The sequence below is a fragment of the Nicotiana sylvestris genome, chromosome 2 (genome assembly GCF_000393655.2).
Source record: "Nicotiana sylvestris chromosome 2, ASM39365v2, whole genome shotgun sequence".
In the NCBI taxonomy this organism is placed as follows: Eukaryota; Viridiplantae; Streptophyta; class Magnoliopsida; order Solanales; family Solanaceae; genus Nicotiana; species Nicotiana sylvestris.
Window position 1 is genome coordinate 83698990 of NC_091058.1, and position 126700 is coordinate 83825689.

The 126700-nt window shown below is 39.3% G+C and overlaps 2 protein-coding genes and 2 long non-coding RNA genes across 4 annotated transcripts; 2 read left to right on the plus strand and 2 right to left on the minus strand.

Moving 5' to 3' along the window:
* Positions 1 to 14298: 14298 nt before the first annotated feature.
* LOC138885162 (uncharacterized) lies at positions 14299 to 15243 on the minus strand. The gene has a single exon (XM_070166069.1). It carries the CDS (start codon positions 15241 to 15243, stop codon positions 14299 to 14301), a length of 945 nt encoding a protein of 314 aa, XP_070022170.1.
* Positions 15244 to 35009: 19766 nt separating this feature from the next.
* Positions 35010 to 53896, minus strand: LOC138885163 (uncharacterized). The gene is made up of 3 exons (XM_070166070.1): positions 53765 to 53896; positions 36535 to 36631; positions 35010 to 35740 (listed from the first exon to the last, which is right to left on the minus strand). Exons 1-3 carry the CDS (start codon positions 53894 to 53896, stop codon positions 35010 to 35012), a joined length of 960 nt encoding a protein of 319 aa, XP_070022171.1.
* A 5572-nt stretch (positions 53897 to 59468) lies between these two features.
* On the plus strand, positions 59469 to 64261 carry LOC138886515 (uncharacterized). The gene is made up of 2 exons (XR_011405378.1): positions 59469 to 60133; positions 63492 to 64261. It is a non-coding gene; the product is annotated as an uncharacterized lncRNA (long non-coding RNA).
* A 525-nt stretch (positions 64262 to 64786) lies between these two features.
* LOC104223710 (uncharacterized) lies at positions 64787 to 103572 on the plus strand. The gene is made up of 2 exons (XR_011405379.1): positions 64787 to 65532; positions 102872 to 103572. It is a non-coding gene; the product is annotated as an uncharacterized lncRNA (long non-coding RNA).
* The last annotated feature ends 23128 nt before the right edge of the window (positions 103573 to 126700 follow it).

A 126700-nucleotide genomic window follows, 5' to 3' on the forward strand; every position in this document is an offset into this window, starting at 1 on the left:
GTTTGTGGATAGTTAAGAAATGAAAAGTAGAATTGATAATGAGAATGACACTAATTGAATGCCTATTTAAAGGCTGAAGATCAGAGAACAAAAAAAAAGAGAAGCAGAACATTCTGAGAGAGGGAGATACAGAGTAAAAGATAGAGAATAAAGGACAAGAGAGATTCTGAAATACTGGAAATGAAGAAGTAACACTTTCTGAAAAAATACTAAAAGAAATATTGAAGAGATTTTGAGAGAGTTAAAAATTCCCGGAAAATACAGTATACTACAAAGGAACTACTGTTCCATTGATCTTCCTTTGAATCTGGAGGTTTTTGGCATTTCGAAACAGTTTCTTATTTCTCTTTGGTATCGAAGAAATGGTTTAAAACTGGTTTTTGAAAGTTCTGGGTTAAGTTATGTTGCCTGGTTACTATTCCATTGGATTTCACAAATCGATTTCATTTTTCAACTGGTTGAATCTGGGCTTTACTGCTCCTGCTGCCTGTTTTTTCCTTGCTGAATCAATTCTGCTGCTGCCTACTGATCTCTCACTTCTTCTTGTTTTCCCTTATTTCCCAAGTATCTCTTTCGAAACATGAATGGAAATGAAGTTTGTTTAGGCTATTGTATGAAGATATGTAATTTCAGTTGAAGAAATGGACCATTGTTACTTCTCTGTTGCGTTACCAGTTTCTTTTCAAGTTTGTTGCATTTTGTTTTATGTTTTCTCCTAGCCAAGCTTTCCCATGCGTAGTTAATCATGTAATAAATACTGCATGTTTATCTTAAGATTACATATGGGTCTTGTTTTGAATGTAGTCAATTCAGAAATCTCTTAGATCTTGTGTAATATGTATTAACTGAGGACTTTGATTCTTTAGCTTGATTGTGAGGTTGGTTGGTTTTTGAGTGTCTTTTCCACAGGTATGGGTTATGTACTTGCCAGTTTAAATCATTCATGTTTTGATTGATGAATCTGAGCTAAGTCTGTTTATCCCATCAATCATGTGTTCAGATTCGCCTATATATATAGCTTGAAGTATAGTTTATTGATTTCAGAAGTTTGTAACTTAGTATTGCCTCTGTTCATGCATAGCCCCTTTGGATTTTAAAAGGATTTTAAATGGAATTTGAGTTTGAAATCAGACTTGAGAATCTTTGAATTTGGCTTAACTCTTTGCACTTGGTTTTCTTTAGAAAGTCTCGAGCCATGTAGTTTTGTTAAGAGTGCTGGTCTAAAGTTGGAATTTTGCATGAATTTAGGTCTCTGAACCTTGTTGTTAAATGATGCATAATTTGCATAAGGCCCGTGACTTCACTAGGAGTATATTTCAACATAGAATGTATGTGGTGTCCAAGTGTGCTATGCATATGATTAAGGGAGTCAATATTTGGTTCAGGTTCAAAGATTTTATGAAAGATGTAGTGTTCCCTCATTTGTTAAGGTTGACGCATCAAATTGGGTTGTCAGCATCAGTCCCTTTGCGCCAAACTCTCCCTCCCCCTTTATGCATTTTCGTTTCTCGATTTGTGCGGCATTGTGAGCCCAATGATGCTTATGTTTGTCAAGTAATAGGCCATTAATAATTGGGCTTCAGGCCAGGCCAACCCTTGGAATAAAATAGAACGGATTCCGTGTAATGTTTTCTTTGATTAGCAAATTAAGTTTAATTTTTAGACGAAAGTACTTATAATTTCTTTAAGCCTTTCCTTAATTAATTAATTGGGCTCTTGAAAGTGCGCCATATTAGGCAAGATGTAGTTATGGCCCTCAAAAGCGTAGTTTGAATTTCCTTTAGAAAATTAGAATCGAGGTGCGCCGTGCCAAATAAAATCTCAAAATGTATGACCCTCAGATAATTAATACTAACTCTTTTAAAACCGGGGTGTGCCATCAATTGAACTTTTCATGGCTTCCGCAAATTTCTTTTGTTATTTTGAACGATCGTAGTTTGCTTTAGAACCGATCTAGATTAGTATTGTGATTATGTATACGCTCGCGTAACATAATTGCAAATTTAACTTTAAAAAAAAGGGACTCGAGGGATGCGTTCGCGCAGCTTCAACTAAAATTTTCTTAAATAAATAAAAGCGTTATTAATTGTGGACACGTTCGTCTGACATGATTTTTGACGCGCCAAAGGGAAAGAGTATACGTACGCATAACTCAATTCGTTATTTACGAATAAATCAAGTGATTTAAAAAGTGGTTTAATAGTTGAAAAATGCACACAGGTTTGAAAATGTTTTAAAATTAGATAATTAGGCCAATAATAATAGTTGAGCAACCGTGCTAGAACCACGGAACTCGGGAATGCCTAATACCTTCTCCCGGGTTAACAGAATTCCTTACCCGAATTTCTGATTCACGGACTGTTAAACAGAGTCAATTTTTCCTCGATTCGGGATTTGAACCAGTGACTTGGGATATCATAAATTATCCCAAGTGGCGAGTCTGAATTTTAATTAGATATTCCCATTTCGAATAATGTCACTTTAATTAGAAAAACTCCCTTACACCGTTATGGAGAGTGTAGGTAAAAAATGAGGTGTGACAGTACTCTTTTGTGCTGTCAGATTCATTCTTCTTGATTTTAAATAGGTACAAACGTTGAGTCTTTTGAATAACCGCTCGTGTCTCTTCTTGTGCCTCTGCTCGTATCTGTTACAACTCGTGCCTCTTCGCTAATCAACATCCTTTGACCAGCCTCCATGTCATGACACGTCATTTTTCAATCACTTCAATATGTAAACTCAATTTTTTCCAATACAGATAGTCCCTCCACTTGCCATTTATTCATCAATTGAATATTTGAAAAGTGAAATTTATTAAAGCGGGAATTTTTGTCACTGTTAATGCTTATGACAGAATCGACGCTTCAATTGTCACTTATATTTAATGCTCATTACATGTGGCAACCCTTTACTAGTCCTGCAACTTTGCAGCGCTTTTAAAGCTTTTTTGCAGCTTCACTAATCCCGAAGCAACATTTCTCAAAATGACCTTTCTATCACTGCACCTCTTCCTTTGACGGTTGCTTCTTAGTATAAATATAGTTTTTCGTTTTTGTCTTTACCACATAAAGTTCACTGAATATTCAATTCTCGAATCTTTTTTTGCTTCTTCCTCGTATTATCATGTCTTCATCAAACCCTAACCCTAGAAGGGTCCTTATAGTTGATAACTTCTCTAATACCCCCAGTAGGAGCAGAAGAGGAGGTAGACTTCGTAATTTAGGGTCTTCATCCCTACGTGGTTCTTCTCTTCCTTCGTCTGGTTCCAGTCTTGCTTTTAGAACTAGAGGTTCTTTTTCTCAAAGGTCTTCTTCTAAAGGAAAAGAATCCTCTGAGCCTGTTTTTGAACCCACAGTGGAAGAAATAGTTTATGCTGAACTATCTTTCTATAATGATAGGGAGTCCCTGAGAAATCAAGTGTCCTCTTTAGATCGTGCTGACATCTATCCAACTCAGATCACAGAGGGTCTAATTTCTCTAGTTCGTAATGACTGTCGTTGGAGTCATGACTTTCCTATCATTATTCTCAATCCAAATCAAAGAATCACCTTCTACTTAACTGGATTTTCCTTTGTTTATATGTACCCTTTCACATTAGGATTCAAACCTGCTATTGATCCTGTTATTCTCGAGTTTTGTCGTTTCTTCGATGTTTGCTTAAGTCAAATTGGCTCAATAGTGTGGAGGGTTATTGCCTGTTTGAGGCATTTGACCACCATGGCCGGCGTGCCTTTTACTTTCTCCCATCTAATTCATCTTTACTACCCCAGGCTCTTTCGTAATGATGTTTTTACACTAGTAGCAAGGAGAAAAAGAGTTCTAGTTAGCCCCGAAGATGACAGAGACCGTGGTTGGTATGCCATGTTTATTGTTGCCCCCACTATTAGTTTAGTGGGTGATGAAAACGTTCCCTTCCCTAAGAAGTGGAATTTTACACGTGAGTCTTCTTTTTAATAACTTTCTCGTACTTTTTTCTTCACTTTTGATGATCATTATTCTAATTTTGCTTTTCTTTTCCAGCAACCATGAGAATTGTTAAAGATATTCCCAATTTCCATGATTGGGTAGGAAAATTACTAAATACAACCCCAATAGAGGGTAGATCTTGGAAAAATCTTTCTCACCGATTTGGTTGGAAAGTAGAAACTCATGGTAAGAATTTTTTTTAACTCTTTATTGTTTTTTTCTGAACTGATTTTAATCCTTCTTTCTATCAGGATTTGCAATTCGAGGGATTAGTACCGAGGCGGTCGTGGCCTCTCGTATTTCTTTGAAAAGGGCCCAAGAAACAATTTTGGGCTCTTCATCGAAAAGAAAAGCCGTTGATGACCAAGACTCCAAAGAAGAGGAAGATGGCGGTTCCTTGGTAACAAGGCCACGGGCTCATAGACGTATTATTTCTGATGATGAAGCAGAAGCGTCCCCCGTACCATCCTATTCCTCTTACCGAGTCTGTTGAATCCCCGGTAGTGATCCTTGATGATGTTGATGATGTTCCCGCTGCTGCTCATGATTCTGTTGAGCAGCTTTTTAACTGCGGGTTTGGTAGTAAAAGCTTAGGTCCAGTTACTGATGAAGTACCTCTGGCTTCTTTTTCTACTTCCGTTCCTGTGACTCATTCTTTACCGATCATGGCTGTTTCCGTTTCTCCCCAAGCTATTTTTACTGCTTCTACTGTTCCTCCTTCAACAATTCCCCCTTCACCCGTTCATCGTACTGAGGTTGGTTCCTCAAGTAGGAGTGGTGCTATGAGGCAAGTTACTATTGAAGTCCCTGATGAGGGTAACCTTTTAAGGAAATCAGGTCAAGCTGACGTGTGGCTAAAGCCTTTAATTGGTCCTATTGAGAGAGCTAAGCTAGACAGCCATAGTTCTTTGACCTTGATGAACGACATAATGCATGCTTCTTTAAAGGTATTCCTTTCTTCTAACTTTTAATTTGTCATTTTTCTATCTTTTGGGGATTCTCATTTCCTTCCCTTTACCCTTTTTAGGCTAATCTCATCGGCACAGAGATGATAAAAAGGGTTACCCTCTCAGAGCAGTTAGTGCGGGATTATCAATTGGAGGTGTATAATTGGAAGGAACAGTATGAAAGTCTTTAGATTGATGTGGAATTCTTAGAAGAAAGTAAATATACCTTGGAGTAGTAGGTACGGGCTTTGACTTTCGAGTTGGCAGTGGAAAAGGCCTCTTCAAGTCAAGTAGATAAGGAAAAGGCTCGTCTTGAAACCACTTTTTCCAAGCAGCTTTCTAAGGCAAGTGAAGAGATTAGAGAGTTGAAGGCTCTCTTGGATAAAAAAGAAGCTTATGCTGGTGACTTTGTGCATAATTTGACCCAAACCCAAGAAGACCTCCGGGTATCTTCTGATAAGGTTCGTTCTTTAGAAAATTCCCACGCTTCTCTTCAAGCTTCCTATGAATCTGCCTTAGCTGAAAATGAAAAGTTAAGAAATGAAATTGCTGATTGGGAAAGAGATTACGAGCTCCTTGAAGATAAAACTGCCATTGAGGTGAGTTGGGCGTTTTTAAATTCTCGCCATGATACCCTCGTTGAAGTTAGCCAGGAGAATTTTAACTTGGAATCTGAGTTAGCCAAGATCAAAGAAACCATTGATTAAACTCAGCAGAACCAAGATTTTTCTTCTCCCGTTGCTGAAGTTTCTGAAAATGTTGAAGAGGATACGGGTATCCCTACTCCTTTAAACCAAGTTGAGCCCGCTGCTGTTGATGTCCCTACTTCAGTTCCATAAACCAATGAAAATGGTGTTTCTTCCATGCTTGTTTTTGCTGTTGTGCGGTATGCCCATTAAACACCAGGTAGCAATTCTGGCCAATTACCTTTGGATTCCTCTAAACGCTTCTTTAAATTGTTGATAATAACTTTGTTAGTTGACTCAGCTTATCCATTACCTACCGGATGATAAAGTGTAGATGTAATCCTTTTGATCTGCCAACTTTGAAAGAACTCTGTGATTTGTGCGCTTATAAATTGAGGGTCATTATCACACACGATCTCCTTTGGCACACCAAATCAACATATGATATTCCGCCAAATGAAATCTCTAACTTCTTTTTCTCGCACCTGTTTGAATGCTCCTTCCTCCACCAATTTAGTAAAATAGTCAGTGAGTACGAGCAAGAATTTTACCTGTCCTTTTGCTTGTGGTAGCGGTACCCACGATATCCATCCCCCATTTCATAAATGGCCACGGTGCAATGACCGGATGTAACAACTCCGCAGGTCTATGCATGTTATTACAGTACCTTTGGCATTTATCACATTTAGCTGCGAAATTTTCCGTTTCTTCTTCCATTTTAGGTCAATAATAACCTGCCCTAATTATGGTTCTTACCAGTGATCTTCCTCCTGCGTGATTCCCACAATGCCCCTCGTGTATTTCTCTCATTACGTATTCTGTCTGAGAAGGTCTGAGGCATCTTGCTAAGGGACCACCAAACATTTTACGATAAAGATTGCCTTGCTTTAAACAATATCGAGCAACCTTTTTTTGAAGCGCGTGAGATTTTCTCTTGTCTTCAGGGACGGTACCATACTGCAAAAAAGCAACAATCTCATTCCTCCAATCCCAGCTTAAGTTATTAAAATTTACCTCATTTTGTCTGGATTGAGCACTAAATGAAACAAATGAATTATAGAAGCATTTTCATTGCTTGCCACATCTGCCGCAGATGCAAGATTAGCTAGGGCATCCACCTCGACATTTCATCTCTTGGTATTTGTGTAACTTTCTAGGTTTGGAATTGTCTAATCAGATCCCGTACCTTCTCTAAGTACTGCTGCATCTGTGCTTCCCTGGCCGTATAAGTCCCCAACATTTGATTAACTACGAGCTGCGAATCGCTTTTGATTACAATCTGATTGATGCCAAGTTCTCGTGCCAGTTCTAGACTTGCAATCACAGCTTCATACTCTGCCTCATTGTTAGTTATAGAATGATATTTAATGACTTGTCGAATGGTTTCACCCGTAGGTGGTACCAAAACAATTCCTAAACCTACACCCTTCACATTAGATGAACCATCAGTGAATAAAGTCCAAATTCCTGGATTAGATCGGTTGAACACCTGTAATTCTTTTTCTGCTTCTAATTGCATTCCTTGGCTAAAATCAGCCACAAAATCTGCTAATACTTGAGATTTTATCGCAGTTCTACGCAATATTCACTTAATTCTATAGCCCACTTGGCTAACCTACCTGATAACTCATGCTTGTGTAATATATTGCGTAATGGATAAGTAGTTACTACAACAATAGGATGACATTAAAAATAATGCCTTAATTTTCTAGATACCATGATTAATGCAAGTGCAAGCTTTTCTAATTGAGGATACCGCATCTCCGCATCTAATAAAGATTTGCTGAAATAATAGATCGAAGATTGTTTACCTTGGTCCTCACAGAATAAAACAACACTTATCGCTACTTCTGAGACAACAATGTAGATGAGCAGTCTTTCCTCGGCCTTTGGTTTTGCGAGCAATGGCGGATTTGATAAGTATGTCTTCAAATTTTTGAGTGCATGTTGACATTCCTCATTCTATTCGAAATGATCTTGCTTTTTAAGAGCTGAAAAGAATTTAAAGCATTTTTCTGATGATTTAGAAATGAATCTTCTCAAGGCTGCAATTCTTCCTGTCAACCTCTATACTTCTTTTTTACTTGTAAGTATGTTAGGGATTTCTTCAATGGACTTAATCTATACTAGATTCACTTCAATACCATGGTTAGAAACAAGAAAATCCAAAAACTTACCTGAAGCAACACCGAATGCACATTTCTCCGGGTGTAATTTCATATTGAATTTTTGCAAGATCTGAAACGTATCAGACAATTGTGATATATGATCTCTTAAATGCTAAGTTTTAATGAGCATATCATCTATATAGACCTCCATAGGTTTTCCCAAATGTTCTTGAAACATTTTGGTCACCAGTATTTGATAAGTTACACCAGCATTTTTAAGACCAAAGGGCATTACTTTATAACAGTAAGTCACCCTGTTTGTTATAAATGAAGTTTTTTCTTCATCTATAGGATCCATTTTGATCTGGTTATATCATAAATACGCATCTAAAAAGCTTAACAACTCATACCCTGCAGTAGCATCAATTAGTAGATCTATATGTGGTAATGGAAAAGAATTTTTAGGACAAGCTTTGTTAAGGTCTGTGTAATTGATAATAGGCTAAATTGTTTAATATAGCCTATGTTTTAGCTCAACTTAAGAAGGGTTACTATTATAAATGTTCAAATAATGCAAAAATTGGCTCTAATCATGACTTTAAAGTCTCACAGGAGTTCAATAAACAAATGAGGATTTATGATGGTAATCAAGTGAAAAATGGAGTCAAGTGACGAAAAGTTGAGCAACAACATCTTAACAAGAGAAAAACCCCACTAGCGCGGGTCATGCGCTGGTCATGCGCTCCTGCGCTAGTTCAGTGATTTGGACAGAAAGAAACCCCATTAGCGCGGGTCATGCGCTGGTCATGCGCTCCCGCGCTAGTCCTGTCCGGGAAATCAATTATTTGGGGGTAAAATTGGAATTCCTTCTTAATCCCACTCAATTTACATAAAGCAAAGACTCCATTATTGGAAGATCAGTTTTTTAGAGGAAGATTTTAGAGAGAGAAAGTGAAGAGAAGACTCAATCTTGAAGTGAAGAAAAGAAGGGGATTACAATCTTGAAGCAAGGATTCAAAGAGTTCTTCTAAACTTTCTTCTATTTGTTTGTTTATATTATGTTTAAGACTTTTATTGTTGATTTTTGTATGATTATGAGTAGCTAAAAACTCTAGTATTCTTGGGTCATGGATGTTAGATAATTATGTTATTTGAAGCTTAGATTGATGATCTTGAATTTATCATTATGGGTTGTTTATTTGATTCTGCTTCTAATTATTTTACTGCGTAGCTAACAGTGAAATATTATTTACGAATCTTGAATTAAACTTGACAAAGAAAATTCTTGGTTGCATATAGAATCAAATAGAACAAGTTTTGAATCTCGGGCATCGGGTGAAGAATTCGCAATTAAGATAGACATATACTTAATTGCCTTGTTTGGTTGAAAAATAGGAGTTGTAAATGCATTCTTGCTAATATTAATACCATAGACATATAGGTATTAGTTTAACTTGAATAGATGCATAAGAACTCGAAAGATTCTTATGAATATTATTAACCCTATAATCAATAACCCGGATAATTCAATAAATCCATTTTAAGCTAAAATAGTAGCATAATTTCTAGCAAGTCCATGACCCGGGAATATATTTATCCAAATTGTTATAAACATATTGTGAAATTGGTGTAGTAATTTTGTGTTGAATTATTGTGCAATTATTAAGTAAGTTGTAAATTGGTTCTTTATATATTTTGTGATAATTTAGCTTGAATTGATAATTGTTTGAGTCTACATCAGTCGATAAGTTGATCACAATTCCTCGTGGGAACGATACTTTACTTACTACTATATTACTTGTCGATCGCGTACACTTACGTGAGTGTTTTGGTCGAAACAAGTTTTTGGCGCCGTTACCGGGGAATTAGACATTAACTATTCTTCTGGGTTAGACTTTTATTATTATCTTTACAAGTTTATTTTCTTTTCTTTTTGTAAATATGTTATTTTTATAACTATTTGATTTTTCTCTTAGTATGTTTCTAGTTCTCTCAGGATGACATCTGAGGATGAAATATACAGAGGTAAGGTTAATGATGAAGACGCTTGGTTAATCAAAGATTTTTATGGCCCGTATTTTTTTGCTAGTCATGACCTCACCTCTTGGACATCTGAATTTGAATATGGGAGTAAGGGTTGATATTGGGACGGATATTCTCGATTAGTGGATTCTGCGAAACGACGTTGTTTACTAACAATGGTAATGAAAGATTGGTCTAAGGAGAGAGATGAGCTTGCACAAAAAAGTGATAATTTTGGCTTGGTTGTGCATAACTTGGATTCAGAATTGAGTGCAAATGTTGATGCGTGTAACGCCCAACAATTTAATGATGAGTTGTATGAAGCTGAAAAAAATCTTCTAGACCAAATAAAGGAGCTAAAACAAGAATACCAATCATTAGATCATATTTTTCTTGAGGATGTCCATGTTAAGAAGAGTGCTCTAGAGTCATGTGAGGGAGTAGATAACATTACTTTAGAAGAATTGAGTGTTTGTATAAATGAGGATGTAAATAGTAGTAAAATTCATGAGTTATGGCGCATTAGACCTCATTCCAATCATTTTTCCACATTATGTTTAGATAGTAAGATAGTAATCGAGCCACCTGACCCTATGGGAAAGTCAAAGAGTGAGGATGAAAGTGTCTATATTCTTGAATTGATTGTGCCAACAAGCAAAAATTACATTCCTCATCCAAAGGCCGAGAAGTGTCGAGTGAAAAATTTATTACTTGGCCTGGTTATCTTTGTAGCCCCACCAAAGAAGCATAGCTACAGACTTGATGCCTTGTTAGGGGTACAATTCATAAGTTCAAGGTGGAAGCAAAAAGTGGTTCACATTGTACCACGATGTTAAATTAGGCGCTTGTTGGGAGACAACCCAGCTTTACTGCTTTCTTTTATTTTTATTTATTTTTGTTTATTTTAGTTTTCTACCTTTGTAGCATTTGTTGTAGGATTATGAGCATAGAAGAAAAGCCACTGAAAGTGTGCAAATGCGAGCCAGCTGGTTGGAACTAGTGTGAGGTACCCGCACAAAGGACCATCCTTGGGAGAAGTCTGAGTACCCCGTGAGCTGTCAGTGCTTCGGTCTTTGGCCTTTCAGGGAGTTTCTTGTCCACCCTTGTTATTTTTTGCTTTATTTGTGCATTGGGGACATTGCACTCTTTTAAGTGTGGGGTGGGAGAATTCCTTTGGATAATTAGGTTTTTAGTATTTTAGCTTCTTATTTCTTTTCTTCGTAGTTGTGTAGTATTTTAGAAGATTAATTTTTTTTATGTGAAAAAAAAAATGGTAGAAAAATTAGACTTTTCCCTACGACGGATCTTTTAGACGAATTTTCTTGAGGGAACTGAGTCTAGAGAAAACAACAAAAAGATTTTTTTTTATATATTAGGTAGTGTAAAAATTCCCCCTTGGTTTTTCTTTAAGCTGCGGTTCTTTTCCAAGGGTTTATCTTGAACCGGGCATAGGTAGTTTTTAATTTTTATTTTTTTATTTTGTAGACTAAAATAAGGAGTTATAAGCTATAGAAAAGTGAACCCATAGCGTTGACACACCTGAACACAATAGACCCTAGAGTGTAACACGCTTAGTCCTAATTGTTGAATCTCACTGAAAGTGCCTTAATTTGTATGTTTGTACTGAAATGAATGCTCGTAATGAAGTGTCTTGATGAGCTGATCTGGAATGACTCATATGCCATGTGTGGTGAGTATTTGTGTAGTCCATGTATTGTACTTGTGTCTAGAACTTGCCCGGTATGTGAGTTGAAGCGAAATTTGAGGTGGTGCTCGGTTTGAAAAATAGTGTTAGGCTTTCTTTGACCTTTTGAGCTTAATTGCTTATTAAAAATAAAATTTGTCCCTAGTTAACCCTTTTGAGCCTTCAGACTTTTTGTTTGGCACCCGCATTACAAGCCTATATCCTTTTGTTCTTAATTGACAGTGTTTTGATCCTTTTACCTCTTAAAGCACTTTAATTGTGAGAAGAGCGCTAAAAGAAGTAAGAAGGAAATAAGTGTGGGGTGGCTTTTGAGTGGAACCAATAAAAGGATGAAAGGTGCACTTATGTTGTAAACTAATACACCACTAGCAGAAATTGAGTGACAAGAAAAAAAAAGAGAGATAATTACATTGCGTTTTGCTCTAGCTAGTGGGAATGAATTAATAGAGTGCTTAAAGAAGAAGAGCATATTTGTGGGATGATATTGTGTATAAATGAGAAGTGGGTTGAAGAATTTATGCTGAAAATTGCTCGTGTGATGTGTTAAAGTGCTTAGGGGTTGATTCACTATTCCTAAATACATCCTACCCGTCCCTTAGCCCACATTACAACCATGAAAAAGTCCTAATTGATTTTGGATCGAGCTAGCCTACCTTAGTAGAGATTTACATTAAGGGCAAGCTTATGGTACCAATTGCATGCATGTGACCTCTTTTGTGAGAGTGAGTGATTTCCTTGATATATGTGAATATATGAATTGAATGTGGTGGATTGAACTCAGTTTTTGTTGATGTAATTGTGAGGGCATATGAATCGTGACGGAGAAGCAAATCTTGACTTCTGTGAAGAGTAAATTGAGAAAGTTTGAATATTGCATAGCACTTGAGAGTTGACTTTGAGGCTAGGATTGTTCACTGCTAGGCGTAATATATGTACAATGTTCTAGGTGTAATGCGTGAGGGGAAATGGTTGAGTGAAGAATTCTCTAAAAAGAATATAGTGGATTGCTCGAGGACTAGCAATAAGCTAAGTGTGGGGTGTTGATAATAGGCTAAATTGTTTAATATAGCCTATGTTTTAGCTCAACTTAAGGATGGTTTACTATTGTAAATGTTCAAATAATGCAAAAATTGGCTCTAATCATGACTTTAATGTCTCACAGGAGTTCAATAAACAAATGAGGATTTATGATGGTAATCAAGTGAAAAATGGAGTCAAATGACGAAACGTTGAGCAGCAACATCTTAACAAGAGAAAAACCCCACTAGCGCGGGTCATGCGCTCCTGCGCTAGTTCAGTGATTTGGACAGAAAGAAACCTCATTAGCGCGGGTCATGTGATGGTCATGCGCTCCCGCGCTAGTCCTGTCCGGGAAATCAATTATTTGGGGGTAAAATTGGAATTCCTTCTTAATCCCACTCAATTTACATAAAGCAAAGACTCCATTATTGGAAGATCAGTTTTTTAGAGGAAGAAATAATTTTAGAGAGAGAAAGTGAAGAGAAGACTCAATCTTGAAGTGAAGAAAAGAAGGGGATTACAATCTTGAAGCAAGGAATCAAAGAGTTCTTCTAAACGTTCTTCTATTTGTTTGTTTATCTTATGTTTAAGACATTTATTGTTGATTTTTGTATGATTATGAGTAGCTAAAAACTCTAGTATTCTTAGGTCATGGATGTTAGATAATTATGTTATTTGAAGCTTAGATTGATGATCTTGAATTTATCATTATGGGTTGTTTATTTGATTCTGCTTCTAATTATTTTACTGCGTAGCTAACAGTGAAATATTATTTACGAATCTTGAATTAAACTTGACAAAGAAAATTCTTGGTTGCATATAGAATCAAATAGAACAAGTTTTGAATCTCGGGCATCGGGTGAAGAATTCGCAATTAAGATAGACATATACTTAATTGCCTTGTTTGGTTGAAAAATAGGAGTTGTAAATGCATTCTTGCTAATATTAATACCATAGACATATAGGTATTAGTTTAACTTGAATAGATGCATAAGAACTCGAAAGATTCTTATGAATATTATTAACCCTATAATCAATAACCCGGATAATTCAATAAATCCATTTTAAGCTAAAATAGTAGCATAATTTCTAGCAAGTCCATGACCCGGGAATATATTTATCCAAATTGTTATAAACATATTGTGAAATTGGTGTAGTAATTTTGTGTTGAATTATTGTGCAATTATTAAGTAAGTTGTAAATTGGTTCTTTAAATATTTTGTAATAATATAGCATAAATTGATAATTGTTTGAGTCTACATAAGTCGATAAGTTGATCACAATTCCTCGTGGGAACGATACTTTACTTACTACTATATTACTTGTCGATCGCGTACACTTGCGTGAGTGTTTTGGTCGAAACAGTAATCTACACAAACTCGCCACTTACCATTCTTCTTTAGTACTACAACAGTATTGGCTTACCAATTAGGATACTTTACCTCGCGGATAGACCCAATTTTTAGAAATTTTTGAACCTCATCTTGAATCACCTGATTTTTAAAAGTTCTTTGCTTTCTCTTCTTTTGTTTGACAGGTGGGTATGATGGGTCTTTATTTAATTTGTGAGTCATTACCTCCGTTGGTATTCCTGTCATATTAGAGTGGTACCAAGCAAAACAATCCATGTTAATTTAAAAATTCAATCAACTTACCTTTTATGTCCTGGCTTAGATTGGCCCCTGCGTAAACATTCCTTTTAGGATATTGTGCAAATAATATTACAGCTTCCAGTTCTACAATCGTTGTTTTGATATTTTTGTTTTTCTCTGGTTCTTGAATAGTATCAGGCCTTGAGTCCACATCTGTTCGCCCTTGTTCAGTTGAGGTTTGTGTTGTAACTGCTATTTTTCTTCGTTTCTCGTACTTGAATCTGCAACAGAGTTAATTCTCCTGGATGTTTGTTGATCTCCATGGATTTGACATATTCCCCACGGTGATGGAAATTTAATTACTTGATGTAAGGTCGACGAAATGGCATCCATCTCATGGATCCATGGTCTCTCGAAAATCATATTATACGCCATTTCCATATCTACTACTTGAAATTTCGTATCTTTGACAACTTCTTCTGAGAATGTAGTCAGTATTACCTCTCCTTTTATCACAACACTAGAATTGTCAAATCCAGACAAAGTATGCGCCTTTGGTATTAATTTATCCTCAACTTGCATCTCGCGTAATACTCTTAGCAAGATAATGTTCACGGAACTATTTGGATCAATAAAAACTCGTTTCACATTAGTATCATGTACAAGTAGAGATATTACCAGTGCATCGTTATGTGGAGATAATATGCCATCTGCGTCTGCATCATCGAACGTAATACTTTCTTCCTCTAAAACATGTCGCACCCGCTTCCCGTGGGTAATTGTGATTTTGGAAACTTTATTGGCTGCTGTGTACTTCACACCATTGATGTCTTCACCTCCGCTGATAACATTAACAGTCCTTTTGGGAGAAGGTGGTTTTGGGGTCTCCTGCCTATTCTTCATGTGTGCTTGCTTACCTTTCTCACTGAACAACTCGGTGAGATACCCTTGCTTTAATAGATGATCAACTTCACATTGTAGCAACCTACAGTCTGCCATTTTATGCTCGTGATCGTTGTGAAACTCGCACCAATGATCAGGGTTGCGCCTGTTTGGATTCAATCTCATTTCTTTTGGCCACCGTACCTTGTCACCCCTGCTTCTTAAAACAGCTACGAGCTCGGAAGTGCTTATATTAAAATTATAACTGCCAAACCTCGCCTTCAAGTTTCTATCATCATCCCATGGCTCTCGCATGTTTCGGTCATTTCCCAAATCTTGACGACGAGCCCGACTCTCTATTCCTCGACCTGTGATTGTACCTTGGATTGTCCTATTTTGACCGTGAACCTTTTCCTTCTGGGCTCATATATGGTTCGTACCTATTTTTACCGGACCTTTTGTCGGTTTTCGCTCATCTCGAACTAACCTTTTCTTCTTTTTGAGATCGTGAGATAATATCCTCTTCCATCCTTAGCTTCGTGTATACCTATTGTAAACGTCATTCCATGTTGTTTCTGGGAATTCACTAAGACTTTCTTTGAGTCGTCTCGTGGATTCTGAGATTTTTTCATTCAAATTACTAGTGAAGGCTATAGCTGCCCAATTGTCAGGTACACGCGGCAACGTCATTCTTTCACGCTAGAACCTATCCATGAACTCTCTAAGCAACTCTGAGTCCCCTTGCTTGATTTTGAAAACATCTTCCATTCTTTTTTCGACTTTTTGAGCTCCCGAGTGTGCTTTGATAAATGAATCTGCAAGCTCAGTAAAAGAATTTATGGAATTTTCGGGTAAAAGAGAATACCATGTTAATGCTCCCTTAGTGAGTGTTTCTCCGAATTTTTTGACCAATACTGATTTAATTTCCTGTTTGGTCAAGTCGTTGCCTTTTACGCCTGTTGTAAATGCAGTTACGTGGTCTCGTGGATTACTTGTTCCATCGTATTTTAGAATATCGGGAATTTTGAATTTCTTTAGAATTGGGAGAGGAGCAACACTTGGCTTCCAAGGTTGTTGTGAATATTTATCCATATCTATCCCATTGATTACGGGCGGCACCCCAGGAATTTGCTCTATGCAGTCACTTTGCTCCTTGAGCTGTTTTTGCAATGTTAGTACTAAATTTTGTAAATCAAAGTTAACTAAGTTACCTGGTTCTCCTTCTCGTGATTTAGTGGGGGTTCCACCACTGCCTGAATTAGCAAGCCCAGAACGAGGGTTCTCCAAAGTGTTGTTATTTGTAGTGGGTGTGGGTGGTGCAACAAGTAACTGGCTAACAAAAGCCTCAAGAGCTTTGTTGACCTGTCGCGCAATTAGCTTTTGCAAAGCTTCATCGATAGCTTCAACATTTTCAAATTGAGCGTTTCCATTTGCATGAGATCCATCAGGAGTGCCTTCTCAAGACCGCCGTGGGGAGTTTTGTTGAGAAGAGTTCGGAGTATGCTCATCCTGAGGATTCTCCTGGAGTTGATGATTTCCTTGATTTCCTTAGTTTCCTTGGTTTCCTTGGGTGTTGTCATTAATGTTTGACATGATTGATGTAACAAAAAGGTTAGACTAAGAAGGAATAGATTATCAGATTTCCGGTAACAGAACTAATTTGTTTAACCAAAAAATAGAATTTCGGTCAAAGCTTTAATTTAAAAGAACTCGGATGACTGATAATCAAAAATTAAATAAAAGGAAGTAATTTTGCTAACAATCAGATAAGCAAAAGAAAACAAAGTAAACATGTGTATTCAGATAATAATTTCATGTCCTTACAAATGATCCATTCTCTTCCTTTTATATCTATCTTCAAGATATACGTTTTGCCTTTGTCATAATAAGGCCATTATAGACATTTAAAGTCATTAGGTGTTACGTTACATAATCATTGTAATTCAATATAGATTCTCTAACGTTTTTAGTATTTAATGCTTATTAAATACTGTATCTGTACTCTCTTGTGCTGTCAGATTCATTCTCCTAATTTTAAATAGGTACGAACATTGAGGTTTTTGAATAACCGCACGTGCCTCTTCTTGTGCCTCTGCTCATATCTGTTGCAACTCGTGCCTCTTCGCTAATCATCATCCTTTGACCAACCTCCATGTCATGACACGTCATCTTTTAATCACTTCAATATGTAAACTCAATTTTTTCCAATACAACTTCAAAATCAAATACACTCTTCCAATTCCAATTTAGCCATTGAAGTAAATTTTAAGTTGAATTATTGAGTGCTTATGTTGGACAATTTCTATTATTATAGAGTTAACAATACATGACCAACATTCATCATTTTTAAGAAATTATATTTTATTTTAAAACACAAAGATAAATTTTAAATAAGTTTTTACTCATTGAAATAGGGTACACGCGCAAAGCGCATACACTAATACTAGTAAGCAATAAATGATGAACAATAAATAGAACACAATAAATATAAGCAATAAATGAAGCAATGAGATCAAGAGAATATGTTAGAGAGCAAAGAGAATGTTCTCGTGTGTTTTATATTGAGCAACAGATCCCTACATAATGACAAGGATCCCCTTTATATAAGAGGGAGAATCCCAACATAGTACAAATGTATTAATTACAAAGATATGGGGCTGGTCAAGCCATTTAATGCCTTGATTCGTTTTTCTGACTAGTCCACTAGACTTAGCCAGCTATATGCACGCGCCTTGGGAACTTCAACTTGATCCGTCAAGACCACTAAGTTACATTGCCTTGGGTTCGGTCATTACTTACATTACCTCGAAGTCAATCACCGAGAGCCCTCGGAGTTGACCACTGAAAACCCTCGGGATGCCTTGATGATTGTAAAATCGAACCGCCGATTTCTACTGCATACAGATAGTCCCTACGTTTCCTAGAACAAAATGATAGGAAACAATTTTGAACTTCTACTCCTTAAGCATCATCATCATGATGTCAGCCCATCAGAGTATTATATGCCATAACTCAAAAGCCGCACAAGAGTCCCCGTCAAACACAACTATCAAGAAGCCCACAAACTGCTATTGGTTTGTCCTTTCCGCTGCCCATATGACTTCTATAAATGTATCAGTCATTTGATAATCACACCTTTACAACATCTTCAAGTTTTTAAAGGCAAACCCATCCCCTTTTCACATTTTTCCTTCTTCCGTGCTTGATTCTCTAGCTACTTTCTTAGAAATGCCCTTTCCCCATCATGGCTAGAACTTCCAAGACAGTTCCTCGGAAAGACGAGGCTACTTTTTTGTCTCGAACATCCAAAGGAAATCCCAAAGTGATACCCACCGTTGAACAATGTACCCCTACTGAATTCAACACATCGAAGGATTTTTCCGTCGACAGACCCTCGTCTACACCGGGCCGTTGTGGACACATGTCTCGGTATATTAGTGTCGTGACCGACATAGGGAAAGTGAAGAAAGACTACCGATGGAGGAAGGCGATGCTGGTTGAGATCCTCCGCTCTAACGAGAGCATAACAGACCACAAGGCTGGCTTCCTTTATGTATATGCGTACCCATTCACTTTGGGTACAGTCGATTCTTCTAACCCTTCTTCCCCGGCGATAAATCCGGTCATTCTTGACTTCTGTGACAAGTATCGAATGCTCAGCCAAATCTATAGCTCTTTTTGGAGGATAGTCTACATGCTCTGCCACTTCTCCAACGAGGTCGAGGGTGAGACCTTTACCCTCGACCGTCTGATTAGATTGTATAGCCCTCGATTTTATCGAGGTTTGATTAAGCTTCACCATCGGTCCAAAAAGTCATTTTTCTCGAGCATCGATGAGGACAAAGATCGAGGATAAATGAGCAGGTTTGTCCGAGTGAGGACCTCGGACATCATCCCTGCCGAAAGGATGCCCTTCCCGGAGGAGTGGAACATGCAGCATAAGTACCTCTCCTTCGAACATGCTTTATGGTCTTCTTACTTTTCTCCGAAAAATGATCTCCTCTTGGTTTGTGCAACTACCGTTTGGTATCGTAAAGCGGTTCAGGATATACTGAGATGGATTAGGCAGTTGGATACCTCATTCTCGTACCTTGTGCGGTCTTGGCCCGACCTAGCTAAAATACGGTGGGTGGTTAAGAATCATGGTAAAGTCCTTTTTGCCACCTATATCTTATTTTTATGCTTCTCCCCCGTATCCTTTGCGCTGATAAATTTGGGTCACTATGTTTGCGCAGACCTTGGTGATGGAGTAAAGATGGGACCGCCTCCCGATGGCGAGGTGGAGACTTCAGAGCATGTTAAGGGTAAGAAGAGGAAGAATAAGGAGGCTGCTGATTCTCCTGCGGCCAAGAAACCTAAATCACGCAGGCCTCGAGCTACCGGCAGGACCTCGAGCTGCCGATAGGACCTCGACTTCAGCTTCCGGAGCAAGTCCCAGTACTGGGGATGAAGACGATGATGAGGACGAGTACCGTTTGGTACCAAGAATGAGGTCGGGCACGGATGTCACGCAAGTGTCCCGACCGGAGGCCGCTGAATCGGGAACGGTCGATTCAGATCGATCTCGAGTGATGGAGACCCTCGAGGGGTGTGTGAATGCGGTCTCTAAGCCCCTGACTGGATGTGGTGCAGTTCCTGCTAGGGAGACTATTGCTGCTGGTTCCAAAGGGTTTGGACCCGGGGCCCTTCGGGGGCAGGATTTGCCCCTTGGTGACATCGAAGCCCTGAGAGGCCTTAATTTGGGTCCTTATTTCTCGTCCGGGGAGTTAAGTGATGCTTATTACCCAAATGCTGCCAACGTGGGGGGTCCTCTCAAGGGGTGAGGTGTGGTTGGCAACTTCCTTGATGATGTTGACAATGCCAGCGATGACATTGATCTCGATGCTCCCAGCGCTATTGAGGCAGCGGAGAAGTTCCAACGGTAGGTGATAGTTGTTCATGTATACTTTTTTTAGTCTCAATAATTTTTTCTTGTTTTTCTGACTCTTCTATATCGACGTAGTCTAAGGAGATGTATGATCACACCTTCTCTAGGCTCCAAGTGAAGCTTTTATGCCGTGGAAAGGAGCTCGAGAAGCTCACCTCGGGACTGCAAGAGTCGGAGCCCTCCTCTGCCCGAAAGGAGAAAAAGTTAAGCGAGCTTCGGGTGGCTTTGGGGGAGTGCTCCAAGAAAAGGCTGATCTTGCTGAGTAGGTATTTTGTTATTCATAAATCCGTTCATCGTTTTCATAATTCGATATTTACTGACTTATCTTTCCCTTCGCAGACCAGGCAGAAGAATGTGGAGATCCTCGACCCTTGGCACCGACCCAGGGTCTTCTCCAAAATGCTCGAAAAGAGATTTCTACGCTATCTGTGGCCAAGTCCGAGGTCGAAGAAAAAGTCGCTACTTATCTGAAGGATGCCACCACTGCAAATCAAATAACCTGAAATATATCGGTGGAGGCTGAGCAAAAACTGATTCGGACTCTCGCTCACGCTAGTCCAAAGGCGAAAAGGCAAGCCTTAGAGGAAGCTAGTGCTAAAGGTGCCGATCTCTCAACTGAGATCAAGGAGGCCCGAGAGTCGGAGGAAGAATTGGCGCTCTTAGTCGCTGTGGATAAAGGTCCCAGAGATGGTTCGGAGGGTAGTGGCGATGAAGAGTAGGCCTGCGTCGACTTTGCTTCTCTTTTTTATTTTTATGTATGTATTCCTGGGGAAACAAGTCTTGTAAATACGCCCCTTGTAAATATATTTTTTTTGGCAATGCAAGAGATTTTTTTCTGGTTCAAGTGTTTCCATTCTTTATATTCCTGCGTTGACGCGGAGTTAGACTTCGAATTTTGATGTTGGCTCTTTGGAGCCTATACTTGGAGTAATCGGGTCCCTCGAGATCGAGTACCATCTCGAAATTAGGGCGATAGCTCCTTTGGGGCCGATGCTTATGATAGTAGGGAACTCGGGGTCTAAATACCTCCCGAGCGCCGCGTTATAGCATCATTCATGCGGCCTGATAGTGGGGCCCCCGGGGTGGTCCTGCCAGTACATTTACCAAAAAATGGTGCTATCATGGCCAGGCTTAATTGGTCTGCCGAATAGGCGAATAGTCGTCGCTTGCCTCTATATATGCATTCGCTCATTTCTCAACTGGAGATTTTGCTATTCTAGTTAATTATCCCTCTCATAGAACTTTTTGTTCTTTGCGCTAGTTCTCCCATCATTTCAACTCAAAGCCTTTGCCTAAATTTTCATCCTCCTCTTCCTATTTTACCGCAACCATGGCTGCTACATCGACATCCGCCCATCAAGGAGAGGGGAGTTCTACCTCTGTTTCGTGTTCTGTCGGTGGTACACCACCAGTACCCGGTGAGTGGGCCTCGAGGTGTTTTGTCTCGAGGAGAGACTTTACATTAGAGAGACCTCCCAACATTCAAGGGCATCGGGAGCATGCATCGAGGTTCATCTCTTTAATAAGGGAGGAACACCTCAAGATGATTAGGAAAGACTATGGATGGGAAGAAGGAGTGGTACTATAGGTACTTTCCCCAGAGGAGAGCATCATGACCCATGTCGAGGGGTTTTTGAGCGTGTATACGTATCATTTTATGTTGGGTCCCCCTGACAGGGTCGTGCTTGAATTCTGTAGGGGGTATCAGGTTACCCTGGCGCAGGCTCAACCATCCCTTTGGAAGATAGTGTTGATGATAAGGTACTTTGCGGATAATGCCGGGCTCGAATTCACCCTTAGCCATCTCGTTAGGTTATATCGGCCTTTGCACTACCGGGGCTTGATTACTCTGTGGCATCGATCCACTCGGTCCCATGCCGTTAATAACAAAGAGGAAGAGGATCGAGGGTGGATGAGCCAGTTGTTCAAGCACGGACAATCGATATTATCCCTAGAGAGTTTTTGCCATTTCCTGAGAAATGGAATTTCACACGTAAGTGGTATACTTGTATTTTCATCGCTTTGTCCATAGTGGAGGCGGGCTCCATAAAGGCATCTTTTTATTTCATTTTTTGTAGCGATTCATTGGTTGCCGAACGAGGTCCCTGATCTGGCTAAATGGTCCTGTAAGCTGGCAACTTGTTCGATCTATGATAAGCTCAAGCGGCGAGACCTGTCCAAGGGGAGATGGGAGGCAAAGCATTACGATAGGTGTTTTGTGGCTTGCTTCCTCAGAAAGGTACTTTCTTTTTAACGCACTAACTCTGCTGCCGTAGGTGTTGGAGATTTTTCTAAGATGAGGCCGTGCCCCTTGGGGGAGGAGGAGAGATTGCCGACCACGGGGTCGAGGATCGATAATAAATGGAAAGAGTCTCCGAGGTGTGAGGATGCTCACGACGGGGCGAGTCCTTCTCTAAGGTTCAAAGGAGGTGAGTCGGCCGATCTTCCGGCTTCGGAGGCCTCTGTTTTTGAAAGAACGTTTCTCGTTCCCGTCGAAGGTACTTCGAAGGACAAGGGTCATGCGGCACCTTCCTTTTTTCCTACCAAAGGTACTTCGGGGGAAACTAGGCCATCGAACGTTGGCTCGGCCTTTGGTGAGGCTCAGCGGCTTGGCTTTATGGTAAGCTTTGGTAGCCGGTATAGGCTTATCTTGGTTTTGCGCCCTCCCTTTCTTATTGAATTTTCTGTTGTAGTCCTTTGACAAGCTTAAGTTCGAGCTACTTCGCCATAAGGCCAGGCTGCGGAAAACTTTGGATAGGGAGAAATCCCTTAGGCTCCTTTGTATAAGAAAGGAAGGTGAGATGGTATACCTACGGTGTGAGGCGGATTGAAGTCGGAACTGAGAATTCCATCTCGAAAGACAGGTAACTTGTATTTTGTGTAGATGTATGCTCCCACTTTCATTTTCGGAGATTAATGTTTCGATATTTCAGTTGGAGAGCAAAATGGAGGAGCTGGAACAACTGGGGTGAAGTTGGTCGGGTCAAACGTGAATTTAACGAGTTGAAGGCTTAGGTAGATGCCCAAGTTGCGGCCAAGGAGGGTGCTTTGCCTAAGGCTTCTGCCCTCTAGGTGTAAATCCGAAACGCTCGTGCAAACGATTCTGTCCGAGCGAATATAATCACAAGGCTCGAGTCTGAGTTTTTGAAGGCGAAGGCCGAGGTTGTGAATGCCCAGGCTAAGGCTGTAGTGAGCCGCGCTAAGGCTGACTAAAAAGTGGCGGCCTATTTGAAGGGTGTTGTTGATGCTAGAGCTGAGCTGAGGAAGGCTCTTGATCGTGAGAGCAATAATAAATAGTACGTGAGGTGTAAATCTCGGAGGGAAACCCTCGAGGAAATTCATGCCAGGGGCTTCGACCTTTCGGAAGAGATCAAGTAGGTGAAGGCAAAAGAATACGATACTGAATTCCTTCTGTCGGATATCGAGGATGGCGAGGATGGGGCCATCGGGCCATAGTCCCTAAGGGGGACGTATATTTCCTTTTCTGTTTATGTATATAATACTTTCAAAGTATGTTGTAAATGGAGCTTGTATTTTTTTTGCATGTATGTATAAAGAGGAAACCTCACGGTTTTGTTTCTCCTACATTTCTTTTTGCCTTGATTTTAACCAGATGAACTGGTCTTTGAGTTGAGAGGAATCCTTAGATTTACGGTATGGACCTGGGGCTCATTAGGCTGGCACGTAGGCTCTTACGTCCTTGGTCGATGCGACCTTTTAGTATAAGCCAGCATTCGAGCTCTTATACTTGTGCTCTTAGGCATATTTAGTTAATTGTTTTGGGTTCAGTCTCCGAATCAGGTTTCGACTCGAGCTCATTCGACCCTCAAGTTTTTGAACCTCAAGCTGGCCCTTAGGCTCTTACGCATTGGGTCGATATGACCTTTTATATGGGCTGGCGATAGTGGCTCTTACGCCTTGGGTCGTTGCGACCTCTTATGTGGGCTGGCGATAGTGGCTCTTACGCCTTGGGTTGATGCGACCTTTTATGTGGGTTGGCGATAGTGGCTCTTATGCCTTGGGTCGATGCGACCTTTTATGTAGGCTTTATTTTTCCCTCGATAAGGATTTTTTGAAATAGTGTTTTCCTGACTCTTTGATGGTTTAATAAAAAACCTTGATTATGAGTCGTTATATGGCGATGATCGAGCACCTCGGGAGGTTTGGCTCAGAGGCTGAGTATCTCGAAGACAGTGTTTATGAGTTGACATGGTCGAAGCTCTTTTGCCTATGTCGAGGGTAGCTTGTGTAACCGGTTCTTTTCGAAGTATATTCGAAGTAATTGAAGGCCTATGATTTTATAGCAATGGTGGGTGTCCCCGAGTCGCGTTAGTTTGGCTAGTACAATCTTGTAACTGTAGTCATTTGTGTTTGGCCGGAGCCTTTCAGTCCCGAATGAAGTAGTTTCGGCGTCTATATCGACGGTATGCCTTTTTAGGGGTCTTACAAGTTTGATATATAGCCTTAACTTTGAGATCGAGTTTATGCCTTTAGTAAGGTCTTACAAGTTTTACATGCCTTTGAGGTCTTACAGTTTTGGATACTTGGTACAAGTATGGTTCATGCCTTGCTTGAGGTCTTACAGATATTGTCACTTGGTACAAGTGCGGTTCATGCCTTGCTTGAGGTCTTACGAGATCGAGGCTGCCCGTATGTGGTCTTATGGCCTCGGGCTTTGATAAGTTGATGGAGATGGTGATTGATGGCAGTCCCCGAGTTATCGGGGATTTTTTGGCTCGGGAGCCATTACTAGTAAACTTGGTATTGCCTCATCGAGGGCTTACGATTTCAGAGTTTCCGACCCGAAGGTCAGGTGCCCTTGAGTTTTCGACGCCAGTCCCCGAGTGTTCGGGACATTTTTGGTTTTGGTGTTATTTTGTGATCTCGTTGTTACCTCATTGAGGGCTTACGAGTTTGAAGCTCCGACCCGGGGTCATACTGTTCAGAGTTGTGATGCCAGTCCTTGAGTATTCGGGACTTTTTTGGCTCTAGGGCCATTTTTTTCAAAAAAATATCGAGCTTCCTTGAAACGCAAAATGCTTTTAGGAAGTATTCTTTGATTACTCGGTACAAGTATACATGCCTTTGCTATTAGGGGCTCGGTTGTTCTATGCGAACACGGTTCGTTTGACCGTTTGGCCCAGTACATTATCTTCCCATTGAGACCTCATTTGGCGTATCTTGGCTTCTCCGAGTAGGTGTCCTTCCGGGGGGATGCCCCCTAGTATTCGAGATTGATTGCAAAAGAAGCCTTGAATACTTGTTGAGTCTTCCTTAGGTAGCATATGGATGTTGGCTCATTAAAAACCTTGCCGGTAAAACCCTTCTTGGGATAAAAACCCGGTCGAAGGAAAAGAGTACAACACATGCTTTTTGAAACCTAAGGCCTTCAAGTTGGAAAGTGCTTTGGCCATTTCAATCGGATACTTGCATTCAGTTTAGTGTAGAATGTAATTGAAAGAAAAAGAGGCGGTCATACCTTAATGTCGGATGTGCTGGTGGTGTTTCGAACCCTGATATGTATCAGTTGCTTATGATGAGGACGCAGTACGGTCCTCTACTTTGTTCATTCGGGTACAGCCGAAAACATGCCTCGTGGTCACTATTTCACTGTTTGTTTATCCTTCAGCCCCTTTGATAGTGGAGATATTGGTATTTTGGGTTGCGCCGGCCACATTGACTGGTATGGTGGTTTTCCCTTTAGTTGTTTTGTTTATCGTGTTGAGTCCGTTGAGGACTTTGAAAGGCGGTCATAATTTGGTCAAACAGTCCGAGCTGCTTTGTCACATTTGATCTAATAATATTGGTCGAGATACCTGGACCCATAAGTACATGTTTAATTTGAAATGTGTTCACAAGAAAAGAAGTTACTAGTGTGCCGTTGTGGGGCTGGGATAGAGCCTCGAGTTCGCTTATCCCTGTCGAGGGATGTTTTTGTTCTTCCAGAACTGATTTTTGGCCCGGTCGTTGAGGAATTCCCGGAGGTGAGCTTTGCCGAGTAATCGGGCCACTTCTTCCTGGAGTTGTCGGCAATCTTCGGTCCTGTGTCCGTGCGTGTTGTGAAATTCACATACTAAATTATGGTTCCTTTGTGAAGGGTCTGATTGTACAGGCCTTGGCTACCTGGCGTCTCTGATTTTATTGATGGCGAACACAATGTCTGATATGTCGATGTTGAAGTTGTATTTCGACAATCGTGGTGCCTCCGTCGACCCTGTGTACCTATCGAATCCATCTTTGTTGACAAGTCCCGGAGGGTTCTGGCCTCGATCCATCCTTCGATCATTGCGGGGTATGTTACGCCTCGGTGCATTTCTCCTATCCTCGGTGTATTGCTGGTACCTTTCTTTGTTGGGCTTTGGCTCCTTCGCAAGAAGCCTGCTTGGGTATACCGAGCCCGAGGGGGCTCCTAGTTGGTCATCTTCGACCCTGATTTTCGATTGACACCGATTGTGAACGTTCGACTAGGTCACAACGGGATATTCAACCAGATTCTGTTTTAGCTGCTTCGAAGCCACCGAGCTTTGTTCATTCAGACCTTGAGTGAAGGCCTGCACTGCCCAGTCATCGGAGACTGGTGGAAGTTCCATTCGTTCCATTTGAAAGCGAGATACGAACTCTCACATCATCTTATTCTCCCTCTACTTGATCTTGAAGACGTCGGATTTTCTTGTTGCTACTTTGATGGAACCGGCATGTGCCTTTATGAAAGAATCTGCCAGCATGACAAATGAGTCTATAGAGTTAGGAGCTAGGTTGTGATACCACATCATGTCCCCTTTAGAGAGTGTTTTCCCGAACTTCTTTAGCAAGACGGACTCGATCTCGCTGTCCTTTAGGTCGTTGCCCTTCATTGCACAAGTGTAAGCAGTGACGTGCTCATTGGGGTCTGAGGTTCCATTGTATTTCGGAAGGTCTGGCATTCTGAACTTCTTTGGAATGAATTTTGGAGCTGCTTCCTCTAGGAACAGCCTTTGTATGAACTTCTTTGAATCCACACCTTTTAGGATCGGGGGTGCGCCCGAAATTTGGTCGACCCTGGAGTTGTAGGTCTCGACTTTTTGTCGTTTGCTTCTATCTTCTTCTCGCTCGATTCGATCCTCTTTGTGAGGTCCTCGAGCATCTTTACGATGGCGTGGTTGGCTGCCGACCCGTTGTTGCTTGATCTCTCCGGTACCTGCTCGAATGGGGGAGCCGTCCCCTGCGCTACTGTGCTGGGAGTTTTCTGGTGATTTTGCAGCTGAGCAATCGCTAGCTGTTGTGCCTGCAACATTTCAAAAATATCGTGAAGGCTAACCTCCCATTCTTCCCTAGCCAGGGTTTTCTGAGCTTCTTGTTGGTCTCCTTGGCATACACTCCTGTCAGTGTGGGAGCTTATATCGACGTGTTGGGCATCGCGTGAGACCGCGTCCACGGGAATTGGTTCTGGTGCGTTCTCAGGGTTTCGTGGTGGTACACCAACACCTGGAATATCCACACCATTTTCTCCATGGTTCTCAAGATTGTTGTTCACCGAATCAGACATTTTGGCCTGAAATCAAAGATCTTGGGCAAGAAAAAGTGTGAAAGATAACTTGCATTACATAGTAAAACCAACAAGAAAATAATCACTATTATTTTTAGCCCCACGGTGGGCGCCAAACTGTTTACCGTGAAAATGGTAATGACAATTAAATTTGATTTAGTGGTTCTAAAAATACGTGATCTATTTTTATGCTAGTTGTTAAGTAGTCGATGCTATGTGAAAGACTTAGAAACGAGATAAGAGCTTGAAAGCAAGGTGATAACCAAACCAAATTATTAATAATCGGAGCCTCGAGCTTGCTTATTCGAGGGTCTCGGGGTCGAGTTTGGAGCTCGATTGGGAACTATCGAGGGTAATTGATGGGTGACTAACAATAGTAATAAATCAAGATGGCTCTTTATGGCCAATAATAAGCAATAAATGATGAACAATAAATAGAACACAATAAATATAAGCAATAAATGAAACAATGAGATCAAAAGAATATGTTAGAGAGCAGAGAGAATGTTCTTGTGTGTTTTGTATTTGAGCAACAGATCCCTATATAATGACAAGGATCCCCTTTATATAAGAGGATGAATCCAACATAGTACAAATGTATTAATTACAAAAATACGGGGTTGGTACAACCATTTAATGCCTTGATTCGCTTTTCTGACTAGCCCACTAGACTTGGCCAGCTATATGCACGCGCCTTGGGAACTTCAACTTGATCCGTTGAGACCACTAAGTTACATTGCCTCGGGGCCGGTCGTTACTTACACTACCTCGAAGTCGATCACCGAGAGCCCTCGGAATTGACCACTGAAAACCTTCGGGATGCCTTGATGATGGTAAAATCGAACCGCTGATTTCTACCGCATACAAACCTATTATTATTTTAACCGTGTTTAATCTAGCAAACGCTTTTTCATTTTAAATATTAAAAACTAACTCTCTGTCTGAAAAAAATTATAAATCATTTAAGTAAATACCTTTTATGAGAAAGAATAAATAATTTAACTATTAAATTATTTTTGCAAATTGGTGTTAATACTTTTTCAATGAATTTTAATGAATTTCTGACTAAGACGTAATTATTTACCTTTTCTGATATCATTATCATTGAAGTCTGTATTCCAATGCACGTTCTTCTATAAGAAATGGCTATCGAAAATTCATAAATTTCACAATATAACAAAAAATTAAGATCGAAAATTTATAGTTGCATTGACCTTATTAAGTCAGAAAATGTACGAACTGAGCATAACGTGCTCTAGGGTAGGGGTGTGCATTCGATTTTGACCTTATCAATAATTACTTATCGATTATCGATTTGTACATATGTTTATCGATATCGTTTCAATAAGGTTTCGATTTTTTCGATTTCGATTTATCGATTTTTGGGGCTTATTGATTCGGTTATCGATTACACCAATAAAAAACTCCGTTAACAGAAGTTGAGCACTATGATTGTTTCAGATTTGAAGCATTGATGTCAAAGTTGTATGTTAAGAGTTCTCCAACAGTCCTTGTTTAATGAATAAACAGCAGCAAACTGCTTATGGTCGTCTTCCCAAAAATGCGAAACGCAAACCACCTTGTAATCCAGTTAATGGATCAAACCCAAAGCCAAATATATGAAGTTCATAAGGTTCATGTAATTGGCTGAGTTCAAGGAAATATGGGGGAGAAAGCGGAACTCTCTTGTAGCTGGCTTCCAAAGAGCCATCCGATTATTACCAGCTGAACCAAAATCTTTGTACAAGAAAAATATGCCATTGACGGGACCAATATACTCATCCAATTCTATAGAAATCTGCAAATAAATAGGTTTTTCAAGTACAGGAATCATAGGAGGCGATAGCAGAGAAACGTACTATTGAAGTCGCCGGAGTACGCAAGAGTACGCCGGAGTTTACTTTCTCTACTGGGTTTGCAGTTCGGGGGAGAGAGGGAGAAAGGTCAAAGCGGCTCTGAAGAATGGGTAGAAGAAATAATAGGGTTAGGGACTTGGGGTAAAGGAAAGTGTATTATAGAATAAGGATATATTTGTCTTTTTAGTATATCTTATCGGTTTATCAATAAACCGATAATCGAAGAGGACAAAATCAAAATCGAAATCAATATCTTGATAAGAAAAATTTCGAAATCGAAATCGATAAATCGATAAACCGATAGCAAATAATCGATTCAATTTATCGATAAACCGATTCAAATACACACCCCTACTCTAGGGGAAACCTCCTCACGTATAAATTGCCTATGAGTGGAACTCATTACTAAAAGAACAAATGAGTACTTCAACACCCGTTATTCCTATGAAAGAAATCATCAATGTAATACTTTCTAGGACCTCGAGCAAGTATATCAGATTAGTCTCTCCAGAACAATAAGGGGGAATGCCCCAAGCAGACATCAAGAAGTCAGAAAAGCATAACACAATGCTCTTTTCTCACGTCTCACGCATCAATATATTCTCTTTGAGCTCTCGTATATACTATATAATGAGCCCTTTGTGTTTAGACTAAGTGTGGAAGAAAATTTCAATTAGTCATAACACATCCTAATAATCATTTATAGTTTTCGGGGATCCGAACTACTGAAGAACGAACATACCAATGTTTGGAAGCTCTTGCGGATTCAATTGCCAAGCTCTAGTTAAATATCTCAAAATCAAATAGAAGTCCTAGATTGATCATTCCATTAACGGTTTTGTATACGGGTAAAACCGAGCTCATGGTACGCCTCAGTTTCTGATGAAATAAACGAAGCAAGAAAACGTGAAGGCAAGGAACCAGAATTGAGGCAAGGAGTCCCTCGATCTGGGGTCTAGGTGAAATGCCTGTCCTCCGGGATATCGGGGCCATAGCCTCCAGGTCCAATTTGAACTCCAAAGGCCTCGGAGAGCATTACTAGACGATCGAGCACGACCAACAGAAGTCCATGATACTTGCGACCGGCCGGATATCATGACGTAAATATTGGCACGTATCGACAGAGAACTGGTGATTAGTTAAACGGAAGATTTTTACCTTTTATAAAATTGTACTTAGGGTAAAATTCCCTTACTATATAAAGGGGAGTTTGATTATTCGTTGAGGACATTGTAACACATGCATACCAAGGGAATATATACTATTATTTTCTCTGTTATTCAAAATTCTTATTATTATTCATTAGTGCTTAGTCATTGTGAGTTCGGATCGAGGGCGAATATTTCATTAAGACTGTTGTTAAGTCCGGAATCATCCTCCTCAAGTGGCTTGATAATTTACTACATCTTTATCTGTTTAATCTAACGTAATTTATCGTTTTATCGAATTAATCTGTGTATCCTTAAAACCACTTACAAATTTGATTGTTATCCATTTTTTAGGGTAAACATGCTTCATGTCCATCATGAACATCAATTATTCATATATCGTGTAACCTATAATTAGGGGCAGAGCTAGCATGTGGGATACGGATTCGACCAAATCAGTAGCTTTAGTTCAAATCTTGTATTTGTTTTAATAAATATATTAAATATGTACAAATTATAATTTAGAATTCACTAATTTAAACTGTAACGATCCGGCCGGTCGTTTTGAGAGTAATAGCCTCGATCCCCATTAAGTGCTTCCTCTATATCTTTTTCTGCTTATATGACTTGCCGGGAGGTTTTATTTTTGGTTCGGACTGTTTTGGGACACTTATCCCTAAACAGAAACTTATGCCTTAGGATTTTGACCGTAGTCAGAACTGTGTGAAGACTACTCCGGAATGGAGTTTCGTCTATTCCATTAGCTCCGTTGGGTGATTTTGGACTGAAGGGCGTGTTCAGATTGTGTTTTGGAGGTCTGTAGCTGAGTGAGGCTTGAAATAGCGAAAGTCGAATTTTTAGAGATTTTGACCGGTAGTGGACTTTTTGATATCAGGGTCAGATTGGATTTTCGGAAGTTGGAGTCGGTCCGTAATGTTGAATATGACTTGTGTACAAAATTTAAGGTCAATCGAGCATGGTTTGATAGGTTTCGTCGTCAGTTGTAGCAATTTGAAGCTTCAAGTTCATTAAGTTTGGATTGGAGGGTGATTCGTGTTTTTAGCATTGTTTGATATAATTTGAGGGCTCGACTAAGTCCGTATGGTATTTTAGGACTATTTGGTAAGTTTGGTTGAGGTCCTGGGGGCCTCGGGTGTGTTTTGTATGCTCAACGGATCATTTTTGGACTTGGGAAGATAGCAGATTTTATGGTGTTTCTGTTGCTGGTTTCCTTCATCGCGTTTGCGAGAGAGGTCTCGCGTTCGCATAAGGCATCTGGGAGGCCAACTGGGTTTGTTCTTTGCGTTCGCGATGTGTTTCCCATGTTCGCAAAGATGTGGAACATTAAGACTATGCATTTGCGATATGAACCTCGCATTCGCGTAGAGGAACGGTCAGATGGAGCTCCAGGCATTTAGCCTACGCATTCGCAATGAGGTCCCCGAGTTCGCGTAGGGTCAGGCTGTGTAAGCTTCCGCATTCGCGAGTGGACTCTCGCATCCACGAAGAAGGTTTGGGACTGAAGCAACTTTTATGCTTTGCGAACGCGAGGCACATTCCGCGTTCGGGAAGAAGGAACTACCTGGGCAGATTATAAAATTTCAAAATTGAGGGTTTGACCATTTTTATCAAAACTTGAGTTTGAGAGCTCAGATTTGGGCGATATTTTGAGGGATTTTCAGAGGCATCGATTGGGTAATGATTCTATACTTGATTTTGGTTATATCCCACTAATCTATCATTAATTCTATCTTTTAATTTCGAATTTGGGTTGAAAAATTGGGAAAAATGGGAAGAAGTTCTTCAACTAAGATTTTGGGTTTTGATTGAGATTTTGATATCGAATTTGGATAATTTTGGTATGAGTGAACTCGTGAGTGAATGAGTGTTCATATTTTGTAACTTTTACCTGATTTCGAGATGTGGGCCGAGGTTTTTATGGCGATTTTTGAATTTCTTATTAAAGTCTTGATTTCATTAATTAGAATAGTCTATTATAGTTATATTTATGATATGTAATTACTTTGGGCTAGATTTGGGCCAATCGGAGTCGAATATTATGGAAAGGGCATTATTACCAATTGATTGAGCTTGGTTCGAGGTAGGTGGCTTACCTAACCTTGTGTGGGGGAACTCCCCTTAGGATTTGGTAATGTTTGTGATATGTGAGCGTCGTGTACGTAAAGTGACGAGTGTGTACACGACTATTTATTGTAAAACTCCATTTTTCATTAAATAATAATCTGTTTCACTTTAATTGAGTTATACTAGCATGTGTAATTATCCTATTTAGCCTAGAATAACATGTCAATGTGTCTTAATTGCTTATCTGAACTTTGTGCAACATGCTCAGCGGATTTCCTGCTTCTTCCTTGACTTGTACTTAATTTAAACTATATAATTTCGTGTTGTAGTTGTTATTCCATTGTTTGAGATGTGTATTTACTTTGGGACTATGGAACGGTATTTCGAGAGATCCCCCTGCATATTTACTTTGGGACTACGGGACGGTATCCCGAAAGATCCCCCTGTATATTTACATTAGAACTATGGAACGGTATTCCGGGAGATCCCCTTGCACATTTACATTTGGGACTACGAGACAGTATCCGGGAGATCCAACAACAACAACAACAACCTAGTGTAATCCCACAAGTGGGGTCTAGGGAGGGTAATATGTAAGCAGACCTTACCCTTACCCCGAGGGGCAGAGAGGCTATTTTCAGGAGACCCTCGGCTCAAGAAGGCCACAAGAGATGATATATTAGTACTATCAATAGAATCATAATAAAATGACAGTAATATAAGAAATACGAAATAGATGGAAACTACGATAATAACCAGCAGATAACCCCTATCATCAGTAGATGACGCCTAACATCCTAATACTAACTCCTAACTGGCTAATCTCAACCTGGTGCGCCATAGAAATATTCATAACTTCCCCCTAACCTACAACCTTAATGCTCGACCTCTACAATTCCCTGTCAAGGGCCATGTCCTCAGTAATCCTAAGTCGCGCTATGTCCTACCTAATCACATCTCCCCAATACTTCTTAGGTTTTCCTCTACCTCTCCTCCTGCCCACCACAGTCAGTCACTCACACCTCCTCACCGGTGTATCAGGGCTCCTCCTCTGAATATGCCCGAATCATCTGAGTCTTGCTTCCCGTATCTTGTCCTCCATGGAGGCCACATCCACTTTCTCTCGAACATATTCATTCCTAATCTTATCCATCCTTGTATGCCTGCACATCTACCTCAACATCCTCATCTCTGCTACTTTCATCTTCTGGATGTGTGAGTTCTTAACCAGCCAACACTCAGTCCCATACAACATGGCAGGCCTAACCACTGCTCTATAAAACTTACCTTTTAGTAACGGTGGCACTTTCTTGTCACACAGGACTCCCGATGCTAACCTCCACTTCATCCACCCACCCCTATACGGTGTGTGACATCCTCGTCGATCTCCTCGATCCCCTGAATAACCGACCCAAGGTACTTGAAACTACTCCTCTTGGGAATGACTTGAGAGTCAAGCCTCACGTCCACTCCCGCTTCCGTCGGCTCGACCCCAAATTTGCACTCGAGGTATTCCGTCTTCGTCCTACTCAACTTGAAACCTTTAGACTCAAGAGCATGTATCCAAACCTCCAACCTCTCGTTGACGCCGCCTCATGTCTCGTCAATCAGAACTATGTCATCAGCAAATAGCATGCACCATGGAACCTCCCCTTGAATATGATGAGTGAGTGCATCCATCACCAGGGCAAATAGGAATGGGTTGAACACAGCCCTTAGTGCAACCCCATAACAACCGTAAAATGCTCGGAGTCGCCTCCTACTTTCCTAACCTGAGTCTTAGCTCCATCATACATGCCTTTAATCACCCTAATGTAGGCAACCGGAACCCCTTTAGCCTCCAAGTAGCTCCATAGGACCTCCCTAGGAACTTTGTCGTACGCTTTCTCTAAATCAATAAACACCATGTGTAGATCCTTCTTTCTGTCCCTGTATTGTTCCACCATCCTCCTAATAAGGTAGATAGCTTCTACGGTAGAACGCCCTATCATGAACCCGAACTGGTTGTCTAAAATAGACACCGTCCTTCACACTCTCATTTCTACCACTCTCTCCCAAACTTTCATCGTATGACTCAGTAATTTGATACCCCTATAGTTGTTACAGCTCTGGATATCGCCTTTGTTCTTATACAACGAAACCATTGTACTCCACCTCCACTCTTCAGTCATCCTATTAGTCTTGAATATAACATTAAACAACCTAGTAAGCCATTCCAAGCCCATTCTACCCACACACCTCCAAAGTTTAATCGGAATTTTGTTTGGCCCGATAGCTCAGCCGCTTCTCATCTTACACATTGCCTCTATGAACTCCTCGACCTCGATGTCCCTACAATAACTTAATTCATGGGGAATGTCTACATTCCTCAATTCGTCTAGTAAAATATCCCGATCCCCTTCTTCATTTAGAAGTTTATGAAAGTAGGTCTGCCACCTCCTCTTAATCTGGTCGTCCCCCATCAAAACTTTGTCGTCATAATCTTTTATGCACCTCACTTGGTCTAGATCCCGAGTGCTCCTCTCTCTCACCTTAGCCAGTCAGAATAACTTTGTCTCCCTGCCTTTGTTCCCCAGTTCCTCATACAGACGAGCAAAAGCTGCAGTCTTAACCTCCGTGACTATCATCTTCGCCTCCTTTCTAGCTACCTTATACCTCTCACTGTTCGCTCTCCTCTCCTCCTCCCCAGTGCTCCCTGATAACCGCAGGTAAGCCGCCTTCTTTGCTTCCACTTTACCTTGGACAACTGCATTCCACCACCAATCTCCTTTGTGGCCACCGGTGCGGCCTGAAGATATCCTTAACACCTTTCTCGCTGCCTTCCTTATACAGTCCGCCGTCGTCGACCACATAGTGTTTGTGCCCCTACTACTTCTCCAAGCTCCTATTGCTGATAACCTTCCTTCTAACTCCTGAGCTTTATCCTTAGTCAAGGTGCCCCACCTAATCCTTGGACGACCTCGTACTGACCTCTTCTTCCTCCTTATCATAATACCAATGTCCATCACCAAAAGCCTATGTTGCGTTGCGAGGGTCTCACCTTGGATAACCTTGCAATCCTCGCACAACCTTTTGTCGCATCTCCTGAGAAAGAGATAGTCAATCTGAGTCTTCGCCACCAAACTTTGGTAAGTAACTAAATGCTCCTCCTGCTTCGGGAAACTTGAGTTCTCAATCACTAGATCGAATACCTTGGCAAAGTCCAACAGCGAAGTGCCCCCTCCATTCCGCTCCCCGAAATCAAAGCCGCTATGCACCTCAGTATAACCACCTACAGACAACCCAATATAAGTCCTCCTATGAATAACCTCTCGGAAGGCAGAATACTACGAACGATCTCATCCAACCCCTCCCAAAAGCACCTTTTAATCTCCTTATCCAAGCATGTCTGCGGTGCGTATGCGCTAACGAAATTTAAAGTACACTCACCCACCACCAACTTAATAGTCATTAATCTATCATTCACCCTCCTGACCTCTACCACCGACTCTCTAAGATGGCTATCTACCAGGATACCCACTCCATTCTTACCCCTCAGGACTCCAGAGTACCACAACTTATACCCATCCGCATTTTTCGCCCTCGATCCGACCCACCTAGTCTCCTGGACACACGCTATATTAATCTTCCTATTCTAAAGGATCTTCGCCAACTCTATAAACTTACTCGTTAGTGAACCTATGTTCCATGACCTGATTCTCAACCTATAGGCTCCCTTGCCCCCGCTACCTCCCCTGCCTCCCGTCCCACTCCCTATCCCCCGCCTCGCACTCTGCCCCACACTCTGCCCCACCCGAGGACATGCCCTTATTCTATTATCCCAGACTACAGCCACTACACCTACGATAATCTAAAAAAGACTCGTTAGTGCACAACGGACAACGAACCAAACTAGAAGGAAACAAGTGACTACTAGCACACTAGTTGAATGATTGAACTATTACGAACTAAAGTAACATCAATTTAGCTAACACCAAAAGGGAAACAGTAAAACGGGAGGTACCAACTCCCGATAACAAAACCTATGATTGATTTGTTGTACTCGATGTAGTTGTACGCTCATGCCCAGCTTCCCACCGCCCTTTGCTGACACTCGCCCAGGCTGATCTCCTTTGCTAGTGCTTGTGCGCCCAACTTGTCTCCAACAAATTCGAGAATTTCCCTGAAAAACACAGAAAATACCATGACCCAAAAACCAAAAAGGGGCTGTCACCACTACCACTGGTGTAGCCCCGATAGTAGCAAGGGAAATGGAGGGAAAAAGCAGAGAACTACACAACACAAAAATTAATTTAATTTCCAACACCAAATTAACAAAATATTTCACAACTGATTCACCAGTTTACAAAAAACAATACTACCTTTAATACAATATTCACAAATCACTCTAAAAACTACACAACATACAAATTAATTTCAAAAGCAACTAGCAGACAACAATATCAAAATCGAATAGAGAGACTAAGATACTAACATCAAGATTTTAGGGAGGGAAAGAGAAGAAGAAGAAAAAATGGGGGACCCTCTGCCTCTAATGCCACTGTACAGTGGGCAGCGAAAGTGAAATGGGAAAGCAAGAGAGAGGAGAGTAGAGAGGAAAGGAAAGAGAGGGGAAAGAAAAAACATGGGAGAAAGATAGAGAGGGAAGTCCCCTATTGATATTTCTGTGTACTGTACTATTATCCTTCTGTGATTTCTTTGTGGTTAAATTTCAATCTTTTTTATTACTACAATATTTTTGTTCCGTTTTATTTTATATATATACACCAGTAGGTCCCTGACCTGAACCGTCACTACTCGACCAAGGTTAGGCTTGACACTTACTGGGTACCATTGTGGTGTACTCATGCTACTCTTCTACACAAGTTTTTGTATGCAGATCCAGGTACTTCTTACCAGCCACATCATCAGTGAGCAACGACAGTTGGACACTTCAAGGTATATCTACCACGTCTGCAGACCTCAGAGTTCCCCCTTCTATATTTCTTTATTAGACTCTGATGTATAGAGATACTAGTTTTCCTTCTGTAGTTTGTGACTCGTTATGTTCCGGGTTTTGGGAAGACTGTGTAGTATTGAGGAGTTGGTTATTGTACATGTCAAGCGACATGTTTATCAGTTATGTTATTATTTTTGCTGTTAGTTGTGAGTTTTATTTCTATTCTTTTTATTTCCATAATTGTTTAGGCTTACCTAGTCTCCGTCACGACATCTTAAAGAGGGTAAATTGGGTCGTGACATAAATAGACTATAATTCTGAACCTATAAACTTTAAAGCATGTATTCTCTTTGACCAAAAAGTATAACTTTCGGTTAAACTATTAAATCTTATGTAATAAAGGGTTAAATCTTATGTAATAAAGGGTTAAACGTAGTTAATGATAATATCTCTAGATTTAGTACTAGTTAGCGTAATAACGTGTGATAATGCTAGTGGGAAACTTAAAATAGTGCGCATTTAATATTCTAAAGGATTTGAGCAATAATAGAGGAACATCAATCAATAAATAGCAATAAAGGGCATTTATGTAAATAAGGAGAATATTTTACCTAATATTGAAAGAGGTGGATGATTCTTCTTTCTGACAGTGATGAATGACAGACAAATCCTAGAATATTGGAACTATTCTTGGATCTGATGGAAAAGTATGAAATAATGGATGATGGAATCTTAGTAAAAGGGTAGAGTTTGTATCTTTGTTAGAGAGAGAGTCTTCTTCTCAAAAAATATTTTTATCAAATGAATATTACATGCCTTAATCTATTTATATGTGACATATCCCCAATCAACCCTAATAGTATAAGTGCAGAGAATATTCAATGAAATATTCTCTTTAATAGTCTATTACAAAAGCTAGTCGTTAGTGCTCTGTCCTTGATGCTCGACCTCGACCATTGTTGACTGCCCGGCCACGAATCCCAATGTTTCCTAGTCGACATCGATCACATCTTTTTCCCTTAATACCACTTTATGCTAAATCCCCTTAGGGCAGATTTTGGCCTATACAGTTAGTCCCTCCGCTTATTGAGGCCGACTTTGGACGACCTCGATGACCGGACTCTGTTAGTTGTAGTGAGAAGCTTAGGCGAGCAGGTCGAGCAGTAGCATTTCAGGCGAGGTAGCAACATGGACTTTAATAAGCCACAACCTAAAGTCACGTCGATTCAGAGTGATGTCATGACATCATGCGTTATTTATTACGCGTTTTCCCGATGCTTTACATTATTTCCTGTGCCTCTGTTGTTTCGATACCTACGTTGGGTAGTGACGGTTTATTTTCTCGATATTGATGCCAGAATTCTTATTATTAGGGATATGAAACCCTTTTCCTTATTCTTTGCACTCTAAATATTGAACCCCTGTATCTTCTTCTTCCTTCTTCATTCAGTGTTCTTTCCCTCTTGACCTTACTTCTGTATTTTATCTTTCCCTGATTCTGGTGATTTTTGCTGCTCTTATACCTCATGTACTTGCAACACTGATCCTAAAAAATAATGGTTAATGTTTCTTCTAGCTTCGGTGGGGAAACTGACCTTGTTCCGTTGGCAGTGCGCATACCTCCCCATGATGATATTGTTTCAATTGTTGTTGAAGACGAGAACTTTCCTATGGTGGAGGAGATAATCCCTCTTAGTGAAAAAACCATATTCTTTTTTTCGAAGGTGCCTGAAGACGACCCAAAGATCTTGGAGTCGTTGATGAAAGAGGCTGACCTTGCCTAGTTTAGGGCAAAATTCAAAATTCCTGCTCATATCAACCAAATTCTAGCCGGGCGCGATGTGGTACAAATACACCGTCCTAGGGATTGTGCTTTCCATGGTTACCCCTTCCACGTTGGCTACTCCTTTCCTATTCTTCCATTGGCTGAGGGAATTCTGCCGGTATTACGGCGTCTGCCCGACCCAACTTTCTCCACATATCTACAAACTCATTTGTATGCTTACGAAGTATGCAGAATTAGCCGGGGTCGGGGTATCACTTTACCACTTAATGCATCTCTTTGCCCCTAGCTTTCATAAGGGGACGATATTACATCTTCACCACCGAAGAAGCAAATGCTTAGTGGTGAAGATGGACGATAAGACAAATCGTCAGTTTTGGCTCAACTACTTCTTCGTCAAAACTGAGGATGTGGTGGTCAATGCAAGCGGGTTTCCCGAGGTTTGGAACTATGCTCGTAAGTATCTCTCTCCCTTTTTTTATATTGAGCATTGATTCTGCCAATTTCAGTCGTACTGACATTTTGTTCTCTCTTCGTGCAGCCGAGTCTGTCGCGCCCCCCTTTTCTCGCTAAATCGGGTTTCGACATTAATGGAACAACTCATTTTGAGAGGGTAGGGAATTGATATTGAAAGAGTCGCCACCTAACAGATTAAGGTTCTTTAGGTCACCTAGAGCAGATAACTCATGTTACTAGTTTATATCACCAAAGATTAGGTAAGGGGTCGAAATCACCTTGAGGGGAAGGTGTTAGGTACCCCTTGAGGTCCACAACGGTGGGTCTCCGCTGAACCTAAATTAAGCGAATTAGTCTAAGGGGAAGAAAGCAATTAGGACAAATAATATACGCATTTTATTTAAAACACGAGTAAAGGGGGAGGAGGGTCCTAAGTTTTTTAGCCTATAAGATCATCCCGTACAATACTTTGTAACTCCCTCAAGTCGGGGTGTCACCCATAGTACTTAGCGCACAGACTATCATCTCCTGCTACCCGATTACTATCTTTAAGTTGTTACCTAAAGCGCTCTAATTGATTCTAGTTCGATCCCTATGTGTGCACTACCTGTCCCTTACCTATGACCCTGGAGGTATTAGGATCTCTATTTAGGATAGTTCTAGACTAAGTCTAAGTTGCTCAAAAATGTAAAAGACTAAGCGACAAACAAAAACAATTAGGACTTTTAGATAGCAAGCAAATATAGGCTCATATTGACCTCCACATATAAACAACAAAGCACGTAACTGATACAGCAAACCTTATTAACCTTAAGACTCTATAGGCAGGATGTCTATACGAGAAAACAGAGTGTAGAGGCAATTTTATTAAGGCGAGTGTTAAAACCTGTTGTTTGCCTACTGGTTTTTATTCAGCATGATCTGGGCAGTTCAGGTAGTAATACATCACAATTATAGGTCCAAAATTATTAAATCCCGCAGGTATATTGCCTAAGTGAATGCCAAGAGCGATTGTATTCAGAATCAATTGATAGAATCCTATAGGCATGATTTCTACGAGTTTGATGACTACAGACCTATAGACATGGTTTCTAGGCATGAATCCTATAGGCATGATTTAAATACTATAGGCATGATTTCTAGCTAATTTTTCATCCTATAGGCATGATTTCTACGAGCTATGTATGGGCAAAATTATGTAGATTGCCAGAAAACCGATCAAATCAAACATCGAGGTAGGCATGATTGCTAATGCACATTTGTTGGATTAATAGATCCTATGAGCAGGATTTCTAATATGCATTTTAATGTTAACCCTATAGGCATGACTTCTAATATGCAAACACAGAATTAACACCATCAATGAAAATCCTATAGGCAGGATTTCTAAGCACAATATAGAACTCACACAATTTTTACTAAATGAACAGTATTGACAACATAACTAAATCCTATAGGCAGGATTTCTACCTAGCTTTAACCAAAGAAATAAGAAAACCCCCCAGCTTTACTAAATATCCCAAGAATCTATTATTACAAAGTTATTACAGACCAGAATAGTAAATGAATTACACAATAGTAATGAGACACTATAGGGAACCTTCATTATGCCCAAATAAACCTGGGGACTAGGCCTTCCAACCATAACAACTTTGAGGCACATCATAGTGATCCATCTATAGCACATTAGAACCAGGGTTTCAGTGTGTCAAAGTTCCCAAGGGCCTCAAGGACCCAGAGCAATGCTCACACCAGAACCATACATTTAGAAGATAGCTCATAAGAGATTGGAAAACTAGTCTACAATGTGTCAGAGTTCACAAGAGTCTCATGTGGACCCTGAGCAGTGCTCACATTGGAGTGGTTGAGAACCTAAGGGACTAAAAATGAGGGTTTTAAAATCAATACATAAAAGAGGTAGGGGCAGGATTTTAAAAATAGTTTGATTTCAGAAGAAATAGGATTCAGAACACATAGTTGCATGCTGAACTACACCAAACAAAGTTATGATCAAACACATAGTTCAAGTAAGTTAAGAGTCTGGTCAAGCTAAACATTCATGCTAGTACCTAGGACAATCATTGTTTAATCACAGAAGCAATTAGGCAAACAATTAAGTTGGCCAGACATATGAATTAAGTAACCATATAAGAATCTGAAGAATTAGGATTAATGAACCAATTTCATGCTAATAGTATTATAGAGATACTAAGTTCAGAACAAGTGTAGGATTAGCAAATAGTGCATGAAACAGATTTAGACATTAGGCTAACTTATAAGAGGATTCATATTATTATAACTAATTAATCTTAAACTAACAGTGTCACTCATAGGACCAGATGAATCATAGAATCACATAAAACGACAGAATTATACTTGGAATTAAAACATGCTAGTCAAGCAAAGCATAGAGAATGAAATTGCAAAGGATTAGGGCATACCAGTTAAGTAAGAAAGCAAGTAAATATGCCACAACAATTAAGTTCCAGAATAACTTGGCCTTGGCTTTCAATCGGCAAACACCAGAGACAATTAGCACAGAATAAGAGAGCTTATGTTTTTAGTGAGAGTTCGAGTCTGTCTTCAAGGGAAGGAGAGGAAAGGGTTTAAATAATGTTCAATTAGGTAGACCAATAAGGGAATAAATCAAACATACATAAATAAGGAATGAAAAATAATCCTAGAATCAATCAATTAGTAGGACATAACAGCGTGTAATCAGGCAAGTACTACTTAGACTAAGGTAAGTATTATACAGAATCAATCAACGATCAAATGCAGGATCGACTAAGGTAAGGAAATAATGAGAATAGGGTAAATCGAGCAAAATAAGGAAACATCAATACCATACAATAAAGGAAACATTAGAATCTCAGTAAAAGATTTCAAAACCCTAATTTTTGGGTAAACCATAGAATCAGTAGAGTAAAATAAGGTAGACAAGAGAATATAAAAAAGAAAACCATAAAATTTGCTCAATATCACATAATGAACCTAGATAGGAGTTCTTAAAGAAAACATAAGATTTGAAACAAATTTAGCTCGATTAAAGAAGGTTAAAACCCAGTTTAGGCAAGTAGAAGATTTAATGGAAAATAGGAAGATTTATGAGTAACAAGGTGAATACAGACAGAAAATAACATTAAAAACAAACTAAAGTTGAACCAAATCTGGTTCGAATCAAAGATCTGAAAGCCCTAATTAATTTTTAAAAGAAAAAATTAGTAAGAAATAACTATGAAGATCATAATAGGGGTGTATATAGATAGCTTTACAGAAACATTAAAGAGAATATTGAGAAAAAAAAGAAACTGTAATAGATCTTGAAAGATCTGAACCCTAGCTTTAGGGTAAATGAAGAATCGGGACAATCTCAGAGATTCATACCATAAGAGACGAAGAATGAACATAAAAGGAAAGAAAATAAAAGTTCGAACCAGATTCGGTTCAAAGTGAAGGAGATCGGCTTGCCATATTAGGCAAACTATTAGGTTATGCCATAATCTAGTAGCCAGTAGCGAGATGAGACTGATAAGGTAAGAAAATCACCAAGGGATTCCATATTTGGTTGGAATCAAAGGGGACTTAGAGGGGATTTAGGTGACGGTGCCTAGGGTTTGACAGAGAGAAAAGGAGAGATTGAGAGAGTTCAAGGGCGGCAGGTAAAGGGAAATGGGGTTAGGGTTTCTAGGTTGGTATAATTAAAAGAGGCTGGGGTATTAGGAGCCGTTGATCTTCTGAGATCAACGACTAGGATTTTAAAGAGAAAATGGGTCGGGTTAATGGGTATTGGGATGATGTATTGGGCTGGGGTAATGGGTAGTGTCTAGGTCTGAAATTAATTAAGAAAAAGGGCTAGATTTTAAATACCCAATTAAATCAGTAAATAATTTATAAAAAATAATCAATAAAAAAATATTGTTTGTGCATGAAAATAACTTAACATAATTACTTAATATTATAAAAATATTAAAAGTTATTTTTATGTAAATAATATAATTATGCATATATATGGGCTATTATTGCAAATTATACAATTTTAGCATAAGGATGCAAAAAATAATTATATATAAAATATGTAAAGCTTAATAAGGATGTAAATGATTACTGAATGGGGTGTTTTGAAAAATATAGGCCGCACCCTGGCCTCTGAGCTGCCTATATATCCCTGATCTTATAGGAATCAGGCCGTGTGTAGTTCTGGATCCAACGGTAAGTGAAATCAATGGAATTGTTATAGGAATAGTCGTATGTTTTGGAAAGAGTACCTTCGGGAAGGATAATATCAGATGGATTTATGCGGAAATTATGAATATGAATCTAAAGCGTAACGGATGTATCACAGGCAGATATCTGAACGGTCATAGAGTAAAGGCGAGTAATTGATGGGAGTCGGTTACGTTTGAAATAATGGCAGGGTGTAAATGGTATGAGTGGAAACCGGAGCGAAGGTTGCTCCTGTTTGAAGAACGGTTAAATCCTGAATTACCTACAAAACTTAAAACACGATGCGTGCAATATATAAGTATTACTGCAAGAATTTAAACATGATGCCAATTCCCTTGGACCATGAAGGTTGTGTTTGGATAATGAGGATGGTGTCCTTAGACCATGACGTTCTGGGTCATGAATCGTGAGGTAAAGGATTTTCAGACCATGAAATAATGTTCTCGAGCCATGAGAATGGTGCTTCTGAACCATGACACCTTTGAATAATGATATGCGATATTGATAGATCCTCAGGCCATGACATGGTGTCTTCAGGCTATGGGGATAATGCCTTCGGACTATGACACCTTCAGACAGAGACATGGTGATGCATATGAGCAAAATAAGACAGATCCTAGTCCCAAAAAGGCAAGATGGTGCTAGGTTTCAGATAGTGTAACATTCAGTCAATAAACAAGGAAAGGCAGAGCTTAGCCTTATGCAGTTGGGAGGCAGAGCTTAGTCTCATGTGATGGGAATGTAGAGCTTAGCCTTATGTAATTGAGGAGGCAGGGTTTAGCCTCATGTAAAGAGAAGGCAATTCTTAGCTTTATGCAAATAAAGAGACAGGGCTTAGCCTCATGCAAGATTTGAGACAGGGCTTAGTCTCATGCAAAGAGAAGGCAATGCTTAGCCCTATGCAAATAGAGAGGCATGGCTTAGTCTCATGCAAGATTTGAGACAGGGCTTAGTCTCATGCAATGGGCAAATAGCAAATAGGAGCAAAATATCTCTTAGCTGGAGATATATTTGTACTTGGCGGTCCGGCTGTTATGAAGGTAATGATTTTAAGGCGCAAGTACTTGTAGTTATTCCTCGTTCATGCATCCAAAGAAAAATCGTGAGTTTTGCATGGGAGGTTGGTTCATGCCTTTGTCTGTTTGTTTTGCTTTGCTTAGCTCTGGAGATCCTGTTCGAGTTACCCTGGGTAACACCTGACTGCCATAGAAATAAAGTTTTCGAAAAAATATGCACTTATTTGATGAAATAGAGCCATCTTAGAAAACATAATGGTATATAATATCGGGCAAATTAGATGAACTAATGACTACGACACTTTTAGAGACATTGCGGCTTTCTTTGCATTAGAATTTTGAGGGTACTCCTCAAAATTCTGCCCCAGTTTAGTAAGTGATCCTTCAGCCATTCTGCATGTAATGGAGTTTGTTGGATCTATTCCAAAATTTTGAGAATCTTTCCCAAAATTCTGCCCCAGTTACTTTACCGATTTTCTAACTATCTTGCACATGATGACATCGGCTGGACTTGCTTCGGAATTTTGAGGGTCCTCCTCAAAATTCTGCCCCAGTTTCTGGTTCTGGGAAAATGAAAATTTTATTAAGATGTGATCAAACCCACAGGGTTGCCTACGTATCCCCTCTTAAATGGGAATCAGGTCAAGCTTAGTTCAGTTACATCAGATGAAGAAATGTAAACAATCTAAACATAGTATCTCTTGACTGCGTCTGAATTGATAGGTTTGGGCCAAACTTCTCCGTCCATTTTTGCAAGTATGAGTGTTCCTCCTGTTAGTACCCTATGAACTATGTAGGGACCTTGACAATTGGGTGAAAACTTTCCTTTGGCCTCATCTTGATGTGGGAAGATTCTCTTCAGCACCAACTATCACTACTAGAAAATGGCTATTTTGCGACTGTAAAACAGTCAGAAAATGCTAATTTCCGACTACATTCAGACCGAAAAGTCGTAGTCGCAAAATAGCTGGTCTGAAATATTTTGCGACCGAATCCGTCCGTAATTTGCGACTACAATGGTCGGAAAGTCAAAATAAAAAAAGACTAATAAATATAGTAAATTTTCCGACTGACGCGGTCGCAAACAATTTAAATTAAATTTTAATTTGATATTAACTTTCCTACTACTTCAGTCGCAAATGGTATACATAATTATAATTATTATGTAATTTTATTTGAATTTTCCCACTATTGTGGTCGCAAATCTAATTTAAAAATATTTATTATATTTGCGACTACCATGGTCGCAAATCTAATTTAAAATTATTTATTTATTTATGTTTCCGACTACAGTAGTCGAAGATGTTCCAGAATTTAGAATATTTTGATGCATTTTACAACTACTATGGTCAGAAAATTGGGAATGTTTTGTCAAATTCCAGCTCTTTTAAAGCAGTACCACCTGTCAATTCAAATATACAACAACCAATTAATCCACCATGCCAACCAATTATTCCACAATGCTAACCAATCAATCCGTCATTTCAACCAATCAATCCACCATTGCAACTAATCAAATCCATAAAATACAAAACATAAATATTTGTAACTAAAAGATCCAAAAAGAACTAAACATTCTAGCACCATTCAATCTAGTCTAAAACATTACAATCATAGTCAAGTGTAAATATTACCAAGTCTAAACATCCAACTACAAAAAATAATAATGTCTCAAACATCATAACCATAACAAACTAAAACTCATTATCCCCATCATCCTCGCCATTCAAAGGACCAAATGGACGTCCGCTCATAAATTTCTTCACTAGACTCTGCAATTTGTTAAAATTTGCGCGATCTTCTTTCCGTTCCTCCAACTCTTCAACTTCTTTTCATAATGTTTCCACCTCTTCGTGATCTTGCGAATAACTCGCATCACCAGACAACAATGTCGTAGAACGACCTAGGAATATTGTGATCCAAGACCGTAAGTTCTACCTTTATTTGTGCCACCAACCACCTGCGACCATATTAAAGCTACATCATTGAGTGATACTTGGGTTGAGCTACCATCCTCAGAATCGGGTTGACTTTGATGCCATTCCTCAAAAAGTTGTTGATAGGCTTCCTTAAATTAACATGACACAACCAAATCTTAGGTGTAAAATGAAGTAAATAGAGGAAGGAAAAAGGTATATACAAGTCCACAGAAAAATTCACTAAGCTACTAGTATGCTTGTCATCAAAATCTCTGGCATCCCTGTTTGAAAGCAAATTATTTCTCAAAATCTTAGAATTAGCACATACAACAGTAAAACAAACATACAGCAGCAACGTCAAAATGACAACAACAATGAAATAGAATGATCATCGACCAGAGGCATTACCTCCAAGTAACATTTTAAACATCAATTTCTCAGCAAAACAGATCCATTAGAGCAATTTATGGCTTGATATGAGTTTTATTTGACAGCAGCCATTAAATGATACAGTCTCAATAGTTTCTGATCTGTAAAACAAACATGTACTGGTAAAAAAATATTCAAAATTGGCAATTGATTATGACAAAAACTCAGGAGAAATATCTAAAGTCTTATAGAATATAGGGTACCCATCATCATTTTTGAAAAGGGTTAATAAGAATGTATGAACTTGGAACGAGGGCATAGGTTCAAGCAACCACCTAAATTTATTTTTACATAGCAAAAAACACCACAGAACAAGTCTTCAAATTGCAGTAATGTCTCATGTGTATGGATTTAAGATAACAAGTCTATGGCTTGAGAGACAAAGCGAGTTCAAACTTGGTATTTAAAATGTAGTTCAAACTTATTATCTCACATGTTATATATAGTGCTAAAAAGAAAACTAACTGAGAATCTGAATCAGTAATGTCTATATTCACATTTTGACCAAAGGATATGATTGTGCTTTCTAATATTGTCCCTTTGGCCTTTGCCAAACACTTTAACCATTTACCTCAACAAGGCAATTGCCAAAAGACAAAAGTTAACAAGGGGGAGGAAAAAGGAAATTGCAATTAATCCACTGTTCTAAGCTTTGTTTCCCAAAATTTGACATCACAATGAACTACAATATATAATCAAAGCACTCCCTAACATGATTTACATGGTACACTAATATTCTTTTTTCTTTAACAAAGTGGTACATTGTTTAAATTCACTGATTACTAACAGTTTAACTCACAAGAGTTTCTTGTGCTAATCTTGTACGAATCATTAACCTTAGTCATTAAACCTTGTCTTTCATAGAGGTTTAAACACAAACCTTGTGGTTCGATCGGTTTAATCATTTTTTAGATATTCATTAACACCCTTAGCTTCAAGTCATGTCAATTCATAATGATTTCTAAGCAAATATCAAAGTATAGCAATCAGCACGCCTAAAGGATATCAGATGAGCTTGCCACATAATATAACAGAGTAAAAGAGCAATGATGATATTGAATGTCAAAACATCCATCACATTATAACTTGAAACAACTGCACCTAAAAAAAAAGCAGAATCTGCATGGACCAAACAAAATGAAGCTTAACAAAATTCCAAAGATTTTAACTCATCTTACAGCTACTTGTCAAAGAAAGAGGGAAAAATATATCGGCAAAAGCAGGTCAGAGCTGAACTTTTTGACAGCAAACAGACTAAAATCAGGAGATTTGTTTTCACCAAATTAAGTTCAAAACTAATGAGCAAAGAAGTATAAGTCAACATCCAAAAACGAGAGAACCCAAGAGAACAACTCATGATAGCATTTCGTCCAACCTAATTTTCTCAATAATATTACACACTTATGTATCCAAAATAGCTCAACCAACTTGATTGAAAAATAGCTAGTTCATAAAGCTGAGTGACCACTAATAATGACTCTTTTTTACCCTACAAACAATGTTAGATCACATTTGACACCTTGATAGAGCAGTAAATGCAGGTATACCTGCATATATCAAATAAGATATTTTCTGCAAGCCTACTTATATGATATATAATGACACCTCACAACTGAAATCGGGATCTTATGCTAACAGCACATTTTCAATGTAACCCTGAAATTGTGATCTTATGATAACAACAACTGAGTTGCAATATAGCCCCCTTGGCCTGCTTAGAAAAGCAGGGAAATTCTTTTAAACATTAAATGAAAACTTACTTTGTTTTATCTTCATCTCATCACTATTAAAAAAGAAAAATTTATTCTGACATAAACTACAAGCAAAGTGATTAGCACTATCAAAAAGAAGTTGCTCAAGACCAATTCAATCTACAAAATACTAACCTATCCAAATATTGGACCAGATGCAGACTAAGAACTTACTTGTAGCTGATAAAACAAAGTATCAGGCAATTGTGGGAGCAGATCTAAGATAGAGCTCTATTGTCCCATTTAAAAGAGATATACTATTCGATATTCAGTTCTTTAAGGTTCTTTTTTAACAAACCTTAGTCTAAATCTACTTAAACATATGTTTCTCATGGAAACAACCCTTAGTTACAAAATAATGTATAGGATGGGGAGGTTCCGTCGGGAACAAATTCCGAATGTCACTGGGTTTACCAGTGGCGGATATAGTCAACTGGAAACCTTATTGGTGATATATATATATATATATATATATATATATATATACATATATTTAAGAGCATGTTTGAATCTTCTTACAAAATGTTCAAGGGAAATGGAAATCCAACCACTATGTATCGACAACATAAATCCTTTTAAAAAGTGAAATGAAAGCAGTATCATCTATGCGAAGGAAACTTCTTCTTTATCGCCCCATCCCCTTTGGGAAAAAATTAAAATTAGTGTCAAGTAAACGAAACTAAGTGAATTATTACAATGAGGAGATTAGAGAATCTAGTTCAAAACGAGGCCAAATTTGAGACTATATACATATTCAGGATGCGTTGAGTGGGGAGATTAATATTGCTAAGTGTCGACCGATTATGATCCTCCAATTTTAGATGAACAAATAGTAAGATGGAAAAGTTAAACAGAAAAGGGAAAAAAACTTACTTGTACGAGAAGAAAGAGAGAGAGCTGAGTGATTAGTGATTTACCTTTAAAAATTTGGGAAAATAGGGATCGGTCGAGCAGAGAGAGTGAGAGAGAAAGAAGAAATTGGGGAAATAGGGTTTGGGCGTGAAATATTAGATTAAGGTTAGTGACTACCGTAGTCACAAACTCGCTTAAAATTCTTTTATCATTTTAATTTTAATTGCGACTGACGTAGTTGCAAAGTGGGTCAACATAAATTTTTGACTTTTTAATGTCTGATCGAATCAGTCGCAAAAGCCAAGGCGGGAAATTGGCGCGCTGTTTTCCCACTGCCTTTGTCAGAATAATAGTCGATTTTCTTTTTTAAAAATAAGTAATAAAAATTCGATCATTTTCCGACTACTGCGGTCGCAAAAGTAGTCCCATTAGCGACTGCTTCATTTTCAGTCAGAAAATTCGGTCACAATTTGATGTTTTTCTAGTAGTGTGCCCCGGTGTGAATTGTCTTGGTTTGACCTTTTTGTTGAAAGCTCTGGACATTCTATTCTGATAAAGCTGACCATGACACACTGCATTCATCCTTTTTCCACCTATGAGGGCTAATTGCTCATAGCGACTCCTTATCCATTCTGCATCACTGAGTTCGGTTTCTTGTATGATCCTTAAAAAGAAGGAATTTCTACCTCGGCGGGAATGACAGCTTCGGTACCATAAACCAACAAATAGGGAGTTGCCCCAGTTGATGTGCGGACTATGGTACGGTATCCCAATAAGGCAAATGGTAACTTCTCGTTCCATTGCTTGTGGTTTTCTACCATTTTCCTTAGTACCTTCTTGATGTTCTTGTTGGCAGCTTCCACGGCTCCGTTCATTTGAGGCATGTATGCTGTGGAATTTTTGTGCTTGATTTTGAAGGTTTCACACATGGATTTCATCAGATCTCTGTTGATATTGGCGGCATTGTCAGTGACGATAGACTCGGGAACCCCGAATCGACAAACGATACGATCCCTGACAAAATCTACGACGACTTTCTTGGTTACAGTTTTGTAAGATGCAACCTCTACCTATTTTGTGAAGTAATCGATGGCCACTAAAATGAACCTATACCCTTTTGAAGCAGTGGGTTCGATTGGACCAATGACATCCATTCCCCAGGCAGCAAAAAGGCCAAGGTGCAGTTATTGCATTGAGTTCGTTTGGCGGCACTCGTATCATATATTCATGTATCTGGCATTGGTGGCATTTCTGGACGTACCGAATGCAATCTGTTTCCATAGTCATCCAAAAGTATCCAGCTCTAAGTATCTTTTTGGCTAGAACAAAACTGTTCGTGTGTGGGCCGCAAGTCCCGGTATGTACTTTTTCGAGCAATTTGAAAGCTTCTTTGGCATCAACACACCTTAATAATTCTAGATCAGGAGTTCTCCTGTACAAAATTCCTCCCCGTTTTGGAATAAATGATTGGACAACCTACGCAGTGTGCGTTTTTGAGTATGATTTGCATGCTCGGGGTAGTCTCCTTTCGCCAAGTATTCTTTGATGTCGTGGAACCATGGATTTTCGTCCGCTTCTTCTTCAACATGAGCACAATAAGCTGGCTGACTATGGATCTTAACTGGGATGGGATCGATAAAATTCTTGTACGGATATTGTATCATGAAAGATAGAGTAGCCAATACGTCTGCGAACGCGTTCTAGATTCTCAGAACATGCTTGAATTCTATTTTTGTGAACCTCTTTATCACTTCTTGCACATGGTACAAGTATGGTAGTATCTTAGTGTTTTTCGTAGTCCATTCTCCTCGAACTTGATGTACCAGAAGATCATAATCACCAATTACTAGCAATTCTTGTATATTCATGTCGATGGCCGTATTGAGTCCCATGATGCAAGGTTCATATTCTGCCATATTGTTGGTACATGGAAACCTAAGCATTGCGGATACCGGATAATGTTGACCTCTCTTTGACACCAAAACCACTCCAATACCCACTCCTTTGAAGTTTGCAGCTCCGTAAAAAACATTCTCTAACTGTCGTAGGCTTCAGCAATGTCCTCTCATATGAATGACACTTCTTCATAAGTAAAATACATTTTTAGTGGTTCGTACTCTCCTCCTACAGGATTTTCAGCAAGATGGTCTGCCAACGCTTGTCCTTGGACTGCCTTTTGAGTTACATAAATGATATCGAACTCACTCAGCAATATTTGCAGGTTTCTGAAAGATGTACTTCAGAGGGTCCATCCTTGATATGAGGTATGTGGTATAGGCACATAAGTAATGCCTCAGTTTCTGAGTTGTCCATGTCAAAGCATATCAAGTGCGTTCTAGCAGAGAGTACAATGCTTCATAAGGTGTGAACTTCTTACTCAAGTAATATATGGCTTGCTCCTTTCTTCCTGTCTCGTCATGTTGTCCCAAAACACAACCGAAAGCCCCATCCAGTATGGGCAAATAGAGTAGCAAAGGTATCCCAGGCTCTGGCGGGACTAGGACTGGTGGCGTGGACAAATATTCCTTAATTTTGTCAAAAACCCTTTGACAATCTTCAGTCCAACTAGTTTCAGCATCCTTCCTCAACATTTTAAAGATGGGTTCACATATTAATGTGAACTGTGCTATGAAGAGGCTGATGTAATTGAGGCATCCCAGGAAGCTCATCACGTCCTTCTTGTTCTTTGGTGGTGGCAACTCTTGGATAGCTTTAACTTTTGATGGGTCCAACTCGATTCCTCGGCGGCTGATGATGAATCCCAGCAATTTTCCTGTAGGAACCCCAAATGCACATTTTGTGGGGCTCAATTTTAAATTGTACTCCCGTAGCCTATCGAAGAACTTCCTCAAGTCTGCTATATGATATGCGACCCTCTTGGATTTGATGATGACATCGTCAACATATACCTCTATTTCTTTATGTATCATATCATGGAAGATGGTCGCCATGGCCCTCACATAGGTGGCCCCAGCATTCTTCAGACTGAATGACATCATTTTGTAGCAGTATACCCCCCATGGTGTAATGAAAGTTGTTTTCTTTACGTCTTCTTCGTCTATCCAAATATGATGATAACCCGCAAAGCAATCTACAAAGGATTGGAGTTCATGCTTGGCACAATTGTCGATCAAAATGTGTATATTTGGCATTGGAAAATTGTCCTTGGGACTTGCTCTATTTAAATCCTGATAGTCAACACACACCCTGACTTTCCCATCTTTCTTCGGAACCCGTACGATGTTGGCTAACCAGGTTGGTTACTCAACTACCCTGAGAACTTTGGCTTTGATCTACTTAGTGACTTCTTCCTTGATTTTTAGGCTCATGTCTGATTTGAACTTTTTGAGTTTCTGCTTTATCGGCGAACACATTAGATTGGTAGGCAACTTATGAGCCACTATGGATGTGATCAGGCCGGTCATGTCATCATATGACCATGCAAAAATATCCTCATATTCTTTCAGGAAGCGAGTGTATTCTTTCTTTTCTGATGATGACTAGTGAATACTTATGCGAGTCTCTTTGATGGTTTCGGAATCTCCTAAATTGATTGCCTCGGTTTTGTCTAGGTTGGACTTAGGTTTGTTCTCAAAATTCTCAACTTCTCTGATAACTTCCTCAGGTATCTCATCCTCTTCTTCCGAATCACTATCCTTATATTGCGTTGTCTCATTACATGTCACAGTCGTTGGTTCATCAAGGTAAGAAATAGTAATGTTGTAGAAGAAAGACATGAAAGATAACGATAATAAAACATCAAATTATTTGATAAACGCTGAAATGTTAAACAAAATATCGTCTGTATGACTTCAAAACAATGTTTTTCAAAACAAAATACTGAAAGGAAGATATTTTAAAAACTAAATGCTCAAAACACTTGTTTTTTTTATTTTTTCAAATAGCATTAGTAGCCATGCTACCTCGGGACTCGTGGCCCTTGATGGCGTGGCGGTCCAGTTCCTGAGAAATGCTCCCCTCTCCAGCGTCTGAATTGTAAGGCCTTCTTCCTCCTCCTCCTCCTCCTCCTCCTCAACTATCACACTGCAATCCATGTCTTCGTCTTCTAGAAATAGGTTCTTTAGCCCAGCCAAAGCTTCCTCCTCTTCAGATCCCCATATTGTGTCGGCTTGGTAAAAGGTCTAACTCATATGCAGCACTAGCTGCTCGACAGGGTAATACGGACTACACCATAGGGGCGATCAATCATCATTTTCTTGCCATGTATACTGATATCCAAGCCCAAAAGTTGTACCATGACGTTTCAACTGTATCGGTTTGGTAATGCCCTAGAGTTTCTTCCCAAGCCCTTTGCTTGGTTCATACCGTGACATGCCAGTATGCTTTCTATTTTGCTGCTCCGCCATTTATCTTTCTCAATTGCATTGACACGCTCGATGTGGTGATAAGTTTCTCCACCCAACTTTTTTCTATTCGCGACAACTGGGATAGTTTGACTAGTGTAAATGGGATTACTTCTGTATCCATGAATAATTACCTTCTAATGGTTCCATTCGAACTTCATGGCCTGGTGTAACGTAGAAGCCACAGCTCCAGCGGCATGTATCCAAGGTCGTCCCAGTAAAACATTGTACGTGGCAGATATGTCTAATACTTGAAACTCAACATCGAACTAAGTCGGGCCCATTTTTAAACAAAGGTTGATTTCCCCAATTGTGGCCCTTTGAGACCCATCGAATGCTTTCACATTCATACTCCCTGCTCGTATCTCATGGAAATCTTTACCCAACATTTTCAGAGTAGTCAATGGACAAATGTTGAGGCTTGAACCCCCATCTATTAAGATTCTGGCGATGAATTTGTCCTCAAACTGTACTGTGATGTGCAGTGCCCTATTGTGACTTAATCCTTTAGGTGGTAGATCATCTTCTTGAAAGATGATCTTATGGATTTCTAGTATTTGCCCTACCATGTTGGCCATCTCTCCACTGGTGATGTTGTTAGGAATATAAGGTTCATCAAACACCTTCATCAGAGCATTTCTATGGGCCTCAGAATTTTGCAGCAGCGACAAGATGGATATCTGGGCGGGAGTCTTGTTCAGATGATCAACGACAGAGTATTACCTTGCTTGTACTTTCCTCCAGAGATCGTCTGGACTAGTTTCAAGGACGGGCTATTTGGAAGCAGCTTCCTTGCTTGTTCCTCCAAAATTTTTAGGTGTATAGATTCTTTCAGTTCTAGTCATCCCATGTGCAGCACTAGACTCTTCCATTTTGCTTTTCCTTTTCTCCTAGCTTTGGCAACATAATCCTAGGGTATGACATTGGAATTGAAAGGTGGTGCGGATGCTATCGTCATAGTGAAGAGTTTGGATACTTCTACTTCAAATGGAGTAGGTGTAGTCGTAGGTGCTATTACTTCAATTTCAAATGGGACTGATGTGGCTAATTCAACTTTGACCGGTGGCTGTATCTGTACCACAATAGGAGTGAGTGTGAATGCAGGTTTAGGGTCATCACCTTCCCGAATAAGCCCAATCGACCCTTCAGGATCCCATTCTTCATCAGTTTCTATCATATTTACTCCTTCACCCCTATGATCTAGGAGGGGATTGTTGTAAGGCCCCGAAAAATTTCACTAAGTAATTTAGGGTTTCGTGGTGCCATGTAGGCTAATTATAATATTTTATATGCTATTAACATGATGGGAATCAATTGGATTTGGTAAATAAGTGTATAAGTCATATAATAAGTAATTTGGGATCCAAAGAAAAGCCTAAGTCTAAGTCAAATTGGAGAATTTCATAATAGGTAAAAATTCCAAATGGGTTCGCACAAGTCCACACTTTGGACGAGCATATCTAAATATATATATAAGGTTTTGTATGATTAACAACCTATCAAATGAAATATCTTCGAGTCTAGTTTCCAACGCTTCAAACCGTTCATCATTTGGACATTCCTACACAAAGTTATGATCAAATTACCAAAGGCTGGCAAAATGCGATCTTGTGGCAGATTCTGCGATTGCAGAATCATTATGCGGTCCGTATAATTGATCTGCAACCGTAAAAATTGTCGCAAAATGGATTAGTGTAGCCCAGTTCTGGGCACTAATTTTGCGGTGTATTATGTGACCTGCATACCAATTATGCGGTCCATTATGCGACCGCAGACCCGAGTTCGGAGGGTTAATTTTTCTATTTTCATGACCCGACCCCATTTTGATACATAGGATTTGGGGCTTCATGATATTCTGATGATTTTAGAGAGAGTTAAGAGAATTTTAGAGAGAGGAGGGAGACTAACATTCTAACCATTCAATCTTTCATAAATCTTCAAGAATCAAGGAAACCAATCACAAGATCTTCATCTAAGAGGTAAGGTTCTATACACTAGACTTTAATTTCGAGTTTTGGGTATAAGATGGATTATTGAGGTATGATTCTTGGGTGTAATAGTATTATGTATACATGCATATACAAATTAGGTTTTTGGGAAGAATGTTGAACACAAATAAGTAAGGATTGGGTTGGGGGATGAAGAAAATCTTGTAAAAGAGCTTTGAAATCAAGATGCACAACTAGTATTTGATAAAATGCTCAAATGAGCTGAAACCATGAATATCTTCCTAATTTGTGTTCGATTTTGTTATGTCTCAAAGTAGATTGGGATTGCTAGAATTTCCAGAACGTTGTAGTAACTTAAGAAAATCTTAAACAAGGTATGTATGGCTAAAACCCTCTCTTCTTAGAAATTGAGCTCCCATGGTGTCCATGCAAATGTTGTAAGTCCGAAATTTGATTGGTGTAGTACTTGTTATTTCAAATGAATGTGTTTCAAGATTCTATGTGAAAGGTGTGTCTCAATGTTTTCAATATGCTATTTTTTTTGTAAATTAAGGATGTGTGAAGAATGTGAACCATGTGCTAAAATGCCTAGATTTCAAGTCAAGTTTAAATTGAGATTGTTATGCCAAACTATGTGAAATCCTCTCTATGATTACAACTTGAATTGCTCTTGTATGTGCCTATTATCTTAAATTGCAAGGTTAACGTTGAAAGTGGAAATGATGTGAAATATAGGGGAAAGAGTTTGAGTTATGAAAACTGGCGTAGTGCGAAGTATGATGTGATAATTGTAGCCAAGTGCCGATGAGCTAATATATGTGGAATAAAGATTGAAATGAGATAATTGATGGAAAAGGGAAAAATGTCTTGGTAAGATGGCCTAGCGATCGGGCCGTGATCGGACTCCATGCCGCACACATGGTGGTATTGTGCTGATATTGAAACCGAAAAGTGATAATGAAATTGCGATTGGGGTACATGTCTCAAGTGAGGCAACCAAGCCGATCGGGTTGTGATCGGACTCTACACGAGAAAGCGGTGGTATTGTGAATGATGGTGCAACAGTATGAAATGTCCCAACCTAAAGCTACAGAAATTATGTGAAAGCTATGTGATCCCTTTTATTTGATGATGTGGTGATTGTTTAAAGCTTTTGTTAGTCCTTATGATTTCTTTATTCTTGTATAGTTGTTATTTCTAATGAGATGGTGTTTAGTTATACATACTAGTACTATTCCACAGTACTAACGTCCCTTTTACTGGGGCCGCTACATCTTTGAAATGGATATAGGTGGTTCCGTAGCAGTCAGTGTTGATCGCAGATAGCGGTGCATCCTCTCTTTAGCTGATTTGGTGAGCCATATTTCATTTTGGGGTCCTGTATCATTCATTTATCATGTACTTTGTATTTTAAAGTATTGACGGAGCCTTGTTACCAACATTTCCGTATTACTCTTTAGTTGTACTTAGAGGCTCCGTAGACAGATTGTAGGTGGTGTTTGATGCTGGGGATTTAACTAGAAATGTTGGTATTTGGCAAATATGTTTTTAAAGAAACTATAGACTTGTAAAATTTTAGATATTATGGTTGAAACTACTGATGGAACCAAAATCAAAGTCGTTAATTAAATATTTTCAGAGTTTGAATAATGGAGTACATCTCCTCTTTATTTAAGGATGACTTTGGGTAGAATAAAATCTAACAGGCTTGCTCAGTCGGGTTTACTCGGTTGAGCATCGGTCGCGCTCCTCGATTTTAGAGTGTGACAATTGTTGCGGACATTTGGTGCGGCTTCCATTGCTTGTATGAATTTTGTATCAATTAGGGTTTGAATATTGTCTTTCAGAGTGCGGCATTCATCAATAGTATACCCCTTCATGTCGGAATGGTAGACATATGTCGTATTCAGGTTGACCCATTAGGAGGAGTTTTCCATAGCGACATCGGGAATGGGGTGACATATCTGGTAGCCTTCAGTATTTCATATAGCTAGTCGATGGGCTCATTAATAGGGGTGTATTATCTAGGCGGCCTACGATCAAAATTGGGTCTGGGTTTTTGATAGTTTTGACGGGTTGGAGGAGAATGGTAATAGGCTGGCTGGGTGTTATAAGTGTGATAGGCGTTAGTGGGTTGAGAATATCTGGGAGGTGAAGGTTAGTATGTGGGTGGAGATGTTTGGTATGTAAGTGGAGATTTTGGACCTTGGGCTACCATTACTGCCCCTACTTCTTTCTTCTTTGATATACCCCCTGACTGTAATGCTTTGTTCGTAGCCTGCAATGCCTCAAAATTGGTTACCATCCCACTCTTGATCCCTTCTTCAATCCTTTCCCCGAGTTTGATGATGCCGGAGAACTTGTGATTTTCGATGACCATTAACCTTTCATAGTATTATGGATCCGGGGGCCTGACGAAAAATTTATTCATCTTCTCTTCCTCTAGTGCCGACCTGACCTTTGCAGCTTCTGACTCCATCGAGTAGCATACTCGCGGAAAGTTTTCATTGATTTCTTCTTGAGGTTCTGCATGTAGAAGACGTCAAGTGCATTATCTGTGTTAAATCTGAATCGGTCTATGAAGTCCGATGTCATGCTTACCCGATTAACCCAATTCTTGGGATTCTGACTGATATACCTAGATAGGGCATCTCCAGTGAGACTCCTCATGAATAGTTTCATGCGAATTCTTTCATCTTTCCCAACTTCCATGAGCTTATCGCAGTATGTCCTCAAATGTACCTTCGGGTCACCCGTTCCGTCAAACCTCTCAAACTTGGGAGGTTTGTAACCTTTCGGCAGTTCCACGTCTGACTGAATGCATATGTAGACATGTGATTTTTCACCCTCCCCAAGATTTTTCATATTTTAGCACATAAATATTTAATTTAGGCCTAATATAGCTATTTCAACTAATTTTTACTTTTTTACTTTATTTTATTACAAGAAAAATGAAAATTACAAAAATAGTTCTATTAATATTTTGTAGTCATTTTTAATCTTGAAAAATACTCAAAAAAATAGTTTATTTTAACGGTCAGTCTTATTTTAATAGTTATTTTATTTAAGTAAAATTAATTAATAAATAAAGTAGTATTTTAGTCTTGTTCACCGAGAAAAGAATAAAACATGGGCCCGAGCTACCCATTTTTAGGCCTAATTTTGGACCTAGCCTATAATTCTCAAGCCCATAATTCCTAGGCTCATACTCCTAACCTAATCCTTACCCCTGTATAATAGAACCTTACACCTAAATATAGACCTAACATTAGACCCCAAGAAAAACCAGCAGCGGTAGACCTAAAAAAAACAAAGACACGGCCTCCTCCCCAAAAAGCTAAGAGCTGTAGAGAGCAAAAATGAGTAGCAGCTTCATGTAACGCGCAGCTGCTGCTATTGACCTTATTCCCTCAAGCCAACACCGTCTTCTTCGTTAACAAAGGGCCAAAAACTCTATTATTAGCACCATTCTCGTTACTAAACCCACCTCAGAAACAACCTCTTTCTCTCTCCCTAAAAGACCATGAAAACTAGTCACAAACTTCAGCCTTAGACCATGAAAAAATGCAGCAGCTCAACCAATAAACACTGCGCCTTTCTCCTATGAAAACCAACCCGAAACTCCATGAAACCTGACCAAAAAATCCGCAAAACGCCCCTCAAACTTCAGCTGAAAAAGCTGCCGGAAAGCAGCTCAAAAACGTCCCCTTTTTCAATCAAAAACTCAGCGTTGTTAACCTGCAAAACCCAGCAGAAACGATTCAAAACAGCCCCCATTTCGGACGTAAAATAGCAGCGTCAAAATTGAGTTTCGAGTTCGACGGCGAAGTTTTCCGGTTGAAATCTTGTTCGCATTTCCGTTTCCAATGCCATGGTCCGATTTCAATTTTCTTAGCTCATTGGTCACTGCCATTGTACAAAGCTTGTCTTGGAGTTTCTCTTTGTTAATATATTGAAGATGATTTTTTCACCGATGAAGGTGCGGTTTTGTTCTACTTTACTAATTTTTTTTAAATGAATAAAATGCATCTTCTATAGATTTGCAGTTTATAACTTGCATAAAACTAGCCTGCTATTTAGTCTTTTAATGTTTTAGCAAGAATTTGATAAAGGTCTATTTAGTTGAAGTTTTATTTGTTCTCATGTCTAGTGTGAGTTTCTAACTTTCTGTTACTATGCATTATTAGAAATAAATAGCTATAGTATTTTAATATTGACCACAACTGGCTATGACTACAAAATATCTGCCCATGCCCATTTGTCTCATTTCAGTTTTGGTCCTTTCTCAATAAGTTCACTAGTTTGCCCATTTCTTATAACTTAATAAATTGTCCAACTCCTTCTAACTTAGCAAGATAATTGAACTTGTTAATGCATCAAGAGCTAATCATACACATCTTATTCACAGTCATTGCTCCATAGTTCTCATGCCAAATAAAACCCCTAAGCCCATGGCCCTCACAAATATTAGCTAGCTCTTATAGAAAAATCGAGGTGTGCCATTAGTTGAATTTTCCTTGGCCTTCGCAAAAGGCGTAGTTGCTTTAGGCGCGTAATTTAAATTATTTCCCTAAATTCGGGTGTGCATTTATGTGACCCAAATCCAAATCTCAACAACGTTAGATAAAATGTGTCGGGACCGCGGGTGCATTTATGTGATGTGGTTCAAGACGCGTTTTAGATGACGTTGAATCTTTCCTAAAAAAACAATTAAATAAAAGCGGTTAATAATTTAGAATTATACCGTAGGCTAAAACATGTATTAAAATCAGATAATAGGCCAATTATAACAGTTGAGCGACCGTGCTAGAACCACGGAACTTGGGAATGTGTAACACCTTCTCTCGGGTTAACAGAATTCCTTATCTAGAATTTCTGGTTCGCGGGCTTTAAAAAATAAAATTTCCTCGATTTGGGATTTTAAAATAAACGGGTGACTTGGGACACCATAAATTATCCCAAGTGGCGACTCTGATTCTTAAATAAATAATCCCGTTTCGATTGTCACTTTAATTGGAAAAACTCCCTCATATACCCTTCTCGGGGGTGTACGTAAAAAAAGAGGTGTGACAGCTCTGGCGACTCTGTTGGGGAACAGAACCCAGAATCTCTAGTTCAAGGTTCAAGAATTCGAGCTTAGAATAATTGTTATATTTGGCTTTATTTATTATCTGATTTTATTGCATGTTTGAGCCTAACGTACTAAATGCCGCTTGTTACCGCTTTGATATTATTTGAATTGTATATAAACTATTACGAAACCCTTCTCTTCTCCTCTTCGGGGATGTGCACGCTGGCGTGACTCCTCCTTCTGTTAGTGTCATACCTTGAAATAAGAAAGAGGCTCGGACAAGTTACAAAGCCGGATAGCCTTTTGGTTCCCGGTACGTAGTCCCCTCCTCGACTCGAGTTGTCCGCTCGGTTACACAAGTCTAGAACAATATACCCAGATTTTTAGCTTAGAATAACTCAGTCTCATGCCGGATCCCTAGTAGGAACGTTTGTTTGTATCACGTGCATTTGACTTTGGAGACTCAACACAGGAGTTTGGTCCGTCTAGGACAAGTGCACCAAATTAAAAGACCATCCTGATATATCTTACGTGCTACTTGCGTATCTGTCTATTTTAGCTTGCATGCTGAATGGCTTCTAGAATAGGGAAAGAAAATGAAAATCGAAAAAAAAAAAGAGTGAGAGATATGTATTTGAATTACCCTGAAATTCTATTGAAATTTTGAAAAAAAAGAAAAGTCACTTCAAAATAAGTCATATTTTCTTTTGTTAAGTCAAAACCGGGCGAACTACGCGGGTCTGATTCTCACCGGATGTGAGATACGTAGGAAAACCTCATCGGTTCCGGCCCATAATTTTCAAAAAATCCAAAAATATTTTACTTTACTTCCTCTCTAGAAAAGTCTTTTTTTTAGACCCCAATTTTCAAAAAATCCAAAAATATTTTCCATGACTTGCTTCTTTAGAAAGCCTTTCTTTTAGACCCTAATTGTTTTTTTTTAAAAAAATATGCAAAAATGTTTTCTTTTAATTTCTTCCAAAAATCCAAAAATATTTTCATTCTTCTTTCAAAATTGAAAAGAAAATTCAAAATTCAAAAATATTTTCTTTTTTTTAGAAGCATTTCTTTCATAAATTCAAAATAAAATTTCAAAAAATATTTTCTTTCTTCTTTAGAAATTCTTCTTTAGAAGTCTTTCTTTGCAAAAATGCTGAAGAAAAATCAAAATCCAAAAATATTCTATTTCTTCTTTATAAGTCTTTCTTTTGAAAAAATAAAAATAAAAAATTCAAAAAAAGAGTTAGTTTATTTATTTTATTTCTGATCTTCCCGAACTATGCAAGATCTGATTTATGTTCCCACATGATACGTAGGCAACCCACATCAGGTTGGATCGAATGGTTTAAAAAAAAGGAAAATGTAAAAGAGAAAAAAAAACAAAAGAAATCTTAGTCTGACGAATCTTTCTTCTAAGATAACAAAAAGGGACCTAGTTTGATGAATTTTCTACTAGGAACAAAATCTTAGTCTGATGAATCTTTCTCCTAAGATAGGAAACCTTGTCTGATGAATTTTCTCCTAGGATCAAAATCTTAGTCTGATGAATCTTTCTCATAAGATAGAAGACCTAGTCTGATGAACTTTCTCCTATGATAGAAATCTTAGTCTGATGAATCTTTCTCCTAAGATAGAAAACCTAGTCTGATGAACTTTCTCCTATGATAAACATCTTAGTCTGATGAATCTTTCTCCTAAGATACAAAAAAAGATCTTAGTCTGATAAATCTTTCTCCTAAGATAGAAGACCTAGTTTGATGAATTTTCTCCTAGGATAAAAATTTTAGTCTGATGAATCTTTCTCCTAAGATACCAAAAAAAAGAGACTTAGTCTGATGAATTTTCTCCTAGGATCAAAAACATAGTCTGATGAATCTTTCTCCTAAGACAGAAAACCTAGTCCGATGAATTTTCTCCTAGGATAATAATTTTTTTTTAAAAAAAAGTAAGTCTGAATTTGAAAAAAAGGGGAGTAATTTTTTTTAATTTTCTTAATATTATCAATGTTTAGTTTTCCTGAAATCAGGGGGGTCGCTTGGAGAATAGGGTCAGTTTTTACTTTACTCAAGCTTAGTTTATAGTTTTTCGCAAGCTCAATCACGTTTAGGAGACACACATCCTAGTCGAGTCATTAATTTTACTCTCATCATTGCATCCTTCATCAGCATCGCATGTGATTTATAGTTTTGTTAACACTCACAGATGTTCCCAATATCAAACTGCGGCAGAAAAAATTCTTTTGTTTTGTCTGTTTTGTTGTAATCAGGTGCCCACCTGGAGAACAAGGGAAGACAACTCAAGTTTCAAGGGAAAGCAGTTTCGAAGGAAGACAACTCAGGTTTCAAGGGAAAGCAGTTTCGAAGGAAGACAACTCAAGTTTCAAGGGAAAACAGTTTCGAAGGAAGACAGTTCAAGTTTCAAAGGAAAATGGTTCAAGGTGCAAGGGAAAACAGTGTTAAGTAACAAGAGAAGACGGTTCAAGTTCAGCAATCAGGCGCCCACCTGGTAAAAAAAAAGGAATTCAACTCAGAATGCAATTTAGGTCAGCAACAAAACAAGCTCGCGTCAAGAATGCGAGTCAGCAGTCCAAGATGATCAACAGAAGTTAGTCACAATCCAAAATAAAAAGAAAAAAAAAACAAAAGAAAGACAAGAAGTGAATCCAAATGTAGAAGTTAATGAAAGATGTGAGCTGCTCAAGACAGGGCTGAGGTCACAAGCTCTGCATGTCCTGTCTTGGTTTGAAAAGCTGAAGAAGATTGAACCAACACTTGCGGCTAACAAGCATCAAGATTCAGATCAGGGTCCGCATGAAGAAACAACCAAGACTCAAGATCAAGCTTCAGAAGACTCATAGATAGAAATCTTGTAACTCGTAGCTGATAGGTTTAGTTAGTTTTTTTTTATTTTTTATTTTGATGTAATAACGGGACCGCGGACCGGAACCTCAGTGGAACGACACCTGTACTGGCTCTCCACCTCGGTACTCCATCACCTCATTCACTTCTAAACTACACGTGACCTGATTCCTTTATAGCCAAGGATATGTAGGCAGCTCAGGTACCAGGGCTCGATCATATTTTCCGTCCTCTTAGTTTTTTGTCTCCTTAAATAAGGACCGGGTCAAAAAACATGTCTAATCATTCTTTGTCTGAAAACTCTTCGCGTTTCCAGTCATGTAATTTTTCACCCTCCCCAAGATTTTTCATATTTTAGCACGTAAATATTTATATTTATGCCTAATATAGCTATTTCAACTAATTTTTACTCTTTTACTTTATTTTATTACAAGAAAAATAAAAATTACAAAAATAGTTCTATTAATGTTTTGTACTCATTTTTAATCTTGAAAAATACCCAAAAAAATAGTTTATTTTAATAGTTATTTTATTTAAGTAAAATTAATTAATAAATAAAGTAGTATTTTAGTCTTGTTCACCGAGAAAAGAATAAAACATAGGCTCGAGCTATCCATTTTAGGCCTAATTTTGGACCTAGCCCATAATTTCCAAGCTCATAATTCTTAGGCTCATACCCCTAACATAATCCCTACCCCTGTATAATAGAACCTCACACCTAAATATAGACCTAACATTAGACCCCAAGAAAACCCAGCAACGGTAGACCTAAAAAAAACAAAGACACGGCCTCCTCCCCAAAAAGCTAAGAGTTGTAGAGAGCAAAAATGAGTAGCAGCTTCATGTAACGCGCAGCTGCTGCTATTGACCTTATTCCCTCAAGCCAACACCGCCTTCTTCATTAACAAAGGGCCAAAAACTCTATTATTAGCACCATTCTCGTTACTAAACCCACCTCAGAAACAACCCCTTTCTCTCTTCCTAAAAGACCATGAAAACTAGTCACAAACTTTAGCCTTAGACCATGAATAAATGCAGCAGCTCAACCACCAAAATACTGCGCCTTTCTCCTTTGAAAAACAGCCCAAAAATCCATGAAAACTGACCAAAACCTCCAGAAAAATGCCCCTCAAACTTCAGCTGAAAAAGCTGTCGGAAAGCAGCTCAAAAACGTCCCCTTTTTCAATCAAAAACTCAGCGTTGTTAACCTGCAAAACCCAGCAGAAACGATTCAAAACAGCCCCCATTTCGGACGTAAAATAGCAGCGTCAAAATTGAGTTTCGAGTTCGACGGCGAAGTTTTCCGGTTGAAATCTTGTTCGCGTTTCCGGTTCCGATGCCATGGTCCGATTTCAATTTTGTTAGCTCATTGGTCACTGCCATTGTACAAAGCTTGGCTTGGAGTTTCTCTTTGTTAATATATTGAAGATGGTTTTTTCACCGGTGAAGGTGCGGTTTTGTTTTACTTTACTAATTTTTTTTAAATGAATAAAATGCATCTTCTATAGATTTGCAGTTTATAACTTGCATAAAACTAGCCTGCTGTTTAGTCTCTTAATGTTTTAGCAAGAATTTGATAAAGGTCTATTTAGTTGAAGTCTTATTTGTTCTCATGTCTAGTGTGAGTTTCTAACTTTCTGTTACTATGCATTATTAGAAATAAATAGCTGTAGTATTTTAATATTGACCACAACTGGATATGGCTACAAAATATCTAAGGGACTAAATGTGACAGAATTGGTTATATTACAAAGTTGGCGACAAGATGACAATCGGGCCAAGAACGACTCTGCCCATGCCCAATTGTCTCATTTCAGTTTTGGTCCTTTCTCAATAAGTTCACTAGTAAGCCCATTTCTTATAACTTAATAAATTGTCCAACTCCTTCTAACTTAGCAAGATAATTGAACTTGTTAATGTATCAAGAGCTAATCATACACATCTTATTCACAGTCATTGCTCCATAGTTCTCATGCCAAATAAAACTCCTAAGCCCATGACCCTCACAAAAATTAGCTAGCTCTTATAGAAAAATCGAGGTGTGTCATTAGTTGAATTTTCCATGGCCCTCGCAAAAGGTGTAGTTGCTTTAGGCGCGTAATTTAAATTACTTTCCTAAATTTGGGTGTGCATTTATGTGACCCAAATCCAAATCTCAACAATGTTAGATAAAATGTGTCATGGACCGCGGGATCATTTATGTGACGTGGTTCAAGACGCGTTTTAGATGACGTTGAATCTTTCCTAAAAAAACAATTAAATAAAAGCGGTTAATAATTTAAAATTATACCATATGCTAAAACATGTATTAACATTAGATAATAGGTCAATTATAACAGTTGAGCGACCGTTATAGAACCACGGAACTCAGGAATGCCTAACACCTTCTCCCGGGTTAATAGAATTCCTTATCTAGAATTTCTGGTACGCAGGCTTTAAGAAATAAAATTTCCTCGATTTGGGATTTTAAAATAAACTGGTGACTTGGGACACCATAAATTATCCCAAGTGGAGACTCTTATTTTTAAATAAATAATCCCGTTTCGATTGTTACTTTAATTGGAAAAACTCCCTCATATACCCTTCTCGGAGGTGTACGTAAAAAAGGAGGTGTGACAGCATAGGTCCTTATATTTAGACCCTCAATTTCTTTGCCTCCTTCAACACCCTGGACTCGGCTTGTGAGCTTCTTGAGCTCCTCTGTCATGTTCTTAATGAGCAGGTCCTTCTCGGTGGATTTTGGAGTGTATGAGATTGGCTGAGTAGAGTGGGGTAAGGTTTCCACATATATGGGATTGTTTTGGTGGGTGTCGGCAGTTGGAGTGTAGTGGTGAACATTAGTTGAATTTTGCGGATCAGGGATAGGTTGTAAGGTATTCTGAGGAGTATGGTAAGTGGTTTGTGGGTATTGAGTAGGAAGATGTTGATGCTGAGGAGGAGTGGGTATTGATGGAGGATTAGGATTTTGGGGAGTTGTTGCATATTGATAGGGCACGGGAGGATTTTGTGGACATTGGTTTGGTGTGTTCTGAGGAGGTGATGGGATTTGAGCATTTTATTGGTTAATGCCTGGGCCGTTTAGGGTGAGGGAGAGGTTTGCCAAGTTGCGGATCTGCTCAAGTTCCCCTTGCAATTCCAGTATTTTCTGTTCTAACCGTAGGACCAAATTATTCTGGGCCGGAGTACTTCGACCGTCTGAAGTTTCAACATTTTCCACATGCGCAACATTTTCTTTCCGGATACCACTCATATCATCCATCTTAGTTTTTCCCTTGCCTTTTGGATTACTTGGAGGAGGAGGGCCTCTAGATCTAGTGATATGCTGACGATGCCAGTATGTGCGAACAAACCTTAGGGGATGAGAATAATCAAAATAAAGAAAAGTGTAAAAAGGTAAACAAGTCAGTAAAGATTCTGAAAAGCATTTGCAGCATTTAAACACATATTGCGAGAATGTAAATTCACGTCCTAATTTGGAGAACCTCATTATGCTCGAGGTAAACCCTGAGACAAGTAGATTTGGAGAGATTTAATGACGATAAATGCCTCATTTCATTAATGTAATAAATAAGACGAACCTAAACACGACAATAAATAAATGAGTTACTAATGGTATCAGCCTTATTACATTCGAATTCAAAAATAGATAAACCTAATATACTTGGTCCTAGAGGGACCTTCCCCATATTTGACCCTCTTGGCTCTGTCAATTAAATTCCCCAGGTCGTGCATGTCCAGCAGCAGGTATGCCCTTGCTAGGTGTCCTCCCTCATTGCTTTTTGCATTCTGGCAGTCTACGACTCTTTTCCTCATCTTCCCTTCCAGTTCCATTAGACCATGCTCCAAATATTCCAACTATTCTGTCGGCCTTGTAGCCATTTCCCTCCAAATGTCTAACTTGTGTTATTCAAAATGCATGGCTTCAGACCCAAGGACTCTTTTGCGTAGCCTCTTATACTTTACTTGTGCTTCAACAACCTTATCTATGATTGTATTTCCTTGACCAATCCCTAGCTCGACTATTCCTGCTATGTTATCTTCTAATTATGATGGATAGAAGTACGCATGATATGCGTGATATCGATCTGGCTCGATGGTATCCTTTTCTACGACAATCTTCAAATGCCACATGTGTTGGGCCTTACATATGTATGGCATGGTGTCATCCTGAAAATCTGCTCTGTAATGACTCATTTTGGAGACTCGTGGTATGACTTGTTTTCTACCAGCTTGTCTTATGACCCTGATAGGAACATAGGGATGTATTCCCCTTAACCTAATCAGTACCAAATGCGGAACATCCCTGGATCTGATGATGAATTCATTAGTAGGGAACCACTCGAACATCCAGTGAACCTGGTCCTCGGTCAAATTGCTGAAGAACTATGCCCATTCTGTAGCATTCACTGGCTGTGCAAATCTGTCTGGGATAAAGGTCATTCTTTTGGGATGGTGGAAAGCTATGTGATCATTCCATGGTCCCCTTGGATACTCTTGGTAGTATTGGCCCCTCTGAAGATGTTCTAACAACCAAATCTGTAGTAGCAAGTTACAACCCTCAAAATGTTTGAACCCTTTCTTGCAACAAGGAAGGTAGATTTTCAAGAACCTTTTTTACATGATTTTTGTCGCTTGGTGAAACGTTTTCCCATCAATATAACAATAAAAGTGGTATACTTTGGACCATGCTGAACCTGGGGACTTCATACCTCATTTTCTGCAAAAATAAACAGAGTTAGACCCTTGCCCCCTCCGGATTCGACTACTTACACATTAACGATTAGCATGTTGACATTTATCTCTCCAAATGATGCACATATCGTGGTTGCGCCCGTTAGGATTATGGAAATCCTAGTGGACTTTGGACAAGGTTTTCTTAGAGGGTTATTATGCCGACAAAATATTAACCCATGCTAGGTTTGATCATGATGCATGTACAGTTATTACCAGAGTAAGGTTTCTATAGAAGTCTAGACTACTACCCTCAAACGGACAACTTAAGAGGGAAAGGCGCGGAACCGTCGACTGCACCACTGATCGACTAGTTTTATCGCAAATAAGTCTTTCCAAATTTAAAGGGTGATTTTAGGAAGAGCGCGGACATTCATCAAGCACCGCTATAGTATTAGTACGCAAGAGTGGAATATGATGTTGAGCATGCAGTTATGCAAAAGAAAATAACATGTTGCCAAGTATTTGCACGATGAATAATGATAAAATGCGGTATTTAATAATTGTAAAGACATTAAGAAAGAAAAACAAAGAGACAAGTCAGTCTGCATAGCAAAAAAATGATGAAACGGGGAAGAGAAATCATAAATGAATGAAGATAGACAAATAAATTCACATAGAGTGGGAAGGGAAAATGGGTGTACAAGTATTAACGGAATAATAAAGACATGCTTAAAGACTAATTCACAAACAAGTTTGTTATGGTAAGAGCCTAAAGATGTCCCCAGCAGAGTCGCCATGCTATCACGCCCCCTTTTTCTTGCGAAATCGGGTTTCGACATTTCTGGGACAACTCCTTTTGAGAGGGTAGGGAATTGGGATTAAAAGAGTCGCCACCTAATGGATTAAGGTGTGTTAGGGCACCTGGAGCAAATAACTCATGTTACTAGTTTACATCACCAGAGATCGAGTAAGGGCTCGAAATTACCTTGAGGGGAAGGTGTTAGGCACCCCTCGAGGTCCATAATGGTGGGTCCCGACCAAACTTAAATTAAGCAAATTAGTCTAACGGGAAGAAAGCAATCTGGACAAATAAAATACGCAGTTTATTTAAAACAGGAATAAGGGGGAGGGGGAGAGTCCTAAGTTTTTTAGCCTATAGGATCATCCCGTGTAATACTTTGTAACTATCTCAAGTCGGGGTGTCACTCATAGTACTTAGCGCACGGACTATCACCTCCTGCTATCCGATTACTATCTTTAAGTTGTTACCTAAAGCATTCTAATTGATTATAGTTCGATCCCTATGCGTGCACTACCCATCCCTTACCTATGGCCCTAGAGGTATTATGACCTCTATTTGGGATAGTTCTAGACTAAGTCTAGGTTGCTCGAAAATGTAAAAGACTAAGCGACAAACAAAAACAATTAGGACTTTCAGACAACAAGCAAATATAGGCTCATATTGACCTCCACATATAAATAACAAAGCACGCAATTGATACAACAAACCTTATTAACCTTAAGACCCTATAGGCAAGATGTCTATACAAGAAAATAGAGTGCAGATGCAATTTTATTAAGGCAAGTGTTAAAACCTGTTGTTTGCCTATTGATTTTTATTCAGTATGATGTGGGCAGTTCAGGCAGTAATACATCATAATTATAGGTCTAGAATTATTAAATCCTACAGGTATATTGCCTAAGTGATTGCAAAGAGCGATTGTATTCAGAATCAATTGATAGAATTCTATAGGCATGATTTCTACGAGTTTGATGATTACAGACCTATAGACATGGTTTCTAGGTGTAGCACCGACTTTAACTTACAGAGATTGGTTATATTCCCTTTTAATCCTAGAGGCATGATCTCTAACTGATATACTTACTTAAGTCCTATAGGCATGATTTCTACGTTTGAAACTGGTTTTAGTCCTATAGGCATGAGATCTACTACTGAATTAATTTAAATCCTATAGGCATAATTTCTAACTAATTTTTCATCCTATAGGCATGATTTCCACGAGCTGTGTATGGGTAGAAATTATGCAGATTGCCAGAAAACCGATCAAATCAAACATCGAGGTCCTATAGGCATGATTGCTTATGCACATTTGTTGGATTATCTATCCTATGAGCAGGATTTCTAATATGTATTTTAATGTCAACCCTATAGGCAAGACTTCTAATATGCAAACGCAAAATTAACACCATCAATGAAAATCCTATAGGCAGGATTTCTAAACACAATATAGAACTCACACAGTTTTTACCAAATGAACGAATTGACAGCATAACTAAATCCTATAGGCAGGATCTTTTCCCAGTTTTAACAAAAAAAATAAGAAAACCCTCCAGCTTTACTAAATATTCCCAGAATCTATTATTACAAAGTTATTATAGACCAGAATATCAAAAGAATTACACAATAGTAATGAGACACTATAGGGAGCCTTCATTATGCCCAAATAAACCTGGGGACTAGGCCTTCCAACCATAACAACTTTGAGGCACATCATAGTGATCCATCTATAGCACATTAGAACCAGGGTTTCCGTGTGTCAAAGTTCCCAAGGGCCTCAAGGACCCAGAGCAATGCTCACACCAGAACCATACATTCAGAAGATAGCTCATAAAAGATTGGAAATCCAATGTGTCAGAGTTCACAGGAGTCTCATGTGGACCCTGAGCATTGCTCATACTGGAGTGGTTGAGAACCTAAGGGACTAAGAGTGGGGGTTTTAAAATTATTACATAAAAGAGGTAGGGGCAGGATTTTTAAAAAAAAATTTGCTTTCAGAAGAAATAGGGTTCAGAACACAGCGTTGCAAGCTGAAATACACCAAACAAAGTAATGCTCAAACACATAATTCAAGTAAGTTAAGAGTCTAGTTAAGCTAAACATTTATGCTAGCACCTAGGACAATCATTGTTTAATCATAGAAGCAATTAGGCAAACACTTAAGTTGGTCAGACGTATGAATTATGTAACCATACGAAAATCTGTAGAGTTAGGATTAATGAACCAATTTCATGCTAATAGTATTATAGAGATACTAAGTTCAGAACAAGTGTAGGATTAGCAAATAGTGCATGAAACAGATTTAGACATTAGGCTAACTTATAAGAGGATTCATATTATTCAAACTAATTAAGCTTAAACTAACAGTGTCACTCATAGGACCAGATGAGATCATAGAATCGCATAAAACGACAGAATCATACTTGGAATTTAAACATGCTAGTCGAGCAAAGCAGAGAGAATGAAATTGCAAAGGATTAGGGCATACCAGTTAAGTAAGAAAGCAAGTAAATATTATACAGCAGTTAAGTTCCAGAATAACTTGGCTTTGACTTTCAGCCGGCCAAAACCAGAGACAATTAGCACAGAATTAGAATAAGAGAGCTTAAGTTTTTAGTGAGAGTATGAGAGTTCGAGTCTGTATTCAAGGGATGGAGGGGGAAAGGGTTTAAATAGTGTTCAATTAGGCAGACCAATAAGGGAATAAATCATATATACAAAAATAAAGAATGAAAAATAATTCTAGAATCAATCAATTAGCAGGACATAACAGCGTGTAATCAGGCAAGTACTACTTAGACTAAGGTAAGTATTTTACAGAATCAATCAACAGTCAAATACAGGATCGACTAAGGTAAGGAAATAATGAGAATATGGTAAATCGAGCAAAATAAGGAAACATCAGTACCATACAAGAAAGGAAAGATTAGAATCTTAGCAAAAGATTTCAGAACCCTAATTTTTGGGTAAACCATAGAATCAGCGGAGTAAAATAAGGTAGACAAGAGAATATTCAAAACGCAAACAATAAAATCAGCACAATATCACATAATGAACCTAGACAGGAGTTTTTAAAGAAAACATAAGATTTGAACCAAATCTGGTTCGATTAAAAAAGCTTAAAACCCTAGTTTAGGTAAGTAAAAAATTTAATGGAAAATAGGCAGATTTATGAGTAACAAGGTGAATACAGACAAAAAAAATATTAAAAACAAACTAAACTTGAACCAAAACTTGTTCGAATCAAAAAACTGAAAGCCCTAATTAATTTTTAAAAGAAAAAATTATTAAGAAATAACTATGAAAATCATAATAAAGGGTGTATATAGATAGATTTACGGAAACATTACAGAGAATATTCAAAAAAAAGAAACTGTAACAGATCTTGAAAGATCTGAACCCTAGTTTTAGGGTAATTGAAGAATCGGGAGAATCTTAGAGATTCATACCATAAGAGACGAAGAAATAACATAAAAGGAAAGAAAATGAAAGTTCGAACCAGATTCGGTTCAAAGCGAAGGAGATCGGCTAGCCATAGTAGGCAAGCTATTAGGTTATGCCATAATCGAGTAGCCAGTAGCGAGATGAGATTGATAAGGTAAGAAAATCACCAAGAGATTCCATATCTGATTGGAATCAAAGGGGAATTTGAGGGGATTTAGGTGACGGCGACTAGGGTTTGACAGAGAGAAAAGGAGAGGTTGAGAGAGTTCAAGGGCAGCGGGTAAAGGGAAATGGGGTTAGGGTTTCTAGGTTGGTATAATTAAAAGGGGCTGGGGTATTGGGAGCCGTTGATCTTCTGAGATTAACGACTGGGATTTTAAAGAGGAAATGGGTCGGGTTAATGGGTATTGGGCTGATGTATTGGGCTGGGATAATGGGTAGTGTAAGAAAAGGGCTAGATTTTAAATACTCAATTAAATCAGTAAATAATTTATAAAAAATAATTAATAAATAACAAAAAATATAATTTGTGCATGAAAATTATTTTAAATAATTACTTAACATTATAAAATATATAAAATTATTTTTATATAAATAATGTAATTATGTATATAGATATGGGCTATTATTGCAAAATATGCAATTTTAGCCTAAGGATGCAAAAAATAAATATATAAAAAATATTTAAAGCTTATTAAGGATGTAAATGATGAAAAATTAGATAATAAATTATTATAAAATTATTTGTGATCCAATTAATAATTATTCATATAAAAAAATGCATGAATAAATTGATTAGAAGCCTTTAAAAATTATAGAAAATTATGAAAAGAATACTCGGTAATGCTCAAGCACTATTTTGAAGATATATATATGCATATTTAAAATATGTGAGGGAAAATTGGGTATCAACAACCGTACCCCCTCCTTTGGTCGAAGACATTCATGATTTGGTTAGTCGGGTCCTCCCTCATACAATGGGGATTCGCTAATGGCCAGCCTTCCTCAAGAAGTTAGGGCCTGCGCTTTCTGTGACCGGTGAGTTTACCCATTTAAATCTATATTGTCGTGGCCTTATGGTCGCTTGCTTCTTTTTATTTTGTGAAGACCGACCTTTTAACCTTCTTTTTTTTTATCCCGGGGATCCTCGAGAAGGCCCGAGGTCCCCTCCTCATGCATTTTGCAAGAGGAACACTCCAACTTCGTAGTCCGCTCCTACTGTGACTATGGCCAGGCCTTCCCGACTGTCCACTTCCATTTTGCCTCCTATTGAGGCTAGGTCGGCTCGGTCATCGACTGCATTAACACCAGAAACACCAGCCTCTCCCTTGCTTCATTTAATAGATGAAGAGTCATCACCGAGCGAGGAGGGTTTGATCTTTCGTAAAAGGAGGTCGGTAGGCGTCGATGAAAGGACAATCCGAGCCGTAGATTCAACAAAGGGTGATTGCGAGTCGGCCACCATCATGCTTGAAGATGATGTAGATCTGTCGTCTGAAGTCCCGCCATTAGCGGGGGCCGTGGAAGGCATACCCTTCCACAATGTCGTGGTTAGAGTTGGTGAGCCACATGTGGAAGTTTCGGGTACCGTGCTTTGAGATAAGCCTTCGTACTCATGGACGGTTGACGTTCCTACCTTGTTCACCGACGGGAGAGATAAGGGTGTTGCTTAGGACGGCTACGAAATGGGCTCTGATCTTTACGCCGATAAGGTACAGATACTGAGTGAGGGGTTTACTCGGGTTGAATTAAGGTTAGAAGGGTCCACGCGGACCATTGTGATCCTTATGGATCGGGACTTACTAGTGATCAAGATTCAGAGACTCTGCAAAGTGATCCTAACAGAAGAGCATGGTCCGTGTCCAAATTGCACGGCCGTGGTTGATGCTAATGCGAAGGCGACAACTTTTACGCTCCCAGCAAAATCAAGTCCAAACCAAGCACAAAAGAGAAGAAAGATCTGCGTCTGCTTTTGCACGGCCACGGAAGTCCAAGCGCTGATGTGCTCAGTATTGCGCTGACAGCAAAACCTCCGTAGGGGTATTTTTGTCCAGTAATTTTAGTTGTGTATAAATAGATCTTTTTCACATTTTAGGTCATCTTTTGTATCAGGGAGCTCGTGAACAGCCGTACTTTACCACTTTGAGTAATTTTAGAGTAGCTTTAGCTTATATTCTTAGTTTTAATTCTTGTAATCAATTTTTATGGCTTATTTTTCATTTTCATCTTTGATTTATACCTTGATTATGAGTAGCTAAACCCCATTAGCTATAGTTGTGACCCAACCCTAGTGTGGGCATTTAATGGGTCTTCAATTTTAGGGCTTAATTGTTTATGGATTAGTGATATTTAGCTTGATCCATGCTTTAATTGTAGAATTGGTGGTTGCAAACATTGATTCGCGCCTTTATGACTTAGATTCTTCTTGAGAAAGAGGGACTAAGTCTAGGAAAATTAGGCTAACAAGGAATTGGGGTGCATTCAAGAGATTGATAGCCCCAATTAAAGGGTTAGACCTAGAGATAGTAATACCCGACTTGAGCCAATTTTACTTGCATTGTTTGAACACCCAATTAGGCTTGAGAAAGCCAATTAGGGCAAAGTCACTCAAACTACCAAGAGGTATAGAGTGAGTAACTATGTGTAAAGGTTATATCATGACCCCAAATATAACAAGCTTGTCCTAAATTTTAGATCCTATTAGATACTCGCCTTGGTGTAACTCACTTCCCTAGTGCTTTTTGTCAATTGAGAAAACTTTTACAAAAATATTGTACTTAGTTTATTTTCAGCTATCAATAGTATTAAACATAGATTAGAAACACATCCAAACATGGTTAGAAATGCAATTAAAAGCAACACGCATAGTTAGATTAGATAGAAACCTAACTCCCAACCAACATTAACTCCCTGTGGAAATCGATCCCGACTTCCAGGTAAAAGCTGCATCAACCACTCCTCGCCATTATATAGTGGTGTAGGGTTAGAGCCGATCACCTTTTTGGCGCCGTTGCCGGGGAGTTAAATGGTTTTGGCTATCTATCTGACTAGTTGTGTGTCTTGGTTTTCTTTCCTTCTGTTTTACTAACTTGTGTGAGTTAATCGATTCAGGTACAAAATGGCAAATAATAATCTTATCGGAAATGTTCTCCCGGGGGAGGAGGTAGATGATACTGCTGAGGATGAGATGCCTCTAGTACCTCAAGCTCAAATAAGAGGCCGCCAGGCTAATGACAATATTCCAAACCCTCCCCCAGCTCCTCCGCGAATAGCTCCTCGGGTGCTTCCAAATGAAAGGTATGCAAGTGCAATTGTCCCACCTTGGATCCGGACAGGCAATTTCCAGATTACAAATGTCATGTTGACCTTATTGGAGAAAATAGGGTACTTCACATGCGCTCCCCATCAGAATTCATATAAATATCTAAAGGGCTTTGTGGATACCTGTTGGGGTAGCAAACAGACAAATGTGTCGGAGGATGCATTAAGACTGAGATTTTTCCCTTTTTCACTAAGAGGGAAAGCTTTGGACTGGCTCAAAAGACTCCACAACTATTCTATCACTACGTGGGATGAGTTGGCTGACAAGTTTATAGCCAAGTTTTTCTCACCGGGACATATGGCTGCATTAAGGGATGAGATCTTAGCTTTTAAATAGGAACCAAATGAACCCCTTCATGTAATCTGGGATAGATATAGAACTATGGTCAAGGAATTCCCCAACAATGATATGACTGAAGCAATGATCCAACAGACATTTTATCGGGGTATAAAGAGGATCAATTAATGTGTGGTAAACTAGCTAGCAGAGGTAATTTTATAAAGCTGCCTTATGTTGAGGCCTGTAAGATTCTTGATGAGATGGTTGACACTTCTTCAACCTGGCGGAGTCGGGCAAATGTTCCTTAGGGGGACCCCCATGTCATAAATCTTCACAAGGAACTTCAAGACATTGGACAAGCCATAGCTAAGTTGACAACAACCATGAACCAGTTAGCTAAAGCACAGCTTCAGCAGATTCAGGGACCAAAGCAAGTAAACGCAATAGAAGGGGTTAATCTATTGGTAAACAAGAGGAGATAACATGGTCAACAATGCAAGGCAATCAAGATCAATGTGAGCAAGGTAGTAGTGGTTACAACCAGGATGATGGGTATGGTGAGAAAAGTGAAGAGGTTTTGTATACCAACAACTATCAAGGACAACGGGGTAATACTCCAAATCAACAATGGAGATCGCAAGGGAATAATCAGAATTGTGGCAACCAAGGATAAGGAAATTGGAACAATAACAACAACTCCAACAATTGGGGGAACAACAACCAGAATTGGCGTGATAATAGCAATTAGGGTGGCAACAGCAACCAAGGCGTTGGAATAATGGTAATCAAGGTAATCGGGGGCTAGGTTTTCAAAGGCCTCTATTGTTTCAACAACCAAACAATCCGCCTCCATTTTTCTCCCAAGGTCCTAGCTCGTCCAACAATGAGATGAGACAGATTGAGTCAATGTTTGAGAAAATAATGAAGAAGAACGCCGACTCTGATGCCCAATTGGTGTCCCATAATACTTCTATCCACAATCTAGAGGTCCAACTTGGATAGATTTCGCAAGCTTTGAACATTCGCCCTAAGGGGGCACTATTTAGTGACATGGTAGTAAACCTGAAAGGTGGGAACAATACCGGTCATGCAATGGTGGTGACCACAAGGAGCGGTAGAGGTGGTGAAGCAAGTACCTCCAAGCAAAAGGAAGTTGTGAGTTATGATGTTGAAGTGCAAAATGACGTTGATCCATTAGTTGACGAGCAAGTGAGTGAAGAGAATGTGAATGGTGAGGTGAGAATTTATATTCATAACAATGAGGAGGAGACTCAAAATGACGTGAACCCGTCTAGGGAAGACGTGATAGACATGCCAGAAATGGTAATGCCTAAAGCCAAGGCTCCCTTTCCAAGGCCTCCTCCACCCTACCCTCAAAGACTTGCAAAGCAGAAGAATGAAAACCAGTTCAAGAAGTTTATTGAGATAATGAAAAGTTTATTGATCAATGTGCCCTTGGTGGAAGCTCTTGAGCAAATGCCGGGATATGCCAAGTTTATGAAAGACTTGGTAACTAAGAAGAGATCTATAGATTGTGAGACCATCAAAATGACTCATCAAGTGAGTGCCATTGTGCACTCGATGGTTCCAAAGCTTGAAGATCCCGGCGCATTTACCATTACATGTACCATTGGGAATGCAGATTTTGCAAAGGCCTTGTGTAATTTGGGAGAAAATATAAATTTGATGCCTTACTCCGTATTCAAAACTTTGGGTATTGGTCAATCGAGAGCTACTACAATGAGATTGCAAATGGCGGATAGAACAATAAAGAGGCCGCTTGGTATTATTGATGATGTTCTTGTCCAGATTGACAAGTTTATTTTGACTGTGGATTTTGTGATTCTCGACTACAAAGTCAACTATGAGGTGCCGATAATATTGGGAAGGCCTTTATTAGCAGTGGGAAAAACATTGGTTGATGTGGAAGCATGGGAGCTCACCATCCGGTTGCGTGACGAAAAAGTTGTCTTCTACGTATGCAAATCAATGAGTCAGCCAAATAATACTGAGGTTTGTTCTTTTGTGGATCTGGTGACAGAGGTGATAGTTGATGACACGAGTGCTATGATCAATATGGAGGATCCTTTGGAAACTGTATTGTTGAACTATGATGTGACCGAGGATGAAGGCTTGGTAGAGTATGTCAATACCTTGCAAGGAATGGGTTCTTACTCCTATAAGCCCCGTAGACTTTCCTTAGATCTTGAGAATAGAAAGACTTCACCAACAACGCCCTCAATCGAGGAACCATCCGTATTGGAGTTGAAGACTTTTCTTCCACACCTTAGGTATGAATTCTTGGGACCTTGTTCAACTTTACCTGTTATTCTTTCTTCGTGCCTTACTAACGTGCAGGTAGGTGCCACCCTTGAGGTGCTTCAAAGAAGGAAGAGGGCAATTGGATGGACTCTAGGTGATATTCGGGGGATAAGCCCTGCCTTTTGCATACACAAGATTATACTTGGGGATAATGCCAAATCCTCCGTGGAACATCAAAGGATGTTGAATGAGGCTATGCAAGAGGTCGTCAAGAAGGAAGTTATCAAGTGGCTAGATGTAGGGGTTGTGTATCCCATGTCGGATAGTTCATGGACTTTACCGGTACAATGTGTGCCGAAAAAGGGGGGTATGACTGTGGTCACAAATGAGCAAAATGAGTTGATCCCTACTAGGACTGTCACCGGACAGAGGGTATGCATGGACTACTAGAACCTGAACAAAGTGATCCGCAAAGTGCTCTTAATCATAAAGCGCCTACCTACAATATTCATGTTGTACTACAGGAGAATAATTCCATTCCCCATTTGTCCTCACTGCAATGTTGTGGAAGATACTGAGCACATCTTCCTCCATTGCCTACGAAACAACACCATCTGGAACACTCTCCATATAGACTTTAAACCACCATATTTTAGTACGTGGGTTATGATCCACTCCCAATCTAGACTCAACAATGAGTGGAAGAGGTCAGTGGAAGAATAATACCCAACTATGAGTCGGAGTCGATTTTCTCAGGGAGCTAACAATGGGTGTTAGAATGTATACTTGATGCATGAAGACGAAACAACTTATATACACTTCCAAACACGTTGGTTTTGCAAATTACTTCTCTAAACTACACTATCAATGATCGACTAGAGAAATGAAACTAGAAATTGACTAATTATTTTTTTTTTCAAATAGGTAAAAAGCCTCGGCCTCTGCCCCGAACCCGGCCTCAACCTGCTCTAGCAGGGGGCGCAGGTGTCTGGTCATCTCCAGTTTCACGTGTCCTCACCATCTGTGAGAGAATAGAAGACATAATTTTAGAATTTCAAAGTCAACAATTTTGCATGACAAGAAATCAAAAGAAGCAAAATTTTCCTAACAATTCCATAGCCTCCCGAAGATAAGTATAGATGTCTCTGTACCGATCTGCGAGACTCTAATAAACCATCTTGTGAATCATGTCACCTATGAACCTAGAGCTCTGATACCAACTTGTCACGTCCCAAATTATCCCTCCGCAAATTTGTCGTGACTGCACTTAGTCTCTACAACTAGGTAAGTCTAACACTTTGCGGAAATGAAATGAAAAACATGAAAATTAACAAGTAACAGTAACAAATATTTTAAATAAAACATTTGAGATGTCGCTCGTCAGATACAATAATCAACTCTCAAGATATACACAACTCTCGAAAGACCTAGAACACCGTAAGTCACAAGCTTCTACGAATTTCTAACTGTTCTATACATCAATGTCTAAAGAGATAAGGGAATAATCGACATAAGGGGATAGAGAGGGACTCCAAGGTCTGCGAATGCGGGAAGATGTACCATGAAGTCTCCTGAACAGCAGCAAACATGCAACTAAACTCGAGGCTGGTAAGAGTTACCTGGATCTTCACAGGAATACATATGTAGGAAAAGGGCATGAGTACACCACAATGGTACCCAGTAAGTGCCAAACCTAACCTCGGTTGAGTAGTGACGATGTCAGGTTAGGGCCCTACTAGTATATATATATATAATAAAAACAAGACAAAATGAAATATCACAATAAAATAAAGACTGAAATTTAACAAGAATGAAACCATAGAAAGGTAACAACTCAGTACACAAAGATAACAACAAGGGATATCCCGAGATACCATCTCGTAGTCCCAAACGTAAATATGCAGGGGGATCTCCCGAAATATCGTTTCGTAGTCCCAAAGTAAATGTGCAAGTGGATCTCCCGAAATACCATTCCGTAGTCCCAAAGTAAATACGCAAAACTGGGGGATCTCCCGGAATACCGTTCCGTAGTGAAAATAAATATACAACTCAAACAATAGGATAATAGTTACAGCAAGAAAACCTACAATTTAGACTATATATATAGTATATCTCTGCTTGATAATTTTTGTAGTTACAGAATTTTTGTAATTGTAAAGCTCAAGAAGGTGGCAATAGGTGGAATTAAATTTAGGAATGGATTTTTTGCCCGAAATAATAATTAGGAATGGATTATATGGTCCTTATTTATAAAGACTACAACATAGTAAAATAAACCGAGTATTTTTTAAAATATATCTCTTAAAAATATTTCCAAAATTCTAAAATTTATTTTATGAATTCGGACTTAATTTTAAAAAGTTCCTATTAAAATGAGAACTGATGATAGATACACATGGAAACTAAAACATGATATCTTTAGAAATTGGTTAAAAGATTAAATTTAATTTTAATATGAACTTTATATTTTCACTTCTTTTTGGATAGTATTATATAGTCATTGCAGAATCTACAAACTGCAAGTAATTTAATTTCAATCATAAACTTTTGCAATAAGCAAAACTGTTTTATCACTTAGCTATTTTAACATGGATGCTGTAGGTAGGCGTTTTATGATTAAGAGCACAAGAATAAGCTGTGCCCAAGAGTGTTCGAAACCCCTTGGTGTTTGTGTAGATAGGCATTGCCCGAGTAAAGAGTAAGCTGACTTGATAGTGAATGAGCCATCAATAGTGGGTTGCCAGAAGAAGTTATCTATGGCAGCTTCAGAGAAGGTAGATAGGTGTTGTCGATTAGTCAATTTGGATCGCAAACCTCATGATAGCTGTCTAAATAGTCCTAGGGATCCTCTGAAGATGTACCGCCATAAGTAGTAGTGAAGAGCTTGGTGAACCTGTCCAACCTCCACAAATAAGGGTGTTCAAAACCAAACCGAAACCGAAAACCGAACCGAAATCGAAGCTTAATGGCTTATTGGTATCGGGTTAACGATTTAACGGACGGAGAACGGATTGAATTTTTTTTTATTAACGGCTTATTGGTTTGGGGCGGATTATTCAATTTTCTTAATGGATAATCCGCTAACCCATTAAGAATAAGAATATATATATATATATATATATATATATATATATATATATATGTATAAAATTTATTTTTATCCATATCTATCTATATTATTATAAAAGCACGAATATTACATGCTAATTGTTGATCGACAAAAATATCCTCAAAATATTAATCGACTTTTATGCCCTTACAAGCCTAAATTCCTTCAACGAGATAATTTATGCCGGATAGAATTGTAATATTGAACATTACCAACTATTTTCGACGTTTGAATTCAATTAACTTCTGCCTACTTGAATTTATGTCAATCCACCAGGAATTTGAAATCGTTCCTAGTTCAAATTAATAACTGTTTCAAACTCATATTTCTCTTCTTCACTGTTTTCGAGTATTAAAGTTTATATGCGTTAATAACTTTTATCTTATTTAACACATTATCAAAACACATAATTTTATTTTCAATTGTTTTGAATTATTTGTAGGTAATAATTTTATAAACTTTTTGTGATCCTACATTGTTTGATTCTTAAAGAAATCTCTTCCTATTCATTTTATATATAGTCGTCGTGTGGTGACTTTTTATATGTTTTATTTTTGTTTTATACAATAGGATTAAGATTTTAATGTACGATTTTGTACTAATTGACACGAAATTATTTCTAAGACTTCTACGTCTATAAATTAGAGATGCTAATTTTCACTTTCACCTAAAATTATATTTGTTTTTTCTTATCCTGGGCAAATATATCTTCCTAAGTCCTAACTAACAGAACTCTTGGCCTAACAATTCTGTCCAAGCAGATGACATGTTAAAATATACAGTATGCCCACTTCTAATCATAATATTAGTACACCAAGAAATCTTTCACATGGACTAAGGCCAATGTGCATAAACATAAATAAGATTCTAGACAGATGATTTACCCATCATGGTATCTCTTCTGCTTCGTCCCTCTTAGTACGTTGACCACCTATTTAAACATACAGAAACTAAATCTTATTTTATTTTGATTGAATTAGGCCGATAAACCGCTCGATAACCGTCCGATAAGAGCTAAACCGATACCAGTCTGCCCGATATCTTATCGGGTGACTAGCGAATTAATACATTTAAAAGACGATAACCGATAAGCCAAATCGTTAAGAGTAAATAACCGCCCAATCCGCCCGATAAGTAGCCATATCCATAAATCATCAGCAGACATATCGGGTTTTGGTTCGAACCTCGTGTTTTGACCAAGCGAGCCTGAGGTCGGTTTTTGACTTTTTCGGAAGAATGATGGGAATTCTATAATTGAGAATTGGAATTGGATTGTTTAGCATTTATTGATGTTGTTAAATCAATTTGGACTAGATACGAGTTGTTTGGAGGTGAATTCTAAAGGAAAAGCGGTGTTTGAAGCTTGAGTTGGCCATGGAAGTTCGAGGTAAGTGTTTGGTCTAACTTTAGATTAAGGGATTAGGAGTTGTGTCCTATTTGCTACATGCTATTTGTCGGGTACGACGTATAGGCATGGTGACGAGTATCTATATGTTGGTGTCAAGCATGACCGTGAGTCTTAGATTGAAATTATTGTGTTCTTGACAAATCCTACGAATGCCTAAGTTGTTGATTCTCTGTGTTGAGCAAGGATTATGATTATTTTCGTGGGAAAATTATTAGGAACAAACAATACTGAAAAGGACAAGCACAACTATGGTGCAATAAGCAAATCAACATCACGAAGGTCACCTTGCCTATAATGCCATGAGTCCTAAACTGAATCACAATATACGTGCGAAGAATCATGTAACCCTCACATTCCGTCATTGTATAAGAGAGAAACATATAACATAAACCAAGGCGCGAATAACATCCATTCCGCCCGATGATATATATATATATATATATGGTAACAACTGCGCAAGAACAAACAGGTCCGTTCCGATATAGAATACATATTCTTATTAGGCTCAAAAGCAACCCCCAAACCAATTTTCGATCATCCCCCAAACATGCAATTAACCTTCCAAAAGCCCATAGCAGCCTTTCCATAACACCTACTATCCATCATCCAATCCTCGACATGTCTTCACAACTTGCAATCAAGGAATAGTTTGCCAACGAGAACATCCATCTCTGAGCCTCACGAATACCATAATCTTCATATCCAATCTCAACACCGCCACTCAAATTGCTGACACGTAACTCATACCTCCTTACCTTGCGAAAAAAATACTCATAAGTCAAAATACAATGTACCTGCCAACAGGTGAACTCTCCTCTGGTGGGAACATATAGTGCCAGCAAGACCTTAAACACCCAAAATCGACCGTGTCATCAACAACTCATATCCTTCCCTCCAAAACTATCTACATCCTTGTACATGCAACCTTTCAACCCCACACAGTGCCTCGCCTCTAACATGCTAACTCGCAACACTATGAAAATCTCATAGTCAAGTCTGAACTATAAGCAAATTGAACACCTCATCACCCGAGAATCTTTCATTTAACTCAATCTAGGATAACACCACCACACGCAATATAGCTTCTATACTTGTAGAAAACATCAACTCCAACCATGTTCATATATCTGGTTTCTGCTTAATAGTTCTGTTGGTTAATTTCTATTAATTTATTCAGTAAGTGTTAGACTTACCTAGTCGTAGAGACTAGGTGCCATTACCACATCCTACGGAAGGAAACTGGGGTCGTGACACTACGCAGATTTAGGAAGCCATTTTAAAGGGGCTGAAACAAGGGGTTTAGAGAGAGAAAAAGTTTGTTCTTCAACTTGGAATTGATTTCAAGAGAGAAGGAGGAGCTCTTACACCATGGATACACTTCAAGGTAAGTTATTTTAGTACAAGGATGATTATATTACATCATTTAGTGTAGTAAGTGCAAAGTAGTAGTAAGTGCGGTACTGTTTTGCAAAAATAAAGGTACGCAATCTCTTATTTATTATATCTGTAAAACATTTGTCAATGCCGATACGAGGTACCCACACCTTGAGAAATTGGCTCTGGCCCTGGTTGTAGCTTCATGAAAGCTTAGACCCAATTTCCAGTGCCACCATATCTCGGGCATCACCATTTTTCCTTTAAGAAGCATTTTACATAAACCCGAGCTATCGTGGAGGCTGGCCAAGTGGGTCATCGAGTTAAGTGAGCACGACATCAGATATCAACCTCAGACAACAATAAAGTCGCAATTTTTTGTCGACTTTGTCGCAGAATTTAGCATAAAGTAATGCTTGAGGGCGAGAAGGAAGCCTCTCAAGCTTCTCTTAAAACATAAGACCTGTGGGTCCTATACACCAATGGCGCATCCAATGATTCTAGGTTCAGACTGGGACTCGTGCTCGAGGTCCCATGGATGAAGCAATTAAGGTACCCGAATATGACTAACAATAAGGCCGAGTATGAGGCTGTAATTGCAGAGACTAGCACTCAAATATAGGGGTGGGCATAAAATTCGAAAAACCGAATTCCGAATCGAACCGAATTAATTTGGTATTTCGGTTTCGGTTTTTTTCGGTATTTCGGTACAAATATTTCGGTATTTCGATAATTCGGTTCGGTATACGGTATTGTATTTTTTATATTTCCGTATTTCGGTATACCGAAATACCGAAATAGTGCAATGTGTATTCTGCATTTTTTCACGTCATCGTTTTTTCCCTCATCTCTCTGGCTAGGGAGATCACAAAAGAACAAACACAGAATATTCAATCCAAAAAAATGGCTATATCATCATCTTCATCGTCCATGCAAGATATCTTGAAGCAATGCAAATACCCATTCATCCTCTCTTTTTTCCTTTTGCTAATCTTCGTTATTTTCCTCCTTATTTCAAACTCCCAGAAATCTCCCATATTCGTTGCCATCGACTTTGCTCAACATACCTCTCGATCCAAATCATCAATCCCTGCTGATAATCCGGACTTGAATCCTAACACTATTTCAAACAAAACGTCCCGCTGGGTAATAATATTACGATCAACCCTGAGTCTAAAGTCCCGCTAGATAATAATTATACGGTCAATACTGATTCTGATACATTAATCAACAATGAACTGGAAACGTTCTCTTATGATTGCAATCTGTTGATGCGATTCCTGGAATTCTCCTACTGAGATGTTTATGTAGTAATGAGTAGGAAAACGATGAAATTGTATCTAAATGATCCTCTATTATGTTTCAGCTGGGAGCTCTATACAGCGAAGATTTGGTTTAAACCGAAACCATACCGAAACCGTACCGAACCAAAATAAGAAATACCAAACCGTACCAAAATATTTTGGTACGGTATTTGGTATACACAATTGATAAACCGAATATCAAAATACCGAACCGAAATTTTTAAATACCGAACCAAAATACCGAATTCCCACCCCTACTCAAATATGGGGCAAAGCGGCTTAAACTTCGTTGTAATTCCCAGCTTGTAGTCAACCAAGTTAGAGGGACTTTCCAAATCAAAGAACAAAGGTTTCAAGAATATCAAAACGAGATCTGCAAATTGCTTCCCAATTTCGACAAATTCCAGCTTGACTTAATCCCACGAACTCAAAACATCGAAGCAGACAGCCTCAACAAATTGGCCGCCGCCACCAAAAGCATAACGACCGTGTAGTCCAGCTCCTCAACTCTTCATTAGACCAATTTGAAGTAAAATATGTAAATTTAAAGTGGGACTGGCACAATGGTATTATTACTTATTTGTAGGACGATATCCTCCCAAATGACAAAAAGGAGGCTAAAAAGCTAAGAACGCAAGCCGCTAGATACATCCTCATTCACAACGAATCATACAAAATAACGTACGGTGGTCCCTTGGCAAAATGCTTAGAAACAAGCCAAACCCAACGCGTACTCGAGGAAGCTCTTTGCGGCACTCATTTCGGTGATCGAGCACTCGTCAGGTGTCTTATACGGGCTGGGTGCTATTTGCTTACCATGAAGAAAGATGCTTCAGAATTCGTGAAGAGGTGCAAATAGTTTCTTAAGTACGCCCCAATAATCCACCAAGCAGGCGAACTCCTCCATTCGGTCACCATTCCATGGCCATTTATTAAGTAGGGAATTGATATAGTGGGTCCACTTCTGTCGTGATGAGGTAATGGAAGATTTCTTTTAGTTTTAACTGATTATTTCTCTAAATTGGCGGAAGTAGAGGCTTTGTCTAGAGTTCGTGAGCAAGAGGTAATCACTTTCATATGGAAACAATCATCTACCGATTCGGCCTACCTAAAGAAACAAGTTGTAACAACGGACCCCAGTTCACGGGAAGAAGAACCCTGAGTTCTTCAAAAAATGGCATATCAAAAGAATACTTTAGACTCCTTACCACCTAGCTGGCAACGGACAAGCGGAATCCTCCAATAAGTCAGTACTAAACATCATGAAGAAGAAACTTGAAGAGTCAAAGGGACTGTGGCCGGAAATACTCCCAGAAGTATTATGGGCACACAAAACTACCCCGAAGACGAGCACAAGAGAGAGCCCTTACTCCCTCGTCTACGGAATAGAAGTAGTTATACCAGTCAAAGTTAGAGAACGCAGCCTGAGGTACTCCTATGAAAGCTACACCAGCAATGACGGGAATAGAAGATAAGATCTCGACGAGGTCGAAGAGCGATGAGACATGGCATACGTCACTTAGAAACAACAACCAGAATGCTATTACAATAAAAAGGCAAAGATTTGGTTGCTCAAGATCGGAGACTATGTACTTAAAGCCAAAACCTAAGCAAACAGGGATCCATGAGAAGGCAAGTTGGGAACAAACTGGGACATACCGTACATAAATATAGGCAAAGCAGACAAGGGCTAGTTCCAATTGGAAACTATGGAAGGGAAGCTCTTACCAACAATTGGAATATCAGCCATCTCAAGTACTTGAACTTCTAAAAAATAAGAAATGCCCCATAAGTCGTACTCTTTTTTCCTCACTTGAGTTTTTGTCCCAATAGGGTTACCTCAAGGAGGTTTTTAACGAGGTAATGAATGGGACAATTCAAGTTGGAATACACAAGAGGACTTATTGTTTCGTTGCCCGACTCCTCCAGAATCTCCAAGTCAAAAAATAAAGGGACTAGATATTCTGGGACTGGGACTGGAATGCCAACCAACATCTAAAACTTATAATTTCTCAAAAAATTGCCTAAGGATGAAAAATGATGTAATTGAAACAAAAAAGTTAAAATGATAAAGATGCACGTTTGTCAGAACTACTCTCTAAAATGGTATATTCGAGTAGCTCAAACAACACTTATCGGCCCCTGGCCTCGATCTAACTTGAAGGTTCGAGGGATCCTTCGGGGTCTTATGGCCTCGGGTTTTGTAATGAATGGTGATTGACGACAGTCCCCGGGTCATCGAGGGTATCCTGGATCGGGAGACTATACTTGTAAACTTGGTATTGCCTCATTGAGGGCTTACGATTTCGGAGATTCCAACCCTAAGGTCGTGCGATTTTTGAGATTTTGATGCCAGTCTCCGAGTATTTGGGACACTTTTGGCCTTGGAGACGTTTCGTGATTTTCATGTTGCCTCGCTGAGGTCTTATGAGATTGGAGTCCCGACCCGGAGGTCGTTCAAGTGTTGAATTGTTGACGCTAGTCCCCGAGTGCTCGGGACATTTTTGTTAGAGGAAACATTTTCGCAAATATGTCGAGTTTCTTTTTGGAGCTTGAGATGGTTTGATAAAAGATATTCTTCGATTACTTGGTACAAGTATACATGTTTTCACTGTTGGGGGCCCGGCTATACGGGCACGGTTCGTTCGACTGTTTGGCCCAGTACATTATTTTCCTATTGGGACCCCATTTGGCGTTTCTTGGCTTTTCCGAGTGGGTGGCCTTCCGGGGGGATGCCCCCCAGTGTTCGAGGTTGATTGCAAAAGAAAACTTGAATACTCGTTGAGTCTTCCTTAGGTAGCATGTGGATGTTGCCTCATTAAAAACCTTGCTGGTAAAACCCTTTTCGGGATAAAACTCGGCCGAAGGAAAAGAGTGCAACCGATGCTTTAAAACCTTAAGGTCTTCGGATCGGGTTAGCGCTTCGACTGCTTCGGTCGGGCGCCTACATAAGGGTTAGTGTGAAATATAAAATGAAAAGGGAGATGGTTATACCTCGGTGTACCGCCATAAGTACACCGGAAGGGTTATGGCAGGCCATGCTATGAGACCGCACCTGCGATGAAAATTTCTGCGGGTGCTGAGCCGCAGAAGCGGTAGGTGGATCGCAGGTGCGAGAAGCGAGCTGGGCAGTGTGTTCTTTTAAAAGCGAGGGTTTAGCTCATTTTTACCATTTTTCCTCCATGGGAGCTGATTTGGAGCAACTTGGGAGTGCCATTTTCACCACCAAGCTTGAGGTAAGTGGTTTATGCTAGTTTTGAGTTAAATACATTGATTATGTATAGATTTTAGCATGAAAATTGGTAGAACTAGGGGTTTGAGGGAAAACCTAGAAAATTGGAATTTTCGGAGTTTGACCACGATTTTGGGCATGAAATGGAGAGTAAATTATATATTTGAGTTCGTGAGGTTATGGGCAAACTTTATCTTCAAAATTTTTTGAATCTGAGCAGGTGGGTTTGAGGGAGTTTTTGTCAACTTTTCGATCGGGGTTAGAAATTGTTATAAATTGGATTATTGTGAGTAATCGAGCATGTATTAATGGGTTTACATAATCATTGGCTAGTTTTGGGACATTGTGCATCAATTGAGTCTTCGGAAGAGCGTGGAATGCCGGTTATGGAACTTCGGAGCGAGGTGAGTCTCCTTCCTAATCTTATAAGAGGGAATTGTCCCCATAGGTGAGTTAATTGGTTATGTGCTCCTATTTGTGGGGGCTACGCACGTACGAGGTGACGAGAGTCCGTGCGTAGCTACTATTATGCTTAAGTCCGGGTAGTCTAGGGTCCAAAAGAATGCTTTACCTGTAATATTTGCAACCTTGTTGTCAATTTAAGAATGCTTAAACACATATCAAATGTATAAATAAATTTCTAAAAGGCTAGACATCATTTCTTCACTTTTAAAAGAGAAACTTGCATTTTCCTGAATAGTTGCTCCCTGATGAATTCTTGATTGACTGCTTGAATGTGTTTATTTATTTTGGGACGGGCCGAACGCCTCAGTAGATTAAATAGATGCATATATGGTTCGCGTCATTCGACCCTCTGGCAGTGCACAGCTAAATATTATTGGATCAGGTCGTACGTCCTCGGCATGATTTGCGCTTGCTTGTAATGTTTGCCTTAGAAACTATAAATGTTGATATTTGTTCTCCCAAGCCTGAGATAAGTGTACAAATAATAAAAAGGAAATTTGGAAATTTCCTATAAAAGAAAGAATTGTTTAATTGCTTTATTCTATTGAGTTACAATCATGTTTATAAAAATCCTTGATTTATTATATTATTGGTGTATCATTATTGGACAAAGAGATTGATGATGTAAGGAGCGACCGCTTTTGCGGAGCCGGGACCGCTTCTGCGGTCTCGCTTCTGTGGAAGTTGCGTCGCACCTGCGCCCCTAGCCAAGCCCAACCATTTTCGCTTTTGTGATACCAAGGCCGCTTTTGCGGCTCCGCACATGCGGCCAAAACCTCGCAGGTGCGGTTACTCCAGATACCATCTGCTTCAATTCTTCTTCAAATTCCAAATTTGATCTGTTAACCATCTGGAATCCACCCGAGGCCTACAGGACCCTAACCAGTCCCAAAACATAATGCGGACCTATTTGATGCCTCAAATCACATCAAACAATGTCGAAATCACGAATCACACTCCAATTCGAGCTTAAAATAGTTTAGAATTTCAAACTTCTACTTTTGATGTCTAAACCTATCAAATCACGTCCAATTGACCTCAAATATTGCACACAAGTCATATTTGACATTACGGAACTACTCCAACTTCCGGAATCGGAATCCAACCCCGATATCAAAAAGTTCACTTCCGATAAAACTTCTCAAAACCTCCAAATTTCTATCTTTATCCAAATGACTCCAAAATGACCTACGGACCTCTAAATTCACTTTCGATCGGGCTCCCAATACTAGAATCACCATACGGAACTATTCCCAGACTCGGAATCCCAAACGGACATCGATAGCATTGAAATGCACTTCAACCCAAATTTATGGAATTCTTCCAAAAATGCTAACATCCACAATAGGTGCCAAAACGCTCTCAGGTCACCCAAAACACGATCCGGGCATACGCCCATCCGAAATCATCATACGAACCTGATAGAACCTTCAAAATCCCGATTTTGAGGTCGTTTACTCAAAAATCCAATCTTAGCCTATTCTTTCAACTTAAAGCTTCTGGAATGAGGATTGTTTTCCAAAAAATTCCAAACTTCCCGAAATTCAATTCCGACCATGCATACCAGTCATAATACCTTAAGTGAAGTTGCCCATGGCCTTAAACTGCCGAACGACGTGCTAGAGCTCAATACGACTGGTCGGGTCGTTATATTCTCTCCCACTTAAACATATGTTCGTCCTCATTCAAAAGTGCTAAGAACTGCGCTGGAGTTGTCCGAAATCACTGTTTAGCACCTTGTGCACCTACCCGTGCATCTACAACCCAGTTGAGCACATCAGTTCGATCAATTCTAAAAATATTCCCTTTTATTCAAGCAAATACGCTTAGAGCCCCATTCCAACATTCGAAATTCTCCGTCAGGCCTGTTCTAATGTATGAAAACCGTATCAATCACTACACGAGCTACCAGAGCATGACTGCATACCTTTGCTGAATTCTCACCATACACCACATCAATCATAGGACCATAATAACATTCTCTGATTATAATAACCAACATTCCCTAAATCTGATTCTCACAACACACCTCATGATATATATAAGTCTTGTTCCAACTCTCGCAATACCGCCACGACAGAAGAGACGTGTAGAAATTTATATCCCACTACTAAGTCAACAAATCATTAAGTCTATTCTTCTGACAAGAACCATTACCTCATTCTGAACCAAATAATGATCTTTGCTATTTAATATACTTCATATAATCAGACTGCACTGATCCTAGATCCAATAATCTTGTCTTACCTAGTACGAACTGCTCAGGAAATAAGCCACCCCGGCCATGATCAAAAGTCCTATATGATGTCGTAATGTGCCAATAGGCTGCAAGCTCGAACATGATACATAAGAAAAACAAACTCAAGAAGGGACTACTCAACTCACGTGACTAATATGAACTTTTCTCAGAAAATGGGAAACAAAAACACATAAAAACAGGTATAGAAAACTATACTCAACATCACACTGTTGTGGCGTGCAACTCGATCCAAACAACATACCCATTGCAATATGCCACACGATCCACACATAAATTCACATAATGAGATGTACATCGAGCTAAATTGCTCATTACAATAAAATACCGAATATCGGTCACAAACACGCTAAGTGCATAATACCATCCCTGGGGAGAAATATAGCGCCATAAGCTAACAAACTCAAGCACAACTGAGGTGCTATTTATGTTCTGAAACTAAAGAGCCATCCTGCTCATCCGAGTTATCCAAAAATAAGCAAAATTTAAAGTTGTTTTATCAGTAGCGGCAGGAACTTATGGTTGAGCCAAGACGGCAGCCGGAGTTTCTGATCGTTGATCACGGGCACCAAAAACTTCAACAGTTTGCGCGGCCTCTACGGGAGGATCCACAACAACACCTTCTCCGGAGCTCGTCGTAGGAGAGTCGTCCAGGTGAATCACTTTTGGGGGAGTCATCTCAAACTCTACTCTCCGTCTCTTTGACGACCCCTCTTCTTCTCCAATCGATGGTGACTCGTTCGTAGGATGGATGATACTAGTCGAGACCTCATCTTGAAAAGCTATCCTCGCTAAAGTAACTAAGGCCGCAGATTCAACCAAAGCAGCCCTCGACGAGGGTCATACAGTGGGTACGGCGGCAAGGCGAGCGGATGCGGTCGGCTGGCGAAAAGCTAGTTGAGGGGCCCTTGCTCTCCGCACCCTCCCTGGCAATGACGAATGATGTAATAGAGGCTAAACAATAAAAGAAAAAGAGAACTGTAGATGAAGGCGTCATCTCACCTGTAACAGGCCTGCGCCCGAACTTCTCTTGAAAGGTCGACCATGTGTGAACTCATGTGAGAACAAGGGAAATCATATTAGAATCCGATTCAAGTTAGAAGTAGCAGAAGCTAGCCTTAAGAATGCGGGTCGACAAAGGTCCAAGATAACAAAAAAGAAGTCTCAATCAAGAATAAAAGAAAAAAGAAGTAAATCCAAAGTGCAGAAGCAGAGAAAAAATGTGGACTGCTCAAGACATAATTGAAGTCACAGGCTCTGCATGTCCCATCTTGATCTGAAAAAGCTGAAGAAGATTGAACCAACACCTGCAGCTAACAAGCATCAAGATTCATATCAGAGTCCGTATGAAGAACCAACCAAGACTCAAGATCAAGCTTCAGAAGACTCATAGATAGGAATCTTGTAACTCGTAGCTGATAGGCTTGGTTAGTCTTGTTCATTTTTTATTTTTGATGTAATAACGGGATTGCGGACCGAAACCTCGACGGCACCTCGACCGGCTCTTCACCTCGGTATATTCCATCATCTCACTCACCTATGAACTACACGTGGCCTGATTCCTTTATAGCCAAGGATATGTAGGCAGCTTAGATACCAGGGCTCGGTCACATTCCCCTTTTCCCTTAGTTGTGGTCTCCTTAAATAAGGGTCGGGTCAAAAAACATGTCTCGTCGTTCTTTGTCCGAAAACTCTTCGCGTTTCCAGTCAAAGAGGGGCAGCTGTAGACATGTGATTTTTGACCCTCCCAAGATTTTTCATATTTTAGCACGTAAATATTTAATTTAGGCATAATATAGCTATTTCAACTCATTTTTACTTTTTTTACTTTATTTTATTACATGAAAACAAAAATTACAAAAAATAGTTTCATTAATATTTTGTAGTCATTTTTAACCTTGAAAAATACCAAAAATAATTTTGTTTAATGGTCAGTCTTATTTTAATAGTTATTTTACTTAAGTAGGATTAATTAATAAATGAGGTCATATTTTAGCCACGTTCGCGGAAAAAGAATAAAACTTGGGCTCGAGCAACCCATTTTTTAAGCCTAATTTTGGACCTACCCATAATTCCCAAACCCATAATTCCTAGGCCCCAAACACCTAACCTAATCCCTACCCCTATATAATAGTACCTAATCTCTAAATTGAGAGAGACCCTAGACACTGATCCGTCGCTTCTCTAAAAAGATCAAAGAAAAAAAGCCAAAAAATTACAGAGACAAAAAGGCTGACCTAGAGCTAACACTAAGAAAGAACGAACCAAAAGAAAAATCAAAAGAACATCATTCTCATTTGGAGACGTTATTGATTTGTAAAGAAACACACAAAAAGGAGCTGAAAAACGGAAATCGAAAATGAAACAGAGGCAAGAATAAGAGGACCTTCTTCACGTTTTTTCCACTCAATTTCACCCTCATTTTCTTCCATACAAAATCACACAAACACCATAAAAAGCTGCTAGTCATTTTCTCACAGAGAACCTCCCAAAATGTCATTTAGATCTATAACCAAAAATCACTCAAAAACTCATGAATTAAGTTTCATCCTTTAGCCGTGAAAATGTTCCTTAAATCTAGCGTTTAACATCTTTCTTACTTCATGAAACTACCACTAAAATGCTACCAGAACTATCACTAGAGTGAAGGGTGACGAAAAGCAATCGAGTTCCAGTGGGCGGGTTTTGAATTTTAGCGCGACGAGTGGACTTCGCTGGAACTCTAGCTGATGGTTCGAGGTTTTCGCGATTCGAAGGCCCTGTTGAAAGTTGACTGATCATTGTGTTGCTGTAATTTAAAATTCACAATCATCTATACAATTGTTTTAAAGTGATAATACTATCCAAAAAGAAGTGGATGGCTCTTTAGATAAGTGATAAAACAATTTTGCTTATTGCAAAAGTTTATGATTGAAATTAAATTACTTGCAGTTGGTAGATTCTGCAATGACTATATAATACTATCCAAAAAGCAGGGAAAATATAAAGTTCATATTAAAATTAAAGTTAAAATTAAATTTAATCTTTTAACCAATTTCTAAAGATATCATGTTTTAGTTTCCATGTGTATCTATCATCAGTTCTCATTTTAATAGGAACTTTTTAAAATTAAGTCCAAATTCATAAAATAAATATTTAAAATAAATTTTAGAATTTTTGAAATATTTTTAAGAGATATATTTTACAAAATACTCGGTTCATTTTTCATTGCCTTTTCTAGACCAAATGCTAGATAGACTTGCTGGGCATTCCTACTATTGCTTTTTGGATGGGTACTCAGGCTACAACCAGATTATGATTGCACCAAAGGACCAGGAGAAAACCACCTTCACATATCCGTATGGCACCTTTACATTTTCACGGATGCCATTTGGTTTGTCCAATGCACCGGCTACCTTTCAGCGGTGTATGATGGCTATATTTACGGACATGGTGGAAGATTTTTTGGAAGTGTTCATAGATGATTTTAGTGTTTTGGGTGACTCTTTTGAAAAATATTTGGGTAATCTTAACAAAGTGTTGGCTCGATGTGAAGAGACAAATCTAGTGCTTAATTGGGAAAAGTGCCACTTTATGGTTGATGAGGGCATTGTTCTCGGCCATAAGATCTCAAAGAACGGTATCAAAGTGGACAAAGCGAAGATTGAAGTGATTTCAAAACTCCATCCTCCTACTTCCGTTAAAGGAGTGAGGAGCTTTCTTGGGCATGCTGGGTTCTACCAAAGGTTCATCAAGGACTTCTCCAAGGTGGTGAATCCTTTATGCAAATTATTGGAAAAGAATACAAAGTTTTTGTTTAATGATGAGTGCATGACAACTTTTGAGCTTCTCAAGTATAGATTGACTACCACTCCCATCATCACCGCACCTAATTGGATATTGCCATTTGAGCTCATGTGTGATGCTAGTGATGTTGCGGTAGGAGCGGTCTTGGGGCAAAGGGTGAAAAAGATATTTCATCCGGTGTACTATGCAAGCAAAACTATGAATGATACCCAGGTTAATTATACAGTGACGAAGAAAGAGTTGTTAGTAATTGTGTTTGCAATGGAAAAGTTTAGGCCTTATCTCATGGGTGCCAAAGTGATTATTCATACTAATCACGCGACACTCCGTTACTTGATGACCAAAAAGGACTCTAAAGCTAGATTGATGAGATGGGTTTTGTTGCTTCAAGAATTTGACCTAGAGATTGTTGATTGGAAAGGAAGTGAAAATCAAGTAGCGGACCACTTGTCCCACTTGGAAGAGGAGGGGAGACCCAAAGATGGTCTCGAAATTAATGATGCATTCCCTGATGAATAACTCCTCTTAGTGTCTTTGAATAGTATGCCTTGGTTCACCGATGTGGCCAATTTTCTTGTGATCGCCATTGTTCCGAGTGAGCTCTCTTCTAACCAAAGGAATAAGCTTAAACGGGATGCTTGGATTATTACTGGGATGAGCTTTTTCAAGATTTGTAATGATGGTGTGATCCGGAGATGTGTTCTGGAAGAGGAGCAAATGAGTATTTTTTATGCTTGCCATTTCTCTCCCTACGTGGTCATCATGGTGGGGCGGGAACTGCTTCAAAGGTTCTTAGCTGTAGTTTTTATTAGCCTAATCTGTATAAAGATGCTGGTGAGCTTGTCAAGAGATGTGATGAGTGTCAGAGAGCGGGTGGAATTTCCAAGAAGGATGAAATGCCTCTCACAACTATTCTTGAGGTTGTCATTTTTGACGTGTGGGGCATAGACTTCATGGGGCCTTTTGTGAGTTCATGTGGAAACACTTATATTTTGGTGGCTATTGATTATGTTTCCAAATGGGTTGAGTCCGTGTCTTTGCCCAACAACGAAGCCCGGAGTGTGGTGGTGTTTCTTAAGAAGAATATCTTTACACGGTTTGGCACTCCTCGGGCAATCATCAGTGATGGGGGTTCTCATTTCTGCAATAGTGCATTTGACACTGCTTGCAAAGTATGGTGTCAATCACAAGGTATCAATCCCTTATCATCCTCAGGCTAGTGGACAAGTTGAGGTCTCTAACAGGGAGATAAAGAGTATATTGTCAAATATTGTCAATGCAAATAGGACTGATTGGTCAAGGAAATTGGATGATGCTTTGTGGGCTTATAGGACTGCTTATAAGACTCCAATTGGTATGTCTCCATACCGATTGGTATTTGGGAAAGCATGCTATCTTCTGGTTGAGTTAGAGCACAAGGTAATGTGGGCGCTGAAGAAGTTAAATCTTAAGTGGGATGTTGCAACAAATCTCCGGGAATGAACTTGATGAGTTTAGGTTTTGTGCCTATTGCAGCTCGTCCTTGTATAAGGACAAGATGGAGTACTTACATGATAAATATGCCCGGAGCAAGGAATTCAAGGAGGATGACTTGGTTCTCTTATTCAACTCTCGATTACGAGTTTCCGAGAAAGCTCAAGTCAAAATAGAGTGACCCTTTTGAAGTGGTACATGTAACTATATTTGGTGCTCTTGATTTGAAGAATAAAAATGGTGAATTTTTAGAGTTAATGTGCACCGAGTCAAACAGTGGGAAAATTTGATGACAGTCATGTGGTGGCCTTGATCAACTTCAAATGATGATGGTAACATGTGTCGTGCCGCGACGTTAAATAAGGCACTTCTTGGGAGGCAATCCATGTGTTTTTTCTTCCTTTTGATTTTCATCTTAGTGTAGGATTTGTTTTAGACTAACTGGTTGTGAGATTTATGTAGGAAAATTTGATGGAGTGCAGGACTAATACTAGAAAATTTGGCTAAGTATGCTATTAGACCGTTGACCGTGCTCAAAATTCTGTGATCAGCTGAAGGTTTTTCGTGGGGGCAGGATTATGTAGCGGACGCGAACTTGAAAATTCCAAAATGTGACCTCTCTGAAGTTTCAACCACATCTGCAGTGGAATTTTCGCGGTCAGAGGACCTTGTTCCGCGGCCGCGGCCCCTTTTTTGCTCTCAGTGGTAGTGTTGATCTTGCAACTCTTTAAAACAGCAAAAATCGCGATCGCGCCAGGTAGGTTGGTGTGGGCCCTCAAGGTTTTAGTATAAATAGAGGGCCCCTGCTTTTACCTTTTTTGCACCTTTCACTCTTAAACGAAATAGCCTACTGTTCATCAGCCCCAAATCTGATCCCAATAGCATAGCACTAATCAGAAGTTAATTTCCAACACACCTCAAATAACTGGTATGTTCAAATCATAGAATCGTTTTTGTATTTTTGGCTTTTCTTTTCTCTTAGTTGTAACTTTTTTTTAATTAGGGTTTGATTAATCACCATAATATAGGCATTGAAGTTAAAAATTCATGTGGGTACTTGTTGTGTATGCCTAATGAGGGGTAGGGTTATTCATTTCATCACCTAATTGCTTAATTTGTATGCTAAGTGAAAACCCTAGAGTGCCCGTTCATTTTGAATTCCGCGGCCGCGGCCATAATTTTGCGGTCAACGTTCATCTAAAATCCTGAGTAAAAATGGTTTGTCTTCCATGGTCAACGGTGAAAATTCCGCTGTCAGCGGCCTGCTTTACGTGGCCAAGCTTCTTTTTTCGCAGACCGCAGATGTTAAGTTTAGAGAATTGCCAAGTTGGGTTCGCGACCACATTCGTTTTTCCACAAACAGCGGTGCAGTTTTCGCGGTCGCGCCCAAAATTTCGCTCTCAGTGGTACCTCAGATTCAGAGATTGAGTAGTCTGATTCTCAACATTTTGCGGATGGGGTGCTTTTTTCGCGGTTGCCTTTACGCGGCCAAGCCTCTTTTTCCGCGGTCAGGAGATCCTGATTCTAAGAGGCAGTATATGCATGTCCTCTGCTATTGCTTTATTTCCATGTGCAATGTTTTAGCTTCAACTGCAATGCTTAACCATATGATTGATACATTGTTCTGACTTTGTTTCATGGCTTATTCTCTGCAGACAATAGTCCGATCTAGAGGTGCCGGTGATACATAAAAAGGGAGAGTTGAATCCTCCTGAGGTAGGGGAAGAGGAGGACAAGGAAGGACCAAATTACCACTAGCGGTCCAGATACCTATAGGAAAGCTGTAGAAAACCATCAAAGTTGCGGATAGAGTCTCATCCCATTTTGAGGGTAGTGAATATGTCCCTTCCCGGGAAGCTTCGGAAGGAGACTCAGTGCCAACCCATATTCCTGCAGACTTCCAAGGGAAATTCCAATTGAAAGACGAGCCTACACCCCCTACTTCTCCTGCTTCTTCTGAGTCGTCTAATGGCTCAGAGGAAAGTAGTGAGTCTTCAGCATCAGCCTCTCCTCCAGCTATACCTTTGGCCTCACCAGCAAACACTATTGATGTAGATGCTGAGATCCCTGATGACGGGAGGGGTGGTGACACCCAGACAGGAGGATTGGCAAGATCAAGGAACCCCGTGGTATGGCAAGAACATTTTGTTAGTGAGAAAGCCTACCGTAAGTTTCAGGAGTGGTGGCCTCAAAGGTCACTTACACATGAAAGGGTTTTATTGAGCGAGAACTGCTACCTCACAACCCGAATGTCAAGAGGCACTTCAATGAGAGAGTGGGGTGGAAGTTCTTCACCAGCAACTTACCAGATGCTAATGAACACTTGGTCAAGGAATTTTACACTAATGTTGCCCACATAAAAAAGGGCACATTTTTTACCAAAGTTCGGAACAAGAAGATTAAGTTTGATGGAAAGAACTTAAATGATTATGCTGGATTCAATGATGAGGATGAGTCCCTGTATCTGGGAAAGGTGGCCATGGATGAGTTAGCCCGCCCGTGGCTTGCATCAATGATTGCTCTTCCGGGGACTACTCTAGTTTGGCTGACACCTGGGGTCCCGATATATAGGAACACTTTGAGCTTCGAGGTGAAGGGCTGGGAAACTTTTGTCTGTAGCCGGTTAGACCCCACTACGCATGATAGTGATATGCCGGTATCTCGAGCTATTATTATGGGGGATATCATGGAAGGGTACCCGATCAATGTCAGGAATATTATGGCCAGGGTGATCACCAGAGTGGTTGGATAAGATGATAGCTCATACCCTTTCCTGAACTTCCTTATGATGTACCTAGAGGATCAAGAAGTGGAAGGAAGAGACTTTGATACTAAGGTGAAACCAAAGAGGCCATTCTCCTAGTACAGCCTTCAGGGTTCGGACAACCCCAAGCCCAAGGGCAAAGCCTCCACTTCCACTGGCCAGTCTAAAGAGCCAGGGGTGGTGGCTACTGGTTCCGAGCCTTTCACTGCCCTGCCACATCCTCCCTTCGGACCATCTACTTCTATGCCTTATTCGGTGCCTTCTTCATCAGCATACCCTCTAACTACACTGAGGGTTAATCAGACTCTCTCTCCAGCATCAACAATTGGATGCAGGCAGCTACATTAAAGTTGTTTGTCCTATCCAGCACAGTGGCAGCTCAGTCAGCTCCGGCACAGCCTCAGGTTCCTGCTTCAGTGGAGGAATCACTAAAGAAGCTTTTGGAGAACCAGAAGAAGCTCTTGGACAACCTGAAGTTGATCATGGACACTTTGGAAACATGGGGAAAGCAATCATGGACCTGAGCAAACACACGAAGAAAATGAAGAAGACTCGGGCCTCGAAGAAGTCAGTAAAGATGCTGAGGAATGTGGTTGAAAAGATTAGATCAGTTGGAGACATCCCATTGGACCTACTATTGGAGGAGCCAGTTCCAGTAGCTTAGGTAGCACAGGAACCAGAGCACAAGGCTAATAGAGAGCCCATGAGGAGAGGGGTGATCCCCCAGACTGAGGATTTGGAGATTGAGCTGGAGGACCCAGAGGGAGGTGTCTCAGGCCAGCCACAGGACCCAGCTAGTGATCCCATGTAGGCAGAGGCATCATAGGGAGTTTCTATTTACTCTCTACCTTTCCCCTATTCTATTTTTGTTGATAGCATTGAGGACAATGCTACTTTTTATTTGGGGGGGGGGTAGCCCTATTTTGATGTTGATGATGATTCGGACATTGGTTTGTAATAACTTTGATACTATTTCTTTTCTTTATTTTTTTTACTTATCGTACTTTATTTTTGTACTTTTGGTATGTATATAAAGTTACCTTTCCATGTATATATTTATTCCCCTTTTATGTATATTCGTCTCAATCCCCTATTGTACATATTCAGTTTACTCTCCGTATTTTACTTTATAACTTCTTTTTCAATTTTCTTTAATAGCATAGCTTCTTATTTCAGATAGTAGTTTCTTTTTTTCAATTTGTAGCTTCTTACTTTTACAAGTTTTCGTGATCAATAAGCCTTTGGTTTTCTTAATGCCATGGTTCTTTCCAAAGGTGGAATTTGTGTGAACCGGGTGGCTCTTCCCGATGATGGATGACATGAAAACCTTTTTAAGGGTTTGAGTCTGTTTTCTTTAAGTTTTTGTGTAAATAGTAGTAATGAATAAAAGTATCTCAGGCAAAGCTTCACTTGGGCCTAGCATATTTACCTTTGACCTTATGGTTAGAAACAAATTGATTTGCAAAGAATGGTGCTAGTTTTGACCTTTAGACTCTTGTGTTGGCTAAACAATCATCGAATGGTTCTCTGGAGCTATTTGTCTTGCTCAACCTTATCTAGGGTGGTTGTGGTCCCTCGACTCTATTCTCTTTAGCAATCTAACAGCTTGTGAGGTGGGGTATTGATTTACAAGTCCAAGTCCCGTGCCAATAAGTCTAGAACTTGCCCTGAATGTTTGTCTAGGCAAAATTCTAAGTGTAGCTCGACTTGAGAAATGAGTATAGGCTCTCCTTGATCCAAATTGAAACTTGAAAGCATCCATAGCCCACCAAATATGATATCCCTAGTCAACCTCATTGAGTCGAAGCCCTTGTTCTTTCAATAACCATGATACAAGCCTTTATCCGTTCTAAAATGACCATCTCTTGGCATCCGATCTTTCCTTAGCACAATTGGCAAAGCATAAGTTTGGGGGGAGGGGGAGAGACGAGGAATGCAAAAGTGATAAAAGGTACAAAATGAGGAAAAGTGAAGGCAAAAGAAAAAGAAAGCAAAGCCAAAAAGTCAAAAAGAAAGTGAATAATATAGAAAAATGAAGGGATTCAATAAAAGCATTGATGAAAGGCTTGGAATTATTAGAAAGGAGAAAAATGATTGTCATGAACAAGAAAGAGTAACAGTGTATCTCTCTAGTCCCCTAAGGAAGAAGGAAATGACTCAACGAGTCAAAAAAGTGTGAGTCGAAATGAGAAAATGAAGTGCTTAAGGAAAGATGAAACCTTCATAGACCGATATACCCTACCTTGAGCCAAAAGCCTTCATTACATTCCCGCAAAAACCCTCTATGATTTTGAGTTGAGTGAGCTTACATTAGTGGTGATTCACATAAGGGGCAAGCTTATGGTACTTAGAGCCGGATTTGTGATCTTCCTTTGAGAGAGATGAGTGTACTCTTCCACAATCCTTGTTCTAAGTGCTATAATCTGAAGTGAGATTTTCTTATGGAGAGTGAAGGAGAAAGAGTTTGGGTTCCACAACGACCTACGTAGTAGAACGAGCTTCCTTGATAAGTTAAGCCAACACTTGATGCTCTTGTGTCGCACTAGAGCCATGGTGCTAAAAAGTTTGTATGTTGTTTATAATACATTTGTGTTGAGGGTAATTGTTAGTCCCAATTGATGCTTGATAAAGTTACTTTAGAACAACTGAAATTTTCCTTTCTTTTTTCTTGAGGAGGTGGGAATTATTTTTTTTGCTTGAGGACAATCAAAATCTTAAGTTTGGGGGAGTTGATAACTATGGATTCTAGCCTATCTTATGCTCTCCTTTGCTTAGGTTTTGGATAAAAAATTTATAAAAGTATTCCTGAAAACTGAATTATTGTGCTTGTTTGCAGGGTTTGGTCAAAATGAGGCAAGAAAGCCATAACCAACTCATGAGGGAGTTAAATCTACACAAGTTCAAAGCTGAGATAAAAGCACTGACCGCAAAGGAAAAGAGCGGCAGCGGAAGGTCCACCGTTGAGGCAGCCACAATTACCCGGTCCGTGGAATTGAGATTCAGAGAAGGTGTTTTGGATGCAAACAGAGACCGCTAACAACGATGAAATAGCGCGGTAGCGAAATACCTGACGTGGCCGTATTGCAAATTCCGCTGAGAGCATCGATCGAGATTCAGAGACCCTGCAAAGTGAGCCTAACTGAGGAGTGCATTCCGCGTCCAAATTGCGCAGCCGTGGTTGATGCTAATGATGAGGTGACAACTTTTATGCTCCCAGCGAAATCAAGTCCAGACCAAGCACAAAAGAGAAGAAACGTGGTCTGTGTCTGCTTTTTTACGGTCGCGGAAGTCCAAGCGCTGACGCGCTCAATATTGCACTGACAGTGGAACCTCCGTAGGGGTATATTTGTCCAGTAATTTCAGCTGTGTATAAATAGATCTTTTTTACATTTTTAGGTCATCTTTTGTATTAGGAAGATCATGAACAGTCGTACTTTACCACTTTGAGTAATTTTAGAGTAGCTTTAGCTTATATTCTTAGATTTTATTCTTGTAATCAACTCTTATGGCTTATAATTCAGCTTCATCTTTGATTTCTACCTTGATTATGAGTAGTTAAACCCATTAGCTAGGGTTGTGACCCAACCCTACTGTGGGTATTTAATGGGTATTCAATTTTAGGGCTTAATTGTTTATGGGTTAGTGATATTTAGCTTGATTCATGCTTTAATTGTAGAATTGGTGGTTGCAAACACTAATTCGTGCCTTTATGACTTAGACTCTTCTTCTGAAAGAGGGACTAAGTCTAGAAAAATTAGGCTAATAAGGAATTGGGGTGCATTCAAGAGATTGATATCCCCAATTAAATGGTTAAACCTAGAGATAGTAATACCCGACTTTAGCCAATTTTACTTGCATTATTTGAACACCCAATTAGGCTTGAGAAAGCCAATTAGGGCAAAGTCACTCAAACTACCGAGAGGTATAGAGTGAGTAACTATGTGTAAAGGTTATAACACGACCCCAAATATAACAAGCGTGTCCTAAATTTTAAATCCCATTAGATACTCGCCTAGGTGTAACTCACTTCCCTAGTGCTTTTTATCAATTGAGAATTTTTTTACAAAAACATTGTACTTAGTTTATTTTCACCAATCAATAGTATTCATAGATTAGTAACACATCCAAATATGGTTAGAAGTGCAATTAAAAACAACACGCATAGCTAGATTAGATAGAAACCCAACTCCAAACCAATATTAACTCCCTGTGGAAATCGATCCCGACCTTTCGGGTAAAAGTTGCATCAACCACTCCTCCCCATTAAATAGTGGTGCAGGGTTGGAGCCGATTAAGTGGCGAGGTAGCTGAGAAGACAACGGATTTAGGGAGGACTAAATTGGCTCGGTTGGAGGCTTCGAGGAAAGTGGAGGCTTTGGAGGCCATAATCTGTGTTCTTCGTTTTGAGCGGGAAAGTGATTTGGAGATGTCCAGGCTCAGAGAGGAGTGGCTTGATGAGCGGATAGGGGAGTTGGAGAAAAAGGTTTCAAGCCTTGGTGACCAAGTTGTCATTCTCGAGGCTGAGAAGGCACAATTATTGGCTCAACCATCCTCTTCTCGCACATCCGCTTTTCCTAATATTCCGCAAGATTTGTATGAGAAGTGGATCCATGCCGAGGCCCAACTAGATATATTTAGAGATTTTATAATGGCGGAGAAATTTTCTGAGGCCGACTTCGAGGATGCTCGTGCTAAGGCACATACAGGTCGGGTTGCTTGTGGCTATGACTCCGCTTCACCAGAGGCTAGTGATGACGTTGAGGATGCGAGTGTGGATTGGATTGAACATGACACCTGGTATGAGGATGAGTATCCCGATGGCGATGTCGGAAAGATGGGTGGAGATGGCGTTGATGAGTTAGGCGGCGAGTAGTTGTTTTTCTTTTTTTTTGCTTGTAAACATGTACATATTTTTATGGGCATATGTTACAGCCTTTGTAAAGGAAGTATTTTAAGTATGAAATGCCATTTCGTTGCTCGTACCTGATTCTTTTCCTTCTATTTGGTCTTGTATGCCTTTTTCTTTTGTTTTGCCGTTTGGTCGTTATAGTCGTAAAAACTTGGCTCATGTGTGTTGAACAAGGTCAAAACAGAACTCAGTTTTGATCATGGCCGAGGTCCAGTAGGTGTTAATTCGAACGAGATCGAATGTAATATATACTTAATTAATTCGAATGAGGTCGAATGTAGTTTTTATTTAATTATGGCGGGGGACCGAATAGGTGTTAATTTGAACGAAGTCGACTGTAACCCATACTTAGTTAATTCGAACGAGGTCGAATGCAACTTTTACTTAATTATGGTCGGGGGCCGAGTGGGTATTAGTTCGAACGAGGTCGAATGTAACTTTTTTCGTTAATTCGAGTGAGGTCGAATGTAACTTTAGTTTAGTTATGGCCAGGACTGAATGAGTGTTAATTCGAATGAGGTTGAATGTAACCCGTACTTAGTTAATTCGAGCGAGGTCGAATGTAACCCATACTTAGTTAATTCAAGCGAGGTCGAATGCAACCTTTATTTAGTTAATTCGAATGAGGTTGAATGTTACTTTTATTTAGTTATGGCCAGGGACTGAGTGGGTGTTAATTCGAATGAGGTCGAATGTAACTCATACTTAGTTAATTCGAGCGAGGTCGAATGTAACTTTTATTTAGTTAATTCGAACGAGGTCGAATATAACTTTTGTTTAGTTATGGCAGGGGGCGGAGTGGGTGTTAATTCGAAGTTAATTCGAACGAGGTCGAATGTAACTCGTACTTAGTTAATTTGAATCAGGTCAAATGTAACTTTTACTTAATTACAGCCAGGGCCGAGTAGGTATTGAGGCAACGTTGCTTTGGCTGTGTTGGGTGAAAATATGGGCGAACTTCATGCATTTGTGCTTATATTCATATACATTGGAGAAATTTACATATTTTCCAGGATGGAATTCTAGTCCCAATCTATTTAGTCCTTTCATTGGTCGACCTGGAGAAGTATTGAGAGGTTGGGCAATGAACTAATCATCCTGTGCCTCCGTCCATTTGCACTTCAACTTGAAGCATCCCTCTTGTCGCCTCATTAAAACCTCCTCGAGAAAAACCAATTGGGACAAAACTTAAGTAAGGGAAAAATAGTAGAACTTGAAGAATGCTCTTTCTTAAAAATTGAAGTACTTGAGGTGGGTGATATTCCAGTTGTTTGGTAGTAATTTTCCTTCCATTATTTCTAGTTGGAATGGCCCTTTGTTTTCTGTTGCCGTGATTTTGTATGGGTCGTCCCAATTTATTCCCAAACTACCTTCCCGCGGGTCTTTGCTTGCTTATGTTTTAGCTTTGAGCACGTAGTCCCCGACTTTTAGTGGTCTGACCTTTGCCTTTTTGTTATAATAGTGTTCTTCCTATTGGTTTTGGGCGATCATCCTTATGTAGGCCATATCTCTCCATTATTCGGCTTCGTCGAGCTCTTGGCTTCTGCTTTCGTCGTTCCTCGGCCCGCTCTCGTGGGAATATCTCAAAATGGGCTCTCCGACTTCGAATGGTATTACTGCATCAGTCCCATAGCCTAATAAGTAAGGCGTCTCTCCCATGCTCGTCATCGGCATTGCTCGATAGGCCCAAAATACTTTTGTATTAACTCTGGCCATAGTCCTTTGGCGTCCTCTAGCTTTTTCTTCATGATGTCCAGTATCAATTTTGGAGGATTTTGCTTGCCCGTTGCCCACGGGGTGATACGGTGTTGAGAGTATTCTTTTGATATGCCACTTCTTAAAAAATTCGGCTATCTTTTTTCCTCTAAATTGAGGTCCGTTTTCGTAACTGATCTCTTTAGGGAGGCCAAAGCGGCATACAATGTTTTTCCATGTGAAGGCGATCACTTCATGTTCATGTATTTAGGTGAATTCTCTTTCTTCTATCCATTTAGAAAAATAGTCAGTTAAAATCAAAAGAAATCGTATGTTACCTTGCCCCGTGGGGAGTGGGCCGATGGTGTCCATTACCCATTTGATGAACGGCCAAGGGGAAGTGACTGAGTGGAGGTGCTCGCCCGCTTGGTGGATCATTTAGGCATATTTTTGGCATTGCTCGCATTTTTTCACGAAGTCTGCGACCTTTTTTTCATGGTGTGCCAGTAGTAACCTGCCTATATCAAACATCTGATCAGAGCTCAATTGCCAGAATGAGCTTCGCAGTGGCCTTCGTGGACTTCTCCAAGGACATGCCGCGTCTGATTCGGGCCTAAGCATTTTTTCAGGGGGCCACCATACATCCTTTTGTATAGGTCATTTTGAATGATGTTGTACCTGGCTCCTTGCATCCGAAGCTTTTTTGCTTCTTTTCTATCATCTGGGAGTACGCCATCATGCAAGTATGTAACATTATGGTTGCGCCAGTCCCAAGTTAGATTTATGGTCCTTACCTCAATTTGATCTATCGATGAGTAAAGGAGGGTAACCACGTCTCTTTCTCTAATTATGTTTTTGGTGGCTGCTGCTAATTTGGTGAGGTTGTCTGCTTCATTGTTTTGTGCTCAAGGAATTTCGTCGAGCTGACATTCATCAAACTCGGGCGGCAGTTTATAGATCTCGGCCTGCTCTTTTTGTAACATTTGCTCTTTGATCTGGAAAGTCCCTGTGACTTGGTTGATGATGAGTTGAGAGTCGCAGCATAGTCTGACCCATCTCGCCCCGTACTTGAGTGCTAGCCTTAATCCTGCAATCACGGCCTCATACTCGGCCTCATTGTTAGTCATGTTCGGGCACCTTATGGACTGGCGAATCACTTTGCCTGTTAGGACTTCGAGTACGAGTCCCTGTCCGGACCCTGATGCGTTAGAAGCGTCATCAGTGTAAAAAATCCATAGATCTTGTGTTTGGGAAGAAGCATAGGTGGCTTCTTTTTTGACTTCAGGCATTATTTTTGCGTTAAAGTCAGCGACGAAGTCGGCAAGGACTTGTGATTTTATCACCGTTCGCAGTTGATATGTGATATCATGTCGCTTAATTCTATGGCCCATTTGGCTAACCTGCCCGATAGCTTGGGTTATGCAAAATACTTCTCAAGGGAAAAGTCCTGACTACTGAGATGGGGTGGCACTGCAAGTAGGGTCTAAGCTTTCGTGAAGCTACGAACAAGGCCAGGCAATTTTTCGAGGTGGGGATACCTCATCTCGGTGTCGACTAATGTTTTGCTAATGTAATAGATGGGAGATTGCGTACCTTTATTTTCTCGGACTAGGACTGCACTCACAACTTCTTTGGACACAGCGAGGTAGACGAGGAGGCACTCCCCAGGTTCTGGTTTTGAAAGAAGTGGTGGCAATGACAGGTAGGCCTTTAACTCCTTCAGGGCTTGGGAGAACTCGAAGGTCTATTGGAGCTCGTTATCCTTTTTGAGTACGCCAAAGAATTTTTGGCACCTATCAGATGATCGTGAGATGAACCTTGAAAGGGCAGCGATGTGGCCAGTCAGCCTTTAAACCTATTATTTTGTGGTTAGGTGCTCTAGTATCCCTTCAATAGCTTTGATCTGGTTGGGGTTGACCTCGACGCCTCGTTGTGACACTAGGAAACCCAAGAATTTTCTTGAGGACACACTGAATGCACACTTTTCGGGGTTTAGTTTCATTCTGTATTGGCTAAGTATGTTGAAGGTTTCTTTCAAGTGGTCGATGTGATCTTCTTTTCTTTTGGACTTGACCAGCATGTCATCTATTTATACTTCCATCGTCTTGCCGAGTTGGACCTTGAACATGTTTGTTACCAACCTTTGGTATGTCACCGCTGCATTCTTTAGTCTGAAAGGCATGACTCTGTAGTAGTATGTTCCTCGATGGATGATGAAAGAGATTTTTTCCTGATCCTCTTCTTCCATGAGGATCTGATTGTAGCCTGAGTAGGCGTCCAAGAAACTCAGCAGTTCTTGCCCGACTGTCGCGTCGATGAGTTGATCGATATGAGGTAATGGGAATGAATCTTTGGGGCATGATTTATTTAATTCTATAAAGTCTAGACATATTCTCCGCTTCCCATTTTTTCCTTTTCATCATGACCACATTGGCGATCTATTGCGGGTATTTTGACTCTCTGATGGAGCCATTTTCCAATAAATTTTTGACTTCCTGGCGTACTGCCTCATTTATCGCGAATTTGAACTTACGCCTAATCTGCCTCACCCGGGGGTGGAATGGGTCGACGTTTGATTTATGTGTAACGATTTCCTTCGGGATACTAGGCATATCTGCATGGCTAAAAGCAAACAAATCCGCGTTAATAGTTAAGAATTGACAGAATTTACCTGGTTCTTGAAGTTTGTAGCCGATATAAGCTTTCTTGTTGTGGTCAATGCAGTTTAGTTGGACGGGGTTGAGGTCTTTTACGGTCGATTTCGTGGCTTTTACTCTATCAGAGTCTCTGATGATGCCTTCTCTCTCTTTGCATCTTGACCTCGGCCTTGTTAATTGTTATGCCTCTTTTGCTTTGCCCTTTATTTGTTGAGTGGTCGTACAATCCAGGGCGATGCAGCAACATTCCTGAGATATGCGTTGTTCTCCTCATATGCTGAATATTCCCCACAAAGTTGGAAATGTGATGACCTGGTATAAGCTGGAGGGGATGGACTTCATAGTGTGTATCCATGGTCGTCCTATTATGGCGTTGCACGTTGTGTCCTAGTCCATGATGTGGAATGTGGTTGCTAAAGTGACGCCATCGACCAGAATGGGGAGTGTGATTTCTCTAAATGTTTGTTCAACACATTGTTAAAGCCGATTAGCATGATGCAATGTGACACGAGTAAGGAATTTCGTTACCCTTGGTACAGAAGGATTACCTCAAGGGGATTAAGGTTCATCGATAATGTGAGAAGACGCCAATGATGAAAAGGTAAAACATCTATAGGTAGATCATCGTAGGGCTGAATATTAGTACTTCCCTAAAGGGGGAATATGGAGTTATGTGGCATTAAGTTAGAATTAAGTGGTTCTAGTAATTATGGAATGGTAAAGGAAGAATGCGATAAAATGAAAAAGAGGATGAGATTGCACTTATCCAAATGTTACAAATATGCTATGATTCCAGAACGTTATGCAAGCACGATGTCAAGAAAAGAAAGTAAAGGTTCCTACCCAGGATGTTATTGATAGATAAGGAGCCAGTACGTGAGATAAGTTAAGACAAGGAAATAACCCAAGAAAGATTACGTGGGACATGGATATGAGAATGTGCCGATGAGTAGTTAGTAGTTGATTTAGGAATAGCCTATCCATGACTAGACAAGAGGTTACAGACAAATCAGCAGATCATGCAAGATAAATATAGTAAACCCCAACATGGAGAATTCGGCCTTACAATGATTTCATTATAATACTTGAGATATATTCAAATAGGAGTTGGGATAGTTAAAGGTACCGTATGACTGTTATGGGAATAAAAGAGAGTGCCACTGGGAAGACAGTCAAAATATCAGTTCAGAAGCAACCGTACGAGCACATGAGCGTGGAGATAAGTAACCAAGGATAATTGTATGTGAGTATGAACATCAGATATTCTATCGGGTATACGATGTAATAAGCTCACAGCTTTACAAGAGTCAGAGGGTCTTCCCTAAGTACTACAACGAAAGACTAGTTGAGGAAATAAGAAAGAAGACTTCAACCTAAGCACAAGTGACCTAAATAGGAAATGGTCTTGTCACAACAGTCTCACTACAAAATTGTATGCACTCCAAAAGAAAGTGGCACTTACTGTGGCTAATGAACGGGAAGTAAAATCAAAAGTGATATCCAAGATCATATGAGTTGTATGGAATTCCAATATGCGTGGGCACTAAGATAAGCTAAGTATGCACACGAGAGGGAGAAAAAGACCAGGAAAAGTAAAAGCTTACATTTAAAGAAAGTTAAGAAGGAACAAAAGGAATTATTCGATCAATAATCCGCAGTTAGTTACAATATGGACACACTTAAGAGTTTGGAGTTTTATACCTGTAGCATATACATGTTTAACCAAAAAATGAAATTTTAGTCAAAGCTAGAATTTAGAAGAACACGGGTTACTGATAATCAAAAGAGTGTATAAAAGGAAGTAATTTAGGTAACAAGAGAGTAATCAAGAGAGAAACAAGTAAACCAAAGATTATATCAATAGTATTTTATGTCCTTACAATTGATCAGATGTCCCCCTTTTATAGATATCTTAGGGATATACATTTTGCCCAAATCATAATGAGGCTATTATGAGTAATTAAAGACATTTAATGCTACGTTACATAATCATTATATTTAATACAAATTCTCTAACGTATTCCACATTTAATGCCTATTAAATGCCGTATCTGCACTCTTTCCTATTGTCAAATTCATTCCTTTTGATTCTCAAACATAAATGACTTAGATAGGTACGGGTGCTGGGTTATTTGTATTCCTGCTCATGCCTCTTCCTCTGCCATTTGCTCGTATCTGTTGCAATTCGTGCCTCTTGTCTAGTTGTAATTCTTTGACAATTTGACCAGTCTACGTGTTTTGACACGTATTCGACACGTCACTTTTATATTTAAATACAATTTTTCCCAGTACAGATAGCCCCCCCCCCACTTTCTATTTATTCATCAGTTGAATATTTGGGAAGTGGATTTCACTAAAAGAGAATTTTTGTCACCATTAATGCTATGACAAAATTGACGCTTCAATTGTCGCTTCTATTTAATGCTCCGTACACATGTCGTTTTTTATTAGTTCTGCAGTTTTGCACCCCTTTTCAAGGCTTTTTACGGCTCCACTATTCACGAAGTGCCAGTTATCATTATTATGGTCCTTCCATCACTGCACTTTTACCTTTGGCGGTGGCGTACTAATATAAATATAACTTCTCTCCTTGTCTTTTACCACATAAAGCTTATTAAACACTTAATCTCTCACATTCTTCTCATTCGCCATGTCTTCACCAAATCCTAACCCTAGGAGAGTTCCCATTATTGATACCTTCCCTAATTCCCCCATTAGACATAGAAGGGAAGGTAGACTTCGTAGCTTAGGGTCTACTCGCAGTGGTGGTTCGTCTATGCCTTCTCTTAGTTCTGGTCCTTCTTCCAGAACCAGAGGTTCCCTTTCTCACAGATCTTCTTCTAGGGATAAAGAACCTTCTGAACCATTACGTGAACCTTTAGTAGAGGAGATAGTCCCTACATAATTATATTTTTACCATGATAGGGAATCTCTTAGAAACCAGGTTTCCGCCTTAGACCGTGTTGACGCTTACCCCACTCAAATTACAAAAGTTTTGACTCATGTAGTTCGCAAAGACTGTCATTGGAGTAATGATTTTCTCATTATTATCCCTAATCCAAATCAGAGAATTACTTCTTACTTGAATGGGTTCTCTTTTGTTTATACATACCCTTTCACTTTAGGGTTCAAACCAGCTATTGACCAAGTTATTCTTAAATTTTGCCGCTTCTTTAATGTCTGTTTAGGTCAAATTGGCCCAATCATATGGAGGGTTGTTGCCTGTTTGAGGCATTTAACCAATTTGGCTGATGTTTCCTTTACTTTCCCTCACTTGATTCATCTTTACTTCCCTAGACTTTTCTGTAATGGCGTTTTTACCCTAGTGGCCAGGAGTAAGAGGGTTTTAGTGAGTCCTGAAGATGACAAAGACTGTGGCTGGTATGCCCGATTTGTTGCTGCCCCCACTGTTGGTTTAGTGGGTGAGAATAACGTTCCCTTCCCTAAGAAGTGAAATTTTGCACGTAAGTCTTTTATCCATCTCGTACCTTTTTCCTTCAAGTTTATCAACTTCTCTAATTTTTGCTCCTTTTTTTAGCAACCATGGGAGTGGTGGAAAATATTCCCAATTTTCGTGGTTGGGTAGATAAATTGCTGAAGGCCACACCAATAGATGGTAGGTCTTGGAAAACACTTTCTAACCGTTACGGTTGGAAAGTAAAGACTCAATGTAAGAGTTTTTATTTCATCTTTCACGCATGTATATATTTTTTCTTTATGGTTCTAACTTCCATCCTTCTTTTTATCAGGATTTGCTCTTTGAGGAGTTACTGCTGAAGCAGTTGCGGCCTCTCGTGTCTCTTCGGGAACCCGTATCTCTTTAGAAAGAGCCCGAGAAATAGTCTTGGATTCTTCGTCTGCAAAAAGGAAAACTGTTGAAGAAGGAGATTCTAAAGAAGAGGAAGATAAGGGTTCCCTGGTGACGAGGCCATGAGCTAGGAGATACATCGTCTCTTATGACGAAGCTGAAGTTTCCCCTCGTCTTTCTGTTCCTCTTACCAAACCCGTTGAAACCATAATAATAATTCCTGACGATGACGTCACTCCCATAATACACATGAATCTATTAATCAACTTTTCTTCAGTGGTTTTGGCATGGAAGTCTAGGGCCTGTTTTAGATGAAATACCCTTATCTTCTTTCTCAACTCACGTGCCTGCGATTCCTTCCTTACCAGCCCCAGCTGTTTCTGTTCCTTCTTCTACTGTTTTCACTTCCTCTACCGCTCCTCCTTCAACAACTCCCTCTCTTATCGTTCACCATACGGAAGCGGGATTTTCAAGTAGAAGTGCCGCTATGAGGAGGGTAACCATTGAAGTTCCTACTGATAGCAGCCGTTTGAGGAAGTCAGGTCAGGTAAACGTATGGCTGGAACCTTTAATCGGTCCAATTGAAAAAGCAAAGCTGGAGAGCCATAGTTCCCTGACTCTAATGAATGATATCGTGCATGCCACTTTGAAGGTACTTTCCTTCTCTCCCTTCTTTACCTTAAAAAATTTTTTATCTTTGGGATTCTTATATTTTTATTTCCTTTCCTTTTTTTAGGCCAATCTTATCGGCACAGAAATGATGAGCATAATTCCTCTTTTGGAGAAGGTAGCACGTGATTCTCAATTGGAGGCGATCAATTGGAAGGAACAATTTGAGAGTGCACAAATTGATATGGAAGATTTACAAGAAGGCAAGAGTACCCTAGAACAGCAGGTGCAGGCTTTAACTTCAGAGTTAGCGGTTGCAAAAGCTTCCTCAAGCCAAGCAGAAAAAGACAAAGAACGTCTTGAATCTTCCTTCTCATAGCAACTATCTAAAGCCAGCGAAGAGAACAGAGAGTTGAAGGCTCTTTTGAGTCAAAAAGAAGTTTACGTTGGGGAGCTCGTGCAAAGCTTAACTCAAGCACAAGAAGACCTTCGAGTCTCGGCTGACAAGGTTCGTGCTTTAGAGAGCTCCCATGCCTCTCTTCAAGCTTCTTAAAACTCCGCCTTGGCTAAAAATGAAGAGCTAAAGAATAAGATTGTTGATTGGGAAAAGGATTATGAGACCCTTGAAGAAAAATCTGCTGTTGAGGTAAGTTGGGCATTTTTGAATTCATGTCGAGATACTCTAATTGAAGCTGGCCAAGAAAACTTCAACCTGCAGTTGGAGTTAGCTAAGATCAATAAAACCATTGAAAAAGCTCAGGAAACTCAGCACTTCCCTTCTCTCGTGGTTGAAGCTCCCGTAAATGTTGAAGCTGATACGGGTATCCCGACTCTTTTAAACACAATCGAGCCTGTTGCTGCAAGCCAAGTTAAAACCGCATCTGTTGATGCGCCTGCCCAACTATAGTGATACGGGGTTTTTTATTATAACCCATTTTAGTACATAGCTTTTACCCTAACTATAGTGAGTTTTTTCTTTGGCCTTAGCTCGTGGCTTCATCTCGTGACCTTGTGACTTTTACTCTGCACTTGACTCTTTTAGGCTTGATTTTTCTTAATCTTTTTTGCCTTCTATTATGTAGTCCCCCAAGTATTTGAGTGTTGAAGTATGAAGCCTCGAGCACTTGATAGATTCTCTCATTTGGTCCTTTTCCTGAAAAAGAAAAACATACAGGACTCGGAGATGCGATTTTAGATGAAGACTGCTTAACCTGTATGAATTTCTATCAGAATAATTGTAACCCTAGGCCAGGAATTTAGGTCATTTTGTGTGCCTTACAGGTCGTGACTCATCATTTAGTATGGGTTAGCTTTTTGCCTATCATCTAAGTAAAATTTTAACAATTCAAAAATTAAATTTGAAATAGTGATACCTGACCGTTGGTATTTCTTAGAAATAGTATCTCTTCAAATGAACAACATTCCAATGTGAAGGTAGTATCTTTCCATCCATTGTCTCCAGCTCATATGCTCCCTTTCCTGCAATATCACGAACTCTATAGGGTCCTTCCCATGTTGGACTTAATTTACCCGCGTTAGCTGCCTTTGTGGATTGAAAAACATTTTTAAGCACGAAGTCCCCCACTTTGAAGAATCTGAGGCGTGCTTTTCGGTTGTAATATCGTTCTATGACTTGCTTTTGTGCCGTCATTCTTATCAATGCAACTTCTCTCCTCCCCTCGAGTAAATCTAGATTGACTCGCATCTCCTCGTCATTAGATTCTTGTGTCGCCTGTGTGAACCGCGTACTTGGTTCCCCTATCTCAACTGGAATTAAAGCCTAAGCTCCATAAACAAATGAAAATGGTGTTTCTCCTGTACTTGTTTTTGCAGTTGTGCGATATGCCCATAAAACTCCAGGTAACACTTCAGGCCAGTTACCTTTTGATTCCTCTAATCATTTCTTTAAATTATTGATAATAACCTTGTTCGTTGATTCTGCTTGCCCATTACCCTCCGGATGATAAGGTGTTGACGTAATCCTTTTAATTTGCCAACTTTGAAAGAATTCTATCATTTGTGCTCCAATAAATTGAGGGCCATTATCACACACGATCTCATTTGGTACACCGAATCGGCATATGATATTCTGCCAAAGAAAATCTTTGACTTCCTTTTCTCGCACCTGTTTAAATGCTCCTGCCTCCACCCATTTAGTAAAATAATTAGTGAGTACGAGCAGAAATTTTTTCTATCCTTTTGCTTGTGGTAACGGACCCACGATATCTATTCCCCATTTCATAAATGGCCATGGGGCAATGACAGGATGTAATAATTCCGCAGGTCTATGCATATTGTTACCGTACCTTTGACATTTATCACATTTGGTCACGAAACTTTCTGCTTCTTTTTCCATTGTAGGCCAGTAATAACCTGCCCTAATTAAGGTTCTTACCAATGACCTTCCTCCTGCGTGATTCCCGCAATGTCTCTCGTGTATTTCTTTCATTACATACTCCGTTTGTGAAGGTCCGATCCATCTTGCTAAGGGACTACCGAACATTTACGATACAAATTGTCTTGCTTTAAGCAGTGTCGAGCAGCCTTCTTTTGAAGCGCATGAGCTTTATTCTTATCATCAGGGACGATACCATACTGCAAACAAGCAACAATCTCGTTCCTCCAATCCCAAGTTAAATTATTAAAATTTACCTCATTCTTATCAGGATCGAGAACTGACTGAAACAAATGTATAACTGAGGCGTTTGCATCGCTTGCCACATCAGCTGTAGATGCGAGATTAGCTAGGGCATCTGCTTCAACATTTTCATCCCTTGGTATTTGTATAACTTTCCAGGTTTGAAATTGCTTTATCAATTCCCGTACCTTTTCTAAGTATTGTTGCATCCTTGATTCCCTAGCTGCATAAGTCCCCAGCATTTGATTAACCACGAGTTGTGAATCACTCTTAATTACAATCTGATTTATGCCAAGCTCTCGTGCCAATTCTAGACCTACAATCATAGCCTCATACTCCACTTCATTGTTAGTTATAGAGTGACATTTCAAATGGTCTCACCCGTAGGTGGTACCAAGGCAATCCCAAAACCTGCACCTTTTACATTAGATGAGCCATCAATGAATAAAGTCCAAGTTCCCGGGTTAGCCTCATTGAATACCTGTAATTCTTTTTCTGCTTCTAATTGCATCTCTTGGCTAAAATCGGCTACGAAATCAGCTAACACTTGTGATTTTATAGCAGTTCTAGGTTGGTATGTGATTTCGTATTCACTCAACTCTATTGCCCACTTAGCTAACCTACCTGTTAGCTCATGCTTATGTAATATATTACGTAAAGGGTAAGCAGTTACTACGGCGATAGGATGACACTAAAAGTAAGATCTTAACTTTCTAGATGTCATAATTAATGCAAGTGCAAGTTTTTCTAACTAAGGATATCGCATCTCCGCATCTAACAAATATTTACTAACATAGTAGATAGGGGATTATTTACCTTGTTCTTCTCGGACCAAAACAGCGCTTACCGCAACTTCCGAAACAGCAAAGTAAATGAGTAGTCTTTCCCCAACCTTTGGTTTTGCCAGCAAAGGTGGATTTGATAAGTACGTTTTCAAATTCCTGAGTGCCAGTTGACATTCCTCATTCCATTCGAAATGATCCTGCTTCTTAAGGGTTGAGAAGAATTTGAAACACTTCTCTGATGATTTAGAAATGAATCTTCCCAAGGCTGCAATTCTCCCTGTTAATCTTTGAACTTCTTTCTTGTTTGAAATTATATCAGGGATTTCCTCAATGGCCTTGATCTGTGCAGTATTTACTTCAATACCTCGGTTAGAAACAAGAAAACCCAAAAACTTGCCTGATGGAACGCCAAACGCACATTTTTCGGGATTTAACTTCATATTAAATTTGCGGAAAATTGAAAATGTATCAGATAAGTGTGATATGTGATCTTTTGAATACTGAGTTTTAACAAGCATATCATCTATATATACCTCCATAATCTTTCCTAAATGCTCTTGAAACATTTTGGTAACTAACTTCTGATACGTTGCACCTGCATTCTTCAGACCGAAGGGCATTACCTTATAACAGTAAGTCCCCCTATCTGTTATGAATGAAGTTTTTTCTTCATCTGCCGGATCCATTTTAATCTGATTATAACCAGAATATGCATCTAAAAACCTTAATAGTTTGTGACCTGCAGTTGCATCAATCAATTGATCTATGTGTGGTAGTGGAAAAGAATCTGTAGGGAAGACTTTATTAAGATCTGTGTAATCTACACAAACCCGCCACTTACCGTTCTTCTTTGGAACTACAACAGTGTTAGCTAACCAGTTAGGATATTTTATCTCACGAATAGAACCAATTTTTAGCAATATTTGGACTTCTTCCTGAATCACCTGATTCTTGAAAGTTCCTTTTGCTTGACAGGAGGGTACGATAGATCTTCATTTAGTTTATGGGTCATCACCTCCGGGGGTATTCCTGTCATGTCAGAATGGGACCAAGCAAAGCAATCCACGTTAGTTTTTAAAAATTCAATTAACTTACCTCTCATACCTTGACTAAGATTGGCTCCAACATAGACTTTTTTATCAGGCCATTAAGCAAATAACACGACAGGCTCTAATTCCTCTATTGTTGTTTTGATATTTTCATTCTCTTCTGGTTCTTGAATGGTATCAGGCCTTGAATCTACATCTGTTTACCCTTGTTCAGTTGAGGTTTGTGTTGTGGTGACCTCAACTGTCTTCTGTGATTGTTATTTACCTTCATTTCTCATGCTTGTATCTACAACAATGTTGATAACCCTGGTTGTATGTTGATCTCCCCGAATTTGACAAATTCCCCATGGCGATGGAAATTTAATAACTTGATGCAAGGTTGAAGGAACAGCATCCATTTCGTGTATCCATGGTCTCCCACGAATCATGTTGTAAGCCATCTTCATATCTACCACCTGGAACTTTGTATCTTTAACGACTCCTTCAGTGAATGTGGTGAGTGTTACCTCTCCTTTTGTGAGGATACTAGAATTATCAAATCCAGATAGAGTATGCACCTTTGGTATCATTTTATCTTCAGCTTGCATCTCACGTAATACTCTCAGTAAAATAATGTTCACGGAACTACCTGGATCAATCAAAACTCGTTTCACATTAGTATCATGTATAATTAAAGATATTACCAATGCGTCATTATGAGGGGTTAATACGTCATCTGCATCTGCATCATTGAATGTAATGTTGTCTTCCTCTAAAACATGCCGCACCCGTTTCCCTTGGGTAACTTGTTAGCTGCAGTATATGATATACCTTTGACGTCTTCACCCCCACTTATAACGGTGACAGTTCTTTTAGGAGAAGGTGGTTTTGGAGGCTCCTGCCTGTTCTTCATGTAAGCTTGCTTGCCTTTCTCACTGAACAACTTAGTAAGGTATCCTTGTTTTAATAAATGATCAACTTCACTTTGCAAAAACCTGCAATCTGTTGTTTTATGTCCGTGGTCATTACGAAACTCGCACCAATGGTCAGGGTTGTACCTGTTTGGGTTTGATCTCATTTCCTTTGGCCATCGAACTTTATCTCTCATGCTTCTCAAAATAGCTACGAGCTCGGAGGTGCTAACGTTGAAGTTGTAACCACCGAATTTTGCTTTTAAATTTTTATCATCATCTCGTGACTCATAGTTATTTCGCCCGTTCCTGAATCTTGATGAAGAACCTGATTCTCTGTTTCTTGATCTATGATCGTACCTTTGATTATCCTGATTTGACCATGAATCCTTTCCCGCAGGTCCCATGTAAGGGTCGTACCTATTCTTACCGGATCTTTTTTCGGCCTCCGCACGTCTCGAACTTATCTTTTCTTCTTTTTGAAATCGTGGAACAGTATCTTCCTCAATCCTCACTTTCGTGCTATACCTGTTATAAACATCATTCCACGTTGTAGCTGGGAATTCTCGAAGGCTTTCTTTGAGTCTCCTCGTAGCTTCCGAGCTTTTTTCGTTCAAATTACTTGTGAAAGCTATAGCTGCCCAGTTGTCAGGTACACGCGAAAATGTCATTATTTCTCGTTGAAATCTATCCACGAATTCTCTAAGCAGTTCTGAGTCCCCTTGCTTGATTTTGAAAATATCCTCCATTCTTTTCTCTACTTTTTGAGCTCCCGAGTGTGCTTTGATGAAAGAATCTGCAAGCTCAGCAAAAGAATTTATAGAATTTTCGGGTAAAAGAGAATACCATGTTAGCGCTCCTTTGGTGAGCGTTTCACCAAATTTTTTGACTAATACTGATTCAATCTCCTGCTTAGTCAAATCGTTGCCTTTTACACCCGTCGTGAATGCAGTCACATGATCTCGTGGGTCTGTCGTTCCATCATATTTTGGAATATCAGGCATTCTGAACTTTTTTGGAATTGGGAGTGGAGCAGCACTAGGCTTCCAGGGTTGCTGTGAATATCTATCCATATCTACCCCTTTGATTATGGGCGGCACCCCGGGTATTTGCTCTATGCGCTCACTTTGCTCCTTGAGCTGTTTCTGCAAGGTTAGTACCAAGTTTTGTAAGTTTGAATTAACTAAATTACCTGGTTCTCCATCCTGCGATTCACTGGGGGTTCCACCGCTTCCTGAATTAACAAGCCCGGAACGAGGGTTCTCCAGAGTGTTGTTATTTGGAGTAGGTGTGGGGGTGCAGCAGGAACTGGCTAACCAAGGCCTGAACGGCTTTATTGGCCTATGCGGTAATAAGTTTTTGCAAAGCCTCATTCATAGCTTCAACATTTTCGAATTGAGCCTGTTCATCAGTATGAGATCCCTCAGGAGTGCCTTCACGAGATCGCCGAGGAGAGCCTTGTGGAGAAATAATTAGTACGTTATTATCATGAGGGTCTCTCTGAAGTTGTTGGTTTATTTGGTTTTCTTGGTTTCGTTGGATGTTGTCATTGTTCTTCGACATAGTTGATGCAACAAGGAAAGTTAAGCGAAAAGAAAATAGATTATTAGATTCCCGGTAACGGAACCAATTTGTTTAACCAAAAAATGAAATTTTAGTCAAAGCTAGAATTTAGAAGAACACGGGTTACTAATAATCAAAAGAGTGTATAAAGGAAGTAATTTAGGTAACAAGAGAGTAATCAAGAGAGAAACAAGTAAACCAAAGTTTATATAAATAGTATTTCATGTCCTTACAATTGATCAAATGTCCCCCTTTTATAGATATCTTGGGGATATACGTTTTGCCCAAATCATAATGAGCCTATTATGAGTAATTAAAGACATTTAATGCTACGTTACATAATCATTATATTTAATACAAATTCTCTAACGTATTCCACATTTAATGCCTATTAAATGCCGTATCTGCACTCTTTTCTATTGTCAGATTCATTCCTTTTGATTCTCAAACATAAATGACTTAGATAGGTACGGGTGCTGGATTATTTGTATTCCTGCCCGTGCCTCTTCCTCTGTCATTTGCTCGTATCTGTTGCAACTCATGTCTCTTGGCTAATTGTAATTCTTTGACCATTTGACCAGTCTACGTGTTTCGACACGTATTCGACACGTCACCTTTATATTTAAATACAATTTTTCCCAATACAATACAGCCGTAGAAGATTCTAGTATACGTTAAAAGAAAGAACTGAGCCCATGTCATAGACGAAGGATTGAATTGTTAAAGGATCGTATCATGGATATCCCTCCGCGCCTATGAAATGCAAAAGTAATAACTAATACTAGGAGCCACAGATCGGAAGATAGCTTAAGCCTATATAAAGGTTGATCAGAAAGAAGAGAAAACTAAAGAGTTACATCAACTAAGTAAAACAGGAGTGGACCAAGAGAATTATAGACCTCAGGATCACTTTTAAATAGTAGAGGTATAAGAGAGATAGTACAGTAGCCATATTTATAATGGCTCTACGGTGAATCCAACTGAAGAATACCAGCCTCATAAGAAGTAAGTATGAAGCTCACACCGGATTGTGTATGCACCAGAGGTGCAGGTGTTACAATAGAGCTTCAGGTTGTAGAGGTAAATTATACCTATGTGGAAGGGAGATCATGAAAGAGATAGAAGATACGATGTAAGATTTTAAGGTAGTAAGGTAAAGATGAACAATGTACGAAATACTCAAATGCAGAAGATTGTGAATAGTCCATACTTCGGATAATAGGCTAGAAGTAGGGGATTCAGTATCCAGGAATAATAGCGGCATCGTTAGTAGCGTATCTTTCAGCCTATGGTTTTAAAGTACTGAAAGGTCTAATTAAAGAGTAAAAGAAGAGATGTTCCAGAAAAGCATAAGGAAATCGGTCGCAAGCTAAAGTACGATAAAACGACAAGGTTTTAGAAAGACAAGAGTAAGGATAAGAAAAGGGCAAGTAGAAGGTAACGAAAATGGATAAGTCCACGGGATTAAGCCCGTGAAAACAAGGGAGCTGATGGTTTCTCTAAGTTATAGAAAGCTTAGTATAGCCTGAATGAACTCAAAGGAGTCTAAGACTAATAGTATTTAAAAGAGATAGAATGTTGCCCTGGTAGTAAAAATGAGGGTATACTGGTGATAAAAGAAGGATGAGATTTGGACCTTTGATTGAGTGATAATTTCAAGGGATTTTATGAATTGTACAGGATTAAAATACCCATGTAAGTGAATCACATTAGGATGTTATAAAGTACAGTTATTAAAGTAGAGTAAGTGGATCAAGAAAATCACTTTGAATATTCCTTGATGCAACATAAGCCCTAGTGGAAATGTTTTACGTAAGAAGTTTCAAGATATCAGTTGTAGATTGTATATCAACATTGAGGTAAATCAACAATGGACAGATAAATAACCAGGCCTATGAAATAAGATATAGCAATATCCATAAGTTCGACAAAGTACCGAGCGAAGATCTTCAGTATACATATAGATGCCTAGAGTGACATTTATCAAGCTCTGTATATGTTTACAAAGTAAGGCCTAGAGATTGGCCAAAAGCTGAAGGAAAAGGGGGGGAAGAGTCGCATAGGTGCACTTACAAGGTCAAAGTCATACAGGTTGCATGATAGAAGGCAAGAACAGTCATGAGATTGGAAGGATTCCCATCATAAGTCATGGTGTGAGAAAGAGGCCTAAAGAGGGGAAAGCCCTGGCCTTTGGATTTATTCAAAGAACAGTGCCTAAATAGCAAGAATAGTATTAAAGTATTCGCAAAAGCTATGGGTTATGAGAATGACAAGTGCATCAGTTAACATTCGAGGACGAATGTTCCAAAAGGGGGAATGATGTTACACCCCATGTTGTCGTACATGGAAGTACACCATAAGTAAATCAAGATAAGCTCGGAAATGAGATGTTACATTCTGTATTTCCGTATGTTAAAGTTTTGTCATAAGATAATCGACGTAAGTTTGGGAATGAGATTATTGTGAGATTATAAGTATTATGCTATTTCAAACAAGTGATGATTAAATTCGCGAAGGTGAGAGGGTAAGCAAATCAAAGAAAATGAATTTCATCGAAATTCGACATTTTGGGATAAAATACGGTCCGAGCCAAAATACCAGGTATTTATGGACTAGTACCATACAAGGTACCACATGGCCATGATAGTAATGTGTATAAGGTATGTGAAAAGTGAGTAGTATTTTAAGTAGGTGGAAATAATTCTTAATTATATTGATAATTGGGTAATTAATAATTTTTAGTGGGAAATTAATTAAAATCTTTGGATAAATTAAGAGTCTCACGTGGCAGCCCACCCTTCAAACGAAGTGACTCTTCATAACCCAAATTGAAAAGTGGCAACAAATCTGTACACATGTTTTCATGCACCGAAAGATTAGAATTCATAAATTCTTGGATGGCCACTAATTTTATTAGTGACTTTGTGATAGGTAAAGTGGGAATCAATTTTAAAATTCAGAAATTCTTGTTTAGTACATATTTACCATTGTTGATACTCCATTCCTAGTTATTATGTTTTTCTGATGTACTTAGCTCTTTAGCATGCCAATACAAGAACGTGGTAATGGTTAGAAGGATTAGATATCTCTTTCATGGATTAAAATAACACACGATGGAGCATTTAATTTCATAGCATCTTAAGTTAACGTGAGATTTTGCGATTTTAAGGGAATACGGTGCAATCTTTCCCAAGAATATCATACGGATTTTCCGTACTCCAGGTATGTTAAGGCTATCCCTTCTTTCTTTTGACATGATCCATACGATACAAATGAAGCGAACAAATGTACAACTTCCATAAATGACTCTATTCATTGGAATACTAGAGATGCTTATGTTCTTGATTTCTCATATGACATATTATTCTATCACTTGTTCATGGGTCTCAAAAATATGTAAGTTGGTAAAGTTTATTTCATAATATTAATGAGAGGCATAATGGTCTTATGACGTACCAAGAGATTTTATTAACGTATTTCATATGCATTTCATACATTTATACATGCACATTGACCCATGACCAGATGGCATTATATATGCGTATATATATAAGGTTATGGCGTTACCTATGCACTACCACCTGACCAGCTAGTATATGTTGATGATTTTGCCCACAGTGGCCGAGATGATGTGATGGGATGCCCTCAGAGGCTTGATGATGTTATGAACACATGTACCTATGCATGACATGACATTCATATTCATGACAACATAAATATTTCATAATTTATAGAGTGATTCAGACTTACATGTCGAGTCTTTTACTCAATGTTTCTCTCATGCCTATTAGTTAATAATTTTCATTCCTTACATACTCAGTACATTATTTGTACTGACATCCCTTTTGCTTGGGGACACTGCGTTTCATGCCCACAGGTCCCGATAGACAGGTCGAGAGCCCTCCAAGTAGGATATCAGCTCAGCGGAAGATATTGGTGCGCTCCACTTTCTTCGGAGTTACTTGTTTAGTTAGTACGATTGAGACGTGTATTTGGTATGGCGGGACGCTGTCCCGACCTTTATGAAAATTATGTATTCTTAGAGGCTTGTAGACAGATGTCATGTACGTAAAAGAATGTATGGCCTTGTCGGCCTATGTTTAGTATACTAGTGGTTATTTTGGTCTTATAGGCCCGTATGTCTTATGTATTAATTGATATCACATGTTGTATTCTACTTATCTCACGGCAGCCTTCCAGCTCAGTTATCTAAGATAGTATGACATGAAAAAATACGTTATGCTGGTACTCGGTTGAGTAAGGTACCGGGTGCCCGTCGCGGCCCATCGGTTTGGGTCGTGACAACGATGGCGCTTCAGACATATGGCTGATGCCGTTCTCAGTTGGATCGTGGAGCTATGAGGTTCCTCCTAACATCATTTCTTCGATCCTTCCTAGATTCAGCTTGTACCGAGGTCAATTGATGAGTTGGCCCATTCAAGTCATCCTCGTTTGCTCGGACTTTGGCACAGTAGGCGTTTTGTATTTCTTCCCAAGTAGTTAGGGAATATTTCATAAGCTGACTTAACTTTCTGGTCGCCCTTGAACTATTCCTGCTCAGTCCGTTTTGAAAAGCTACGACGACCATTCCTTTCGATACATTTGGTAAGGTCATTCTTACTCGGTTGAATCGGGCGAGTGTTGATACCCAATTTTTCCCAAAAAATATTTCAAATTGCATATATTTCTTCAAAATCATGCATTGATTAGCAATTGATATTTTTTCATAGTTTTCCCATATTTTTATTAATTTATCCAGCATTTTATTTCCAAGAAATAATTAAAAAATTACCTCACAAATTATTTCAAAAGCATTTCTTGATGTAATGTATTATTTTTGGTCCTACTAAGACCAAATTATTTCATAGTTAGCCAAATTGGCACCTTTTGGTTATAATTGCAATAACTTTGTAATTATAGCCTAATCATATGATTTTGTACTATTTTCATCTAGAAATTAATCATGTGTATTTTTTAAATACTAAATAAATATTTTTAAATTATTTTCTACGCATGAAATTTATTTTTATAATTAACAGCTATTTTTGTAAACTATTTTAATTATTTTACATTGGGTATTTAACAAGTAGCCACTTTCATTTCAATTATAGCCTAATAAAATCAGACCCCAACCCAATTAAAACGGCCCAAATACCCCAGGCCCAATACTTTATCCTACCCGACCCAATCCCTTGTCTAATCTGGACCGTTGATCAATTTTAATCAACGGTCCAGATCTCTCATTTCCTTAATTAACCCTAGAGACTACCCCCCCCCCTTCCCCCTCATTTCTCTCTTTTACTCTGTCGTTACACTCCCCCTCACCTCTCAAATTCTCTCTACTAAAACCTAAAGCTCTTACCAACCGTCGACTTGCCGGTAACTATGGTGGTCTCACCATCATCCCAGCCTCCATGGCTTCTTCCTACGTCGGGTTACTGCTGCCTTGAGGTCCTCAAAGGAACCATAGGCAGTTCAACTCACCCCCATGGTTTTTCATGTCATTCTCAGGCCAATCTTGGCCTATCCGAGTAAGATCCTGCCATCTCCGGCTAGAACCTGTGGTTTCTAGGCCGATTCTCTTTCTCTTTGGGTTATCTCTCTGAAACCCTAACTATTAGCTCTTGATTTCTTAGATCTGTAATAGATTTGGGTATATTCCGAGTTATTTTGCTGTTTTCCTTAAAGATTTTTCGATTTTATAAAACGACTCTTCATCTTCAAACCAGGATTTCTTAACCCCTTTTTAAAATGGCTCTTCCTTCCAATTTTAGTATTAATCTATGATTTTCACTATGTTTAAACGTTTATTTGAGTTTTCTCTTTTTATCTGAGTTATTATGTTGAAAACCCTAAGTTTCTTGGTTTTAATCCTGGATTCTGAGTCTGTTTTATGATATATGTTCGCTTAATCTGTATATGTGCTTGTTTCTCATGAGCCTTATGATTCTCTGTGGTTTTACCCTATTTTGTTCATCAGTGTCTCTGACTTTTACTTCTTCCGCCTATGTCATGTTTATTCTATTAATTCATGCTATGCTCTATGTGAATCCCTAATTTTG

Coding starts and splice junctions, on each gene's coding strand:
- LOC138885162 (XM_070166069.1), bottom strand. CDS start 15,243: ATGCGAGAGCCATGGGATGATGATAGAAACTTGAAGGCGAGGTTTGGC.
- LOC138885163 (XM_070166070.1), bottom strand. CDS start 53,896: ATGGATTGCAGTGTGATAGTTGAGGAGGAGGAGGAGGAGGAGGAGGAA. Junction 36,632..53,764: donor CAAGGGCCACGAGTCCCGAG/GTAGCATGGCTA, acceptor TGTGTTTTTCAG/GGAAATTCTCGAATTTGTTG. Junction 35,741..36,534: donor AAAGGGCGGTGGGAAGCTGG/GCATGAGCGTAC, acceptor GGTTGTCTGTAG/GTGGTTATACTGAGGTGCAT.